At 40.3% G+C, this 133,641-nt stretch overlaps 4 protein-coding genes across 8 annotated transcripts; 3 read left to right on the forward strand and 1 right to left on the reverse strand.

The window, feature by feature from the left end:
* Window positions 1–23,132: 23,132 nt before the first annotated feature.
* LOC131236721 (protein TRANSPORT INHIBITOR RESPONSE 1-like) lies at window positions 23,133–32,866 on the forward strand. 3 transcript variants are annotated; one of them, XM_058234118.1, is made up of 5 exons: window positions 23,133–23,303; window positions 23,392–24,647; window positions 26,532–27,024; window positions 29,189–29,968; window positions 31,796–32,866. In XM_058234118.1, exons 2-4 carry the CDS (start codon window positions 24,136–24,138, stop codon window positions 29,951–29,953), a joined length of 1,770 nt encoding a protein of 589 aa, XP_058090101.1. In that variant the 5' UTR covers window positions 23,133–23,303; window positions 23,392–24,135; the 3' UTR covers window positions 29,954–29,968; window positions 31,796–32,866. The 3 variants fall into 3 exon arrangements, with proteins under 3 accessions (XP_058090101.1, XP_058090110.1, XP_058090093.1); XM_058234127.1 differs by having other exon boundaries at window positions 24,151–24,647; XM_058234110.1 differs by having other exon boundaries at window positions 23,133–24,647; window positions 31,800–32,866.
* LOC131220539 (dynein light chain 1, cytoplasmic-like) lies at window positions 31,969–32,390 on the reverse strand. Its single transcript, XM_058215413.1, has 2 exons — window positions 32,253–32,390; window positions 31,969–32,163 (listed from the first exon to the last, which is right to left on the reverse strand). The coding sequence occupies exons 1-2, from the start codon at window positions 32,388–32,390 to the stop codon at window positions 31,969–31,971; spliced, it is 333 nt and encodes a 110-aa protein (XP_058071396.1).
* A 16,840-nt stretch (window positions 32,867–49,706) lies between the features above and the next one.
* On the forward strand, window positions 49,707–51,762 carry LOC131236737 (vacuolar protein 8). Its single transcript, XM_058234138.1, has one exon. The coding sequence runs from the start codon at window positions 49,921–49,923 to the stop codon at window positions 51,664–51,666; it is 1,746 nt and encodes a 581-aa protein (XP_058090121.1). The 5' UTR covers window positions 49,707–49,920; the 3' UTR covers window positions 51,667–51,762.
* A 22,700-nt stretch (window positions 51,763–74,462) lies between these two features.
* LOC131236746 (vacuolar sorting protein 18) lies at window positions 74,463–112,642 on the forward strand. 3 transcript variants are annotated; one of them, XM_058234157.1, is made up of 24 exons: window positions 74,464–74,648; window positions 80,893–81,079; window positions 85,684–85,896; window positions 86,006–86,145; window positions 86,270–86,365; window positions 88,360–88,427; window positions 89,206–89,307; window positions 89,551–89,695; window positions 90,143–90,286; window positions 90,576–90,695; window positions 91,278–91,334; window positions 92,046–92,105; window positions 93,614–93,721; window positions 94,886–95,046; window positions 95,428–95,506; window positions 102,779–102,841; window positions 103,473–103,603; window positions 104,492–104,597; window positions 105,114–105,302; window positions 105,935–106,162; window positions 110,614–110,769; window positions 111,240–111,401; window positions 111,720–111,836; window positions 112,319–112,642. In XM_058234157.1, exons 2-24 carry the CDS (start codon window positions 80,917–80,919, stop codon window positions 112,493–112,495), a joined length of 2,985 nt encoding a protein of 994 aa, XP_058090140.1. In that variant the 5' UTR covers window positions 74,464–74,648; window positions 80,893–80,916; the 3' UTR covers window positions 112,496–112,642. The 3 variants fall into 3 exon arrangements, with proteins under 3 accessions (XP_058090149.1, XP_058090140.1, XP_058090134.1); XM_058234151.1 differs by having other exon boundaries at window positions 74,465–74,648; window positions 80,898–81,079; XM_058234166.1 differs by lacking the exon at window positions 105,114–105,302 and having other exon boundaries at window positions 74,463–74,648; window positions 80,898–81,079.
* Window positions 112,643–133,641: the final 20,999 nt, after the last annotated feature.

A 133,641-nucleotide genomic window follows, 5' to 3' on the forward strand; every position in this document is an offset into this window, starting at 1 on the left:
GACGACCGTAAAGTGCATGGGAATGATCATGGTTTGAAGCGAATTGATCGCGAAATGCATGCAACTGACCGTGGAGTGAAGGGAATTGACCGTGAAATGCCTCGAAACGACCGTGAATCAACATGAAATTGTTTGGAATGACCGCGAAATGCAAGGAAATGATCATGGTTTGAAGCGAATTGACCGCGAAATGCATGCAAATGACCGTGAAGTGAAGGGAATTGACCGCGAAATGCCTCGAAACGACCGTGAATCAACACGGAATTGTTTGGGATGACCGCGTAATGCATAGGAATGATCATGGTTTGAAGCAATTTGACCACGAAATGCATGCAAATGACCGTGGAGTGAAGGGACTTGAACGCGAAATGCCTCGAAACGACCGTGAATCAACACGAAATTGTTTGAAATGACCGCGAAATGCATGGGAATGATCATGGTTTGAAGCGAATTGACCGCGAAATGCATGTAAATGACCGTGGAGTGAAGCGAATTGACCGCGAAATGCCTCGAAATGACTGTGAATCAATACGGAATTATTTGGGACGACCGTGAAGTGCATGGGAATGATCATGGTTTGAAGCGAATTGATCGCGAAATGTATACAACTGACCGTGGAGTGAAGGGAATTGACCGCAAAATGCCTCGAAACGACCGTGAATCAACACGGAATTGTTTAGGATGACCGCGAAATGCATGCAAATGATCATGGTTTGAAGCGAATTGACCGCGAAATGCAACTCTCAACCAAGCAAGGGCATTTTCGACCTTTGACAAGCCTTCCGTACAGCTCGGGCGTATTCTCGCAAAGGAAAATGAGGTGGGCGTGGTTTCCTAAATGGGCCATAAATGGGTCGTACAGCCGCAAATTTCTCAACTAAATAGGGAGTTATATGATACTCAGGATGGGTATGATGCTTGATACGCGGGCACTCTCAAACCATACATTTTGCCCATACCTGATAAAATAAAACCGACTAGATTGTGAAAACCACTGTCACCAAGTCCAAATACCGAGATAGATTGGTTGGACAATACTGACCACTGATTCGTGGGCACTTGTTTGTGTAAATAGTACCGTTGGATTTTATTTTTATTTTTCATTTCAACCGTCCAATAATTTCTCAACAATCCAGTGGTTAGATAAGAAAATAAGCTTAATTTTTTGTTCATGATACATCTTCACTGGTAATATAATTTGGACAGTTTAGTTTGACTAATTATATGCCACGTAAGCAACTCCTGAGAAATTTCCAAGTGCCTGCGTATCATCCATATTACTCGCGAGAGTATCTGTATCATACTTTTTCTCTATAAAAATTAAAAGGGGAAGAAGAGAAGGACATTCGTTGAGCCGCGCTGGGGTAACTCGCAAGCAGAAAGCCAAGTGGCTTCATCTTACATACGATCCACCCCGTCCATCATGTCTGAAGCCTTTTTTAAACCATTGAAACAAAAAATCATTATCTAAAACTCATATAAGTCATACCACAGTAAAAAGTAAGAACTGAACGGCGGTGTTTATATGTCATCCAATCGATGAGTCTTGTGTTCCTCAAAAGGATAAAATAATTATCCAAAAATAACAGTATTCTACAGCTCAGGTAAGGCATACCAAGTGAATTTGGAGTTTTTAGTATATAATTTTTACCGTGTCTCACCTGAATACTCAACGGTCATAATTATTTGGGTCCAATACTAGGGAGAGGTGGTGTACTTGATGGACGGCGTGGATTTCTTTCATAATAAATCGTTTATCCCAGGATAGTGAAAGTGACCCTGGAAGGTACCATGCGCGAGGTACAGGTGTTTTCCTTATTTCGACCTTTTTCTCGTGAATTTGTGAGGGCTGCTCTTCGGCCATATCAAAAAGTCCAATCTTCTACTGATATCATATCTTCGTGCGTTTTTTGTTTTTTGTTTTTGCTATTTTAAAAAATGGTTGAGAGAGAAATGCAAGAAAACGAAAGAAAGGAAATTTTATTTTATTTATTTATTTATTATTATTTTTTTATTATTATTATTTTTGGTTCTTTTCTCAGTGAGTTTAAGACGGGAGCGGGTGTGTGGGGGGTAAACTGAGATGTCAGTGATAAATCTACTCCGTCCATCTGTTTTTAAAGACCACCTTAGAACAGGATTCTAAAAATTAGGCAGATCCAAAATTCATGTTACTACACCAGACAGCGGGGATTGAAGGTCAGGTGGTGATAGAAATTTTGCATCAGGATGATATTTGCTTCTACCGTTTATCTGATAGGTAATAATTCTATGACCGGTTTAGATGGCATATAAACATCATGATCAGCTGCAAGAAGGTTTCAACGGTGGACCTTGCTTTTCCATTGTTTTGTTTTTGTGGCCCAAATGAGTTTTGGATTTTTCATGATTTTCATAATCCTGCACTATTGTGGTCTCTAAAAACAGATGGACGGAGTGGATTTGTCACAAACATCTCTGTGGACCCCACACAGGCAATCCGCTCTGGTTTAAGACTAGAGCCATTTGATACTCTAAGAAAGCGTTCCAGGTCATACTCACGCATTGCATGGTTAAAAGGCTCAGTGACTCTGACCAACTCGTTCGTTGAGTGAGCGGTGGATAGGTTGGATCAAGTTCAAGTCATCAACTCTGATAAGTCACACGTGTAAATCAGAGTTTATAGCCTTTTTTCTATGTTGCCTGTTGTCCCACCTAATTTCAATTTTATAATGGTATGTCACACACGTCCATTCATATATGTTGTCTACTTACACCTTTTTTATTACATTTAATAGGTAGTGAGGTTGGTTTCAGTTCGATCTTAATGGTTGAGACTTTGTCCTAATTGAACTGAAAAGGCCCTAACATTGTTGACCCTAGCCCTATAAATATAGGCCACACCTATAAGAGAATGAATTAAATTATCATGAGCTTGAGATAGTTTGATTTAATATTTATTTCTTATTCTCTTTTGTTTTCTCCGTATCGGTGATACCGTGTAGCTAGATCGGCTCATCAAGCTCCCATTGAAATAAGATCTATGTGAGGAAAAACACTTGTCATTCGTTGGTTACTACGGATATCTCGAAAACGTTTGGGTCAATATATGGCTTTCAAGTTAAGTTCTGAATCAGTGGATGCTACTAAAGGGTATGGTGATGCAATACGCAAAGAGGAAGAAACTCATTAGATCATTAAAATAAAATCCCGAATTGAATGAATATATGTAAACTAAACATTTGTAAATCGTTAATAAATATTTTTAAACCATTCATTCTTTTAATTTTATTATAATACAAGCTCGTGGCCCTAGAGACTAAAACATTGGCCGAATCAGGATGCTTCTACATACTTCTGATGTTTAAACTTTGTAAATCCTTCTGGCATTCCCACTTTCAATCCTTGTGCCAAACTCTCACCCTCACTTCCTACCAATTTATATTTGCTTATATTTTTAAAGAGATGCATTCCCACTCTCAGATCTAAATTTATTGTCGCTTGCCTTAAACTTTTAGTGAGATTTTGGACACCAAACAGGTTTTTACGTAATTAAAATGAAATACCAATCAACCATCTTTTTAGATTTAGTCATTTAGTCTAATGAATGACACCAATCTTAGAGATGCCATTCGCTACCGACACTTGAGTAGCTATCTCGCTATTGAAGTGACATCACCAAGTTTTGTGGGCCTCACCATGATGTGTTGTATTCACACCATCTATCCATTTGGTGATAACATTCTATGGCATGAGTCTAAAAATGAAGCACATCCGAAGCTCAACTATACTCCATTATAGAAAACGGTGGGCACAATGATGCCCACCTTTGAAACCTTCCTAGGGCTCACCACAATGTTTTATTTGAGATCCAACCTTTTCATAAGTTCACACAGAAATAGATTAATAGAAAACATAAATATGAGCTCGATTGAAAACTTCTATGGTGTCAGGAAGTTTTTAGCCGTGGGCATACAATCCCCACTGTTTTTTGTAGTGGGGTCCACTTGAGCTTTGGATCTGCCTCATCATTTAGCTCATTCCCTAAAATGATCCCTCCAATTGGATGGACGGTGTGGGTATAATACATACAATATGGTGGGCCCCACAAAACTTGGTGACATCACTTCAATAGCGAGATAGCTACTGAACAGTCGGTAGCTAATCCGGTCCCAATCTTACCTACTCAGGGCACTTTCGTATTTTTAAAAATTTATGTGAGTAGCTTGTACCCCTTCTCCCCTCTCAGCGTATAGCACGCTGCCACCTCTCTCTATCTCTCTTCCTTCCTTTCAATTATCGATGTACATTTGCAGTGGACGGTAACTCATTGTCAAAGCGGTTGAATGCAAGCATCTCTCGTGTTTCAATATTATTCTTACTCCGGGGTGTGTCAATGGTTCGGGTTGAGCTTGAAAAATCAGAATTTTACAAAGGGCAGGCTCGGCGGACCAACCCAAAACAGTTCAAAATCCAGTCTGACTCCTACTTCAGGACCGGCAAATTGACAGCCCTATAGTCACTTCCGCGGTTCACTACCATCTTATTGACACTCTCCATCCAATTTTACATGTTATCTTAGGGCACGAGACAAAAAATAAGGCAAAGGCAAATCTCTGGGTGTTACATGATAGGAAACAGTGGTGATTGAATACCCACATTATAATTTTGTCATGGCCACAAAAATTTTGAATAAAATTGATATTTGTATTTTCCCTTCATCTAAGCCTGTGAAAACTTATCAACGATCAACAAGCTGGATCGAAAACAAATATTACAATGGGCCTCAAAAATTTTTTAAAGATGGGTGTTCAACATTATCATTTTTTGTAGTATGGTTTACTTGAGATTTAGATCTATCTCATTTTTGTACTCCCACACTAAAATTACCTAATAAAGTAGATGATAAGGAAGAGGCTAAAAGATTATGTTGAAATTTGGTTTTTTGAAAAAAAAAAATTCAAATTTGTTTAGAATTTTCATTTTGCTGACAAAATGATTTTGAAAAAATTACAAATGAAAAGTACAGTTTGTACTTTTGTCCTATATCGAAAATGAGAAAAAAAAAACTTGTGATTTATATATCAAGGTGTGTTCAATATTTTTACTTCGAGTTTTGGAGATTGAGATCCTTGAATTGTGTGCGTTCATGCGTAGGTCGTGTGGTGTTAGTTAGGGTGATCAATCTTTTTTAGAACAGTTAGCAGTCTTAAAAGTCATAATTGTCCAAAAACGGACATACTACAATGATTCAACGGTCAGATCTTTTGATCCGATGACCAGAAACGATTCAAATTAATGATTAATGGTCAGAAATATTTTTCAATCATTTTGAACCGTTGATATCCACCTATCAACGGTCCACTCCTTGTTGCCTATATAAACTGGACCATTCCGGTCCAAATCTCAATCAACTCCAACAAATCTCTCATCATTCATCAGATCCTTCAGAAAACATCTCCATTAAATAATACTCTAAATACGTCCACTATTTGAGCCTCACAAAAGATCAGCTACGTTGAATTATTCCTAAGTGAATCCTTTGTGAAAACTACACGCGGGATCTAAATAGGTTTATCTTATCCTGGAAGGAATTCGCCTATAACCATCAACAATTGATAAGTGGACAAATCACGCTTTAAGGACAATGTAATTTTTATGTGATTTAGCCGGGTGAAACAAAAAATAATTTATTTTATTTTATTTTTATTTTCAATATTTTCAAACATAACATTGTCTGGTAGCCATTAGGGGTGCATACAGAACTAGTGGAATCGGTAAATCGAAACGGAACTAACTAGATCGCATGGTTTGGTCTGAAGAGCACGAGTTTTGAAAATTAAAACACCAGTTAATTTCGGTTCAGTTCTCGGTTTGAGGTTCTATAGAATCGAATCGAACCATATAACCGAACCTTGAATCTAAACTTGGAATCGGACTCCTTTGTTAATAAATATTTTAATTTTAATGTTCTTAAAACATTTTTTAAGAAGAAAAAAAAAAACCTAATCTTTCTTTATTCTCCTCCTCCTTCATGGCCTCTCTTTATCTCTAGGAATCAAGCAATTGGATTGGATTAAAAAAAAAAAAAAACAAACCATGCAATTAAGTTGGATTATAAAAACAAGCCATGCAATTGGATTGGATTATAAAAAGCCTATAATCATAGAACTGAACTAGAACCGAACTAGTTTTCTATGATCGGATTCCGATTCGGTTATGGGGTGGAAACGGTCCAGTTCTGTTTTTCCTATAACCGTTGGAAATAGTTTTATTCTGATCTCACTCCAGAATTGGACCGAACCGTATCGTGTGCACCCCTAGTAGCCACATCACTATTGGCAGCGTCAATAGGCAAGTTGTATCCATCCACCAGCTGGTGGGGTACCTTTCCTAATTAAGTAAAAAAGAAACAATGACTTCATGAAATCCACCCCGTCCATCTGGAGCATCACCCTTTTTCTGGCCATGATCCCAACGACCAGGCTGATTCAACACTCAAATGAGCCACCTCATAAGTTCTATGTAAAAACCTTTAAATTCACGTTGTATGACGCACCTGAGTTTCTTAATGCTGTGATCCATATGTGATTCTTTCATCCTTACAAGGCACATCATATGGATGAATTAGATAAATACGATGACTACAATGGGCCATACGCAAACTAATCATGCCCGTCCCATCTCAAATATTTTCCTAGGGTTGGCATAGTACTTGAGATGTGGATGGTCATGATTCATGAGACCAAAGGTAAACATGAGAAGGTAATGTACCGGGTGGTTCTGATGAAAGTTCCATCCTTGTGGCTTGTGAGCTACCTCCATTCATTCATCTTTCATACTACTCTAATTCTAAATTTAGAAAAAATTGGTGCCAATGATAGCATAGCCAGATAAGTTTGGCTGATGACTGGATACCGGCCAGCTGGCTAGCTGGTGTCGAAGCTATGTAGACCGCACAATGATGTATGTGCTTTATTCATATTATTTATTCATTTTTTTCATATCATTTTAAAACATAAAACATAAAATGTAGGAGATCCAAAGGTCATCTTAGGGCATGAGATGAAATATGTGGGAGATCCACGGGTCAAGTGGATCACACCACGAGAAACAATGAGGGGAATAATGTCTACTATTAAAAACTAAGGCCCATAGAAATGTTTATTTGCTGTCCAGCCTGTTAATAAGGTTAGACAAAGATGAACGAAGGAAAAACAAAAATATCAGCTTGATCTATAACTTCCATGATCATTTAGAAGTTTGCAATAGTAAACATTTAATCCCCATTATATCCTTTAGTGTGTTCCACTAGAGATTTAGATCTGCCTTATTTTCTTGGTTCATGCTTTCAAATGAGCCGAAAAATAGACGGAGAGCATGGATAAAACATATATATCATGGCAGAGCTCAGGGGGCTTTGACATCAGCTAGTTGGCTGATGTTGGGGTCAGCAGCCAAACCGGTCTAAAACCAGAGGTGTATGAATCATTCCTCGGTAGAAAAAACAAAAAAGAGAAATTCGTATTACAATCATTTCCAAGTCTCCCCGTCAAACGTCAAGAGGGGATGATTTTTCTCGGACCGGGAATTGGCTGGTGAGGAGCTCAGCATTCATCCCCGTGATAAGGCGACGTGGCGACTTGATTGGTGGAGCGTATGCTATCAGAGATGGGCTGAGTACTTATTCCGCTAAAAAAAAAAAACATTAACAAAGTCAGAGCTCATCTCTCGCCCACCAATCAAATCTGGGTGGTGAGGGACGCCGCTTGGATGGATCACTGACTGTGGGGCCCACCCTGATATATTTTTCCTATATCCACTCTGGACATTCGTTTCACCAAATTATATATCTTAGGAGGTGAGCGCAACAATACAATTATACAGCAGATCCGAAGCGGTGGTGATTAATTATAAAATACTTCTTATGAGCTACAAAAGTTTTGCATGGAACTGATATTTGTGTAGTCCTTTCATCCGTATCTTTGTGAACTTTTCAATGGGTTTGATGGCAAATAAACATTCCGGTGGGCCTAAAGTTTCTTTTTTTTTTTTTTAATAATGGTGGGCGTTCAATCGCCCCTGTTTCCTGTAGTGTGGACCACCTTAGATTTAGATCTACAATATTTTTGGGATCATGCCATAAAATGAGCTAGAAAACCGATGGATGGAGTGGATATAATAAAAACAAATCCAAATGGGCCCCACAGTTAGGGATCCACCGACGTTAATGGATTCGGATCCACCGAAACCGCGTCCTCTTCACCAATCACCACCCAACGTCCGATATTTTCGTGGATTAATTTGATGCTCTTACAGTTAATGAAACCTGATACACGGGCACTAAATATTTACCAATAAATAAATAATTAATTAAACTGCCGAACTATTGTTTCTAATGAACAGCCCCAAAATCAATCTGGCAGACCTATGATTCGTGGTCAATTGTTTATTGAAATGGGATCGTTGGATATCATATCTAACCGTCCAATCAGTGTCCACCAATCCTATAGTCAAATAGTCAAATAATCTTAATTCTTCGTTCACGATACATCTAAAGCGGGACCCTTAATTGGAACGATTTGCTTTGAATTACTTGCATGCCAAGCGCGCAATTTGGTACCATGCGTATCATCCATCACACTCTGACAGTGTATCAATGCTTTTCTCTTTAACGATTTTCTTCTCTCTTTTTTGGTTTTTTTCAGACAGTCCGCTGGGAATGAAATCTCAGATAGTTGGACCACTATGATAGATGATCGAAGCCGATCAAGAAGTAGGACCCACCATGTTTAATCAACTGGAGAAGTATGAATTGCTAGCTTTCATCCTAACCTGTCCATTTTAGGGAATCAAGGAACTTTCAACTGTCTACATTCAACTCCATTTTTCTAATGGTCAAGATCATGTTTTACAGATAAATAGAACCGTCCATGAGCTAATCTGTGATGGGCTCTACCTTCTGAAGCGGATCTTAGATTGATCCACACGGATCAGGTGATGCAGTACAAATCACTTCAGTAGTCCGTCATCCACTTGCCTTTCGGCTATTCAAAGAAAAAAAAATCCAGCAAGAGGGAATATCCGATGGAGTTAGTTAATACTCTGTCAGCTGACGCTTGATACGCAGGCACTCAGAAATCATACACGTGTGATAGAATAACGAAAACTAAACTGACTAACTTGTGGAAACGACTGTAAATAAGTCATCTTCCGAAAATTATTTAGTTTTAACAATTCAAGTCTCCGATTAATGCACACATGCTTGTTGAAATTGGGCCGTTGGATATATTTCATTTTAACCTTCCAATAACAATCCGATAGTAAGATAATCAAATGATCTTATTTCTATTTCATGAGACATCTAAACTTGGATTATAATTGGACGGTTTGATTTAATTTACTTCTATTCTAATATTTAATTTATAAATAATTCCAAAGTGCCTGCGTATCATCTCTCGCGTCTTTCAGAGTATACAAGTTTTTCTCATGTGAGACTGACGGGTCTTATGCAATCTCTGATAAACAACTTGGAAATTGCATACGTGGTACACGGTAAGTTTAAATTAAACAGTGAAAACTACAGTTCCCAGCTTAGATGTGTCACGAGCCAAACATTAGTTTTATTCATTATTCTGACCGTCGGATCGGATGACATGTTTTGGACGGTTAAAAATGTAAAATATCCAATGGTCTTGTTTTAACATGGCCAGACGTTAGGATTGTTCAATCAACGTATTTTTTCGGAAATTAAATTAAATGTAGCAGTTCACTCACTTTTATCGATTTTTTGAGTTAATAATGCTACGCGCAGAATTTCCGTTTGCCTGCGTATTAGGTGTCATATGCTGCCAGTGTATCAAAAAAAATCACCTTCCCAGGATCGAATGGCAGAAACGTTATTTCAAATCGTACGAAGGGCAGGGAAGGAAAATTAGAGCATCGAAAGCTGCAAAATGGAAATGATGAGATGGGAGGGGTTTGTACGTGCATCCGCGTCATGACGGAGTTAAAAATTATTGAACAAACGAACTGTCCCGTCCCCATCACTTAACGATATATCTACACCACACGGAGACATTTCCACCGTATTAAAAAGCTAGGTACCCACTGACTACTGAAATTAAAATCTCCAGCTGGGTGATACTGATTACTGTGGGGCCCACTTAACGAGGTAGGGCCCATCACGGATAGAGCATGGACGGCTCTATTTGTCTGTTAAGTGGCCCCGACTATTCGAAACTTGGGCTTGAATGTAAGCCGTTCACATAAAATCGAATGGATGTGATTCTTGCTGGAACTTTTTACTTCTTGAATGGATATTTTAACGGTTTCGATCTACCCTATGAATGGCCCAACTACTAGATTGCTTTTACTGACTCTTTCAAAGTCATCGATCAGGCAACTACGAACATAGCATGAGTTTGGCGTATGGTTAATCTACGAAGGTTCAGTGATTGGACGGTCTGGATCCGTTGTGTAAGTCGAGTAATCAACCTATTGTATGGTTGATACTATTTACGAAACGGCATTAAACGCACATTGGATAATGTACCCTTCATTCGAGTGTAGCTTTAAAGAACTATTGCGTTCTTGGCTCGAGTATCGTGATGGTTTTGGTACTTGGGCGCGTCATGGCTGAATGTAAATCAATCCTGAGCGTTGGAATTTTGGGCCAGGATGGATGGGTCGGGAAACGTGTCATCATGCAATCCTAATTTTTGTATAAGAGGTCTTCATGCTGACAGTAGCGAAGAAAATGGTCCACATCCCGGATTTAACCCAATAGAATCCTGACCATCGATTTCTACATATGGATTTAGTGGTTAGTTATCAAGTATGATGACACGAGATGGCCCACCGTGGATTGACCATGCCCAAAAATCACTCTCTCTCGTAGGTCATAAACGTCTAATCCCTGGCCTTTCTTTTTCATATGAAGACTCGAATGTCAACGTTTGCTAAACGTATCATTAGTTGCGGCTCCTTAGTTGATTCCAGGGTGTAGATTTTTTAGCATGGCTAATACATTGTGTGGAAAATCAGATGAACGGTGCAGATGATTGGACCATGGGCCACCTTGTAGAGACTCACAATCGGTGGACAAGTCCTATTTCCTCGGTCGAGGAGCATTTTCAGTCCACGCCCTTTCTTTTTCTACCGACGTATTATTACTTCCCACTCGTTTCTTATCCACTTCGGAGTTGATTTTTACGCCCGCGTTCAGACCGTTTTTATCAATGAGAGGTACTTTGATACTCGGTCTGAGTGTGATAGGTGATACGTAGTCAGTTAGAAATTACTGAGAAATCGCAGATGTGTCATACAATTAATTCAAAATAAACCGTCCAAATTATCTCAAGAAGATTAGATGTTTCATAAAAGAAAATTTCTCTTATATTTGATTATCATGCTATTCTATTTCTTGACATCCATTGGACGGTTAAAATAATAACAACCAATGGTCTTACTTCAAAACAACTCATCAAAAGTTGAGATTTTTCAACTGATCTTATTTCTATTCCTTGACTAAGAGACACTGATTTCTACAATTTAGACGGTTTAGATTGTGTTAGTATTTGTCACATGTACCATTTCTAAGTGTTGTGTATCAAGTGTCGTGCTTAGCCAGAGTATCAGATAACTCCCCTTTATCAAACTAACACACTGGGACAAAAGTCACCAAATCCCTTTAAAGGCGAGCAACTATAACGGTGTGAGTTGGCCACTGTTTACTTAATGATTAGGTTAATTGAAACCGTCTAATTTGATTTTTTTTTTAATGGAAAGGATTTCCTTCAAATTACACTGAATAGACGATCTGAACCGTCATAATTTGTGTGTCAAATGGACGGTTAAATTCATATGGTCAGGATTCCCTGAGATAGTAAATTAAGAGATTATGATGGTCTGTGTGATTTTTGGTCGATGCCCCCACCTCCATGAGGCATAAGATCTAGACGGTATAGATTACCATCAATGCCACGTGTCCACAGTGGGTAGACTCCCTTTAATAGAAAAACGGTTACCGGACCACATCTCGGTGGACGCTTCCAGCTTTTACCCCAGCAGTGTCGTGGTAATCTGGATGGATATATTCCGAATTATACAAATTGTACTCGCGGTCCTTTCTCGGTCACACGCATGACAAAGCCACGTGTACCTGAGATCTGAACCGCTCATCAACTATCCAAATAACCTAATTTACGGACCCAAAAACATCACACCGTCGTTCATGCCTTGGCCATAGACTTTATAATAAAACTAATGTGTTTAAAGCCTAAGCTTTTACTACTCGAATTCGAATGTTAGGATCATCCCCGAGATTTAAAAAAAAAAATGTTTTGGTCACAAATACAGCTCAAATGACTTACGTGGGCAATTCCTCGATACCTTGATGTGCAGATGATACCTATTCAGACGCAGTAAAGGACGTGAGGTCGAGTACTGTCTTAGTCAAGGGAATAATTGTTCTATATTCATGCAACTTCTCTAAACTCCTCTCATATACTTTTACTCCATGGAGAAAAGAATATATAAAAGTTGAAATTAATTGTTGAATGGAATAAATGAGTTCACAAGCCTTAAATAGGGATGCTAAGCAATTAAAAAAAAAATCATAATCAAACTGCAATTAAAACTCCTAGAATCCATAATTTACTATAAATAGTAAACTTACTATTTATTGACAGTCATAATGTTGACCGGTGCGCAAGGTTTTTGGCCAAAAATAGCAAGTGTCTTATTAGGCTTCACCATGCTGTTCTCCTAATTATTCTAAGCACTTTTCATATTGAGCACACCTCTTAAAAGCAAACGGATGAAGAGTTATAATCAAACTAAAACTTACCATTTATAGTAAAAATGGAATTAAAACATGGTAACAATAGTCGACTTGATGATATTTTACAAATTCAGCTTGTACAACCCGGCGTAGTCGGGTTGAGTGGCTAAAGTAGTTTGTTTTACTCCAAAATCATATATTTTATGTTTGATAACTCATTCCAGTTTGCGAGATTCGTCCGTTTTAAGTTTGACAGTTTGAGTCATCTTCGTCTCCGATTGAGCCTTTTTTGGTCCATCTTGGCTATGAAATTATTCGTGACCCGCTCTACATTACTGTAACACCCTGAAAATCGGGAGTCGTGCATACGCTCGACTTCCGAGTTCCCGGAATCACTTATAACCAGTTTTCATTAATATGCGATTAATCCAGTCTAAATGCGCATTATGAAATTTTCTAAAACATGAAGCACAACCACACAAGTCTACTGAAAATCAATTATACCTATATATATACATGTCCAAAAGAATACAAATGGACGCACAAGGTGACGCCCAACAAAATCACAAAAAGAATGGCATATCCCAAGGAATAAAGCTGAGCCGCTGCTCGGCGATCCAACGACCCATCTACTGATCCGACGGGGTCCCATTCATCAACTGGAAGTAAGGGAACTCGTCCTCCTCCTCGAGGCTCGTATCGCCAGGCTCCACGAAATCTGTATCACCTGCATTTATGAACGGGTCTGGTTAGTGTTTTAAAACACTGTCCCAGAGTGGGAGTGAGTGATCAACTCAGTGGGCGCTATTAGCCATAAGTTGTAACAAGCATCAATTATAATAAGAATTTAATGAAAAACAATCAATCATAAACATCTATCTAGTCTTGTTAATGCACATGCATGCAAGATGATATGATGTATGCCCTCGCCACAACACTCCCTCAAGCGACTCCATCTAACGATCGCGTATGACAACACTCCCTCAATGCGACCTCGACTGCCGAGTCGCCAACCTAGCTAATGTCATGCAATGATGATGTTAACCGGGTTCTTAGTTAAGTCCATTCATCCAGTAGATTTGGAAATCTGATACACCCCACGTATCAAATGCCCTAAACTAGTTGCGAGGCCAAGACCCCCCAATGTGTGAGGCCGAGACCCCGCGATCCTTGACCCCGTCGAGTTTCCCCCATCCCCGACTTCAAGCACATGGGGGGTGCTGAATGTGGGATCGCTCGCGGTCACTACGGGGAGGCACGTCACCCCAGCGTAGGCTGACAGCTCGGACACAGTGTCTCATTCCACCATGCCCGGCTCACGAGACTGTGGATCAATATTCCATCCGGTATCGATGGGTTACAACGGTGGTAGGGTGTTCCAGTTTTCATACATATGTGAGCATCAACTGGAAGTAAGGGAACTCGTCCTCCTCCTCGAGGCTCGCATCGCCAGGCTCCACGAAATCTGTATCACCTGCATTTATGAACGGGTTTGGTTGGTGTTTTAAAACACTGTCCCAAAGTGGGAGTGAGTGATCAACTCAGTGGGTGCTATTAGCCATAAGTTGTAACAAGCATCAATTATAATAAGAATTTAATGAAAAACAATCAATCATAAACATCTATCTAGTCTTGTTAATACACATGCATGCAAGAATATATGATGTATGCCCTTGCCACAACACTCCCTCGAGCGACTCCATCTAACGATCGCGTATGACAACACTCCCTCAATGCGACCTCGACTGCCGAGTCGCCAACCTAGCTAATGTCATGCAATGATGATGTTAACCGGGTTCTTAGTTAAGTCCATTCATCCAGTAGATTTGGAAATCTGATACACCCCACGTATCAAATGCCCTAAACTAGTTGCGAGGCCAAGACCCCCCAATGTGTGAGGCCGAGACCCAGCGATCCTTGACCCCGTCGAGTTTCCCCCATCCCCGACTTCAAGCACATGGGGGGTGCTGAATGTGGGATCGCTCTTGGTCACTACGGGGAGGCACGTCACCCCAGCGTAGGCTGACAGCTCGGACACAGTGTCTCATTCCACCATACCCGGCTCACAAGACTGTGGATCAATATTCCATCCGGTATCGATGGGCTACAACGGTGGTAGGGTGTTCCAGTTTTCATACATATGTGAGCAAATAAGGTTAACAAACCAGGTGGGTCAGCCAGTGGACTAAACCGCACGAGCCTAGGCAAGTATGTGGCGGAACGACATCGGGTACAAGCGACCCATGTAGTCTAACTACTGTCGCCCATACGCACTCGTCTAAACCCATGGGTTTAGCCTTAAGATGGTCCTACCAACGGAACCAACTCCACTCTCCTCATGTTCCTGACCAACCCAAGTGTAGGAATAGTAATTCATAGCATGTCAACTACCAATGTAACATCAAGCATATTCAACACCATGTTCTCATGTCGCTCAACATACAATTCAAATTTCTCTAACAAGCAAACTATTAATATCATAAATAAGGTGTATGTGTGTGGTGTGGGTTGGTAGGAAGTTAAGCACTTTCTACACCTCAAGGGATCAAATACATAAGTGCAAATGAATCATACACAATATGAAGCAACACATATGAAAAAAGAAATCAATCAAACATGAGCATGCAATCATCCATACACTAGATCATGAGAGAGGTAAGATTGACATCAAAGAGAAATAAACATACAATTCATACAATTTCAACAATATGTCATCCATAGGTTCCTCTAGATTCTTCCATACAACATACCAAGCAAAAAAATCATTAAACTCCAACTATAATTGGTGTTAGGCCACCTAAGGATAATAGTCCGCACCTTAAGGGAAGATTTCCATTCTTTGAGATCTTAGGGTTTGGGGATTTGGGTAAAACCACCATTTCCTAAATCAAAATCAAGAAAGACAATATTAATGCCTAAAAATCTATACCAAGTTGCTCTATTGAAGGAAAATATACCATTCTTACCTCCGCTTCTTGGCATAGGTGAGTTTGGTGGAGGTTTCCTTGGAGAATGGGTAGAGAGTTGTAGGGTTGAGCTTCCTTGGGCCCCACCTCCTACCACATACTCATTTCCTTTCTTCTTCCTCTCTCTTTCTCCTCCTTTCTCTTCTCCCTTTTCTCTCTTCTCTCCTTCCTTCTCTAGGGCAAATTCGTATGGGGAGAGGGGTGCCCCAAATGAGACCCTTTTATAATGCCAGATTTGGTGCAAATGGCCCCAAGTGCTAGGTTTTTACTATGCTAGACCTATGAGAGGGTCTTTTTAAGCTCTAGGGCCCACTATGGGGTGTACAAGTCAATATACACCGTATGATAGTTAGCCTTATTGATGATCTACATATGGATATGATCGGCCCGCCATTTGGATGTGTCGATCGACAGATATGATGAAAAGTCTATTCAACGGTCACCGATGGTCGATCGGGGCCGCGGCTATACGGATATGAGCAGGAAAATATCCTCATTATATGTGTGAAGTTTGGTTGTAAACCGACGGTCCGAAATCCCCAACTTTGCATAAGAGTGGATGACCCAATTCACTTAAGTTCCAGCTCATTTCTTTAGGGTATTTGCACTTCTCATGCACTCGTCCTTTAGCTTAAGTTGAGCGGTTCTGGGCAGTACCCAGGTCTGACTCCAACGATGGATGTCAAGCCCAATAAGATGAACATTATTCTATAGTTTTAGAACTAGTGGCCCACCAACGAGCGGTGTAGAGCTTGCTTGGAGAATCGGCGCAGTTCTGGTGGTCCTCTGGCCATGAAACTAATAGGATAGGTGCTTCATGGCCCGATGAAGGGCCATGCAAAATTTGGGGACAATCGGATAAGGGATTTTACCGCAACGGTCCAATTTGCGATCAACGGTCACCGTTTCACGATCAGGTCCCAGATTTTTGTGGGCGAGTGTAGAAAAATACATTAGACCCTCATCGTAAATTATGAAGAAATCTGATGGCTGAAATGTCTTACATTTCAGTTTTATTTGCACGTGCTAGATTACAATTTTGGCATTGGTGGGGCGCATCTGGCAAGTGTCAGATTTCACTTCTGGGTGCCCAATGGGTTCATGGTCCGTGATGGTCCCCAAGCCCAGTGAGATCTATACTCCCCTAAATTTTTATAATTTTCTGACCTTCCAATGTCACGGTATAGCCCGCACGGGCTGTCGTTAGGTATTAACGGTCATCTGCCTTGGAGGCCCGCACCAGGTTCTATCAGGACTCGTCTGACCTATTCAATTGGGCTAATCTTGGTCTAATTTATTTGTGATACCTTACTATAAGTGACTTAAACGAACGGTCCTGTGGCAAATCCTACGTGAACGCCCCTGGATACTGTTCTGATTGGGTGGGACGTTACACTACACATAATGCGGATTCATTGGCTTCCTATGACTGATTAATCGGACTGGTGCGGCTCCTTACTGGTACCACCCCTGTATACACTGACATTTAGTGCTAATGGTTATTAAGTAATATTTAAGTTAATTAAATAAAATTTTTAAAAAAATAAAAATTGATGGATTTTTGGAAATCCAAAACAGTGAAAATCCAGGATGTTACAATCTACCCCCCTTAAAAATAATTTCATCCCCAAAATTGTCTAAGGGTAGTAAGTAAAGGTTTCATTATTTCATTTGCCAAGGTTTGTTGATTTCAAGTTTATATGCATGGTAGGGTGTATACTATCTATGTTAGGCTGGCTCATTTTAGTCTACTCCCCTTAAAACTTTTTCACCCTGATAGTTTACTAAAATTTATTTATAAAGATTTAGATTCATTGCGACGGTTTTCCTCTATCTAGAGTAAAAATATTTGTTTTCAATGGTAGACCAATACGGAGAGACGGTTGTAGTAGGCTTGAACCCGATACGTCGATCATCTACCTGACCAGGGTAGAAGGCTCATCGTATCCCTTATTCGTCCTGGTGAATCCTGGTCTTCTGCTCGGCCAAAGCAGTGAATCCTATGTGCCCACCAAAGTCATGGATTCGACTATGTTTGCATTCATGGCCAAATAAAAAATAGAGTGCATAAGGGTTTGAATGTGCATCAGAAGCTCATGGCAAATCCGAGATGAAATGCATGATTTGTGGAAAAAAACATGGCATAGGCACCATGTGATGGGATATCAATGGATGGTAGATTGCTCTCATGGCTAAGTCCACGATATCCAAGTATTGAATGGAATAACTTTTATACATGCTTTGAGGTGAGGCTATCTCTAGCAAGAGTCTGCCCTCTAATCAATTTCCACCAGTAAATCTCCACCAAAGTTGTAGCCCATGTAAATCATATAATTACAGTGATATCGTCTGTCCCATGTTGTCCTAGAGTGCGGCTTTGGTTGATCATGAGACTTTTATTATGGGGCTCACGATGATGAATGTGCCTTAGGGCTTGTTTGATTTTTCAATTCAAGTGTAAATACTCGGTAAATGAGTTATTATAACACTTTCACCTGTTTTGAAAATTTTGGAAATTTCTTCAAAATCGGTTCAAAAGTGCTAGTTAAATTTTTGGACCTCACGGTGAGGTATATGTCATATTTGTTCCGTCTATCCGTTTTACCACAATAATTTGAGACATGACCCAAAATATTATGTAGATCCAACACTCAAGTGGCCTATACCAAAAGAAACAATGACCCTTAGAAGTTTTTAACGGTAAGTGTTTGATTCACTTTTTTCTGTAGTGTGGTCCACTAGAGCTTTGGATATGCCTCATTTTTTTGGTTCATGCCATAATTTTAGCTGGCATAATGGATGAATGGTGTGGATAAGGGACATGCATCACGGTGGGACCCATAATTATTTTGCAGCCTTTTCAATTTTTGCATAAAAAAGTTAGCAGTCAAATAAAATACAGGGAAGCGTGCAGTTAAAGCATAAGAAAATAATCATTAAACATTTACACTGCATTTACCACCTAATTGGAAAATCAAACAAGCCCTTAAGTGGACTATATTACAAGAAACTTTTGACGGCTCATTTTAAAGCATGATTGCAAAAATAAAATTAATAAAACTGATTGAAATCTTAAGTGGACTATATTACAAGAAACTATGGTACAAAGAGTAGCGATTGAACTCATTATTAAAAACTCCCTAGTTTCCACCCTAATGTTTATTTGACCGTAAATGCATGGGGTGCTTGAACGCTGTATCTCTAACATCCTGAATTTTCACTGTTTTGGATTCCCAAAAATCCATTAATTTTTATTTTTTAATTTTATTTGATTAATTTAAATATTACTTAATAACCATTAACACTCAATGTCAGTGTATACAGAGGTGGTACCAGTAAAGAGCCGTACCAGTCAGATTAATTAGCCGTAGGAAGCCAATGAATCCACCCGATCACTTGAACATCAGGTGTAGTATAATGTCCCGCCCAACCAGAACAGTGTCCTGGGGCGTCCACGTAAGATTTGCCACATGACCGTTTATTTAAGCCACCGTAGTGAGGTATCACAAATAATTAGACCAAGATTAGCCCAATTGAATAGGTCAGGCGGGTCCTGATAGAACCTGATGCGGGCCTCCAAGCCAAATAATCGTTAACACCTAGCGACAGCCCGTGCAGGCTATACCGCGACACGGGAAGGTCAGAAAATTATAAAAGTTTAGAGGAGCATAGATCTCACTGGGCTTGGGGACCATCGCGGACCACGGACCCAGTGGACACCCAAAAATAAACTATTCAGGCCGTCCCAACGACACTTGCCAAATGCAACCCACCATTGCCAGAATTGGAATCTGGAACTGGTAAATAAAACTGAGATTTCAGGCATTTCAGCTATCGGATTTCTTCCAAATTTACGGTAAAAGTCTAATGTATTTTTCTACGCCCGCCCACAAAATCTGGGTCCCGATCGTGGCACGGTGACCGTTGATCGCGAATCAGACCTGTGCGACCAAACCCCATATCCGATCATCCCCAAATTTTGCATGGCCCTTCATCGGGACATGGAGCACCTATCTTATAAGTTTCATAGCCAAAGGACCACCAGAACTACCCCGATTCTCTAAACAAGCTCTACACCGCTCGTTGGTGGGCCACCAGTTCCAAAACTATAGAATAATGTCCGTCTCATTGGGCTTGACGACCATCGTGGGAATCAGACCTGGGTACAGTCCAGAACCGGTCAACTTGAGTCGAAGGACGAGTGCATGAGAAGTGCAAATACCCTAAAGGAAGGAGTTGGAACTTAAGTGAATTGAGTCGTCCACTCTTATGCAAAGTTGAGGATTTCAGACCGATTTGCGACCAAACTTTACCCATGGAGTAAGGATATTTCCTTACTCATATCCGTATAACCGCGGCCCTGATCGACTATCGGTGACCGTTGAACAGACTTCTTATCATATCTGTCGATCGGCGTATCCAAATGGCGGGCCGATCATATCCATACGTAGATCATCATTAGGGCTAGCTATCCTACGGTGTATATTGACTTGTACACCCCATAGTGGGCCCTAGAGGCTAGAAAGACCCTCTCATAGGTCTAGTATAGTAAAAACCTAGCACTTGGGGCCATTTGCACCAAATCTAGCATTATAAAAGGGCCTCATTTGGGGCACCCCTCTCTCCATACGAATTTGCCCTAGAGAAGGAAGGAGAGGAGAGAAAAGGGAGAAGAGAAAGAGGAGAAATGAGGAGAAAGAGAGAGGAAGAAGAAAGGAAAGGAGTATGTGGTAGGAGGTGGGGCTCAAGGAAGCACAACCTTGCAACTCTCTACCCATTCTCCAAGGAAACCTCCACCAAACCCACCCATGCCAAGAAGCGGAGGTAAGAATGGTATATTTCCCTTCAATAGAGCAACTTATTGTAGATTGCTAGGCATTAATGTTGTCTTTTTTTATTTTGATTTAGGAAATGGTGGTTTTACCCAAATCCCCAAACCCTAAGATCTCAAAGAATGGAAATCTCCCCTTAAGGTGCGGACTATTATCCTTAGGTGGCCTAGCACCAATTATAGTTGGAGTTTAATGATTTTGTTTGCTTGGTATGTTGAATGGAAGAATCTAGATGAATCTAGGAATGATATGTTGTTGGATTGTATGGAATGACATGTTTAGTTCTCCTTGATGTTAAATCTTGCCTATCATGATCTAGTGTATAGATGATTCAATGCTCATGTTTGTTTAATTTTTTTTCTCTCATATGTGTTGCTTCTTAATGTGTTGATTCATTGTTCTTGTGTAATTGATCCCTTGAGATTAGGAAGTGCTTAACTTCCTCACCAACCCACACCACACACATACACCTTATTTATGATATTAATAGTTTGCTTGCTAGAGAAATTTGAGTTGTATATTGAGCAACATGAGAATATTGTGTTGAATATGTTTAGTGTTACATTGGTAATTGACATGCTATGAGTCACTATTCCTACCATTGGGTTGGTTAGGAACATGAGGAGAGTAAAGATGGTTCCGTTGGTAGGACCACCTTGAGGCTAAACCCATGGGTTTGGACGAGTATGTGTGGGCGGCAGTAGTCAGGCTACATGGGTCGCTTGTACCCGATGTCGTTCCGTCACATACTTGCCTGGGCTCGTGCGGTTTAGTTCACTGGCTGACCCACCTAGTTTGTTAACCTTGTTTGCTCACATATGTATGAAAACTGGAACACCCTACCACCATTGTAGCCCATCGATACCGGATGAAATATTGATCCACAGTCTCGTGAGCCGGGTATGGTGGAATGGGACACTATGTCCGAGGCGTCGGCTTACGCTGGGGTGACGCGCTTCCCCGTAGTGACCACGAGCGACCCCACATTCAGCACCCCCCATGTGCTTAAAGTCGGGGATGGGGGAAACCTGACGGGGTCAAGGATCGCGGGGTCTCGGCCTCACACATTGGGGGGTCATGGCCTCGCAACTAGTTTATGGCATTTGATACATGGGGTATATCAGATTTCCAAATCTGTTGGATGATTGGACTTAACTAAGAACCCGGTTAACATCATCATTGCATGGCATTAGCTAGGTTGGCGACTCGGCAGTCTAGGTCGCACCGAGGGAGTGTTGGCATTGGCGATCGTTAGATGTTGTCGCACGAGAGAGCGTTGTGGTGAGGGCATACATCATATCATACTGCATACATGCACATTAACAAGACTAGATAGATGTTTATGATTGATTGCTTTTCATTAAATTCTTATTATAATTGATGCTTGTTACAACTTATGGCTAATAGCACCCACTGAGTTGATTACTCACTCCCACTCTGGGACGGTGTTTTAAAACACCAACCAGACCCGTTCATAGATGCAGGTGATACAGATTTCGTGGAGCCTGGTGATGCGAGCCTCGAGGAGGAGAACGAGTTCTTTTAGTTTCAACTGATGGATGGTTCCCCGTCAGCTTAGTAGATAGGATTTGGATCACTGAGTTGTGGACTCAGCCCTATTCTTTTGGACATGATACTCCTTTTGTGATTTTGTTGGGTAACGCCTGATGCGACCCTTTTTAATATCCTTTTGGACATATATATAATGATCTATTGTTATTTCAACATACTAGTTGTGATCGTGCTTTATGTTTCAAGTAATTCCATGCTGCGCCTTTAAACCTGGATTAATTGCATATTAATGAAAACTGATTATAAGTGACTCCGAGAACTCGGGAGTCGAGCGTATGCACGACCCCCGATTTTCAGAGTGTTACAGTATCCCGTGTTGAAATTCTCATGAGTCTACCACTCGGATAAAAGTAAGGGACCTATTTGCCATCCAACCTATTGATAAGGTTACAAAGGCTTATATGAAAAGACCACACAAATATCATCTTAATACAAAGCTTTTGTCAATAGGTTACAAAGGCTTATACGAAGAGACCACACAAATATCATCTTAATACAAAGCTTTTGTAGGCCACGGGAAGTTCTCAATGGTCAATTACCACCGTTTCTAATACTACGGAGCATCGTAGGTTCGGATTTGCCTTATTATTATTATTATTATTATTATTACTACTATTATGTATCATGACCTAAAATGTGCTTTCAATACCGATAGACGGTATGGATGTAGTCACATACAGCACGGTCCCACAGTCAGGGGTGGGATGGTCAATTACCACCGTTTCTAATACTATGGAGCATCGTAGGTTTGGATTTGCCTTTTTTTTTTTTTTTTTTAAAATGTATCATGACCTAAAATGTGCTTTCAATACCGATAGACGGTATGGATGTAGTCACATACAGCACGGTCCCACAGTCAGGGGTCCCACCCACCTCGGGGATACTGGAGCTGCAACATTCACACGCGTGCTCTGTTTACTCGTGTTCAGAGTCAGGTCTGAGAGTAAGGACGTGCGAGTAGCTTACGTTTGTTCCATCCTCTCTTTCTCTTTCATTCCCTCTCTTCTTATAAACGCGAAATCACATGCGTTTTTCCCTCTTCAGAGAGAGAGTGAGTGAGAGATTCGTTAATGGCAGTAGATCTTGAGCAAGATCTAACCTCTTAGAAGAAAAACCCTAATTTTCAATCCATCTTTTCCTTTTCAGAGGCGAGAGAGAGCGACTTCCATGGTGAGATCTACCTCCTCTTTTATAGGGTTTTGAGATCTTGCTCTTTTTCGTTTCTCCTCAGTAGCTCCATCTCTCCTTTCCACGCCAGATTTCTATCTCCGGAATTCTTTTACATGCCAGATCGATCGGTCTCTTCTCTTTCTTAGGGTTTGCGAGAAGCTTCTTGGTTTAAGTGGGGAAAAGGGGGTTTTTTTTTTCTGGAAATTGGCTGTTGCTCATATGGTTTTTTATCTGAATGTTTCGACTTTTTCTGCCATTTTCGGATTTTGATGGAATCTCTAGTTGTCTTAGCGGATGGATCTGATCGGTGCTGTTATCTGAACAACGGGGTTTTTGGCGAATTTTGAAATACTTTTAGGTTTTTTTTTAAAAAAAATTGAAAAAAGTCTGTTATTGTCCTGCGAGTTTTCTGATTTTAAAGGAAATTGCAGTTTTAGTAGCGGATAGATCTGTTTTGTACTTTTTCGAAGAGATTGTGTTCTTCTGTTTGGTAAAAAAGGATTTTTTTTTTCTTTCAGTTGTAGGGGCCTTTTTACAAAAATCCTTTTTTTTTCCTTTTGTTTTCTGGTGTTTTTGGAGAGAGTGTTTTCTTTTGTATGGTGAGAATGGGCTTATTGCAAATTTCCAGTTTCTAGTAGTGTTGTTTGGCAAAAATCCGATTTTTTTTTTTCTTGCTAGTTTCTACATTTGTAGGACACTGCATTTTCGTGGCGGATCTCTACAAATTCTTCCAACCGCATTTGATTTTCTTCACTTGACTTCTTCAAAAGCAGAGATCTTCCTTCAAATACAAGCTCAAAAGAAATTTTTTTTTTTTTCCCTTCTTTCTGCAATGGCGGCGTCTAAGAGGAAAATGCAGTCTGTGGAAGCGGACAGCTGCGTTGAGAATCGCATTTCTTCCTTTCCAGATGAGGTTTTAGAACGGGTTCTTGTTTTCGTGAAATCGCACAAGGATAGGAGCTCTGTCTCGTTAGTCTGCAAGGACTGGTATAGCGCCGATTGCTGGAGCCGGACCCATGTCTTCATTGGGAACTGCTACTCAGTCTCCCCGGAGATCCTTGTCCGCCGATTCCCCAACATCCGGAGCGTTACCCTGAAAGGGAAGCCCCGTTTCTCCGACTTCAATCTGGTCCCTCCTAATTGGGGTGCCGATATCCATTCCTGGCTTGTTGTGTTTGCCTCGGCCTACCCGTTTCTGGAGGAGCTCCGGTTGAAGAGGATGGCAGTTAGTGATGAGAGCTTGGAGTACCTGGCACGGTCGTTTGGGAACTTCCGTGCGCTCTCCCTCGTGAGCTGTGATGGTTTCAGCACTGATGGGCTTGCAGCCATTGCAACCCATTGCAGGTGATTTCCTTTCCTCTTCTTCTGTTTTTATGTTTGAGTTTTGGAGCTCTTGTCATTATCTTTGCTAATAAAATGAATCGATTTCAATCTGCTCTGATGTAAATGGTTTGGTTATGATATAGGAAAATGAGTGGAGATGATCTTCTTCTTTTATTGCTCTCTCTCTCTCTCTCTCTCTCTCTCTCTCTCACACACACACACACACACACACACACACGCAAAAGCACAAAAGCACAAACGCACTTCTATGCCATCTTTGAGCATCAAAGGCTGCTTGTTCTGTTGATCTGAACAGTGAAAAGCAGATCTTATCGTGAGGTTTTTGCATGATTTCAGAGCTTTCTTGTTGTCTTCTGAATTGATTTTTTTTTCAATCATGCAAAATTGATTTCAATTGACTGTGTGGCAAAGTGGTTGGTTTTGGATCTGGAAGATGATGTTTGGCGTAGTGGTTTTTGGTAGAAAACAGATGTTTTGAGGGTATTTCATACTTGCGGTTTTCTTTTCTCACAGATGTGACCTTAAAAAGTCCCGATGTGTATGTATGGGTGGACAATTCTTTGTTATCCTGACTTTGCACAAATATCCCCCATTTTCAGAGGTCAAGGCGTGAACGGTGAAGTCCCTCTACATAAGGAGGAACCTCCTTGGATCATCTGATTTATCACGGAATGGGCTCAGTAATTTAGAGCGTTGACTGATGTCAAATGGTCGTCTGATTTCATTTCCTTTGTGGGTGTTCTGTGTCCTTTCCTGTAGCTATTCTTTACTTTGATTAAGTACTTCTTACAAATGAAAGAATTGAAAAAGGTGAAATAGAAAGGTAGATCTTTTTTGGGAAAATTTATGGTCTTAAGTCACAGTGTTGTTAGTTGGGCCATTTAAATTCATGGCGCGGTGTTAATTAGTAGTGAGCGAATGAATAGCTCTTTATTGCTCAACATAGTATAAGCTTCTAAGCATGTTTGGATACTCCTTGAGGCCCAGTCACAAAGATGCTCCACAGCTGGAGTGTACAAGTTGATCAGTTGGGAATGCTGAGGGAAGATGTTCGATCTGCGACGTGCCCGATATTGACATTTATTCCATCTTTCTGTCTCATCTTTCCTCTAGAATCGTTTTAGATCCCTTCTCTTCTGCTTCTATGAAAGGTCGGCACTCTTGCCGTGCCCACTTTCTTTTTTTGCATCTAAAAGCGAAGAATCAAAGAAAGGCAGATCCAAAAGGAGGAGCCATGATTTAGTGAAACATAAACTCTGTAATGATGGCACTTGGCATATTTACAACGAATCAGTTGAGTGGAAACCAGTTGAGATTTTTGGCTGGATGCAGTGGCAAAACCTAGCCACAGAATCCAAGAACTGCAGTCCAGCAGTTCCCATGTGTAGAATGTAATAAATTTTATGCAGAAGGATGGCTTGAGAAGTTGACTCTTCTGGTGGTAATATTTTTGCAATTTGCAGATTCCTGTATACAGTTATATCTGACAAGATAAACCAACTCAGTGGTTCCCTTCTTTGAGTAGAATGCAGGGATTAAGGATTTTGAACCTTGTGCAGCTATCTTTCAAAAATAAAAATTAGAAATAAAGAAAAAAAAAAAAAAGGAAGAGGAAGGAAAGATAGAGAAATAAAATCTTTTGCAGCTCTTGTTCAGTATCTGGATTGAAAATACTTGTTTGAATTATGGTTGGAAAATCTGTTGCTTGTCCTCGTCCGCCCCACCTTCTCTTTTCAGGTTTGGGTAAGCAGAGTTTTTCCTCCAGATTCAAACTATTCTGCTTCAGTCATCACCTGAATACTTGAGAATTTCTAGGTCCCTTTATTTAATCTTTTGCTACTTGCGCTGTTTGTCGAAGATCCTGAAATTTGATTTGGGTTACAGGAATTTGACTGAGCTGGACATACAGGAGAATGGGATTGATGATCTTGGGGGCAGCTGGCTAAGTTGCTTCCCTGAAAGCTTCGCATCTTTGGAAGCACTGAATTTTGCTAATTTGAGCAGTGAAGTGAGTTTCGATGCTCTAGAGCGGCTCGTTACCAGGTGCAAGTCACTGAAGGTCCTGAAAGTTAATAAGAATGTTACACTCGAACAGTTACAGAGGCTGCTTGTGAGAGCTCCTCAACTGACAGAGCTCGGAACAGGCTCATTTTCACAAGAGCTCATGCCTCGGCAGAATGCAGAACTTGAAAGTGTGTTTAGCCACTGCAAAAACCTACACACACTTTCGGGTTTATGGGAAGTCAGTGCCCTATATCTACAGGCATTATATCCAGCCTGCACAAATCTGACTTTCTTGAATCTGAGCTATGCTGCTCTGCAAAGTGCTCAACTGGCTAAGCTTTTGTCAAGCTGCCCACATCTTCGACGTCTGTGGGTAAGAAGCCTCTCAGTTCTGTCTACTTTGTTTTTTTTTTTTTACCCCACCACAGGAGATCCATTTTTCTATTTCTATAATTTGGTTGCTGTTGCTACTTCTGCTGTGGTTATTTATTTTGATTCTTCTGTTGCTGTTGCTGAGATGCAATCGGTAATTGCTGACTACCATTACTAATAAAATCTACACTGAACTTTGAGGTTCTTAATTTAGGAAAAATAAAAAGAAATAAAATAAAGGGATGATGATTACCGAAATTTCAGAGGAATCCAAGACCAGATGCATTTATACATATTCCACATCTTCCTATTCAAACATCAGGCAATGAGTGATTGCAATGTTCCTTTCCATACCAAATGGATTGAAACTAACATGAGACGCGAAACCTTTTGACCTTCTGCCCTCTTCGTGTGGGTGAGAGCAACACGTATGTCGCTGCCTTTTTAGGATTCCTTTTTGAGAACTTTTTATCTCAGCTCGGTCTTTCTGAAGATATATTTCTATTACGAACACTGCGGTAGAGCCTTAAGACTAACAAAAAGGTGAAAACTATGTTTTCTTTATAAAAAGGTGTGATTGGTACAGGTGACCCACTAAATAGCTTATTGCATAGAACTGTTGGCTACTGTTAAACAACATTGCTGTCCTCAACTCTTTTCAGACCAATTTCATATAATCTATCGGCACCAACTGTAGCTTATATGAAAAAAAAAAACAGTGATTTATTTGTATACTTTCGCAATCAAGGAATTATGTGTTCCTGATGCATCTGGTCAATGTTTTGATGATCAAGACTGTTTATCGGGTGGATCCATGGTGGACTCAGAGGATGGCCTGCAAAATTTTCCAGATTAGAAGATTTTGTCTGTCCAATCACTGGTTTTGTCTGAATTGTTGCTCTTTTTTTTTTTTTTCCTTTTTTCTTTAAATTGTCCGACTATCCTTTTGTAGGCCTCTAGTCTAAGGGTTAGGATCTTCCAATCTGGGATATTTTTGTAAAGTCACCCATCAGATCAAACAGTTTGGGTGATCGAACCATGGACCCCACACATAACAACCAGCTCCTCTGGACACTATTGTTCTCTGATGCATGTGGACCCTATAAGAACCCCTTTCTCATAGATTACACATGCAAAGCAGCAGATGTATTGCTTACATAATTGATTAGCTTAATGTCCAATGTCTTGCATGCTGATAGATTGCTGCCTCAGCTTCAACTACTCCAAATTCTCTCCTCATCAGCTCTCCACAACCTTTGATAAAATATACATTAATCTGCACTCATCTTTTGTTATTATAATGCCAAAGTTATCTGAAAGTAGGGGAAAAAGAAGTCAAGCTAGCTAATGTTGACTAGTACAGACAAAAACCCACCTGTAATCTACCCATTCTCTCTGTTGCTATTCAAAGTGCTGCACTAAAAAAACTAAAGGTTGATGGATGAAAAGTCCTGCATTTTTTGACCCTCCTTCCACTTGCATAAGACTATGATGTGAGCACAAACCGACCTGGAATCTGACCATGTTTCTGGTGCTCTTCAAAGTGCTGCACTCACATCTACAAAAGACAAACTTGATAGAAAAATAAAAAATAAAAAATAAAATCTTGCATCCTCATCTTCAATCCTCACTGCTGTAAAATCCTTATACATGATACATAGGCTAGTAAGGACAAAAACCCACCTGTAATCATACGACTGTTCTGTGAAAAATGCAAAGGCTACTTGAGCACCACATGCCAACGTGGCACATGTGCCAGATTCAGGTCATCATTGGGTCCAGGGTCCCACTGGGTATTAATGCTTTGGCCCATAAATCAGGTTGATCTGCTTGTCAGATGGGGCTTATTGTTTTAATATTGAATTTGGGTTGTCAATTTGTTATTCTGTCCACCATGTTCTCATTGTATGTGTTGGCCTATCTGATGAGCAAACTGGGCTATTTTCTGGGCCTGAGTATGTTCGTGGTATAGATCGGCTGATCTATGGCCTGGATCTCTTATGTGTCTGCCTTCCTGTTACTTTTCTGAGTGCTGCACTTAGACAAGCAAAAAGACGCCAATGGATGTGGAGTGCTGCATTTTCACCTTCTGCCCTCGCTGGGAAAAAAGCCTCAGAAAATATTAAAAAACCAAAATCTCAAGTTGTTTTCTTTTTCTTCCGCAGGTTCTGGACACTGTAGAGGATAAAGGTTTGGAGGCTGTGGGATCCAGCTGCCCCTTGCTCGAAGAGCTCCGTGTCTTCCCAGCGGACCCTTATGATCAGGATGCGATCGGAGGTGGCGGCGGGGTGACAGAATCTGGTTTTGTTGCTGTCTCTCGTGGCTGCCGAAACCTCCACTATGTCCTCTACTTCTGCCGCCAGATGACGAATGCAGCCGTGGAGACGGTGGTCCGCAACTGCCCTGACTTCACCCACTTCCGCCTCTGTATCATGAACCCATGCCAGCCTGACTACCATACCAATGAGCCCATGGATGAGGCCTTTGGTGCGGTCGTGAAGGCATGTGCCAAACTCCAGCGGCTTGCCATCTCAGGCCTCTTGACGGACCGCGTGTTTGAGTACATTGGTAAATACGCTAAGAACCTTGAGACACTCTCAGTCGCCTTCGCGGGAAGCAGTGACCGGGGCATGCAGTACGTGCTTGAGGGCTGCCCGAAGTTGCGGAAGCTGGAGATAAGGGACTGCCCATTTGGGAATGCAGCACTACTCTCAGGGCTGGAGAGGTATGAGTCGATGAGATCGCTGTGGATGTCGGCCTGCCATGTGACAATGAATGGGTGTAGGCTTTTGGCAAGGGATATGCCAAGGTTGAATGTGGAGGTGATCAAGGAAGATGAAAACGATGATACACGGGCTGAGAAGGTTTATGTATACCGGTCGGTCGCTGGGCCAAGGAGGGATGCCCCGCCTTTTGTCCTCACCCTCTGAAAATTGGAAAGCTCGGTAATTCTATCTCAACCTGATTGTAATTTTGTGATTTTTGGCTCACTAACGGAGGGAGATGGACAGCCCTTGCTGAAGCGCATGCTCACCATGTGTGTGTAGCAAGCTGCTCACCAGGTGGGTCCAGCCACATGTGCTTGTTGAATGTGGGATGTTGGGCATTTGTTTTTAACTGCCCACTTTCATGAGGAATCCAAGCTGCTCATCTGGCAGGGCCCACCATGTGGATGCGCAGAAGAATAAAGAAAGATGACCAACCTGCGTGTCATAGGTGCGATCACATGCTTGTCGAACATGGACTGGTGCCAAATTGTTCATGTGCTCATTTATTTTTATGCTTATGTCCTCTCAAACGAGGGGACCTGCCTCATTTTCAGGCCAGGGCATCCACATGCTGGGGCCCCACATAATTAGTGGCTTGCATCTCACACGTGTGCTATGTTGCCACGCACAAGTTGCAGGTGTATCACCGTAGATGCTGCCTGCAGCGTTCTTTAATGGACTGAAAATGGTGGTGTTGGTAGTCACTCCTGATAATACCCATCGAATATTCTTCAATCTTTCGCTTTTTCCCGAAGGTGTTCTGGGTATTCAAAACTTGGTAGGAAGTAGCAATTCTGTTCTTTTCATGAGGCTATCTTGGTCGTTTTCTTAAATGATATTGGATGACAAAAGTACCCCTATAACCCTTTATGAGTTCCTGTTCGTAATCACATGAACCCCTTTAGGCAAGGGTACTTTGGTCTGGCAATATCATCATAATAGTGAGTTATGCTCAACATGGTTCGAAAAACCAAAAGCTCAACTCGTCTCCCGTCTGGGTCAGTTTACTCAAAGACTCAACCGAGTCTTTACTCAACTCCCCTTGATTTATTAATAATTAGGTATAATTTATTTTTTGAACTGGAAAATATTAAACTTGTTAGACTTAATTTTTTTTTTTGTTAAAGAAAAGAAAATATTAATAATTAGGTCTATTGGTGCTTTCCTAAAGACGTGGGTATGCTCCTTAAGGTATGGCATGGCGTAGGAATAGGAAAACAAAATGCCCGGGTCTGGCGAATGGCTATAATGGCTACGTGGTGGGCTGTTTGGACTGAGAGGAACAATAGGTGTTTTCAGAACAAATCAAAGCCTCCCCACTTTCTGTCTTCCCTGGTCAAGTGCATGATTGCTGAATGGGTTTCCCATATGGATGGGATCAATGTAGATTTTCTTTTCCTTGAGGATTAATGGCTTCTGCCTCCTCATCAGATTCTGTTCTCCTTTGTTTTATTTCGCTCTTTAATTCATCTTTCAAAACAAAAAGAAGAAGAAAAATCCTCGAGGCGTAACACAGCTGAGGCGCATGGCAGCTGGTAACTGGTTTTTCCACTCGCCAACTAGGTTGAGTCAGTTCCAGTCACATTGAGTCAACAAGTTTTGTCGAGTCCTGACTGAATGACTGATGCTCGTTTGTCATCAAGTTTTCAAGAGAGTCAGCTCAAAATCTTGTGGAGTCCCAATCAAATCACACTCAGCGGGTTTCCAAGGGACTCAGCTTGAAATCTTGTCGTGTTGAGTTGACTCGGACAGGTTTTTAGTTGAGCCACCAGCTTGAAATCTTCTTGAGTTGGGTTGACTCGGTCCAATTTTTTAGTTGAGCCACTGAGTTTCAGAACTCTGCTGCTGGTTATCCATGTTACTTTTTCCATACAAAGCATGCATGCAAGTATTGAGCAGCAGCATGGGATATGTGATTGTGAGCACCATGCCTCTTATAAATCTCTAACTCTGCATTTTTTATGGATTTTTTTTTTCTTTTTTTAAAATTTTATTTTCCGTTAGGCAGGTTTCGCAGCTGAAGGCTGAAGTGTGGGAATTCCATATACATTCCCTGAAAGTGGACGATGGAAGAAAAGAAAACAAGAAAAGGAACATGGGGTCTGCGAAACATGAAACATTTTCCCTTTATCAAAGTTTCTCTCCTTTACAAAGCAGCAAACCGAGAAGAACAAAATTCAGGCCTCCACTGCCTCCATAGCGTGGAATGGACCCATATTGGCCTCGGGACCCAGAGCCACGCCCTTAAAGAGCATGATCGCCAAGCTGCCAATGCAGAAGTAGATGAAGCACCCGCAGCAGTGTGTGACGAAGGATCCAAAATCTGTCCCCACAATGCATTGCCACCCCGGCCCATATGCCTGATCAAATTCCTGCAAGAAAAAGAAGACTCAAAGTGTGATTTTTATGGCTTACCAATACACTGCATTGTACATGGGCGACAACATGCATGTTGACGTACCTTCTTGATGTAGCAGGCAATGTTGGTGGAGTCGGTAATATCAAAGGCATCGAGGGCCTTGGCAGTGACATGGAGGGCGTGCTGCTGCATGGTCTGCAGCATGTCGGTCTCGCTGATGACTGCCTTGCCTTCCAGCATTGTGAGATTTCGAGGCGGGAGAGGGGGCGTTTGAAGGGGCCGAAATTGAGAAGGGAATGTACTTGATTTGGGCGGGAGACTTTGAGGGGTGGTGGTGATTATATTGACCGGAGAATAAAGGAGTGGGTGTTCGTGGCCATCAACTGATGCTGAGGGAATATGCCAGGTCGATCAAGGACGGAACAATGTCTGTGCGGGCACACGACGTGGATGTGGTCGATGGGTTCCGTGGTCGAGGTGGATGCATGCGTCGGAATGCCTGTGGTCCCTTCCTCTGGGTGTGGTCACCTGTGTGACGGTGGATGAGGAGCGTCCTCTATTTCCTATCCGTTGTATCTTTACCCCAATGATTGTTTTGTCGCGGCCGTCACGTTGCATCCTGACCACAGATTCCCTCTTGTCAATCTGGCCACGGAAATTCTCTGATGGTGGTTGGTTTGTTGTATTTTTCAATAAAAGGGGAGAGGTTTGGAGAAGGGTTCGAGGGACGATGCGTGATGATATTGCTAAGTAGAGCTGTCAACGGTTCTATGAACGGTTGCTGTTGCTTTATTGAAGGCTATAAAGAGGTTGGGCGGGACCCACCCAGGCCCTTTCACCTGGCTGTTTTTCCAACCGCGACCACTTCATCAGACAACTGGTACTCGTGTACTTTGACAATCCTGACCTGACGCGGTTTGCCCGGAAACTCGGCCCTAGAGACCATGCTATGCGGGGCCCACCTACCGTTTTGCCAGCTCATTTTGGGGCATAACCCAAAATGAGGCAGATCCAAAGCTCAAGTAGCCATACCCATACCACAGGAAAAAACCTATAATGAGGCTGATAAGAAACTTAAGTGGACCACACCATAGGGAACCTTGGGGATTGAATGTCCACCGTTGAAGAACTTCTTGTTGGCCACGGAAGTCTTGGATCTAGCTGATATTTATGTTTTCCCATCATCCAGGTCTATCTGACCTGATGAGCTGGTTGGATGGCAAGTAAACATCATGGTGGGCCCTAAGCAGTTGTCAACGGTGAGCATCATCATCCCCACTGTTTCCAGTGGTGCGGCCTAATTGACATTCGGATCTGCTCTATTTTTCTGTTCCTGGCCTGAAATGAGCTGGCAAAATGGATGGACGGTGTGGATAAAACATAGAAATGACGGTGGGTACACAGAGCTTGGTCTCCCGGCAAACCGCATCCATTCTTACGGCCCTGTGGATGAGAAAGGATTGGCTACTCCCCCTGCCACTAGCCCCGTGGCTGGTGGTCGGTGCTATGGGCCCTACTATGATGTATGTGTTTCATCCATTCCATTCATCCATTTTTAAAGATCATTTTAGTTCTTTATGTCAAAAATTAGAGGTATGTAAATCTCAGGTGGTCCACACCACATGAAAACATAGACATGACGGTCGGGAGTAGCCAATCCGTTCCCGATGAGAACTGAACGTTAACAGTCAACAGTACCACAACCGGTACATAACCGGGCGCGGATTAGATACTGACTACTGAAGTGACGTCACCAAGCTCTGTGGACCCTGCCATGATGCATGTGTTGTATCCATACCGTCCATCCATTTGGAGAGATCATTTTATGGGATGATAAAAATAATGAGATAGATCTAAGGTTCAAGTGGACCCCACCATAGAAAACAGTTGGGACAGTGACATCCACCGTTCAAAACTTCTTAGGGGCCACAAGTTTTCGATCAAGCTTATATTTTTGTTTTCAATTCATCTATCTCTATGTTAACTTACGAATAGGTTGGATCTAAAAAATACATCATGGTGGGCCCTATAAATGTTTCAACGGTGAGTGTGACTGATCCCACGGTTTTCTGTGGTGGGTCTACTTGAACTTTAGATCTATCTTATTCTCTCTCATGCAATAAAATGATCTCTACAAATATTTGGACGGTACGGATATAACATGCATCATGGTGGAGTTTACATGGCTCGGTGACGTCACTACAGTAGCAATTTGGCTACTGACCTTGTCAGTATCTAGTCCGCGCCCTACATAACCGTCTTGAGTCTCTTGACCCGCCAACATGCCACTTGCGTTGGCATACCGTTGAAACGGTATGCACTACGGACGCGTATTGGGTATAACACCTCCCAGGACCTACCTAGAGACGGACGGTCCTGACAGGGGCGCCGTGGGGCCCACCGTGATATATGAGTTTATCCAAGCCGTTCATCCATTTGGACAGATCATTCTCAGGCATAAGCCTAAAAACGGAGGCAGTGAAGTGTGATCTTACAGTGGGTGTACTAACAAGCTAACCAAAAAAAAATAAAGCCTAAAAAGGAGGCAGTTAAACGGCTCGAGTGGTCCACACCACACGATGCAGTGATGACAATGACTCCTGCGGTTGAAGCCTTCCTAGGGCCCACCGCGATGTTTATTTGCCATCTAATCTGTTCATAAGGTCAGACACATGTTTATTTGCCATCTAATCTGTTTATAAGGTCACACACGGTCACACAGATATGGATGAAAAGAAAAAAAATAAATATAAGATTATCCAAAACTTCTGTATTCTCTAAGAAGTTTTCAGCGGTAGGCATTGAATCCCCACCGTTTACTGTGATATGGTCCATTGAATTCCCACCGTTTACCGTGATATGGTCCACTCCTCATTTTTGGGCTCCTCACCTAAAAAGATTTTTCAAAATGGATGGATGGAGCGGATAAAACACATACATCACGGTGGACCCCATGGAGCCCCTGACAGGATCGTGCATCTCTAGCTATGTCCTGGACTACCATGAAGATCGCCTGCGACAAAAGCCAGGACTTGCCTGGAATCAGTTGGGCCATACGGTTGTAATCAATGGACAACAGCCGGTATGAAATGAAATACTGGCGTGGCCTACTCACCGAACTGATCGGCTGAACCTTTTTTTATGAAGGTTATCCTCATGGTGAGGCCTTCTCATTTTGTGGCACTGATGTCCTATACACGTGGCATTTTGGTGGGAAATATAGTACGTTCATCTAAGTTGTGGTACCATTGCTTGTATGTCATGAGTTCTTCCAGTGCAAATGAAACTTACTGGAATTGGTACAACAGCTGCAAATCCCACCGACCGGATGATCTCAACTACCCAACGAAATGCCCAGTATTTTGTTACTCTTACCAGGCCGTAGAAAGCTCTGCAGGTGGGGCAAAACTATGATTGCGATGTTCATGTTGTCTATCCAACGGACGGATCAAACGGGTGAATGGTCCTGATCGGCAGGAACATGTATAGAGCATCATACACATACACTTGGTGCGATGATTTATTGCAGAGGGTGAATGAATATGAAATCTAGACCGTTCAATTGGTAGGGCACCTCCACGGACTCTACCAGATGGATGAACACCTTGTTAGGTGAAGGTCAACTTAAGTTCAGGAACAAAGTGGACGTTGGAAGACCGTGACATGTGTGGGTGAGGTTTGGAGAAGGTTCAATGGTCGATCTGGGCTTGTCTTCCTACTTCTGATATGTGTCCATTCAAGTGATGGTGGAAAACAAAAGTAGGTAATGGTCAAAGTGCAGTGGGACCATTACCTAATTCTAAAAGTAGGTAATGGTCACATGCCCACGTCACATGGGCACTCGAACAGAGTGGATTATCTCTTACTCGAATAAGAGCTGGTTGGGATTTACCCTAACGGAGTGGGGAATGTATATATTATTTTTTCCATCTCATTTCAGGATGAGATTCCAAACCTTAAAAAATCCAATTACAAATCTTAGGTGAACCATACCACTAAAGATTGTGATGAATGACCATTCAAATTTAGTTATGAGACACAAAAGTTTTGGATCAAGTTGGTCTTTGTATTTTCTCTTCATCCAAGTTTTCTTGACATTATCAATAGGTTGGATTTCGAATAAACATTCAGAAACCTTAGGATGAGACTTTTAGAATTTTTAATGGTGAGGCACTCCATCAACCCTGGCTCTTGTGGTGTGGTCCACCTAAGATTTGGATCTGCATAATTTTTGAAACTGCATGCTAAAATGGACTGGAGTAATAGATAGACAGCGTGGATATATAAAAAATTATCAATGTGTGCCCCATGGTAATGGTAACATCCACTAAGTTGTTACCCGAAGTAACACCTAATGCGCACCCTATCATTGAGCCATGGAGCCCAACCCAAATTTACACAGTCCAATGGAAAAGCATTGTGTGAATTTTTAATTTTCACTATGGCACTCTTATTTTAATGATGGATTATTCATCCACGTCAGGGTTACAAGAAATACTTGTATATTACCTTAAGTTCACATATGATAATCTTAAAACAATGTCTGGAGATCATCATCACGTCATGTCGAATCATCGTCTTTCGAAGATCTTCTGGTTTTTTTTTTTCTTAAAAATGCTTTTGAAATGTCACATGGCATACATTAATTAGTGTTCTACCTCATTAATTGGATTATTATTATTATTATTATTATTATTTTGCACCAGCTAAGACTCCATCTCTCTAAGAGTGCCAATGGGCCAGGTAACCTACCTGACCCAGCAAGCTTTATCCGACTGGGAGCGGATCATGTGCAGCCAAGGCCTCACCAAAGACAGTGGGCCTTGACTGTGGGGCCCACTTTGATGTATATATTCTATATCTATGTGGTCCATTAGTTTTTTAAAGACCATTTTAGGGCATGAAACTAAAACTAAAACAGATCCAAATCTGAGGTGGGCAGCACTGTTTTCTAAGGTATGGTCCACCTGAGATTTGGAGTTTTTTTTCATTTTTGGTCCATGCTCTAAAATGATATGGAAAAAAACTGATGGACAGCGCATATATAGAATAAATATATCAGGGTGGGCCCCATGGTAAAGGCCGCACTATCTTGTATGAGGCCAGGCCCCACCGAATCTGCTCTCAATCCAACTGTGGGCCACGTCTGGGCCTTACATGGATGGACCAATCAATTGTCTGGCTAACCTTGGGCTCAAGTGATTTTAACCTGACCCTACCCAAACTAAATTTACTTCTACATCGTTTATGTCCTAGAAATATTCAATCCGATCCTGGGTTAGCCAACTCATTCATCTTGAATCTAGACCATTGTTACATTTGATGAACGGATAGATTAGGAACATTTAAGTTTAAAATAGGGAATTTATTAATTTTCAGTCAGGGCGTGGGCCATCCTTGGGCCTTGGGTATTAATTGTCAATATGGTCCGGGCCTTTCCTGAGCCATACCACATACCAGACTGGTTAATTTCCACCTTCAGATCATGGGTGGATGTGGCCCCATTACTTATGATCATGTGCAAAAAGCACGCATGCCCAAACACAAGCCATCCCAAATATGGGTGGCAAACGGTCAGGCATCCTGCCTTGCCTAGTAAGCCCAACCCGGATTTTGGACTGGGCTTTGACCTACAAGGCTACCGTGGGCTGGCCTTGGGCTCAACTCTTTCTTTCTAGACTTAGTCCAGCCCAATCTGACTTGATATGTTTTGTGTGTTATTTCTTACAAATTGCCATTCCAACCCTCAGTTAGACAACATATGTATCTTGACCATCGACGGTTGGTTTTGATCCCCCAAATGTCTATTTCTGTTAGTATCTGTAGCCCACCACATCAATCGATTGATGACAAACATTGAAGTGGGAAAAGGGATTTTTATCAATTTCAGGGTCAGTCAACCCAACAAATTTCTGGACTGGGCCTTGGGCTGTTGTGCTATGACCAATGCTAGGCTTGGGCCAGGTCCCTATGTCAGTATGTATGGGCCTATCCTACAGGCCCAAATCAGGCCCATTACTAGCCCTAGTCCGAAATGAGTATCTAATCTAACATTGATAATCAGCAGAATCCATGGTGTTCGCTCATGCAAGCTTTCATTCCTTTAAGAATTATGTATGATCTTCAACCTGAGAATACACATCAGCAGACTCGTGTCTCCAGTTTCTGCAAGTGGGGCCCGCCTATCTGGTGACCATGGAACTAAACAGCAAAGCAGAGAAATGCAACGACGGACGGTCAGCATCGAGCAGAGAAAAGGCCCGGGAATAGTGCCTAGATTTTCAATCTACAAATTTTTTTCAAGCGTCATCCATCCATCAAGGATCACATCACACCAACGGTTTGGATTACTAAACCATGGGCCCCACTTGTTTTCTATTGGAGTAGATGTGCATGAAATGTTGTGATTATACCCACTATCTTGAAAGCTAAGGTATTTGTAGTTGTACCAATCCTTCCTACTTAGAATTTTCTTCTTCCCCACTCAAAGATTTCATAAGCAACTCTATCATTTTATTTCATCGTATCATATCTTTTTATTCACCTAACTTCTCGTTTGATTTTTCTTTTTTACTCTTTATTTGATACTCTGGCAGCCCATGACACTTGATACGGTGGCGCTCAGATATTGTACACATACGCATACATTCATTTGCATTAAAATGACTAAATTATGGAACTGACTGCGGTTATGTCACAGTCCCAAAATCAGATTCGTTGAACCATTCCTAACCTCTGATTCCTGGACACTTGTTTATTGAAATACCGCTATTGGATATTTTTCAATTTTAACCGTCGAATTAATGTCCATCAATCCTATATATATTCAGATGATCAAATAATCTTAATTTTTTGTTCACAGTGCATTTAAATTGTGACAAATAATTTGGACAGTTTAATTTGATTTACTCATATGCCTCCTCTTCAGTATTTAAATGATTTCTTAGTGCCTGCGTATCATCTATCCCACTCTGCCAGAGTATAAAAGTTTTTCTCCTGATATAAGCAGCAATGATCGGTACACCTGCTAACCTTTCTACCGTGCAAATTACTCCATGGGACCCCCGTGGGCCCACCTATGATGATGGTAGACCATTGAAAAAGAGTCCTCTTTAGATTGCATGTGGTCCTAAATCAAATGGATTAGATGACCAAAGGCATCTGATCAAGGAGATACAAAATGGACGGTAACCATTTTTTATTTATTTTTACTCTTTTCTCAAGCCCTAAATCCGACGGCTATCATCATCTGATCATCCGAACTTTGGGGCCATGTGAATCTACAGCGTACGTTTTCCAATCAATCAGCTGTCAGTGATCATCGGTGACTGGTGGCCCACAGAGAATCTTACAGAACAAAATAACACAAGGGCTTGCTAATCAAATTAGAAATTACAGAACAAATCCATGTATGAGAAGTGATCAAAACGGCTGAGTGTATGGAAACATTCTCATGCACCTAGATGCATTTGGACTCGTCAGCATCCGCATCATTCATCTAGACCGTCCATTAGGCTCAGTCCACTCTTCCTAAGTTGCCTTTAAATAATCATACTGATCGGATTATCCAAAATACAGACATTGAATGGAAAAAATCAATGGATAAGAAAGCACGTAGAATATACGTCCTGTCAATGAGGTTTTGAACCATCCGATCGTTCTGATTTTTGCATAATAGGAAAAAAAGTGAAAGGAACCTGATGGACGGTTGGATAGGTGGTGCGGATGCCAACGAGTCTAAAAACAACTAGTTGCATGGGAAAGTTTCCATGCAAGCAGTCCACATGATAATTTCTCTCCACATATTTTCTATTCACTAAATAAAAACACACGCAAAGGGTCTTTCATAGGCTACAAAACGACATTATTATTAAAATGATTAGAGAGTAATTAAGGCAACATGATCAGACGCTGCCGGACGACAGATTCATGAGATCATGATCATGGGCCCACCTTAAATCTAAGCTATATGTCTTCTTCTTGTAGATAATCAGGAAAATGTTGCAATTGGGTAGATACAACTGTCTTAAAAACGCTACTTATGTCATTGTTATTAACAGACAGGATCAGTACTTAATTGGAGCTGAGTGTTCCAAGACCATGGTTTTAATACTCAACGACTCAGTCCAACTCGATCTGTCCCGAGTCATGTCGTGTCACTCTCCTATTTTCATTGCTAGCTTGTGATGTTGAACCGGATTGGGTCCAGCTGAGTCTGAGTCAACTCAGAAGAGTCACCAAGTCTTAAAATGTTGCTCTAAGATGATTGATTTATGGGACCCTGGTAACAAAGGTTCTTGGGTTGTTTGATAAAATGGATGGCTAATAAATGACCTACAAAGTACTTAGTTATCTAACAAGCTCCTCTTAGTATAAGCTAATTGGACCCAAACATTATTTATATTCTCTGCATTAAAAAGTCAGTGATTGTGTAGAATAAGCATACCTCATACCCCTTGGTAAGAGAGTAGCTCAGGAGTTTCTCGTTTACGCCACTGGTACTGGTGATCTCTGTATCTTTTACTTATTCCCTTGGCTTGATTTGGAAGGTAAGATGTGAGACCTCCGGTCAGCAAATTAACGTACCTCACAAGTTTTCTAGGAACCTGTCCGAATTTTTGAGTTGACCTGCATCAACTTGACTTAGTCAAGTTTTCATGTTTCAAAACTATGATCCAATGTATTCCGTGTGGCCCACCTGAAGAGTGCTTCATTTGAATTTAGCATCATTAAAAAAATAATAATAATTTATGGTGGGGTTAACCTTTCTGGTGGGTTGGACACCAACTGTTTGTGCTTGAGTCTTTTTTCACGTTATTTTCAACAAACACATTGAGCTATACAGTTATTAATACTTGTGGAGTTAGCCCATACAAGACATATGGAAGTAGAGTAGGGACAAAAAAAAAAAAAAACAAACATAGAAAGACACAGAAAGAAAGGGTGTGGCTGTGCACTATTCAGATTGAGAATGCCGAGTGCTTTTAATGGTGGACAGCCCATCCCCACATTTTTTGATGGGTGCCTAACTAAATTTTATATCTACCTTGTCTTCAAGTCATGTCTTAACTTGAGGCAATACAATGGATATACATGATAGGGGTGGCAATGGGCTAGGCTATCCGGTTTAACTAAAGTGACCCGCCCTTAAAGCACTTGGGCTCAGGCGGGGCAAATGCTTGATCATATACACCCTGATTAGGGGTGTACATCAAGTTGAACTGAGTTGAGCTGGCCTCAACTCAACTCGGCTTGGCCACTAGTTGACCTCAGCTTGAACTCGGCTCGGCTCGGTCCTCGAGCCTAATTGGCCAGCTCGGCTTAGTTCGGTTAGCAGCTCGGGTCGAGTTCGAGCCAAGATCGAGATGAGTTCGCCATTGAGGCATTTTCACAAACACCCGGACTGTGCTTTCAAAATTCATCTTTATGTGAAACAGAAGCATTGGTTTTATAGGTATTTTATCAAACACTTTCTAAGCAACATAAAAACTAAGAAAAACCAAGAAAAAAAAAAATTGTTTCGTGTACATACCTTCCTTGCCACTAGCCACACTTCGTTGAGTCATTTTATCAAACACTTGGTGAGCAACATCAACGGCAAAGTAACCGAGTTACTGAACTGGTTCGATTCGAGTTAAATTCAATCCGAGTCGAGTTGAGTTGGGGCCTGCTCGAACTTGGCTCAAACTCTTTTCAAGCTTAAAAAATTAGCTCGACACAGCTTGAACTCAGCTTTGAACTGAGTTGAATCGAGCTTTTTCGAGTCGAGTCGAGCAAGCTAACTGAGCTAGCTCAGTTCGTGTACAACCCTAATCCTGATACATAGCTCAAGTGGTAGATTGAGTGAAGATATATATCCTCATTTCAACACTGAGGTCTTGGTATTAATTCCCTAAGGGCGTGGCTAACAGTGGAGTGTGTACTAATCGTGGGGTGTGTATTAACAAGCTAACTCAAATAATAATAATAAAATAATAAAATAATAAAATAATAAAAATGCATGATCATATTTACCATTAGGGTTCTAGAAAAACTATCATTCTTTAAAAGAGTGTAATGGTTCATAAGCATGCATTCATCAATTGGACATGTAACTTATCTTTTAACTTGTAAGGTGACCCTAGTCCTAGCTCAATCAACCCAGCTCAGCCCTTTAACGCAAGTTTTAAGATGAGCCTTTTTAGCCCATTAAGCCTTGGCCTAGGCTAGGGCCAGTTCTTTAGGCTCTATGTCAAGCTAAGGTCCATTGCCACCCTTATGAATATAGAGATGATTTTATATAGTCATCGTGGTGGGCTTTATATAGATTATTCAGAAGGACTTCAAACTACACTCAAAGAGGAGGAGACTGAGTTACTTACATGTAATTAAATTACTTGCAATGAGTAAAATCTAAGTTATTTAATGACTTATTGCAGATGAAATTTGCTTTATACCTTACCAAAAAACTACTTCACCCTCCAATAACCAAAGTTTCAATATTAATTGTAAGGGCAAAACTATCCACAAGCTCATCCAATTGCATATATATTATAGATATAGATAGGGTGGTTGAGCTGAATTGCAAAAATGAAACATACATCATGCACCGGTGTGTATTATAGAGATTCCCATTTCATGAATTCCTTCCATGTTTGGCCTATTGCCTTTTTTTTTTCTTTTTTCTTTTTTTCTTCTTAAAATTTTTTTTTGATGTTTTTTATTTTTATTTTTACACATGCACACACTCACACTGTAGTGGAATTTCAACACCACATAAGAGTACTTGAACCCTTGACCAGGCGTTGAAACTCCCAAGAGTCTACCACTAGAGCATGAGTAAGGACCCAATTTTTTTGATGGTTGACTTGAGGGTAAATGAGATGGTTGGATGTAAAAAATGATTACTGTACAAATAATTAGGGTTCAACCTCTACATTAATTTGGAAATGGTTGCCACTCATCCTCTCACTCTGTGATCGAGCTCATGGGAACTTCCCATGAGGTTGAGCTGTGTGGGCTCCACCGTGATGCGTGTCGAATATCAATACCGTGTATTTGATGGGTCCCCTTTAAATTATGAGATAACTAAAAAATCAGTTGTGTACGGAACGGGCCATACCATCCAAACTTGTGTGAAGACATTCTTAAAACATATAAAATCACATGGTGGGGTCCATTTGAGTTTTGGATGCAGCTGAAACTTGGTCTGACCCCTCTTCCAAGTGAGACACACACAAGGATGGTCTAGATTTGTGAACCACATCTTTTTGGGCTCAAGAAATGATTATGAATGTTTTAATGGGAGGATAACCCCTCTCAACTGTTGTATGTGGTGTGGCCCAACCAAGTCATGGATTGACTTGATTTTTTAGGCCATCGCTCACCATGGAACAGTGCATCTTACTGATGGGGTAGATGTCAACACACATCTAGGTGGGGCCCACACAGCTCGACCTCATGGGAAGTTCCCATGAGCTCAACCGCATAGTTGCATAGAACCATTTCCCATAGAATATATATATATATATAACCACAAAATCGAGAAATGGCTATCAATTTAGACGATCTGGATTGCCCTGTGAGTATGACATGTGTATGGTCCAAGAGTCACCACAATTTTTGAAATGGTGCCAACAAAGGAATCTAGAGCCAATAATTAAAAATTAAGTTCCCTTGGCTGGTACTTTAGATATACTTTCATACTTCCTAACAGCATTTACAGTGGTCACCACCATGACCTTATTTTAAAAAAGTGAAGGTAGCAAATGGACTCCAAGGTATGGTCCACATGGTGGATAACTTCCAACCTATTAAATGTATGCCATTCCAACCCATCCTATAGGTTAGCCCCACCATGAGAATCATCTCGTGAAAAATCAGCTATACCCACTAATCCAGTGGGCCACAACTTATATTTTTTTTCTATTTATCAATGGCTAGACATTGTTTTCTATAATGAGGCCTACTTGATGAGTAGATAAAGCCTTTTTCTTTTTTTCTTTTTTCTTTTTTTTTATTTTTTGAAGGCAAACCTCATTTTGGCGTGAACCTATTAGAAGGTTTAGATGTGACGTGCACTTAACAGGTTGGAAGTTATCCGTTGGAGCGGACTATAACTTGCGGTACAATCGGTTGGACATGAGACATTCTCTTTAAAAAAGACAATGATTATAAATAGAATAATCTGGGTTAATTCCTGTCCTAATCATGCATTATATTTTTTTAATATGTTCTTTTGTCATCTTGTAGAGTTATACATGAATATTGGCACATTAGCTCATGCCAGCCACTTCTCCCTGCACAACTTCATAAATTTCTTAAAGAGTAGAACTTTGATAATCTAGCAGAGTGTGATGGATGATACGCGTGAATTTAAAAAGAGCATACTTGGAATATAAGTTGAACTGTCCAAATTATGGGTCCCAATTTAGATGTATCATGAACTTAAAATTACGCCTTGTTTCATTATCACAGTATAGGATTGGTGAACATTTATTAGACAAATAATTAAAGAAATGTCCCATTCCTGTTTCAACAAGCAAATTTCACAAATCAATTAAAGGTTAGGGTTGTTCCACCAATCTGATTTTGGGACTGTGACTTAATGACACCAGTTTCTACAATTTAATCTGTTTAATCTTAGTTAATATCTGCCATGTGTGTAGTCTCTAAGTGCCTGTGTATCAACCGTCTCCCGACGCCAGAGTATCAAATAAATCCTTTTGCTTGAAAGTTTGTTTCTTCTCTTTTCTTTTATAATATATCCGGATGACAAAAGTATCTATGCATGCTTTCTTTGGCTTGTAATGACATGTGGGGATCCTTTTGGCTCTTGTGGTATGCCTCTAAACCTACCCTTCTTAAAGGTGGAAAAGATGGCCCATTTCCTTACAGATAACCCTATTTATAAGACACACATTTTTTTCACATGGGGGCAATATCATCCCCATGTTAAGGATAAATATATATAGGACTTTCTTCCTTCTTTTTTAAAAAAGAGGAATTACTTGATAAATTGGCAGAGCATGTTGCATTGATGCACATGCATATGGACAGGAACGGCATGTAACACCTCACATGGTGGGCCTAGAGCCGAAGACTTTCTTCAATGCAACCTTGGTTTTATCATTTACATTGCATGCCTACCTTATATTATTGATATATATCTCATTTTCATTGGTCCACGTCAGGAGTTATAGGTGAGATTAGAGAGATTAGAGTTAATTAGGATTGGACATGTAAAGAACATAAAATGCAAGTTTACCACAATCCATGCTAAGGCTAGGTGGGTCATAGGCAATCCACATCCCATGCATGTACACAAAACATGGGTTTATCACAATCCATGCCATAGATCAGGCGCCGTCGAAACTCCTCACATTAATGATGATCTTCACCATTTTATTGGGCACAGATGAATGGATGGTTGAAATTAAAAACAATCATCAACGCAAATTTCACATATCATCCAATAAATCTGATTTTTTGTATACACACCATCTACAATGTGTTCAATATTTGGATGTTTCAGTTCACAGACCCAGGCGTGCATTTATACGGATTTCCATGATCTGTCAAATTACAAAATAACTCCTTCTATTTATTCAAATTTCATCCATGGGTGCACTCATTGCCCAAGTGGTCCAACAACACCTTATTCGCCCATTCTTCATAAATTTACACACTTTTTACTCCATCTTCACCTCATTTTTGCTAGCTAGCGACCAAGAGGTTGCTTTCATGGCACATGTGGCCTCGTCATGCTTGCACAGTAGCACACGATGGACTGATTTCATTTTATCTATTGAAAAGAAAGGAAAAATTAAAAAAATGGACGTTGCATAGACTTGAAATAAGTTTCTAATATGCGTTTCAAAATGAGATGTTTAAAATTTCATTCCCAGACATATTTTAATTTCCCAATTGGGATACATGTATGTCAACTGTCCACCAATTCTCAATTTATAATATGTGCACAAAAATCAAGCTTTAGATAAACAAAGTCAAGTAAATTTGATATCTAGTTAGGCCGGGTCAACTCAATGACTCAGTTCAATTTTCATTTGACTCGACTGAGTATTAATTAAATTACGTGTATTTAAAATAGATAAAAATATAATAAATTTATTAAATACTGTGAATGGTGTTGTTTTTACTATGGGTGGGGGCTGCAGCTTACCCTATCTTAGACCCATTAACTTGGCCCTTGGGTCGAGCTTGGCTTGACATGTATGGCCTGATCCATTTTCTCTCTAGGGCTAGGCTTAGGTCTCTATAACTCATGCAAGCTTGATCCAACCATGCCTGGATTGACTTCATGTGTTTGCTTGATCAGTGGTGGCTGCATGTTCGAAAGTCACTACTCATATTAAACTTTTTAAGTAGGCTGGCCCATCAGGCTTTCTTTCCTGGCCCACTTCATGCTGGGCTTCAACACTAAGCACGTAGGTGGGTCCCACGCCAAAAGTTTAAGCCCGTTTACTAACGGGCTGTGCTTGTTCTTTGTTTTAAAGCCCGTTACCCAGCCTGGCCTGGCCTGGCCCGTTAGGACTTCAAGGGCGTTTTTGTCATATAATTCACGGTAGCGTACGCATAATGGACAACCCAGCTCTTGCAATGCTCGGGTTGAGCTTTACACTTCGTAGGCAGAGCTCCGGCACGCTTGTTTATTGCCATCACGGGCCTGGGCCGGGCTCTGAGTTGTGTTAGACCTTGCGGGCCAGCAGATAGACCTCGGCCCGTTGACAAGTGAGTTTTGTTAGTGACTGACTCAGCCGAGTTGCAAAAGCAAGGAGAAATGGGTCAATGTCTAAGTGTAACTAACACACTATAAGTGCGTGACACTGTATAAAGAGCTAAAGAAGGCTTACTTTGGAAAAAGAGTAGACTTTTGTAGCTTTTTAAAAGCTTAGATGGGCTTTCCTTATTTCCACTCAACGCCTCAATCTCTTTTCTTTTCGCTTCAGCAACCGGACGCCAATGCTACTCCATCTTCCAATCTCATACGTCCATATTACTTTTTAATTATTTTCAACTACGTGTGGGGGTGGAATGAGTAGCTTTTCCCTTCCATTCCCAAAAGAGCCTTCGAGGCTCCTTCATCTCTACTAACCAACGGCTCTCTTCATCTGGTAGCCCTACCGTGTATCGATCCTGCTGTCAACGTGTAAAATAAGTGGACGGTTAAAAATAATTGGCTACCGGTCCACATCCAATACACGTGCAAATATGCTCGTTGGCATGTGTGGAACTAGTCCACCTAAAATATCTCCGTGTATTCCTCAAGAATCAAGATATTTAAAGTCCATAAAGGAGTTTTGCTACGCCCGTGTGCGATGCTGCTCATGTACACGCCACACGTGTATCATTATATATCGGAGATCCAATCCATCCATCAGAAGGGAATCGCTATGTTTATGATCCATCTCAAGAATCAGATTGATCTACTGGTCATTTGGACCACAAATTTGGAAACAAATGTACAGCAGTGAAAACTTAGCTTAATTTTGCTGAACTGTCAACCAGTTTCGAATATTGGGCCCACCTGATGAGCGACAAAAAGGGCAGGACAACTTGATGGATGGATTGGATCTCGCAGTTATATAGGCAAGTGTAAATGAGCTGTCTTGAATACGCACGTGGGCTTAGCAAAGCTCGTACAAACGGAGTGCCCTGGATTCTAGTTCTACCAGACATGGGGCCCACCGTCGGTGATCGGTGGCGTTCGTTCGTTTGAACCCATAATGTGCGGGCACCACAAAAATCCAGTGGGCTCCACGGTGGCCTAGAAAAAAATCAATAAATTTTAAGAACTTATTAACCGTGCAAAGTACACTAAATGAGTGGTTGGATCTATATAATCAATGTTAGGGATGGAAATAATTATAAAAAAAAAAGAAAAAAAAAAAGAAAGTAAAGTGGGTGTGAATGTTTGTAAAAAAAATAAAAGGTTGAGGATGTAAAAGGGTCTGATGGGTGGCCCTAACCGCTTCTAAAGCGGGTTCGGGCTAAGCCAAATGGGTAGCTGTTTGTGCTCAGGTAAGAAACGGGGCCCCGTTACGTTGGGGTTGACCCCTATCCGATTGGACCCGTTCATATAGGTTACCATGATCCAGGTGACCGGATCCATAATCCGTGGTAAAATAATAGAAAATAAGTACACATGCAAATATGCATGAGGCACCCTCACATGGTCCAGTGTTGCAAAAGCGCCCGATTTTTGGCCCGACCCTACATCAAGACCATACGAAGGGACCTGAATGGCCTTGGTTCCATATGCATAACACGTGGGGCCCGTGCAAATCAATGGTGACTGTGGTGTGGATCACATGAGTTTTAGATCTGCCTAATTTTTTGGCTCAAGGCCAAATGTAAGGGGGCACATCTGATGGACGGGTTAGATGTCATATATACATCACGTGGGCCCCACAACAGTACGGTATGATGGTATAAGCATCCCTGGAGCGCACCTCTACACATAAATCCGGACTGATGCATGGACTAATTGGGTTAGGGTGGGGATGCCATGAGTCCCATTCCATCGGGTAGTGCTGGGTCGGGTCGTTGAGCCCAACTTGATTAGAGTTAAATGGGTCAGGTAGGGATGGTCTTGGATTTGATGAATTTTAAGTGGTCTGAGTTGGGTCGTATCATTATATGAGATTGCATCTTGGGCTCAGGCCACATTTCGTGGCTCGTTTAGTAGATCGGTCTGGCTCGGAGTAATCTCAACCGGACCCCCGAACCAACATCACATGAGCAATCGTGATGGCCAAGTGGGTCCAGTGGTCGGAAGCAGACTAAGAATCTTGACAGGCTTGCAGATTACTAAACCGGCCCTAGAATTATATAAAGAAAAACCACATCCTGGTACATCCCTTATCAAATACCCTTGCTCCTACCCACCAGCTACCACCCGTCAACGGACGCAGATTAGGTGAAGTGGTGATATGTTAGGAGCTGCGGGGCCCACCTTGACGTATTTTATTATATCCACGCCGTCCATCAGTTTTTCAAGTTAATTTTAGTGAATAAAACCAAAATTGAAGCAGATCCAAACTTCAAGTGAACCACACCATATAAAAAGTTGGGATAATGACTCCTACCGTTGAAATCTTCCTAGGACCCTACCGTAATGTTTATTTTCCATCCAACCTGTTGATAAGGTCACACAGACCTGGATGAAGGAAAATTACAACTATCAGCTTGATCCAAAACTTTTGTGGCCCCAAGAAATTTCTAATGGTGGGCTTTCAATCACCACTGCTTCCTGGGTGTGGTCCACTTAAGCGTTGGATCTGCTTGATTTTAAGTTCTGTCCCCCAAAATGAGCTGGAAAAACGGATGGACAGTGTGGATATAAAGAAACATACATCAGGGTTGGGCCCACAGCGCCCAGTACATCACCGCACCACCGCTGGGGGGTCGTGTTGCAACACCTAATCCGTGTCCTTCGTCAGCATTCAGCAACGCCCATCTACGACTTAATCTTTAAATGGCCAAAATGGCCTCATCTCTCAAAAGACCATAATGCCCCTACCCTCTATCCCTTAAACCCACGACCGTTACTCAGCCACCGCAAGACCTTTATTGTAAATGGCACTAAATTCAGATTCAGTTAAAATGAAATCAATTCATCTTTGAATACATTCCAGACAGAGAGAGATAGTACTCTTCATATCCGTGACCCTTATCCTACACAATTCCTACCACGGGAATCTGACCCAGCTCGCCGGAGAATGACACCTCCCCTTCTCTCCCTACACTCTCCTCTCCCCTCTACAAACCCATGAAAAGTACAATGACAGAAGAGAAAACAGCAGAACAAGAAGACCGAAGCCCGCTGGAATTACCCGCTGGAGAAACCGGTCTCCGGCAAGCGATTCATCTCATCTCTTCCTTAATCTCACTCTCTTATTCCACTAAAACCTTCACCGCCAAATGGCAATCAATCCGAAACAAGCTCGAGCAGCTGAATTCCGGCCTAACCGCCGCCGAGAACTGCAGTTCCAGCGAAGATACGCCGTTCCAAGCTGCAATTCAATCCATACTATCGACATCATCCGAATGCCATGACCTGGCCCGCCGCTGCGTCGATTTCTCCTACAGTGGGAAGCTCCTCATGCAGAGCGACCTTGATGTCGTAGCTGCGAAATTTGATCAACATATCAAAGACATCACTGGAATCTACACGACTGGAATTCTAACGCAAGCATATGCAATCGTCGTGTCGAGGCCTTCCGTCGGAGCAGGCCGTGATGACATGAAATTCTATGTTAGAGATCTCTCCACCCGACTGAAAATTGGAGACACCCAAATGAAAATTCAGGCCTTAATTGCTCTGAATGAGATTCTACTTGAAGAGGAGAAGTATGTGAGGATTGTAATTGAGGTGGGTGAAATTATCAGCCTTTTGGTGAATTTTCTTGAATTCCCAGAGGCTGAAATTCAAGAAGAGTCCGTGGAGGCGATATCTGTGATTGCGGGGTTTGATTCATGTAAAAGTATTCTGGTGGGGGCCGGCGTTGTTGCACCGTTGATTCGGGTTTTGGAAGTCGGAAGCGATTTGGGAAAGGAAAGATCGGCGAGAGCTTTATGGAAGCTGACGGAGAATTCCGACAATGCATGGTTGGTTTCAGCCCATGGCGGCGTAACTGTTCTGTTAAACATCTGCTGTGATGGTAATAGCAATGGAGAGCTGATCGGGTCGGCTTGTGGCATTTTGAAAAATCTTGCTGGCGTTGATGAGATTAAGAGATTCATCGTCGAAGAAGGAGCAGTTTCTGTGTTTTTGAAGCTCGCAAGATCGAAGGATGAGGTTCCAATGATTCGGGCAATTGAATCCCTCCAAAGCATGGCTTGCGGGGATGAATCGATTCGACGGGCGGTTATAAGAGAAGGTGGAATTCAATCGCTAGTTCGCGTCTTGGACCCGAAATCTTCCTTCTCTTCAAAGACACGGGAGATTGCAATGCGAGCAGTTGATAGCCTCTGCTTCTCGTCGATGAATTCCCTGAATATCTTGATGGGCTCTGAATTCCTCAATTGGGTTCTGTTTTTTGTAAGGAATGGAGATGTTTCCATCCAAGAATCTGCTGTGAAGGTAGCTTTTCGACTTTGTGGGGCATCGGAAGAGACTAAAAAAACAATGGGTGATGCTGGTTTCATGCCGGAGCTTGTGAAATTGCTAGATTCGAAGTCCTTTGAGATTCGGGAAATGGCGGCAGAAGCGCTATCAAACATGGTTTTGATTCCAAAGAATCGGCGGAGATTCATACAAGATGATACCAACATCGTTCGTGTTCTTCAATTGCTTGATCCAGAAGAAGAGAAACTAGGTATTAAGAAAATCTTACTCTCTCTGTTAGTTTCATTATCAAATAGTAACACTGGACGTAGGAGAATTGTAGCTTCTGGATATCTGAAGCATTTGGAAAAACTCGCAGAAGCTGATGTTACAGAAGCGAAGAGAATCATCAAGAAACTATCTGAGAACAAATTACGCAATATATTTAAATTAATTTGGAATTCGTGAATGTAATCCTTTTCACATATTAATCTTTTTCCTTTTTTGTAAATTCTAGTATTTGTAGTAATTGAATTTTTGTTAGTAATCTTAAAATTCTGCTTATATTTTGGTTTGTAATTCTTTGGTTTTCTTCTCCGATGACTCTAGAACGGATTTCTACGGAAATTCTATAAAGAATTTCAAAGCCATGCAAAGAATTTCCTAGAAATTTCAGAGATAGAATCTTTGAATCTTGCTTTTATGATTTATATCCTCATCCATGACTTTAGAACAGCTTTTCTGCAATTCCTCTGTTTCTTTCTTCTCAAGAACCTTCAAAGCTAAGGTTCCTATCCAAAGTGGGCTTGGAGATTTGATGGTCCACGTGATATCCAAGGAACCCATGTCTACATTAATCAACACCATTCATCTAGTGGGCCACGCACTTCAAGCCATCGATACCGTTAACGAACAAAACCCCATACACCAACATGATGGTCTAATTAGTTCAATCTTCCTTCATGGCCAATCCATCCATTATGAGGCCCACCTTCATGGATGCCATAGATGGAAGGTGAGCCAAGAACGTGATCTACACTGTTGAGTGTGTGGACTGCAAATCATGACCATTCACGTTCAAAGCACTATGAAAGAGTGAGGGTGTACTTTCATATCACATAGCTCAGAGTATATGCCCCTTGATTATGGTCATATCCACACGCATGTGTGCTTTTCTAATCCTTGTAGACGAACATGGAACGCTGAAGATGATTCTATGAAAGATAATGTACTGATTATCACCGTACATCTACACACTAGTGTTGAGATTGGGTGGGCCACCCTACTTTCCTCCTTTAACGGTTGTTTGGGTGAAAAGAGAAAAATAGAACAAACTTCCATCGTATTGGCTGGTGATACACGGGAGAGAAAGGGAGAGCACATGGGAATGGCGTGGAAATGGCAGATAGGGTGCGTGGAGAGAAGCTATGGTGGTTTTGTCGCCAGCTGTTATTCAGTAGACCGATGGTGATAGATGAGCCTCATCTCGTTTTTTTTCTGTCTTTTTCTCACTCTCTCTATTCTAATATTTTCCAGCTAACTCTCTCCTTCTGCTCTACTAGGAATTTTATTTCTTTTCAGACCTCAGGTTTTTTTTTTTTTTTTGGTTAGAACACCCACGATCAGATCACACTTCAGTGTTAGCCACCCCTACTAGGGAATCTATGCCAAGACCTCAGTTTTGAAACGAGATATCTTTCATGAAACTTTGAGGATTATTTAAAAAGATTTTAATGCACACTTTTAAATCATAAAATATCAAAAAAGAAGTGCACATAATAAATTTCCTTTGTATAAGGTACTAAGTTATGCGTTATCTGATTAAACTAAGGTAAAAATATTAAAATATGATGCATACTATTTATAAATGTATAAAGATATTTATGAAAATGAGTCACATCCAAACTTCAATTGGAATTCATTTTAGGGCATGGGCTGAAAAATAAGGCAGATCTAAATCTGAGGTGGACCATAACGCAAGAAATAGTGTTCATTGAATGATTACCATTGATCTATTTTGGGCCTATAATTTTTTTTGGATAAAGCTAATATTTATGTTTTCCCATCCAGGTTTGTTAAGCCTCATGGATAGATTAGATGGGAAATAAACATTACGGTGGGCCCTAAAAAGCTTCAATGGTGGACATCATTGCCACCACATTTCTTATAGTATGGTACACTTGATCTTTCATCTGTCTCCTTTTTGGGCTCATGCCTTAAAATTACTTATGAAAATGGATGGAGAGTGTGGATTGGCTGGTGTACCATACGAGGTATGGGCATGTGTCGTGCCAAGATGGGACGCGGATTTCCTACTAAATCCTTTCGTAGGAGTGGGGCACACTGTGATGTTTGTGAGAAATCTACTCCATCCATCAGTTTTGTGAGATTATTTTAAGTTAAGGCAAAAATTGAGCAGGATCCAAGACTCAAGTGGGCCGCACTAAAGAAAAAGGTGGGTAGGGAAATTCCTACCGTTGAAACCTTCCTGGGTCGAGAGTGATGTTTACATTCCATCCATACCGTTCATTACATCATCACTACTGGGATGAATTGAATACCCAAATATTAGACTGATTCAAAACCTGTGGCCCCACGAATATTTCAACTGTGGACCTTCAATCCTCACGTTTTCGGCCTACTTGAGTCTTGGATTCGGCTCATTTTTAGCCCTATGTCTTAAAATGTGTTCAAAAAATGGATGGACGGAGTGGATTTCTCACAACCATCACAGTAGACCCTACCTAAGTTTTCAGCGCATGAACTTCATGCGAAGCCCAGACGTCCACGAAATCAGATTGCGTACTGAGTCACTCTGTGCTTTTATCGTACTGAGTAAACTCAATTGGACCCACTGTGAATGTATGTGGTTTATCTACACCGTCCATTCACTTTTACTGCTAATTTTAGGGGTTTATACCAAAATTGAAGTAAATCCAAAGCTCAAGTGGACCATTACACAGGAAACAGTGTGGAATAATGATTTCCACCGTTGAAACCTTCCTAGGGTCCAAAGTAATTTTTATTTGTCATCCAACCTATTCATAAGATGACAAAGACATGGATGAAGAGAAAACACAAACATCAGCTTGATCCAAAACTTCTTTGGCCTCCAAAAAATTTTCAGTGGTAGAGGTTCAATCAAAATGTTTCCTGTGGTGTGGTCCAGTTGAGATTTTAATTTGCTTCATTTTTGGGATCAAGCCATAAAATTATCTTTTTACATGGATTAGTGGAGTAGATAAAATAAAAAAATAACAGTGGACCCCACACAGTTACTCAGTGCGCTAGGGGTACTGAGTTACTCAGTACGCAATTAGATCATGAATCCAAAAATGAGTGACATCCAAACCTCAATTGGACCACACCACAAATAGCAGTGAGGACAATGATTCTCACCGTTATAACATTCGTAGGGTCCACCATAACGTTTGTTTTCCATCCAATCTGTTCATGAGGTCACAAAGACCTTGATGAATAGGAAAAACAAATATCATACGATCCAAAACTTTTGCAACTCCAAAAGGGTTTCAATGGTGGAAGTTCAATATCCCGCTGCTTTTTTCCATTGTGGTCCACTTGATCTTTGGATCTGTCTTATTTTTCAGATAAAGCCTTGCGACGAGTTCCGATCAGGCGATCTTCTTTACAGGTACCGAAATCTACCGTTGAAAGTTTTTTTTTTTTCTTTTTTTTTCGGATAATGATGCTCTCCCAGGTGCGATATCGACGATAATATCGGCCGATATCTGAAATTTTGGATTTTCGGTATCTTCCGGGGTTATCGGAGGAGTTTCGTCTTGCTAGGACCCAATACCGATAATATCGGCCGATAGTATCGATATTTCGAACACTGAGTACACCCATGATCAGATCACACTTCAGTGTTAGCCACCCCCACTAGGGAATCTATGCCAAGACCTCAGTTTTGAATCGAGGTATCTTTCACTCAGTCTACCACTTTGAGCTATGGTTCTGGGTGTACAGACCTCCTAGGTTGGCCCACCAAGATGATCTCATCATGATTAGGATCTGAAGTGTTCGCTGACGGCCCAATGGGCCTTTGGGCCCGTCCAACTCAGCCTGGATATTTTAACTTGGACCATGGTCGGGCTGGGCCCTTACATGTACGGCCATATCAATTTCGGTTCAGGTCCTTTTACCCTGCCCGGTGGAACCCAACCGCCACGAGTACATGTGTTTTATTCTTCAGATACTGGGCTCCAACATATCGATCTTGCATACAGACTGTCTGTTTGTTTTCATTTTCCTAAATGTCTGTTTCTTTGTGTATGTGTGCCACCAAATCAATGAATGGATTATACATATTCACGGTCAGAGTGGGCATTTAATCAATTTTCAGGGCATGCTTGGTTAGGCTCAGTCCCAACTATTTTCTAGGCTTGGGGTTTGGGCCTGTTGTGCTAGGCCTAAGGTTCCAGTTGGATAACTTGGCTCGGCTCAAACCATGGCCGTCGCCACTCCTACTAGTGGTTAGGGCTGTCAATGGGCTAGGTACCGTAGTATCCATACATGGGCTGATCAGTTTCTTTGACGGTCTCGTTCTTGAATACTCGGACCATCTGTCGGTCTCATTTGGATCTAGATCTAGGTTCTGAGTAGGGTTTAAGATAGATGAGTGCAAGCAGGGTTCAAGACAAATGAGAGCATTAATATGGTGGGTCCCACCTAATTGATGGAGATTAGACGTCACAAATAGATGCCAATTTAATCCATGCATGGTGTACAAGGATTTGATTGGACCTGTGTGGCTTGACTAGGAAACATAATTTCATTGAGATGGATGAGGATTGCTTACCGACACTGTGATGTAGAGAGACTTGTGGACAGTTACATGGCTAAGATGGATCAGAAAAGGCCCGGTCAATGATAGAAGTGATCCAGATCGTCGGACCTTAAATAGTAAGTTTTAGTTTGATTATAATTCTTAATCTGAGCTTAGAAAAATATGGAGAACAGCTTGGTCCAGCCAAATAGGACACTTACTATTTTTGACCGAAAACCTTGCACACTAATAGACATCACGACCATTAATAAATAGTAAATTTACTATTTATAATAAGTCGCACATTCTAAGAGTTTTAGTCATAGTTTGATATTGTTTTCTATCTCTATAAATTCATTTTTATTCATTTATCAATCAATTTCGAATTTATTAGAATTTATTTTTTATTTCTCACTTTTTTTCCTCGTGGATTCAAGAAGTCTCTATGAGGAGTTTATAGAAGTTTCATACATTCAGAATAATTACCCTCTTCAAAAAGACTGTGCTCCACCTCACCTCCGTAGCTGAGGCACATTGTAGCCACAGGGCTACTGGACATGCTCTGTGGGCCCACAATGGTTAAAACGCCTTCTATCCATTTTATGTCATTGTTTAAGGATACCATGAGCCCAAAAACGAGGCAGTTGAATCATAGGTGGACCACACCACAGCAAAACAGGGGCCATCCAGTTGACGGTGATCAGACCTCACAAATAGATGCAAATTTAATCCATGCAGGATGTGTACAGGGACTTTATTAGGCATGTGTGGCTTAGAAAACCAAATTTTCAATTCTTCATGATCTCTCTCCAGAGGGATAGATGGATGCGGATTGCCTACTGATACGGTATCGTCCTCTCTAATGATTGATGTATGTGTTTTATCCACACCGTCCATCCATTTTGGATCATTATTTAATGGCATGAGCCTAACAATGAAGCAGATCCAAATCTAAAGCGGACCACACTACATCAAAACAGTGGTGATTGAATGCCCACCATTAAAAACTTGTTAAGGTCCACTGTAATGTTTATTTGCCATCCAAGAACATTGACATGGTGGGGCCCACCCAGTTGACGGTGATTAGACCTCAAAAGTCACAAATAGATGCCAATCTAATCCATGCACGGTGTGTAAACGGATTTCATTAGACCTGTGTGGATAATCCAGATATGTGTGGATCCTACTCGATTTTAACAGGTTCCAAGGTGGGCCCAACTCGAACGTAACTAGACCTGATTCTTGATGGGTCCAAAAAGGTAAGATGCGAAACTGACTATTGCCTGATAGGTCCAAGAAAAGAGATCCAGACCCGTTAAAAAAGGTGTCGGGTCTATAGGGTACCCCAGTCCAGGTAACCATCAACGGCCAACTTGCGGAGCTAAATTTTTATTTTTATGGTCCAATGATTTTCTAGTTCGACAATTCTAACAATCTGATCAGTGGCCCACCAATGTAATGGCAGGAAAATAAATAAATCGATGGTCCACATTCATCGGCACAAGTCCTGAACGGTTCAGATCATCTGATAGGAGATTCAGGCTATAAACTTTTAGCTAGTGGGGTTCAATCAAACAATTGTACAGATTATCGTAACATCACATTGGTGGGCCCAAGCATGAGATTGTGATCTAACAAAATGACTATTAAACTTGCAAAGATCTGCAGATGTTACCTACTAACTACATGAATCTCAGTGACAGTTCCTCCAGCAAGATTTCGTGCCCATTGATCCTATCCGGACGGTTGACCTGAGGGGCCTCAATATGGGCGGGGCATTCTCCTAAGATCTCCCAGTTCAGAATAATCTGGGCCTCTATCTGTTGCCCATTTTCCATTGAATGTACACCATTGATATTTTTTTCATGACCAGCTATTTGAAGGGCCGTAGAAGGGTTTGGATTGCAACATGGCCGAGATTTTTTTGATGTGGGTCATACTGAACAATGGGTCCCATGGGATCAACGGTATTGATCCTCAAACAGTGGGTCCTACTTGTAGGGACTCTAGACCTGAGGATACTGTGGATATCTTGGGATACATCACACCAATTTCCTGGACACATTAAATAAAGGATGATAAGCATAAAACGCCACAACATACAAAAAAAAACATAAAACAATGAAGAAAAGGATAGATAGGTGAGATGTCATGGCCTGAATGTGATATCAGTGGGGCCCACTTAATAAAAGATTATCCTATTCTAATTCCAGTTCTAGTCAAGAGGCTTGCAAGTTGCAAGTTGCAACTCCACGTAAGACAGGACTATTTACATGCATCCACATGTGTCAACGGGGTCCACGTCCGTGAGATCCAAGCCATCCATCAGGTGAGTCCTACAATGCAGATTCCTTGTACCAAAAGTCAATCTCGTCCGCTCATTAAGTGGGACACAATTTGATAAATAGGTTCACTTCTCTATTAGTCTCATTAGCTGTGGGTCACAAGACGAGAGGAACTACCTCACTTTCGGTGAGTGCATCTACAAGGTAGGACCCACCTTGGATTTCGTGCTTGTATGCCACGGTGGCTTATGTTGGGGCCTCCACGTGGGCTTGCCTTATACACTCTCCATTAATTGGAGTAAATATAGAAGACTGGGTTCAAAAAGATCTGACATGCACTTCCATCGGTCAGATACACATCAACTGATGTGTGGAGCCCATCTCCACTAACCTTGCTTCCTAACATGGAATTAATGGTCTCTGATACAGGACAAATCACGGGTGACTTCACCGACACCAGGATTGAGAAGGTTCCAAATGGGGCAAAAATTATCCAATGGTCATTATACCTAATTTCAAAGATAATAATTATATAATAGGTTACTTAATAGCATAAATAAAATTTCGCAAGATAAGATTATTATAAAAGTCTAGTTTTATGTCATAATCAAGCTTTACTAATAGGATGTTTGATTTTTTATTTACTAATGTAATTTTACGGTAAATGAGTAGTGATCATTAAAACATGCATGTGTTAACAAGGATCCTGTTTGTGAAGTTTCTAACATCGTATAATACATTCGTATGATTTTCACATATAAAAGTTAATGTGCTCATTGTGATGTATGTATTTTATACATGCCATCCATTCTCGCTGGCTTACTTTAGGGCATGAGCCTAAAAATGAGATAGTTTTGAAGCTCAAGTGGACCACACCATAGGAAATGGTGAGCATTGAATACCCAAGTTGAAAATTTTTATGAGTCCAGGAAAGTTTTGGATCAAGTTGATATTTATATAGACCCTTCATACATGTCAATGTGATCTTATGATAGGTTGAATGATTAGATACACATCCTATGAGCCCTAGGAAGATTTCAATTTTGAACGGGTGAACGTTATTAGCCCTTATATTTCCGTGGTGTGGTCCACTTGAACTTTCAATCTACCTCATTTTTGGGCTCATGCCCCAAAATGAGATGGTAAAACAGGTGGAGAGCATGGATCACACGTATACATAACTATGGGACCCATGGATTTAACGATATCTGATGAGGGGTCAGTCATCACGACTCCATTCACATCTTGATGCATCTGGGTCCCGTAGTGGCTCTGGGACACATGGGTCTATATGATGGGAAACATACCACATGGAAATGTGGACAAGTGAAACGCTAACACCACAAGTTGGCTTAGTGAAAGAGACATTGTAGTCAATATGTCTTCTGTTTGTTTTTCCTCCCTTCATCAAAATGGAGCAGCATACTCAGTTGTAGCACTGTCAATGGGCCAGTCAAAATGAAAATTTTGATTAGGGCCGCCCGTCGACCTGGCCGGAACGGTTCGGAATCCAGGTCTAATCCAATCTCAGGCCTAGCCCATTGACAGCCCTACCCATTTTGGGTGGCATTAGAAGGATACCAAAATCTGGTGCCCCTCAATTTGATCTATCATTCCTCTAGGGAAACAGTGAAAGTACATTACTAATCTTTCATCATGATGGGGCCCACAGGATCAAAATTTTGGATAAGTGAAAGGTGGGCCCTACTTAAGGTGAATGTGTGTGGGAGATTGAATGCCATTAATTTGGAGAAGTTTAATGTCAAAGGTAGTGCTGAGGAACTGTGATGGAATTTTTGGGTTGAGCTAAATGGTTTGCACCACTTGGATAGGCTTGCATTTAAGATATGTTGAATCATTGGGTCCCACGAACATTAATGGCTAGGTTTGCAAATCGGCAGCTGTGATGATGCAACATTGGCCTGAACTAAAACATTGGGGCCTTCCTCAGTAGTTTTATTAGGAAGGTGGGTCCCACCAAAATGGACTGCTCAGCTTGAGGGTGCAACCTGAACTGAAAGGCCAAGTTAGGAAGTCCGCATTGTAAGGAAAATAAATGCATGTAACCACTTTCTTTAATGGCTGTAAGATGAATTATATCCATCTCCCATGTATTGTATATAAGGTGAGTTTTTAGAGGATTATGTATTTAAAAGTTTTTTGCAAGTTAAAAGAAATAAATAAATATTAACTAAAAATAAGAGCATTTAGGTTATTTGAAGAGCTTTTAGCATAGTTTCATTGGCCTTGCATGCATTTTATTTGCTCCTCGAAGTTCATCCTTGGCATTTTTAAAAGATGATGTAAGCCCATCTAAATTTTAGCCTTTCAATCTCGCACATATTCAAATCAGCCATCATCAGCTTAGATGTTAGATGTGTTTGGATCTTAATTCATTGGATCTTTGATCATCTTCCAATGATCCAAACCATTTATATGATGGGCATCATCATGGATAGAGTATACAAAAAGTAAAATGTCTTGGATTTTGATATTTAATTCCTTTAATCATTTGACTCTTTTCCATTGGATTTTGACTGTTCTAGTAACTCTAAAAAATATAGTGATTAGAGTACTTCAATGTAAGATTTTGCATCTCTTCAGACAAGTAAGTCAAATATACATACAGTTTTGGTATTATAAGGGGCAATTTGGATTGTATATTACTTTATATTACTTGTACTACGAGGAGCTTATCTTTGTTTCTACTCATTCAATGTACTCGGTAAACAACCTATTTTTCAGCTAAAAAGTAAAAAATGTATGTGCTTGGTTTCCAACATCTTTAGTATTTATTCCTTGAGTTTGTTCGATTCCCCCACATTGAAGGCTCACCTTTAATTTGGATCATTCATGGTCCCACCTTTGATGTGGGACATCCATCATGAAGGGCCCACCTTGGTCGTGGTCCATTCATCATTAGGGGCCGACCTTTAATGTACATAATTCATTAGGTAAGGCCTACCTTTAATTTTAATCATCCATCATGTAGGGCCTACCATCAATGTTATCGTCCATCATGTAGGGGCCATCTTCAATATCTACCGCTCATCACGTAGAGCCCACTTTGATGTGGATTGCCAATCATGTGGTCCCACCTCCAATGTGGGCCGTCTGTCATGCGGGACCCGCCTTGGATATGGGCCACTCATCATTAGGGTGACCTTTGACGTGGGCTATCCATCATGTGGGGCCCACCTTGATGTGGATCATTATCATGTGGGGCCCACCATTATTAATTGCATATCATGTGCAGCCGACCTTTGATGTGGTTTTACCCATCTTGTTAGTGTGAAGTGGGCTGCCCATCATGTGGGGCTAGCCTTGGATGTGGGGTGCCATTCATTATTAAGGGCAAACTTTTAATAAGTTGTTGTCACTTATGAAAATGAATGAAATAATGTGTTTTTGAAAGTAAAAAGAAAACAAAAAAATAAAAAAAGTAATTTTTCTTTTTAAAAAAAACTTATTTAAAGTTAATAACCAAACTAACTTATTTAAGAAAAGTAACTTATTAACTTAAGTAGTTATTTATTTGGTAGCATCCAAACAGGCCTTAAATAGAGAAATTACCTAATAACTTAATATAAGTTTAAAAATAACTTATTTGGTACATCCACACAGGTCTTGAAGGACTTAAATCCAACAAAGATGTCCAATGGTACAAATTACCATTTAGCAAAATTCAGACACTAATAAATATTTGGGCTTATTGAAAGATAGCCCAGATGGAAACACCTAATTTTAGCATTTCCATCTGGGCCATCTTTCAATGACCCCAAATATTTATATGAGGATCACCTTGGATGTAGGATATATCTAGATTTTAGCCTTTGAATCTATGATCATCCTCTAATGATTCAAAATCATTTACATAATGGGTATAAACGAGGATAGGAATATACAAAATTAAAAAAAAAAAAATTTAAAAAGAAGAAGAAGAAGAAGAGAAATTTAGACTCTTATAATCATTTGACTCTTTTTCTTTAAAATTCATTTTGTATACATAAACACAGTTAGATCAATCATATACACGGAGGATTCAGATCCAACGATTGATGTCAGATGCTACCAAATTATCATTTAACAAAGAACTCTGCTTTTGCGATCCCTCCTCCATCCTAACCCCTGAACCATCTCCTCCCTCGAAGATCGTTGCACGTGCCACATGTTAGAAAAGTTCTTTTGGATACACCAAAAATAAGAAATATAAAAAATAAAAATTATCACTAGGCTGAATCACGTATAAAATACGCTGTCTTTAAAGCGTGATTCGCCCCCTTATCAACTGCTGATGGGTTACAGGCGAATTGCTTCCAGGATAAGACAAGCCTTATCTGGATCCAGCGTGCAGCAATCACGATAGGTTTACTATGGAACAATTTTAACGCAGTAGATTTATTCTGGCAGACTTAGATGATGGAGATGATAACAGTATTCTAGTATGAAGCTATGGACTGTATCTGATTTGATGGGAGAGATGGTGTGTTGAGATGATGAAATCGAACTGGAATGGTCCAGTTTATATAGGCCTCAGGTTTAGACCCGTTGCTGTGTGGTATTCAATGGTCCAGAACGTTTGAAAAATGTTTATGGCCGTTGTCCATTAATCCCAGTCGTTTCTGATCATTAGATTTGTAGATCTGACCATTGGATCATCCTGGCCCGTCCGTTTTCAGACCGTTGTGGCTTTTAAGGTAGCCATCCGTTTAAGAAACGGCTGGACGTTTCGGATTTAAGATCCGACCGTTCTCAGTCACCTATAAAACCCAGGCTCATTTCCAACATTTCAGATCCACACCGCCCTAAGGCTCTAACTAGACCCATCGCACCGGTTCGCGTAAGGTCGCGAGGGAGCGACCACTCTGCGACACGATGAGCACGTGCGAAGTGCGCCATCTAGCACCACTACAGCCACACTGCCCACGCCCACGCCCGTGCCCGAGTGTGAGCACGCGCGCGTGCGTGTGTTCTAGTGCTTCACACTGGAACACGCAACCCGTGTTTCATCTTCTCCAAAAAGCTCTAAGTAAGAATACCCTTCTCAACATCTCATATAAACCACAAAACTATTTTTTGCATTTCCAATGTGGGACAAAGCACGCATACCGCACTTTTTAATTTAAAAATTCAAAAAAGTATTTTGGCGGGAAAATCCCGAAATTTTGAAAATTTTGAATTTTCATTTTTATTATTTTTAAACTACTGATTTTCAACACCACAACCACCGGTGTGGTATATAGGGCCACATTGCAGGTGGATCCTGAATGGACCACCTATCCGTTGGCAACCATCAATACACGATTAAAAGAGAATGATTTACCATTCAAATTCAACCAGCAGGATGGTTATGGCATCTCATCTACCGTCTACATATCTAGACTGTCAAAATTGTGGGCCCCATGGTTGCTACATCATAGCCTAAACAAGGCACCAGTACGATTGGTGGAAATCAAATGAACGGCTTAAAAGAAAATGATGAACCCTCCATATTCAACAGGCGAAATTAGATAGTTAAGCTCTTGTCTAATCTGTGTACCTTTTGGAGTCATGTCCCACTCGCAGTGGGGCCCACGAAATTGACAGTTTTGATGTGGGTGCATGCACGTGGGCAAATGTACACAAGATGAGCTGCCACAATGCAACGCTTTGTGGGAGAACATGGTAAGGTCTACGTCGTGATAGAGAAATAAGGAAAGAGTAGAAATCTTTGCCAGCAATGAGAATTCCGGGACCAGCGACGTTCCATCGGACCATCAACACAGTAGACAGAAAATGAAAATGACGTAACAAACATAATATGTTAGGTAGGGAAGTCATTGGGCCCAAATAGGCCCATATTGGGTCCGCCCAGAGAAGCCCAAAACCAACTTTTTAGGCCCGGCCCAGTTAGAAGTTGGCTGGATTGGCTCTCCTTTTCTTGTAACAAAATTGCTAGTATTCCAACGGTTAGGATCATTGGTTGGTGTATTTTTCTTCGGGTTTTGCATATTCTCGCATTAATAATAAGATATTTATAAATACTAACATAAAATTAAATGGTTTGCAAATGATTATATTGTTAATTTATCGTTACAGCAAATAACAATTTCCTATTTTTTCATAACTTTTGTTGGCAACATTCATGTACGTGGAACAAACCACAAATTCTACTATATGGAAAGCACACAAACCCATTTATTTTCCTTCACAGGGAACATAGATAAACTAATTGTAATTGATTTTTTTTTCCCCTCCAAATGACATAGAGAGAGAGGTTTCTGGGTAGGTGTGATTTTTTTTAAAAAAAATTCAAAATAGAAAGCAAAATACCAAAGTTAGTATTTACAATAATCACAGATTAATGATGTGGTTATTTTGCAAAAGTATTATTTTTAAGTGGGTATTTACAAATACTCTAATTTTTACCTAATTATTTGCAAAAACCCCAATTTTCTTTAATATCACTTATTTATTTATTTATTCTTTTATTATTATTATTTTTTATATCTCTCTCTTTTTTTTTTTAAAGAACTGGGGATTTCATATATCGAATTAACAGAGTAACTACAGCCTGACGCTTAGTGTGCGCATGAGAAACCAAACCTGACCATAAACAAACCAAAACCCACAAAGAAAAGGAAACCCCAAAGGACCCAGGCACTGACGCAATGATGAACGTGATGAGGATAACTACTCCGAATCCACGGAGCTTCTCTGGACTCCTCACAGAGACTTCTCGAATCCACGAGGAAAGAAAGCAGAAAATAGAAATAAATTCTAATAAATTCAAAATTGATTAATTGATGAATAAAAACGAGTTCACAATCCTTTAAATAGGGGTACCAAGCAATGGGAAAGAAATCAGAATCAAACTACAACTCAAACTCTTAGAATCCGCGACTTACTATAAATAGTAAACTTACTATTTATAGATGGTCGTGATGTCTACTAGTGCGTAAGGTTTTCGGCCAAAAATAGTAAGTGTCCTATTTGGCTTCACCAAACCGTTCTCCTAATTATTCTAAGCTCTTTTCACGTTGGACCAAACTCCTAAAGCCCGACGGATGAAGAGTTATAATCAAACTAAAACTTACTATTTATAGTAAAAACGAAATTAAAATAGGGAAATGACCGTCGATCCAGGGATTTTTCGCAATTTCGGGCTGCGCAACCCAACATAGCTAGGTTGGTTGGCTTCAGTAGCTTGTTCTACCCCAAAATCATATATTTTACGTCAGATAACTCATTCTAGATTGCAAGATACGCCCAATTTTAAGGTTCGATGGTCTGGATCACTTCTGTCGTCGACCGGGCCTTTTATGATCCATCTTGGCCATGTAACTGTTCGCGACCCGCTCTACATCAGTCTCCTCCACTTCAAAAGAACTCGTCCTGAAGTTCTCGTCATGCTCTGGTTCATGATACTCGGTCAAGTCCGCGACATTGAAAGTCTGTGAGATTGCCATGTCATCTGGAAGATCAACAATATAAGCATTGTCATTGATCTTGCGGATGATTGGGACGGGTCCAATCTTCTTATTTTTCAACTTATTGTACGTCCCGGTTGGAAATCTCTCTTTGCGTAGATAGACCATAACGCGGTCGCCCACCTCGAACACTTTTTGTCGCTAATGCTTGTCCGCTTGTTCCTTGTACTTATCGTTCGAGGTATGTAGCTTGGTCTACACTTCTGCATGGATGCCTATGATCTTGTCTGCCATATATTCTTCTGCAATGCTCGTGCCTGGATGCTTGGGTAGAAGGACCAAGTCAAGTATGTGGCGAGGCACTCGTCCGTAGATAATCTAAAACGGTGATCACCCTGTCGAGCAGTTCACCATATTGTTGAATGCAAACTCTGTTTGGGACAAGGACAAATCCCACTGCTTCGGTTTTTCTCCTGAAATACAGCGAAGGAGGTTTCCCAATGTGCGATTCACAACTTCGGTCTGCCCATCAGTTTGTGGGTGGTAAGCACTGCTGAATTGAAGTCGTCTATCGAATCGATTTCATAAAGTTCGCCAAAAGTGGCTAATGAACTTCGTGTCACGATAGGAAGTAATGGTCTTGGGGACCCCGTGTAGCCAAACGACCTCCTTGAAAAATAAATTCGCCACGTGTGTTGCATCAAGGGTCTTCTTACATAGGATAAAGTATGCCATCTTTAAGAAACAATTTACCACCACGAACACCGAATCCATGCCGCGTTGTGTTCGTGGGAGACCAAGCACGAAGTCCATTGATAAATCCTTCCAAGGACCGTCAGGCACAGGTAACGGGGTGTAGAGGCCCGTATTCTAAGATTGCCCCTTGGAGGTTTGACAAACATGACAACGTTGTACGGCTTTTCCCACATCGCGTACTACCTGCGGCCAGTAATATCGCTCTTCCACAAGAGCTCGCGTCTTGTCTCGCCTCAGGTGTCCACCAAGGCCGCCTTTATGTAGCTCCTGAATAATCTGCTCCCTCAGAGAACTTTAGGGGATGCACAATCGATTCCCTTTGAAGAGAAAATCGTCCTGTATATGAACGTCACTGAGGTGACCTTCTTGACACTTCATCCAAGAATCTTTGAAGGACCTTCTTGACACTTCATCCAAGAATCTTTGAAGTCCCCATCCCTGGCATACAGCTCCTTGAGATAGTCGAAGCCAACTACCTCGTTGCTCATTGTAACTAGTAGTGATGCACGACGACTAAGTACATCAGCCGCCTTGTTCTGCTGCCCTGACTTGTGCTTTAGAACGAACATGAATTCCTATAAAAACGTAACCCATCTAGCATGCACACGATTTACGTTAGTCTAACTATTAATAAACTTTAATGCTTGATGGTCAGTGTACAAAACAAACTCTCTTTGAATTAGATAATGCCGCCAATGTCGCAGTGCCTGAATAACTGCGTACAACTCAAGCTCATAAGTCGACCACTTCTTTCAGGCTTCGCTGAGTTTCTCGCTGTAGAAGGCTACCGGCCTGCCTTCCTGTGATAATACTCTTCCAATTCCGACGTATGAAGCGTCACACTCAACCTCAAACAATTTGTCGAAATTAGGAAGTACCAAGACCGGTGTTGTAGACAAACGATACTTGATCTCATGAAAGCTCTTATCAGCTTTATCGATCCACTGGAACGGTCATTTTTTCATGCAATCTGTTATAGGCGCGACTATGGTGCTAAAATTTCGCCTAATTCGACGATAGAAAGTCGCCAACCCTTGAAAACTCCTCATCTCATGAATGTTTGTCGGGATCGGTTATTCCCTAATAGGTCGCACTTTTTCATCGTCCACACGAATGCCTGTGGACGTTATAACAAATCTTAGAAACAACAGGCTGTCAGTTAAAAAACTACACTTCTTCAAGTTGAGGTACAACTTGTTAATTTGTAGGACCTGTAGCACCTGCCTGAGATGTTTCCTATGCTCCGCCTCATCTTGGCTATATATCAATATGTCATCAAAATATACTACCACAAATCGGCCAGTGAACGGTTTTAAAACTTGATTCATCAAACGCATAAAAGTACTTGGTGCGTTCGATAGGCCGAAGGGCATGACCAGCCACTCATACAACCCTTCCTTGGTCTTGAATGTCGTTTTCCACTCATCACTGGGTCGAATATGAATCTGATGGTACTCGCTCCTTAGATCTAGTTTAGATAACACCTTAGCCCCTTCTAACATATCGAGCATGTCGTCCAACCGTAGTATTGAGAACCAATATTTGATGGTAATTTTATTGATTACTCGGCTGTCGACACACATGCGCTAGCTTCCATCTTTTTTTGGTGTTAATAATGCTAGTACGACACATGGGCTCATGCTCACTCTCAAGAGACCCTTACAGATCAATTCCTCCACTTGCCCCTGAAGTATCTCACACTCCTTCGGACTCATCCGATAATGAGAGCGATTGGGCAAGCTAGCCTCAAGGACGAGGTCTATGTGATGTTGGATGTTCCTCATGGGGGGCAATCCATCAGGCAAATCCTCAGGCCAAACTTCTTTGAATTCGTTTAGCAACAGTCTTAAACTTGGAGGGATGTTTGAGGGTTCCTCTTCCTCGCCCTTCACTACTACGGCGTATACCTCGCTAGTTTTCTTGGATTCCTCCATGAAATTTCGAGTGGTCAAGAAGAAACTCCCCTCCACTTTAGAGGTTTCAGGGTGGTTCTCTGGTGCCATAGGGGCAAGGATTATTTTTCGACTATCCTTAACGAATATATAAACATTATCTCGTCCCCAATGAGTCGCATCATGGTCCGACTACCAGGGTCGACCAAGTAACATATGACAAGCTTCTATATCGACCACGTCACAAAGTATTTGATCCTTATAATTTTTGTCAATTGAAAACAAGATAGTGCATTGTTCAGTTACCTTGGTCTCATTTACCTTTTTTATCCGGCCAATTAAGTATGGGGAAGGATGTTTCATCGTTGGTAGACGCAACTTATCCACCATTACTCTCGAGACGATGTTTTCGCTACCACCACTGTCTATGATCACATCACAGACCTTTCCGTTGACGGTGCACCGAGTACGAAATATATTGTGTCGCTGTGGATGTATTCTCTTCGTGGGGCATACAGTAATCGCCTCACAACTAGAAATTCACCACGATCCTTGCCCGTCACTTCATCGCCACCTGCTATTTCTTCAGTGGTTTGTTCATATTCATCAAAGCGATGGTCTTCTTCTGCGGCCTCATCTTCAGTGCCCCTTTCGTTTATAGTCAAGTGTGCTGTGGGACGTTGAGGACAAGTGTTTGATAAGTGGCCTGGTTGGCTACAGCGGTAACAATTATTCGATCTTGGCCGAGTATAAGTATTTGGAATCCTACTCGGACCCGCTGTTGTGGATGCTGCACGTTGAGGTCTGGATGAGCCGCTCCCCGTATCACAGTTTGTGGTTGTAGGAAGTTGAGGTATTGGATCTTTTCCTCATGGCAGCACTGGATCCTGCGTGGGACCGGTCATTGGGGGTCGATTTGAAGGATATGGACGAGCAGGAGCTCTTGCAAGTTGTGTTTCTACCCTACCCGCCAATTGAACTGCTTCATCCACGGTCCCGACTGGATACATCTGAACTCGGTCCTGAATTATCGGTCGTAATCCATCTATAAATCGTGCCACCTTTTGTGACTCAGATTCTGACAGATCGTTTCGTGTAGTCAACCGTTGGAATTCTTCAGTGTAATCTGTAACAGTTCGACTTCTTTGTCTGCAATTTTAATATTGTTAGAATAATATCTGCTCATAATCACTGGGGAGAAATCGTGATCGAAGAAGACGTCTCATCCGTGGCCATGATGAGATGGGCGCCTTATTCTGGCGGGCTCGTGAGAGTTGTAATTGTTCCCACCATGCATAAGCACCAGATTTTAATTTAAACGCTATCAATTTTACCCTTTTATGATCTGGCACGTCCATGTAATCAAAATATCTCTCTACTTCGGCTAGCCAATCGAGAAAATCTTCTATACGTAATAAACCGTTAAAATTAGGAAGTTCAGCCTTACCTCGATAGTCTCTTTCAGCACGATCTAGATGATCACCTCTATGGATTAGTCGTCGAGCAAAACCCTCATTAAGATCCTCGTCGCTAGAACTTGAATCATCTGGTGTAGCCCTACAGTTTGCCACTGGTAGTGCTTTACAAAATTCGGGGTTGTGTCGTACAACAATCATGGTTGGTGGAGCACCGCCTATGACTCGGGGCGGAAGTAGCGCATCCGCAAGACAGTCGAGAGTTGCCTGCAGCCTTTGCATGGTCAACTGACTCTCACGTTGAAAAGCTTCCATTCTTTCCGAAAGATAACGAATCTCTGGATCACCGTCCACAGGATTTTGATTTATACCTTCGTTGTTTGCCATCGGCCCGAGGGGAATCCTCGCTTTGATAGCAATTGACGCAGGGATGAACGTGATGAGGATAACTACTCCGAATCCATGGAGCTTCTCTGGACTCCTCACAGAGACTTCTCGAATCCACGAGGAAAGAAAGCAGAAAATAGAAATAAATTCTAATAAATTTGAAATTGATTAATTAATGAATAAAAACAAGTTCACAATCCTTTAAATAGGGGTACCAAGCAATGAGAAAGAAATCAGAATCAAACTACAACTCAAACTCTTAGAATCCACGACTTACTATAAATAGTAAACTTACTATTTATAGACGGTCATGATGTCTACTAGTGCGCAAGGTTTTCGGCCAAAAATAGTAAGTGTCCTATTTGGCTTCACCAAACCATTCTCCTAATTATTCTAAGCTCTTTTCACGTTGGGCGCAACTCCTAAAGCCCGACGGATGAAGAGTTATAATCAAACTAAAACTTACTATTTATAGTAAAAACGAAATTAAAATAGGGAAACGACCATCGATCCAGGGATTTTTCGCAATTTCGAGCTGCGTAACCCAGCATAGCTGGGTTGGTTGGCTTCAGTAGCTCGTTCTACCCCAAAATCATATATTTTATGTCAGATAACTCATTCCGGATTGCAAGATACGCCCGATTTAAGGTTCGATGGTCTGGATCACTTCTGTCGTCGACCGGGCCTTTTCTGATCCATCTTGGCCATGTAACTGTCCGTGACTCGCTCTACATCAAGCACCCTACAGAGGGAACAGCCTAGTCCTAAGATGACAAAAAACACCTTATTGACATTCGGGCTTCTGCAAGAAAAAAAAAAAAAAAAAAAAAAAGGAACCTGAGAGAAGCCTATCATAAGAAGAGAAGCCGAAAAAGACCCCAAGCTAATGCAGATCTAACCACTGTGGGAGGAAAGCCGAACTGCCCTCAGACCCAGCCTATCCAGGAAAAGGCCGCCTCTCACATGCCTAGGGAGGAGTGAATAGTGACGAAAGAACGAAAAAACCTGAGACTCACTTCCCATACGGGCCATACCATCTGCTGGGCCATTACCTTCTTGATAAATGTGCCCAAAACTAATCCGACCAAAAGCTCTCCAACGCAGAATTCTTTCTATCCAATAGGCCCATTCCCATGAGGGGCACGTTATGCCATTAAGAAAATCAATCACCAGCTTTGAGTTTGACTCTACCATAATCTAGGGAATCCGGAAACTGACACAGAAGGCGATCCCATCATGAATTGCACGAAGCTCCACATATGTGTTGGAAGCAAGCCCATAACCTTCTGAAAACGCAAACATAAGCTCCCATCATGATTCCTGCAAATGCCGCCACCCCCAGCCGGCCCCGAGTTTCCCCTAGCCGAGCCATCTGTGTTAAGCTGGGCCCAACCCCTGCTAGGTTTCACCCACTTGACGATTGAAATGGGGGGGGGGGGGGGGAACTGAGATCCCCAGAAACGCATGAGCAGAACTGGAGGGGGGCGGGTACAACAATTCGAGGCCACACCGAACTAGCGAGGATATCCCCCATTTCACCTTGAACACAATCCCATCAACCTGCATAGCCTTGCCTTCGAATCTAGCCAGGTTCCTAGACTTCCAGATCTCCCACAAGATGAGGGAGGGGGAGATCATTCGAATCAGGGATAGATGCTGGTGTAGACCTGCAAAGATCCACCATAGATCTAGGGTCTCAAGGATGGGCAAGTAAGAGGCGAAAGGGACACCGAGGGCCTGCCCAAAAACCTTCCAAACGGCTGAGGCTGTTTCGTTGGAGAAGAAAAGATGATGTAGAGTTTCAATGCTGTGTCCTGCAGGTGCAACTCCATTGCAGCAGACGCACTTGGAAGCCAGAGATATGCCACGCCCTTGCACGGCTGCATCAGTTGGGATCGCCCTCTGCAGGATGCGCCAGACAAAAATAGGTACTTTGGGTGGGCGTTTCTCATGCCAGACCCACCTCGACCAGGCCTTGCGTGGGAAGGGAGGCCTGCTGAGATCACACACTTGCTAATAAAGGTAACGACGGAATGGATGATTTGTTGTCACAACTTGGACGTGCCATTGAAAAGCTTACCACACATTGCTAACGAACTAGTGACATTGATATGAGCCTGGCCTGTTTACTGGTTAAGCCTAAACTATAAGACCCAACGGACCTAACAGCTTACAAGTTTAGGCCTGACCTGACCTAACCCATGACTTACCAGGCCTTGTAGATGCCTCTGGCCTGATCTGACTCAAATTTCATTGAGCCCAAGCCAGATCTGGTAGGGCCTGACCCATTTAATTGTAATCAGCCCAACCAGATTAAACAACCTAAATGTCTAACCCCAACGGGAAGGATGACTTTCCAGGCCTCTAATCCTTATGACTGACCTGACCCACTTAAAATTAATCAAGCCCAAGCTGGGGCAGACCTGGCTGGACCCATTTAATTGTAATCAAACTCAACCAACACGGCATGACCACACTCATGTCTAACTTTACGAATGTAAAGTGAGGCTAAAGCCATGCTCAGCCCAGCCAAATTTGTGGATATCTGTACTCACGGTCTGTTAATTTATTTCCAGTTTTGGGCCAGATAACAGGTTGGTTCAGGTTATCTGGCCCAGCCCATTGACAAGCCATATGGGCAGGTTGGGTTCTATAGGGTTTAGCCAGAACTTGGATCATTTATTTAAATTGGGCTCGATCCCAAGCCCAACACACTACCCATTTAGCTTCACTGAAACCTGCATCAGGAAGGAAGTTAATGGGCCGAGCTAGACCTTAAAGAAAACGTAGGCCCAAGCCCAGACCAATCTGTGATGGGTCGAAACGAACGGTCTCTGCTCAACCGTGTGAATATTCACGACCCAGGCACAACTTCAACCCAAGCTCAACCCCTGCACCGTCTTTCATGGAAGACATGGGCTGTTCGTTATTGTGTCCAATCATGCATGATATTGACAAAAATGCGCTTGAAATGATATCTTAAGCTAGATGGGTCGGGCTCAGTCGAGCCAGACAACCCAACGGGCTTGTATGTCCCATTTTTCCCACCATGCATCAGAAGTCGATCAGGCCCGTTCATTCCCTGGCTGACTCGACCCATTGCCTCCATATGACTAAGGCACCTTGGAATGGGACGGAAAAGTGCACTGGAAGAGAGATGAAACAGGAGGAGAGAAAATGAAATTGTTTAATGAAGTTTCCACTGCCAAAATCTCAGAATCCATGGTGGACTGTAAAACCGGGAATTCCAAGCGGGCAAGGCCCGGTAGCTCAGCCCATTGCCACTCCTGTTCTAAGCAGGCTGGGTGCCGTTTAGGTGGGCCACAAAACAGTTCGTGCAACTGTTGTAGAATAAGCTTATTCTACAACTTTGTGTGTGGGGCACACCGTGATGCAGGGGCTACATCTAACCCGTCCAAAATGCAGGCCCTTTTAAAATATGCCTGTTTCTGAAAGAAAAACCTCATCGAAATCTCAGGTGTGTCACACTACATGGAACAGTTAATATGGGAATGCCCACTATTAAAATATTGTAGATTGTATGTGGGCCCACCATGTTTTGATGTACCATCGGATCCATTCGTAAGATGCGCCCCACTGTGATTAACGGGCAACCGAAAAAAGTCAGTTGATGCCAATACACAGATTGGCCACGCACATTATTTTATAGGTTTTTAGGCTGAATTTCCTAGGAAATTGGGTGGGGCCCACTGTGATGTTTATGAGAAATCCACTCCGTCCATCCGTTTTTCCAGCTCACTGTAGGACATGAGACAAAAAATAAGGCGGATACAAAACTCAAGTGGGTCATACATGAGAGAAAAGTGGGGAAAGAAAGGCATATCGTTGAAACCTTCCTCTGCTCCATCTTGATGTTTATATGCCATCCAAACCGTTTACAAGGGCATTTCCAACTGGGATGAACTGAAAACACTAAAATCCTTAGCCCGATGCAAAACTTCTGTGGCCATACCAGCGTTTCAACGGTGGTCGTTAAATCCCCACTGTTTCCTCTCGTCTGGCCCACTTAGTTTTGGATCCAACTTAGGTAGACCACACGACATGATTTGATAGGTTTTAGGCATGATTTTACATAGCCTCGGGCCCTCAGCTGAGTTTTGGATCTGAATTTTTTTAATTTTTGTTATTGTTTTTGGGCTCAAAAGAGAACACGAGGGGAATCACATGATGGACGGATCAGATGTCATGCAAAGATCACAATGGCCCCACATACCACGTTGTAGAGTAAGCTTATTCTGCAAACGAGATGGATCCGGCCTCTTGTATAAAATACCTACGATGGTCGATGGGTTCCATGGTGCAGACGGTAGAGATTCCGCACAAATATTTGCCACGTGTACAGATACAAGGGCCCGCGTATCATCCATCAGATCCGCCAGTGTATCAAAGCCCTCACAGTCTCTGCCCATGCGACATGAGAAAACCTTTGGACGGTCTAGAGAACGAAGAACTCAAAAAGGAGAAACGAAGGAAAGAGAATTAGAATAACAGGAGAAAAGGTGTGCATTTATGTAGATTTTCTTTTATTTTCTGGATTTCCGAATTATGATTTTTCCACTGCCATTTTCTCTATCTCATTACCCTATCTGCAGAACCCATCGCATGAGTTGGATCTCGATCATTCATCATGTGGGCCCTACCATGAGTCCCAAAAGGGACGGTCTGTATTCAACGTACACGCGTGGCACGGCCTGATGATTTGATCAGCGTGATCCTCTGGCTAGGGCATGTTCATAGCAGGACTCGGCTGATAAACGGCCCGGCATCCGTGCGTGTTTCAGTTTGGAATGTATGCCGCGGATTGCTTCTAGCACTTCTGGGTGCGTTTGGTTGTACCCAATACTATGAAATTTGATGATAATTTGCACCAAATTGAACTGAGTAATCATGAAATATCGTGATATTTGGTGCAACCAAACGCGGCCTGAACAAATCAGCTAGTCTTCAATGTAGCAGTTACTTCATTTTCTATGGGAATTGAACCTTACTAAGTTGCCACACACTTGGCTTGTATGTTTGCTGATGAAGTATAATCCAATCACGGGTCTCACTGTGGATGGATCGCGGCTCCAAAGTGAGAATGATTGAAGGAGATCATAATCCTCCAAATGATGTTCATTGAAGAAAATGGTCAATGGCCTGATTTGGAAGGCAAAATTAGCTGGTTGAGTTGTCTAATCAATCTGATTTTCAGGTAATGATCCATCCGCAATGGGGCCCACAAATTGGACAGTCCAAAATTCAGGTGCATATTCATAATCATCATTGTCTAAGCCTTATCCCAACTAATTGGGGTCGGCGACAGGAATCCTTTTCCATTCGGATTCATGTTGGTAAGTTATGGCATAAGTTTGATGCCAGCTGCCAATCTGACTCAACCTTCTTCCTTTATCCGGGCTAGGGACTGGCAATGAGAGCATAAAACTCCCATAGGCGCAATGTAATAGACTCTTACATAGTTGATTACAATCAAGGCTATTTAATAGTCCATTACATAGGTTGATACAACCAATAAATTGAGGCCCCCAAAAGAAGAAGAAGAAGAAGAAGAAGAAGAAAGAAAGAAAAAAGGTGTGCAACTGTCCCACATTAATGCAACTAGATCAAAGAAGAAACTAATTGCTATAAGAATTAATGCACCTGATTGAAGTTTGAGACATAAAAGAGAAAAGAATGCAAGAATATGAGTAAGCTCAATGGTCATTTAATCTTGAACTAGAGATCACTGCATCCTCCCCCCCCCCCCCCCCAAATAACTATCGTAAGAAACAAGAGAACTTTCATAAACGAGAATGTCCAAGGTGTTCCGTAAGGGTATCGGTGGGTGTAACGGTGCCCACCATTACCGATATGGATATGCCCCGTATCGGCCGATACGGGGTGTGTAACGGTGCATTTTTTTTTTTTGGGTTAAAAAATTATGGAAAAATATCCATTAAATCCGGAATATTCTAAATATTCCAAATATGCATTCATTTATAATTTGGAACATGTTTATGGTGGTGTAACGGTCCACTCTTTGGTGAGAATGCTATATCGGGTTGTTTGATGGATTTATGAACCTGACAACCTGAAATTAATTGCAAACCTTTTATATTTAGTTTTTTAAATATATAATATCTATATAAATTTACTATAATGAATGTAATACCAAAACATCTTATATTTTCAACTTTTCCTTTTATTTATAGTGCTAGTACATTGCATACTTCGTGACTCACATGCATTTTATTTCAATATATAGAGTTTAGAGACTTTTGTATCTTATTATGTAATTCATATACCTAACAATTTGATATCATTTTCCCCTATAAATCTTTTAAAAAATTTAAATTAAATTGAGGTAAATATTGTTGTCGATTCGGGGCTGGTTTGGGGACCATTTGATGCCCCAAACTAGCCTCAAATTAATGCAATCTATTGGCACTTATCCCACTAATGGATTGGTGGACCTTTATTGGACAGTGAAAAATGAAAAATATCAAATGGTCCTATTTCAAAAAAAAGTGTCTGCAAACTAATGATGAAAATTGTAGGAGTTATTTAATTTTGGGATTGTGACTTAGCAATAATGGTCCCAAAATTTAATTGGTTAATTTTGAGTTAATATATACGTCATGTATAAATTTTTAGGGGCCATGTACCGGGGTCCACTCGATTATGTATTATATATATCCATGTCATCCATCCATTTTGGCAACTCATTTAAGGGCATTGGAAAAAAATAAGGTAAATCTAGATCTCAGGTGGACCACTAGTGGGCTAGGTGGGCCACCTCGATGTATTTGTATATCAATCTGTTTTGCCAACTCATTTCAAGGCATGGTCCAAAAATTCAGGTAGATCTAAATCTTCGGTGGACCACTAGTGAGTATCCCTAAAAAAGTGGGGCCCACCTCAATGCATTTGTTGTATATCCATGTGGTCCATCCTTTTTGCCAACTTATTTTAGGGCATGGTCCAAAAAATGAGGCTGATCCAAATCTTAGGCGAACCACAAAATAAGGATTTAATTCCCACCATTAAAAATTTCTTAAGACATTTTTTTTTTTTTTTGATCAAGCTACTATTTGTGTTCTCCCTTCATCAAGGCCAAAGTCTATGTGACCTTATCAATAGGTTCGATGGAAAATAAACATTATAGTGGATGGCATGGATATACTACACATAAATCAAGGTGGGGCCCACGTAACAAAACAGTGCAAGTGCACTATACAACGTGCACCGCGGAACATTTTAAAAAATAAATTTGAAGTGCGTGGCTATGAAACAGCCACGCAGTCCATTCCTTTTTCCAGACCGAAATGAAAAGAAGAGAGAGAGAGAGAGGGAAACCGAAAAGAAAAGAGGAAAAGAAGAGAGAGAGAGAGAGAGAGAGAGAGAGAGAGAGAGAGAGAGAGAGAGAGAAGAAGAAGAAGAAGAAGAAGAAGAAGAAGGGCCGCAGCCACAACAGCAGAGAGAGAGAGAGAGAGAGAGAGAGAGAGAGAGAAGAAGGGCCGCAGCCACAACAACAGCCCGAGAAGAAGAAGAGAAAAAAAAGGTACGTTTTTTTTTTTTTTTTTTTCTTTTTTCTTTAGGCCCGTAACAATTGTTATGGTACCGTAACGGCTGATACAGCCCCGTAACGGCCGTTACGGGCACAAAAAAGAGGGGGTGACCATTACGACCCCGTAACCCGTAACACAAAAAAGAGAAAGTAGGGATGAGCTAAAAAGGGAAAATGGGCCTTTTCTTGTGCACACTTGTGGAGCGTGCACGTGTGGGATGTGGGGCAATTGCATCATGCAGGTGTTGCGGATGAGATGCTGCGCTTACAGAGGCTCAACTAGTATGGGAAAGAACTTGGATCCAATTTCTATATTTGGGTTGGTTGCATGTGGCATGTGTAATTGGCTACGCCAATTCTATCGTTAGCTTCTTGGTTTCCATTTTATTTTGCACATAGGTTGGGAAGGCAGAATAGTTAGGGTGGAGGATGGAACATGATTTTTGTAGCCGAACCCAATTAATTGGGGTAGAACTTGGATCCAATTGCTATAACTAGGTTGGTTGTATGTGGCATCTGTAATTGGCTAGGCTAATTCTATTGTTAGTTTCTTGGTTTCCATTTTAATTTGCACATAGGTTGGGAAGGCAGAATGGATAGGGTGAAGGATGGAACAGGATTTTTGTAGCTGAACCCAATTAATTTCAATAGAACTTGGATCCAATTTCTCTAACTAGGTTGGTTGACCAATTCTATCGTTAGTTTCTTGGTTTCCATTTTATTTTGCACATAGGTTGGGAAGGCAGAATAGAGAGGGTGGAGGATGGAACATGATTTTTGTAGCTGAACCCAATTAATTGGGATAATGCTTTAGATGATGATATAGGTTAGTCATTTAGGCAAGTTTCCAATCTTGGGGATGTTTATCTTATAATTTTTTACATTTGTTCCCTACTCATGATGCATTAATGGTCTATATTTGTAGAACAAATGGTTGTAGAGTTTCCAATGGGGACCGAGATTATCTTGAGTATTGTATTGACTTATCATTGCTGCCTTGTCCCAGCTGTCTGGGGACCAGCTTTATGAATCCCGTTTCACCAAATTTTCCCATCTAAGGCCCATCACTTAATAAGTGAACAAGCTTTCATATCAAAGGTTTTGGATACAATATGATATGGGCTGGCCTCATAATGGATGATTTTTTTTTTGGCTGAATATTCCTAAAACATATTGGATTTATTATTATTATTATTATTTTTAATTGGGAGAATCTTTTGTGTGTGTGTGTGTGTGTGTGTGTGTGTGTGTGTTTGGACATGCATTTGATGGTGTTACGAACCATTATTTGGTAAAAATGGTGTCTGTTTGGCAGTTTCAACTTGGCCTGCTGAAAGTCGACCAAATAGGCCCTAGTCCAACACAAATTGAGTATGTTTTGGTAATTAGTGTCCGTTACATATAAATACAACAAAAAGGAAGATGAAAAAAAAGTGCCAGTTTACCACTTCTTCCAATTTTTCCTCAAAATGGTTCGCGTCACTTCAATGTCCACTGGATCTCTCTCAAATCTTGTGCTTGATCTTCAAAACAGGCCTAGATCGCTTCCTTCAAGGTTGAAATGAAGAAAGAAGTGGAAAATGAAAGAAAAATTGGAAAATAAATAATTCAATTTTTTTTTGTTTTTTTTTTGGGGGTATTGGCCTTGTAATGGTGCTAATAGAGGGTGTATCAGACAATATGGGCCAATACAGCCGATTGTTTTTTCATAATGGACCAGTTCACCACTATATTGCGTAATGGGGGAGACCAATACGGCCATATAATAGCCGATGAGGCTCTAATGTAACTGTTTTGCAAAAGCATTTTGATATCGCTTCACCACCTTGATCCATATCCTTTCTTGTCTTCCCTTCATCCTCCTTTCAAGCCATTTAACCGTATTAGAGTTCTCCTCGTCATTGTACCATATCCTTTTCTTTTCTTTTTTCTTTCTTTCTTTAGTTTTTTTTGGTTGCATGTGGCCCAATCCATCACAATTGGTTCTCCATCATTTCTCCTGTTTGGGCTACTCTAGTCTTCTTACACGTCCATATCAACTTCCTCATTCAACAATACTCATCCACTGTTCATATTGCCTCCTAATTGCTGAATACTTTGCCCCATCTAGCATGGCTGATCAAAGAACTCTCTCATAGATGTTTCCTAAAGTTACATTGGCACATATGGTGTTCACACTCCAGAGACTCATATCCACCGCATCCACCTAGCCCTAGTTCAACTAGAAACATCCTCAGTAATCTCTTCATTTGTCGAATTATTGAGCCAAGCAGTGCTGATTATATCATAAGAAATGAACAAAATCTGAACCGAGGAAAATAAAAAAGAGGGGCAACCCCTCCTTTTGCTCGACAAAGCTGCCATTTAATTTTGTGCTTTCTGTTGGTTTGAAGTTCTCCATGGCTGCTGCTAACAGGCTTAGATTTGGGCCTCTTTTGGGCCCACCTCAGGACTCGGATTCTACTCAGGTTAGTGCACAAGACTGCACCTTCATCATCTTCTCTACTTCTTTCTCTTCTTCACATTGGCATCACATGTGTATGCTGAGGAACATTCTTTGCTTCGTTTTCTCTTTACCAAGCCATGATAACCATTCCACATGCATGTGGCATACATGCATGTCCATCCCACTGGTCAAAGATTGAGCATCATTGTGGCGAGTACGTTGAATGTGACGCTGATTGGCCATTTTAACTATCTGATTTTGCATGTTGAATTTAGACCATGGACCATTTTCTTTTTAACCATCCATTTGATGGCCACAAAGGGATGGTCAGCATCATCCAGTCAGTATGGTATTTTGTCAGTGCTCCATCCAAAATGGGTTAAACTACAAATGACTGCATGGTGGACATTAGCAAGCACAAAATTTGTAAAGGGGTTGGGAACAATGTTCCAAAGGGGTGTCTACTTTTGTGTCAGTCATCGGGATGCTGCTGGAAAGCCATATGCTCTGTAACTTGTCCCGCTTAATCCATGACAAACTAGTTGACAGCCTTATGTCTCGTTGCAAGTTTTCAATGTTTATTTCTCTATGTAATGGATGTTTCTGCACCATTTTCTTTTATCTTATTTTGAATTGCTGGTTGCCTTTGATGTCATTCTTGTCTGCATGTTCTATGCTGCTACCATCTTATACTAACTTCGTTACTATTTTCCAAAAATTTCATTGTGATAATGATGATGTTACCTGTTAGAGCAGTGACCTCCCAAATGCAAAGATGGATTCTGCGGGACATGTTTTCTCAGTAGACCTCCTTGAAAGATATGCAGCAAAAGGCCATGGAGTTATTACATGCATGGCTACTGGGAATGATGTCATTGTCTTGGGTACGAGTAAAGGATGGGTAATCAGACATGACTTTGGAGGCAGAGATTCATTTGGTACTTTCACCTTTATATCTTCTCAATTGTCTTCTTTCCAAGAGGTTTTCATTTTCTTCTCGGCAATAACTTAATTTTATCATTTAAAAATTACCACTGTGCGCCTAGCTGGTGTATACTTTCCACCTGCTCAAGCATTAGATTGTGGCATTCGTAGTGCATGAAACAATGGTTGGTGGGCACAAGATAATGATAAGCCAGAGCTTTGAGGGCTACTTGTGGAGACGGGCATATATATATATATATATATATTATGACATGAATATAGGTGTATGAGAGAGAGCATCTCCAGAAACCCAAACATGGAGTTGGGAGCATAGTATAAATATGTACTTGCCAAAACTTGATTGCCTGAAAATGTACTATTATCAAAAGATTCATAAGTGCATACATTATAATTGTTTTAACTAATTACAACAGGGTTCAAAATATTGGCATTGGGCAGATACTGGTTGGCTCCAAATAACATGTATCTATAGTTATCGACTACATCAATGTGAATTTTATCTGATTTAGTCCCATTTTAGCCATGCATGCATCTTAAACACAAAGCTAGATTTATGGAGGGTTGCTTTGGAATCTAAAGGATTTAAGATTAGTTGGGCTAAAACAAAGTATATGCAGTGCAATTTTGGTAATAATAGGATTGAAAATGAGGTATTAGTTAAGATTGCTGACCAAGAGGTTTCCCAAAATGACCGGGTGAATACTTCATGAGATTGGAGAGATTGAAAAGGGGGAGGGAGGGTGTGGGTGGTGTTTATGATACGATACCTACACACATGGGTTGGATCTCTTACTCATATGGCAGATTTGAATTTATCTACTAGTTGGACAGTAAGCCTGGCTTAAAGTTGGTGCTGCTTGCCTGTTCCACCCCTAGTTGCTAGTTTGAATCATGAAATTAAAATTGGCTAGTTCTGTTTGTTCCGCTCTCTAGGATTTGATGGAAGGGCACCACCAGGAGTGGAGCCTGCAACTTAATTTGACTAAACACGGGTAAGCTTATCAAGTCCAAACATAGTAAGGAACTAGTATTAATAGACGAAGAACTCTTTTTTCATTTTTGTATGGTTGGCAGTGCATCATCATCATCCAAGCCTCATACCAACAATGATTTAAATATCAATACCATTGTCCAATCTATTGGCCAATTCTATTTATATCGCATATGGTTGATATGATATACAGGGGGAGTTATTAAATTCTCCCGTTGCATCACAAAATATCACAATGCATCCCCGATATATTGTGATATATTGATACATTGCGATATTTTGCTAAAACCCTTATAAAATTTCCTTGTATCGTCGATACATTAGGTTCATAATACATTGCGATATGTATCAGGGATGCATTGCGATACATTCCCCCACCAGAAATTTGAAAAAAAGTTCTTAAAAAACCTCACAAAAATCCATTTTCTCCCAAATTTTTTGGAGAATCTGTTTTCCTATTTGTATTGTATGTCTTGTGAATTATATGAACTCGTTTTGGATATAATTGCATTAGTTCTGTCTAACCATGCATGGTTTATGACCCTATACAAAGGAAACTTGTTGTGCATACTTGTATTTGTGATGTTTTGAATTCTAAGTGTATAATCATTTCTCTGTAACATATGCTGAAGTTTTATGAAAAATTCCATCATTTCCTAATGTTTCTCTCAAATAGTGATACGTTCCCCAATACATGTGATATTTCCTATATGATACCCGATATGTTTTTGTATCCTAGGGGTGCAATACATGCATCAATACTGATATTTAAATAACTGATTGTAGGTTATCAAATCTTTTCTTACTACCTCCACCCATGTCGTTTTAGGCCTTCCCCTTGACCTTTTATAGCCTTCAACTTGATCCAACTTCTAACTGGTGCAATTAATAGCCTTTGATATGCAGGGCCAAACCATCAAAAGTCCACTTCTCCTCATTTTATTCCCTATTGGGAACACTCTTAAGTTCCCTCTAATGTGTCCATTTTGAGTTCTATCCTTCCTCATCTCGCCACTCATCCATCTCAACATCCTCATTTCAGCTTCACTCATTTTGAGATTGTGATGTTCCTTGACTGGCCAACATTTTGTCCCATAAAGCATGGCTAGTCTATAGGTGGTAGTGCATGGTCATTTTTAGTTGAAGTGATTTGTCTAGCTAATTCCTTTTAATTAGTGAGACGCTAGTAGGCTCATCTGGCATTGCATGCTAGATATTAATTATTTGTAAGCTCTACTTTGTTGGTAGCATGCAATATTTCTTCTAAGGTGCAACGCGGGGAGTGACCATGTGGGCATCTGAATGGTGTTAGTACTTGTCAGAAAATGTACATTAGTGTATGTGTGGGTTCCTTTATTTCAGTATTTATTTAGCTGTACTTTACTATGGTGTTTTGTTTAGGGTTAAGTAACATACAAATGAAGCGTTTTTAGGGGCGAGAGAGATCTTTCTCTTCTTTCTCTTTTTCTCATCACCTCTTATTCTCTTTGTTTTACCATTGATTTGATCATGAACTTGTGTATTTGTGGGTTCCCTGCTATTTTGTGTATCCAACTACTTGAGCAGGATGTTTCTTGTGTGTGTAGCGGTTTGCTTGGCAATTGACCACCCTCAATGATCCAGTTTTCTTGCTTGCCCTGATAGTTGGGTTTTGTACTGGGTGGGACTATGCTGGCATGTGAGCCTTTGGCTGGTTCTAAGAGCCTGAAAAAAAAGAGAGGAAGGTTGATGTTTGGAGGCAGCTGATCACAAAACTTCTGCCAATATATGATTTAAAAGCCTACCCCAAATTGCTAGGAGAAAGCCAAGGCGATGATGATGATGATATTTTCATATTCATACATACATGTGCGCACAGACCAAATTGATGTTTAGAGGCTTCAATATTATTAGAACTGAGATGGAGTATTTGGAATGCAGCTTTTGAGGCTTTAGTGAAAATCAATGGTCAAGAGATTCCTTAAAGTGATTTTTTTTTTCTTCTTTAACTTGCTTCTATTTTTTGAAAAGGAGGGGACATTATGCTGTTGTTTCCAATCGAATTAGAGTTGGGTGGATGGAGTTGTGCCTCTAGAGCATGGTGTGTCATAAAGGCTGTTACAGGGCTGTAAAGGTCATTAGTCGTTACGTAAAGGTAATGGTGGCAACTGTTACACGTTTAGGGGTTGTAACAGCCATAACAACTGTTATGAAAAAATGACTTGCAACTGCTGTTAACAGCCCGTTATGCCCCTTGTAAAAGTTGTAATAGCCCCGTAATGGACCATTATGGGGCAAATACAGGTTTTTTGGATTTTTTTCAATGTTAAGGGGTAGATACAAGTTTTCGGGGTTTTTTTTCTTTCAATAAAAAAAGAGACGGTAACGGCCGTTACAGGAGTTGTAACAACCGTTACGACCTGTAATGTAACGGTAACAGTGGTGGCCGTTATGGCCACCGTTTCCATTCCGGAATACCTTGCTCTAGAGTGTTGTGTGATCACTACATGCTTATGATAGAAACTTTCATAAGGTAGCTAATTGACTGGCTATGCTATATTGTGCATAGTGTTGGGAGGTTTTGGAAGAAGCCTCTAGATTTTAGAGTCTTAAAGATTAGTAGAATCAAGAAAGAGTATTTGGAATGTAGCTTTGGGAGCAATAGTTATAGAGGTGAGGCTTTACTAAAAAATCGATGGTCAAGATATTCCTCAAAGTGATTTGTTTCTTACCTTGCCCATATTATTCAAATAGATAGGGAGATTAATAAGGAGTTTTGCAATAGAGTTAAGAGTCGTGGATGAAGTGGAGATGAGCCTCTAGAGTATTGTGTGATCACCACATTTCTATGAAAAGGGTTTTTTAAGGTAGTGATTTGACTGGCTATGCTATATGGTGCAGAGTGTTGGGCAGTTAAATGGCAAAGTGAGCAGAGATTGAGTGCTGCGTAGATGATGATGTTGGGAACCGAGATAGATATGTGGGAAGACTAGGAAGGATATAATTAAGAAACAGGTAATCAAAAGCGTCCTAGTAGTCTCAATAAGAGAAAAAAATGATTGAGAACATAATGTGAGTTCGTTCGGTAATGTGCTATGAAGACTATAGATGGCTCTGATACAAGGGGAAACATTGATTGGGGTTGAAGGGCTTGAAAAGAGGATGAAAGGAAGTTGTAGAAGGACTGTGATTGATATGATGAGAAGGGATATGAAAGCCTGTTCATGTTCTGAGGCTAGGGCTTAGATATGAATGAAAGGTGAAACATGCTTTGCTTCCTAAAGACAACCTCAAATAGATGGGACAAGGCTATGTTGATCATGATATATTTGTAACATTAACATGATACCTAATGTATCTTTTTAAAAAAAAAAGAAAAAAAGAAGATGATATCTAATGTGTACTGTAAATCTGAATTTCTTAATTTTGGTGTGGACATTGGTGCATGACTAGAAGTTCTCTTCTAGTTTTTTTTTTTTTTTGGTTTCTTTTTTCTTTTCCCCTTCTGTTCCATCATTTGTAGTTCTTCGCCCCATCTGCAATTTTTAGTGTCTGTTTAAAGCATTTTTTACTGACGAATTGTAATGATCAATCTCTCCCTTCTCTTTTCTTTTCTTTTTACTGCAGATCTGGACCTTTCTGCTGGTAAAACAGGGGATCAACCTGTGCACAGAGTTTTTGTTGATCCTGGAGGCAGCCATTGTATAGTTACTGTTCTTGGTAGTGGAGGTCCTGAGACATACTATACACATGCAAAGTGGGGCAAGCCCCGCATTTTGAACAGATTAAAGGGTCTCATTGTGAATGCTGTTGCCTGGAACAGACAACAAATCACTGAAGGTGACTGTAATTCCCAGTGGTGTTTTGCCCCTTCTGATATGTAGCAAGGTTGAGAAATTGCACAAAATGATTTTTTGTTTCTTTTTTTTTCTAATGTCTGAAAATGCAGCTTCTACACGTGAAGTCATTCTCGGCACAGAAAATGGCCAACTTTATGAGATTGCAGTTGATGAAAAGGATAAAAAAGAGAAGTATCTGAAACTGCTTTTTGAACTGGCAGAGCTTCCAGAAGCCTTCATGGGTTTACAGGTACTATTAAATGTTTGTCCTGGTCTTTCCATACGGGCCCAGAATCGGGAGTTTTATTTTCTCGCATTGAAGTTTTGTTCATTTTAAATCTACTGATCTTCTTTAACTATTGTTTACTTTACAGATGGAAACAACCAGTGTCGGTAATGCAACTAGGTACTACGTAATGGCTGTAACTCCTACACGGCTTTACTCTTTCACTGGCATTGGATTGTTGGAGGTAAATATTGGAGATTTAGTATTAGGTCGTAAAATTTGATTGCGAACCTGGCCTTGATTGATATACCATTTATTATAGATGATCCAACTGGGCTTCTCATATTTTTCACTCCGCTCCTCTCATTCTTGTCGATATGCTCACGATGTCATTTTATTTGTTTGCTTGTTGATGGAAGCAGTACAGGTGCTCTTAGCTATTAATATTGAATGTTCCCTTTCAAAATAATATTGATTGTTTTCTTTCATCACTGTTGCTATGGTTGTTATCTTCTGACTGATGATTGTCTGTGCTCCATTTCCATAAATATAGATGGCAATTCTTTTTTGTTCACAGTTAGCAGGTGTAATTTATACAGCTAACAATATGCATTCCTAGTAAGCAAGATACATTCATGGAAGGCATAGCGTATGCCTTATCTATGCCGAGATGGGCTTTGGGCATGTCTCTGCCTTTATATTAACATATTCTCAACCTACTTCTGAAAACTTTTTGACCACAAATACATCTGTTTCATTTGTCATGTGGACTCATGCCGTTGATATGTCCTCTTATCTTTTATTTATTTTTTTAAAATCATGTTCAACGTAATTAAAAGTTCTCTGTCCTTAACATCTGCAGTATATGGCTGACAAAATAATAGTTCTTGTTGACTGGTCCTGGTGAGTCCATTTGGGTCCTTTGGACATTTGAGGGAATAACTGTGTTTTCGCGGTCTTTACACTTATATTTGCAGATTTTATTCTTAGAAACAGGAGAGGATTTTAATTTTTAAGTCCATTTGGGTCCTTGGGAATGTTAGTGTTTCAGCTGCAAGTTTTTTTTTGAGAGTCTTAGTTTTGTTCAGGGACTGGGCTCCTTAGGTTCGGCTATAGTAGGGGTTTTTGGTGCTGCTGTGGAGTAGCAATTTGTAGTTTTCCTAGTTTTTTGTAGTTTCTGTTTCTTTTCTGTTTTTATTTTTGTTCATGTTTTCCTTTCTCTTCTTTTCCTATCGATAAATTTCTCATCGTTCAAAAAAAAAAAAACAAAGAAAAAAGAATCACAACTATTTGCAGTTTTTTTTCTTTTTTTAAATTAAAAAGATTAGTTGGTTGTTATCCTTAAAAAAAAAAAGATTACTTGGATTGTTGTTTTATCTTATGAAATTAGGGTTGTGTCAGTCATTTTATTTCATGCTAGCGGTATTTATGGTACACCCTTAACTCTTTGTGCATATGCAAGTCAACTCATAAATGGAAATATATATATATATATATATATATATATTCTCACTCTTTCTTAAGCCTTTTTATGTAATATTAGCTGTTTCAAGTCAGAATCTTTTGACATAGACACTTTACATCCTTTTTATGTGACATTGGATGATGCTTGTCATTGTTTTACCTTTAATAAAACTCTAGTTGCCCTTCCACAGACACACACACACACACACACACACACACACACACCCCAAAAGAAGAAGAAGAAGAAACTCATGATGTAGACACTTTTCATAATGGGCTTGAATCTCCTTTGAGTTGGTCTTCTGCACATGGGAGCTGCTGGATTTGATATATAACCCTTGTTTGCTTCAAATGGAACAGTTTCAGTGTCAGAAATTTAATCCTCTCTATAATAATTTTTTGATATATAACCCTTGTTCATTTTCACTGATACTTCAATGTCAGAAATTCATTCGTCTCTATCATAGCTAAATAGAGGTGCTGGTTTAATCTTTGTTGAAAAATGGCATCCTTGGCTTACATGTAGCTACATACTGGGTAGAGTTGTTTCTGTATAAACCTCCCATGCATTTAGTATCTTGGTATGTTGTAACGTCAGAAATTCAATGCTCTCTATCATAGCATCTTGATATGTTGTAGCCATGTTTGATGTTTCTTTCGATTTGGTGCTAACGTCCCCGGAAATCAGTATGCATGTTAGAGTTCCATAGTAGTAATGGAACATTATCCTTGTTCTGGGAGTTTTATGCCTGTTGGTACTCGTGAATTATGCAGACTGTGTTTGCTAGCTATTCAGATCGTGCAGTACATTTTATGGAGCTTCCTGGTGAAATACCAAACAGGTAATTGCTTATCTTAATGCTCGGTTTTGAAGTTAGTAACAAAGAACAAAAACAGTTGTCTTATGTTCCTTCTGTATTTATATCAGCATCAATCTCTCCCCCCTTTATCATATATTTTAGGTGATACTGTGATTGCAGAGGAGTAGAGCAGCATACTATTGCTGGAAGATGGATAGATCACCATGAGCAGGCAACTAATATCATTTTGCTGATAGTGGGCCTTGAAAACATTCTGAGATGCTCGTTTATGGTTTTCATAAGGCTCAGTGTTGTGATAGTGACTTCAAGTGCCTGTTTTAGACTGTCAGTATGGGTCTGTGCAAAAGTAAAGTATTCAGTGCAGTGTTTAAGTCATGGTTATTCTTGGGTTTTTTTTTTTTTTTTTGTAGATTAACAGAACGATGAATCACAACTGGTGACAAAACTTTTCTTGCTGTTATAAGATATATAAAAAAGGCAGTGTTATTTTACAATGCATCTCAATACTATCCTTTAAAAAAATTAAAAATATCTCCAACCTCCCAAGTTTGACATGCGAGTTTATATGTTAAATTTTTTTTTTTTTTTTAAATTTATCTGTTTAGATGTTGTTCTGATTTAACATGTTGTGAATAGCTCATGGTTGTATTTGTTGGGAGTTGCAAATTTCAGAAGTTCAACAATAAGTGTGGAGGAATATTTTTTTTAAAGAAATTTTTTATGTTACTCTTGTGCTTTAATGTTAATTTTTCTAGTAATGAGAGCTTGAAATTTACCCTCCCTTTTGCTCATATTGTAGTGAACTGCATTTCTTTATCAAGCAAAGAAGGGCTGAACATTTTTCCTGGCTTTCTGGGGCAGGCATCTATCATGGCGACCTAAATTTTGGAGCACAGCATAGGTATACCATTATCTTCTAACCTGTATAGATACCTGTCAACATAGCAGTCTGCGCAAGTACCTGTGGTTACTCATGATGATATAGTTTTTAGTTTTGGTAATATAATATAACATATACCATTTGGAGAGTCATGCTTTCTGTACGTCCTTGATATCGTCACAGTTTCGTTTTTAATGCATCATCACTGATTTTGTGTTGAGACCTCTGCTTCTGGCTTTTGTTTTTTGAAAATTACTTGAGTAGTTCAACCAATGGAGATGAAAACTTTGTGGAGAACAAGGCCCTGTTAGACTATTCAAAATTGAGTGAAGCTGGGGAAGTAATTAAACCGAGATCTCTTGCTGTGTCAGAGTTTCATTTTCTGCTTCTCATTGGAGATAAGGTTAAGGTATGGACAATTATTTTGCTTCCACAAACCCTGTTTCATTCCTGGTAATGATGCTTGGCACATTGGTCCTTTGCATGCCTCTCTTTTGCCATGTTGACGAGTCATTGAATTTTGCATATTTGAGGACCTCATTAGTGATTTTTGCATCTGTTTGTTTGTTAAATGTTTATTGTCTGTTGGATACTCACTGCGACCTGGTTTTGTGTTTGGATACTCTCACGTCAAATCGATAGTGAGATACAAATAGGTGCTCTGTTCATATCTCACTATTGATTTAGGGTTGAAAAAGTGGGAAAATGAAATCCCACTTAATGTTGTTTCCATTTTCCACTGAAGGTGCCAAACTGATTTTGAATTGTTGCTAGCCTTTACTCTCTTGGTTCCATCTGTATTGAATTCATGGAAGGGTCCTCGAATTTTTGCTATGGCCTTGCAATGTTTTTTCAGGTTGTCAATAGAATTAGCCAACAGATCATAGAGGAACTGCATTTCGATCATACGCCAGACTCAATTTCAAGAGGAATAATGGGATTGTGCAGTGATGCCACTGCAGGATTGTTCTATGCTTACGATCAAAACTCCATTTTTCAGGTTTATGTTGTCCGCTGACTTTTTATACAGTTTATGTTTTATTTTGCATTTTACTGACCCACCCGGGGTTTGTGTAAATGGCTAGCGTCGTGGGTTTGCTCCCCACGGACGAGGTTTCGATTCCCCTCCCCGTGCTTCACCTGATGCACGTGGTTTGTGGGTTATCGCGTGCATCCGCAGTGAATAGTCTCACCTTCAAAAGGGGCGGGGACACCCTGTCGTCATACAAAAAAAGAAGCATTTTACTGGCTCAAAAATGTTCAAGATGCTGATGTTAAGGAAACTGCAGGTGTCTGTTAATGACGAAGGGCGAGATATGTGGAAGGTTTATTTGGACATGAAGGAATATGCTGCTGCTTTAGCAAATTGTCGGGATCCGTTCCAGAGAGACCAAGTATATTTAGTACAGGTACTAATTAAAATGCATGTGCATGATTTCATATATTTTTTTCTCCATTCCATAACTGGAGAATGCTACTTGCAGACGTGCATCTGCAGTTGCTAAAACCAGATGCCCACCCTGCCAGCATGGCACACATTTAAGAGATTTGGGCTGCTTGCCAGGTGGGCCTGACTTTTAATTTGCCCTACCCCTAAAAATAAGGCCAGTCCGGTCATAAGTAGGGACACAGATAAATTGAATGTAGAATGTTGTGGTACTATTTTTATTTTATTTTTCCGGCGTAGAGGTGTAGGCTGCAAGATGAGCAGATTAGCCTCTTTTTTTTTTTTTGGGTCAGGGCACATAATAACTATGGGGCTGCCTGATGTACAAACTATATCTTGCACACTTGTGAGCATGGTAGCACATGCAGCTAATCTTGGTTAGGTATCTGGAGATGCACATCATGCAAGTGGCCTCTTCTCTAGTAGATTTGTTGACAAGAAGTTGTTAAAGTTTAAGATTAGATCTGTCCATTGTGGTTGCACATGCTGGCATAGATACATTGAGTTTTTGTGGCATCATATGATTAAAATAAGTATATTGCAGGCTGAAGATGCTTTCTCAGCAAAAGATTTTGTCAGAGCAGCATCCTTTTATGCAAAGGTGAGGAACCTATTTCTTAAGTTTGCTATGTTTGCACGACTGTATATGGAACCTTTCTAAATATATGGAACATTTCTTAGTCAAGTTATCATCTCTGCTTTGGTCTTAAACGAGTTTACTTGCTGCAGTTTAAAATTTTTGATTGCCATACTTTGGCTTTCTGTGCATGCATATGGAGTCTCATCCAGAATATCAATGTTTCTCTTTTTCACACGAAAACCACGAGGTTTTGTTATTCAAGGCCTGCTAGCATTGTTCTCCCACATTCATTGTCTCTTGTTCCTCACCACATTCCAGACCATCCATCTAGGTGAGCTCCTGTCATACAAAGGATGGTTACAAATGATGGCCCAACTTTCCACACCTCTCTGTGGGCAGCAAGGATCTCCTATCAATTGCATTTACTCATCCCTTGTGGGCCTGCTAGATCAATAGTCTGGATCCCCAGGTGGCAAGACACAAGTCGTGGCCAATGATGGAGAATGGTGGTGGCATACAGTGCTAGCAAAATTCTGGTGGAAATAGTTGAGATATAGAATGTGATTTCCTTGTGGAGAACTGCTTTCCGCTTGAAGGAACTATATTCTTGGATATTTGATGGCTCCCACATGTCATATAGGAGCCATCTGAAAGTAATTTCCCCATGGATTTAAATGCTTTCTTTCCATGGGACTGTTTGGTAAATAACATGGCGTTTTGTTTTTTCTGCAGATGAACTATATATTATCATTTGAAGAGATCACGTTGAAGTTTATTAGCATGGGTGAACAGGTAAGTTTTATGGCATCTTTCCCTGTTTTAAATAGAGATGCTTTTTTTTTTTTTTTCTCCCCAAAGGGTAAATAGATTTATTACAAGCCCAATGGGAAAGAGAACTACAGGAGAGGTAATGAGTCCCTGATTACGAAATCAAGCACATCTCTTCCTCTCCTAGTCCTAGCCAACTCATCAGCTACATCATTAGCCTCTCTCTTAATATGAACAAAGAAACTGAGATATTTCCTTTGAGTTCTCTAATCTCATCGACCATCTTGCGAGGTGCCATGGATAGATGGATGATGAATTTCCCGATTGATTGCTGAGGAGTCACATTCAACAATTGATGGTGGAGCATTTTGCTTCTCAACTGCTCAAGTCCAAGCCAAAGTTCCCAGACCTCAGCTTCATTCAAATCTGCCAGATTGGGGGGGGGGGGGGGGGGACAACCAATCTCTTGTTGGAATGCTTCTCTCCTGCAAGATTCCTGACCATCCTCTATTTTCTGAAATGTGATTGTTGTGTTCCTCCCAAATCAACCACCACTGTTCCAGATGGAACTTATGCTTCTCTTCCTTGCCCTACCATAGAAAACCCTCTGAATTTTGCAGTGATTTAAATAGCAAAGAACGTGTGGCATAGTGTTCACCCGTTTGAAGCATGATGTGTAAGCTATGTAGCATGTAGTGTAAGATAAACACCACTTAAGATTGCGCTTGGTTGCACAAACTATTGTAGAATTTCATTTTGATCAATTTAATTTGGTTGCACTAAATTAGAGTGATATTTGGTGCAACCAAACACATCTTAAATTAATAGGAAAAATAGGGCAAAGATTAAGTATAAAGATAAAGAAGTAATGGAACTGATTTAATACTGCTGCTTACACTATTTTACTAAATCATTGAAAACATTAACTAATTTTTATTTTTAAAAATGTAACAAATCATTGAAAACATTAATTAATTCTAATGTTTAATGAAAATTTTCTTCTAGTATAAGCTACAAAGCTTGTAACATAAGCTACATATGTGTAGGCATAGGCTACACATGACTTAAGCTATTTTCATGAGCTACGTTGTGTGAAGGCTAAGTTGCGCTATGTAGTGTGAGCTACACGCTACATGGCATAAGCTATATAAAACACTGGAATTTTTGCCTAGTCACTTTATCTTGCTTGATGGAGATTGGAATAATAACATGTAATAGATCTGAAGCAGCCCTGCACCCAAATTTACCCCCAAGCTTCCCATGTCTTCTTCGCTTAAGTGAACCCTAACATGCTCTTTTGGATGTTTATTTTTAAGCTTGGTACTGCTTCAAGGCATCTCAATACTTTTCTTAGATTATACTCAGGCTTTCAATTCATTTGGTTCATCTTCAATTCTATGCTGGAAATTAGTTATAACGTCTCTCTTTCCTTTTGACTTATTTTATTTGTTTTTGGAAGATGGTCTTCCCTTTGACTTAAATTTTGAATATTTTTTAATGCACTTTCCTGTGATGCTTTGTCTTCCATGCAGGATGCTCTAAGGACTTTCTTGCTGCGGAAGCTTGATAATCTTGCAAAGGATGACAGGTGCCAAATAACAATGATATCAACGTGGGCTACCGAGTTATACTTGGACAAGGTTGTACTTCTGAAAGGATTCAAGGAACTTGACTTTGTTAAAATTGACAATTAACTTCTTCTTGTTCTCCTTCTTTCTGGACCCTGTCATTTAGGGGCGATAGAGGCTGTCCTAGCCTGCTTTGGGTGAGGCCAACAGCCCATGGAAAATCTAGAATCACTTGTGTTTTTTCCTATTTCTCTTATTTAGTTACTTGAAAATAATTAAGAAATTACTCCTTTTAAATTTTTTGTAGAGAACTTTATTAAATGGCAAGATCTATTTGATTATTTTTGAGTGAGCGAATGAATTTTGGATATGACCGATGTAAAGTTCATACCAAATACATAGAGCAAAAATAACTATAATGATCTTGTTTTATGTTGTATTCTCAATTCCAAAGAACAATGAATTGGTAATGTTCAATGAGATTTCAGAAGTTAGTACCTGAACTTTTATCTTTTAGAAAAGTAACATTCCCTCTTTTTGCCAAGCTAGTATTTCAGCTAAAGATTATTTTATTTCTTGGCTTCTTTTTTTTTTTTTTTTTCACTGATTGCTTGTGGATCAACTCCAACCTCTTTATGGGTCTCAATGCATGTCTCAGTTGTAGATGCTCTGCAATTCAAAACTGAAGTCCTGGGTTCGAGTGCCCATGTGCGGTGGGTGGGTGTGAGTGTTAAAAAAGAAGAAGTAATCCAACCTCTTTACATTTGGAGTTCACTGTCATATGACTCACACCTGTGATGTAAATGTGTTATAAATGTGTCATGATCAAGTTCCCATCATTTAAAGGGAGAAACCCTGTCCTATATTCTAGAGACCTTGTGCTACCCACTACGTAGTTTAAGTGCCTTTTGGATATTTAAGAAATGAAAGATGTATGTTCAAGATGCATTTACTGGTGTAGTTTATTTCATATAATGCACTAGATCATCTGATTCGTTTCATTATTGTGTAACGAGAATACCCTTTTTCCATGGTTTAGAATTGTCATAGTATATGTGAAATAAGATAAAGACGAAAATGCTTGCATTGAATACTATTGGTTATGATGAACTTCAAAATTTTCAAATAAAATACTGCTTATCCAGAAGGGTCCATCCATCATTTCTCTACTTATATACACTGAATTCCACAACGTTTCAATTGCTAAATGACTGTGTTTACATTTCGAGTTTGTAGATCAATAGGTTATTGTTGGAGGATGACACGGGAAATGGTGGTAAATTAGCTTCAGAAAATAGTAATTCGGAGTACCAATCTACAATTAAAGAATTTCGGGCTTTCCTCAGTGATTGCAAGGATGTATTGGATGAGGCAACAACAATGAGACTATTGGAAAGGTAATGTTGTTTGGTACTCCGCTTATAGGGTCAAAGATTCTTTGCTAATAACAATTGATGTTAGGAATGTACTTGTATTTCTATCCTGTGCATTTGTTGCATTTTTGATACATGAGGTACTAGAGAGCTATTAGATTTAAATATGGGTTCACTGAGCTAATCATATAAGGGCAGTCTGGTCTTGTCCTCCATGTTCTTCAACTCACTCTGTATACTTTCGAATATAATTTGCGAACATGTCTCTTAATGATTGTTTCCAATGATCACATTGATTATAAACGCAAATTTCTTTTATAAGTCTCTTTAGCTTGCATTATGTTAGTTCAGATTGAAAGGAAAACGATGTAATAAATTCGAATGATCCTCTTAAATATCTTGCAGCTATGGTAGAGTCAATGAACTGGTTTACTTTGCTAGTTTAAAGGAGCATTATGAGATTGTCGTTCACCATTACATTCAGGTATGCGTTACCATTTTCATGTATGTCTATGATCTTACAATTGATGATTGATACTAGGACTTTCTGGATGTCCTTAGGATGACTGGTACTGTAGAAAATTGAGAAGTTGAAACTCCTGGAATCATTTAACCTCATCATGTATACTACCTTACTTCCAATTAGTATGGCATCAAGCATGAGGTGTGGTAACTACTACTAAGAACTGAGAACATTGTGTTACAGGGATCAATGTTTTAAATAGCTACGCTATGTAGCGTGTGGCTTACGCTATGTAGCATAGCTTAGCCTTAACGCTACTTATCTCATGAAAATAACTTAGGTCACGTGTAGCCTATATTACATGATAATTTGCCTATGCCACACACTATGTGCCTCACATTATAGGTTATTTTCACTACAACATTAAAATCAATTAATGTGTTCAATGATTTGTCGCATTTTTTTTTTCCAATAAAAATAGTTAATATTTTCAACGCTTTTAGCTATGCTCATTGATCAGAGTATCCCCAATATTATCGGAATATCCCCTATATTATCTTTATCTCTAGCTCGTCGATACCGATAACATTGGTAGTGATACTGATAACACTTGTTGTCTCAGAAATTCCGAGTATCAGCGATGTATCATTGAATATCACCAATGTATTGATATCAGGGTGTCCCATATCGGTTACGTATCGGCCGTAACGGCCGATACGTAACGGTAACGGTGGGGTCCGTTACGCGATACGGGGGCGTAACGGGCAATGGCCCGATTTTGCTGTTACGGGCCTTAAAAAATAGGAAAAAAAAAAAAAACAAATACTTACCCTTTTTTTTTTTTCTTTCTTTTCTTCTTCTTCTCGGGAAGCTGCAGCTGCGGCTGCGGCCGCGGCCGCGGTGGCCTGCTGCTGCTGCTTCTTCTCATTCTTCCCCCCCCCCCTCTCTCTCTCTCTCTCTCTCTCTTCTTTCCCTCTTTTTTCTTCTCTCTCTTTCCCCCTTTTTTCTTTTCGGTTTCCCTCTCTCCCTTTTTTTTTTTTCTTTCAGAGGTGTACCGTGCACCAGCTGGAGGTATGTGTCATGCTAAGATGAGCGCTGACAGTCCTCGAGCTCCGACTTGTACGAACGGTTCAAAGGAGATCAGAGTTACGTGGGCTCCACAGTGATGTATTTATTATATCTACACCGTTCATCCATTTTTAAATATCATTTTAGAGCATTTGCCAAAAAATAAATCGTATTCAAAGATCGTCTGGACCACACCAAAAATAGCAGTGAGATGATGATTTTCACCGTTAAAAAATTCGTAGGCCCACCATAATGTTTATTTTCCATCCAATTTGTTCAAAAGGTCAAAAAGACCTGAATGAAGAGGAAAAACAAATTTCATATTGATCCAAAAGTTCTGTGATCCCAAAAAGGGTTTCAATGGTAGATGTTCAATCCCCCACTGCTTTTTGCAGTGTGGTCCACTTGATAATTAGATCTGTATTATTTTTCGTGTCAAGCCTTAAGACGAGCTCGTCAAATGCATGGACGGTTTTGATATAACACATACCTCATGATTAGACCCACAGGACTTGCTTGCGTCAAATGAATGGACTGGTACGCGTTACGCAGCACGTTGCACAATTTAATAAAATGTACACGTGCCACATGGGCCCCACCATGCTGTATGTATTTTATCCATGCCGTCCATCCATTTTGCCACATCATTTTAGGTTATGATTCAAAAAATTAGTAAGATCAGGTGGACCACAGCATAGGAAACAGTGGTTATAGAATGCTCACCATTAAAAATTTCTTAGGGTCCACTGTAATGTTTATTTTCCATCTAACCTGTTAAGAGTGTCACACTAACGTGGATGAAGGGAAAACACACATGTCAGCTTGATCTAAAACTTTTTGTAGCCCCGATAAATTTTTAATGATAGTCGTTTAATTATTATTGTTTCTTAGGGTGCGGTCCACCTGAGCTTTGGATCTGCCTCATTTTTGGGCTCATGCCCTAAAATTATTTGGCAAAATGGATGGACGGTGTGGATATAACACATTCATCACGAGTGTGGTCCAAAAAACTTTGACACTTATGTGCTACACTTCACATCTGAGTCCTACCTAATTCGGGCCCTTAAAAAATTGTACACGAGACATGTATTAACTTAAAATTTACCAATTAAATTATGGACTGTAATTGCTAACTCAAAATGCCAAAATCAAATTGTTTGAATAGTTTTAATTGTTAATTTGTGGACACTTATTTTTTAAAATAGGGCCTTTCGATATTTTTTTTCATGATTCACTATCCAATAAATGTCCACCAATTCACAAGTGGAATAATGCCAATAAATTGCATGAATTTAAGGCTGATTTGGGGCATGGACTGGTCCTCCAAGTCAGCCCCAAATTGGCAACGCGATCTACCTGAATTTAATTTCATTTTTAAAAAGAACTATTGGGAGAAATGATATCAAATTGTTAAGTTTATAAATTGGATATTTAGAAAATTAAATATATGAATTTTGTAGTCAAATTCAGGTTATCTGGTTCATAAATTCATCAGACAGTCCGATACAACTTCTCACGAAAGAGTGGACCGTTACACCACCATAAACATATTCCAATTTATAAATGAATGCATATTTGGAATGCTTAGAATATTCCGGATTTAATTCATATTTTTCCATATTTTTTTGGCCAAAAAAAAAAAATTTGCGCTGTTACGCCCCCGTATCCATATCGGTTTCGGAGGGCACCGTTACGCCAACCGATACCGATACGGGACATATTGATTGATATAGCCAAATGTATCACCAATGTTTTCCACCGTGTAAATTCCAGGTGTGTGTCACTTGTATCGCCAGTGTATTAGTGATATTTTGATAATATTGTCAATGTATCGATATTCGATATCGCCAAAAATTCATTTACTAAAAATAATTTCTTTTTCAATTTTGTTTTACGGGCACATGGTCGTATCATGTATGCAATGTTCAAATTGTCGAACGATAATAGTAATCACGAATTTTTGTTATTGCAACATGGGCAACATTGAGACCACAATCTTTCATTTCCTTTCCAGTTGTCAATGGTTTCTTGGCAAAATATCATGTGTTATCAATATTTTGAAATATCGATGCTGGTTGGATGGATAGATGGGATGGGATGGATGGATAGATGGGTGGGATGGGATGGTTGGACTAGTTTCTTTCGATAGCACATGCTTTCAGGCCCTCATTAAATGGAAACTTATTATGTATGCATTCTTTATATATATATATATATATATATATATATATATATATTAATTCCTAAATTTGCAAATATATGTATTTTAGCATCTCCTTAAGTTTCACTGAAAAGTTCCACCTTTCTTACCATGTTTTCCTGCATATATGGTTATCATCGATATTATTGGAGATATCAATATTGTTTCCATATCCCCGTCCACCGAAACTTATAGCGATACTGATACTTCTAACACTGGTTGTGCTACACGCTCCGTAGCTTATTTCTCATGCTTCAAAGGGGGTGAATGCTACGCTACACGCTATTTGCTATTTAAAACACTGATAGGGATAAAAGTAGCTTGGGATCCTTCTTCAATTAAATCTTCTTTAGGGTTTCTCTCTTTAACAACCTGAAATATTCCTGGTGTTGGTTTGTGAACTGGATCTGGAAAGAGCCTATCACTATGTTGACAATGCTTCCTTGATTCTGTGATGAAAGCATAGGATCTGGCATCCGATGAAGGGGCTGGTTGCAAGAATGCTTTGCTTCTCTTCCTTCTCGTTCTTAATCAATGGGACCCTAAGATGCTTCTTCTAGGGATTGTGTGGTTTGAAATAAGGGGCATTCCTTCTGCTTTCCGATTTCTCTTCATTTTTGTGGTTGAGCTACTAAGCAGAATACCAAACAAACAATAGTGGAAGGTATCCTCAATGGCTTCAAAGTGTTCTGATGGGGTTTCTAATCTCCAGTATAAGGTTGACACGTGACACGTTGAGAGAGTAGGTAATCTGTTTGAAAACTTTTGTGATGTTACAAAGTTGTTAAGGGTCAAAAGGTGTTCAAAACAGAGGTCCTTGCAATCAGGATTGCAGAAAGGAGCAGTGGTCAGTCTTGCCTCGATTTGGGGTTTGGGGTGGATTTTTTTGCTAAGACCTACCCGGTCTTCCCTTTTTTATTGGCAAACTTCTCAAAATCCTTGGAGAAACGGCTATCCATATGAACAGTGTTTCTGGTATCGTCAATGTTATATGCTACTCAGGTTAGCGATACAGGTACAAGGTGTAATATACAAATACTATCGAAGTGGTGTTGGGTTTGATAACAAATGGCATTCTTATCTAAGAAATGGTCTGATACGTACAACTGAACACGTTAAAAATACAAAAAGTGATAGATGCTAATGTTTTAAAATTTTCCTATTTTCCCAATAATTTTTCAAGATCTTTTGGGGGAAAAGAAAAACAGCTGATATGGGCTCATATTGCCCGACACAGTTCAATATGCCCTACATCATATCACTTTTAGGCCCGGTCAATACGCTGATATTGTTATCAAAACCTTATATGGATTGGTTTTGAAATGCATAAAGGCCAAATTCTATGGTGTTTTTCTCTTTTTGAGGTTTGATTATCAATTATAAGGAGAGAGATGATGGAGCCTTCAGAAACAAATTGGAAAGTATGGCCCATGTGGATGATAGTGTGTGAAGAAAAATATCTTGTATGTTTCTTTGTGGAAGGTGTTTGAGTGAGTTTCTTGTGATTGTAGGATAGAATGTTTGTTGCCTGGATGTCTTTGAAGATGTGAGAGGTCCTGCCTCCCATGTGACTGGGCTTCCCTTCCTGGGTTGTGTGGATGCTTGAGCTTGACAGTAGCTCTGGAGGTAGTCCTGAATCGACAGGGATTGTGACTTTGTAGGCCCTTCTTGGATAATGGATCCCAATGAGGCAGGAGTGGCCAAGGGCTTTGTGGATGGGAGTGAAAGAACTTAGCCGGATGCTTGTTCCACACTCAACTATAGAGGCAATTCTTATAATGTCATCAATTGGGCTTACTCTATGGAAGGATATTTGTGGAGGTTGGAGAGATGGATGGAGGAATTTAGGGCATTCAGTGGTGCTGTCCTGGCCTCCTTCATTCATATTCATAAAGAAGGAAATGTAGTGGTCAGATTGGTGAGGATGAGTTCTAATCTCCAATGTTTTTGACTGGAGATTCTGTCACTTGGTTGTAATCTATGTTCTGTTTTTTCTTAATAAAATTTTCATCTCGTCCTTCCAAAAAACCATAAAATATTCTGAAGTACTCATAGAGAGAGATGCGATGCTGATTGACAACAAGTGTTTATGTGATCAGGTTGTTTGTTTGATGCCATATGTATTTGCCTGTCCTAAAACAGGCAGGTCTGGCAATCAGGTGGGTCTCACATGCATGAAAGAATTAACAGTTAAAAACATCAACTAGCAGTCCACATTCTTTGTACACTTGTGGTACACCTGATGGATGGATGGGGCACCCGATGAATAGCTGGGATCCTGCATGGATGTTGGGAGAGCAGTACGTTTTGAAATCCTATCTCACAACTACCATGACAGGGATCTTTGGTGAGATTGCTGTGAGGACAATCTTAGGGAGAGTATATGTTAATGCCAGTACACGACCACATGATACATCACTTGATGAGTGACAGGAGTCGTTGGACATATGCATACCAATGTTTTCCGTATTGTTATCGCGTAATGTATCGCTGTTGTTGGGAAACATGGGGAAGCATTGGGAAATTGATCAAATTTTTCAATGAAATTTCAGGGGTTGTTAAAAAAGATATCAATACACACTTAGAAATAAAACATCACAAAAAATAAGTGCACATAATGGTTTTCCCTTGTATTGGGTCCTAATCTATGCGTTGCCTAATTGAATTGATGCAAGTATATTTAAAGTCTATTCATATAATTTATAAATGTAAGAAGATATGTATAAAACATAAGCAATACATTCAAAAGCAAAAGAAGTAGAAAGCTATAAATATATTTGTGAATAATGTGTGGTTGTGGCTTAGACCCACATAAGTTGCATGGTGGCTCAAAATCATCTCTCCATCTCATTGGGGTTGGGCATAGCATTGCTGCTCCACAAACCAACAATGCTATGCCCAGGTCATAGTAGAATGATACCAATGAAGATACTCTCTTATATAACGTTGATACTCATCGTCTCTGATTTAAGAAAAATTGGAGAAATTTTGAATTTTTCCAATTTTTTGTAGATCGGCCCATCATCCCCCAAATCCCAAAATTAAAGTGTATGCGATGATGATTTCATCAAACACTTCTAAAAACTCAGAAATGGGGGCCAATTGACCATTGATCAAAGTGGAATTTTGAAAAAGAAAATATTTTTAACATTTTCAATTAAAAAATAATTTTTTTTTGAAAAATTCCCAAATTACCAAGAATCACTAGTTCATGTTATATACATGTTTGATTTTGTGTTTGGACATAGATTGCAATCAATTTATGAGAAATTGGAAATTTTTTATTTTTTCTGATTTTTTGCAACTTGGTCCAACTCTCCCAAATCTCAAAATCGAAGCTCCAAACCTATGATTTTTCATGTAAAACATGAAGAATCATGGATTTGTAACCATTTGTTAGTTGTCACTGATTTAATGTAATTTATAGCAAAAAAAAAAAGAAGAAGAAAAAACAGATAAAAAATGCTCATTGGATCGAACAGGTGGGATATATCGGCACTACTTGTGTGTTTCGTATTGCATAGGTGGGACATAAGATATATTGTGGGATATATGAACCGATATCATCGATATTGAAAACATTGAGACATACAACTAGGGTTGTGCTAGATTTCTTTCCTCAAAAGAATTAGATGCTTTGCAATTTGATCAGTTCCTAGCAGATTTTGATTTATTAATAAAACTAAAAATTTATTAGGAAATGCCCACAGGGCAAAAGCTACAACAAATCCGCAAACAACTTCTTTAGCTTATATTGCTGGTTTTTTTGAAGTTTTATTTTTTATTTTTTATTTATTTTTTCATGGTACAACTTTTTACATCACCATGACCATCATCATTGCTTATTCCTCTATTCTTTGCTCACGTCGTCTCACTTGTTCCTTTACCTTTTTTTTTTCTGCCTTTGAATGATTTTACCTGAATTAAGAGCTATTGATTTATTTTTATTTATATTTTTACCTAAATTAAGGGCTGCTAATAATTGGTCTCAAATGCAAACTAATACTTCCTTATTCTATATTTAGCAAGGTGAAGCAAAGAAAGCATTGGAAGTTCTTCAGAAACCTTCCGTCCCTATAGAATTGCAGGTACAAAACTATGCTCAATGAATCTAGAGAATTCGTAATCACTTTTTGAGTTTTGTTCAGGATTCTGCGTAACAATCTTCATATAATCAATATGTGAAATTTTAGGGCTACCTGCAGTAGGATTTCAAATCCTTTTCTCCCCACAGGCTGACAATGTGGCAGGTGTGCGAGGCAGGGGCTGTTCATCAGGTCTCCCCGCCCCCGAAAAGAAAGTGTCTAAGCTGTGGCCCAAAAGTCTTACCATTCTGGTTATTAGCTGGTCCTTGTGTATGTCAAATGTGGAACATTGGTAAATTCTTATTAGCTATCTATAATTTACACATATGACCCACCTGACAACCAGATTGGCCATATTCCGCACGTAGACAGCGGGAAACACCTAATGATTGGCCTTGATCTTGCCCAAAGATACCAAATTTGGCAATGTGAGTGTAGGATTCAATATTGTACTCTCTTAAGTAGCTTTAGCAGGGCTTAGCCAATATGTTTGGTCTTGTCTTTTGTTTTCTCTTCCCTTTTACTGCATATTTTCTTGTGCTTTCAAAGTTTTCAATAGATACTAGATTTGCAGTCATTTTCTTCTGTATCCACCTATACATTTAAAAGTTATAACGTTTCTTTTACTATGCAGTACAAATTTGCCCCAGATCTTATCATGCTTGATGCATATGAGACTGTCGAGTCGTGGATGACAAGAAGCAACCTGAACCCAAGGAGCTTGATTCCTGCAATGATGCGATACTCAAGCGAACCTCATGCCAAGTAATAAATACTTGCATTGCTTATACAATCATTTGTATGTTCCTTTTGTTGTTAAGGGAATGAGTGTTCTATTTGATGCTTTTTCTTGCATGCATTAGATATAAGAATCTGTATGTATCTGAAGTCATCTGTGCAAGTTGCAAATGTTAAAAACTGTATTAGGAAAGAGATGCATGAAAAGAGACTTGGGAGAAAAGAATGCTATTTACATCTGCACATCTTTAGACAAACACAAGCAACACGTGCTGACAAGGCACAGATATGCAAGATCTGGGTTCACTAGATGTGATCCATGGTGAATGTTCTTTGGCCCAAAAAATAGGCTTTTCCCCTCATCCGATTGGCTGTGGACAAAAGAATGGATGGTGAAGAAAAGGATCGCCAACTATTTGAATTCAAGATTCATGTGGCCCACCTGACGAGTGCGCCAGCCTATTTTTAGGCTAGGATACATTTACCAAGCTGAGTGCCTGATGAATGTCCTGGATCTCACACGTGCAAAGTCAGCCTATGAGGGGAGCTTGTGCTTGGTGCATGATGATGCACGGCTGCAAATGCCATTCCTCAGAAAATTTCCCAATTCATGCTTTGTTTTTACCATTTATATGACATGTGCTAGTCATTACTATGGAAGATAGTGGAAGTTCCAGTACACTGCCCTAAATGTTATTTACCTTTTGAGGCAATCTACTTTTCCGCAACCTTTAGTGTGATATCTAATTATGTTCTTGCTGTAATTCTTAACCCTCTTTCTTTTCTTTTTTCCTTTTTAATTTCGTTCTTTCTTTCTTAACTTTTTTTATTATGTCGAATTGTATACCGGCAGTGCTAAGTTTTCTGTGGACGTTGTTGTGATTATACTTTCTTAATATAATGTATTGTATGCAGGAATGAAACACATGAAGTCATCAAATATTTAGAATTTTGCGTCCATCGTTTGCTTAACGAGGATCCTGGTGTGCACAACTTGCTGCTCTCGTTGTATGCAAAGCAGGTTGAGTCACCACCACAAAAATATTACTCTATTTTTCATTAGGGCACGGATTTCCTCGCTGCATTTTAATCATTGAAGATGATAGCTACTATATGCATGCTTATCAGTGGCCTTTTGGTCATCAAATATTTAGACTTTTGTGTCCATCAAACGAGGATCCTGGTGTGCACAACTTGCTGCTCTCATTGTACGCAAAGCAGGTTGAGTCACCACCACAAAAATATTACTCTATTTTTCATTAGGGCATGGATTTCCTTGTTGCATTTTAATCATTGAAGATGATAGCTATCTATATGCATGCTTATCAGTGGCCTTTTGGACCTTGCATCATCTTGTAATAGTAATCAGTGTGATCTACTACACTCTCTGAACAGTCATTCACTGGAATGCTTTGCTCAGATTGTTCTGTTTAAGCCCCTTGGCACTTTAAACCCCCCCAACCCCAACACACATACACAAAAACACTTTGGTGCTTACAGGTATTTTACGGTGCTTGTCTTGCGAGATATTGATCAGGAGGATGATAGTGCACTTCTACGTTTTCTACAATGCAAGTTTGGTAAAGGGCGAACAAATGGCCCTGATTTCTTTTATGATCCCAAATATGCGTTGCGACTATGCCTAAAGGAGAAAAGAATGCGAGCTTGTGTCCACATCTACAGCATGATGTCTATGCATGAAGAGGCCGTTGCTCTTGCATTACAGGTAAGAACTATCAATATATGTTCTATATACAGGTCAGTGTTATCGTTTTCTTTACCAGTTACTTGTTTCTGGCAAGGTATTCCAAAAAGTTTACATAACAGTAATGGTGGTAACCGTTATGCATTATGGGGTTGTAACAGCCATTATGAAAAAATTGAGCTTTACACACATGGTTCGGTTATCTCTCTTCTTCTTCTTTTTTGACAGCTAAAAGGTCTTGCCTTTCATCTTGTTCTGGATTCCCAAGTGATCACATCGTTTCACAGTTATCCATGTTAGCAAAGTGGCTGGTATCTTAATTTGCAGATTGAGAAAATAACCTTGGAAAGAAGAGAAAGTAGCCATTTTAATTGGCTTGATGTCGTGGTTCCATTACCAAAAGGCCATTGCTATTTTACTTCAATCGCTACTGTGGTTACACGATTGAAAGATAATTGCTAAGTTTGCTTTCCTTGGCATTTCAAATTTTCACTTGCATAATCATAGTTTCAAAGGATAGTTTTGTTGCCATATGTTTCATTTTATTTTATTTTTGAATTAAAAATTTTTAACATTGATTTGCATATATTCAGTTGTCTAGAAGCCTTCATATGGTGCTTACATGAACTTCCGTTTGCCATTTGATCAACTAGGTAGATCCAGAGCTTGCTATGGCAGAAGCAGACAAGGTTGAGGATGATGAGGACTTGCGGAAAAAGCTGTGGCTTATGGTTGCGAAGCACGTAATTGAGCAAGAGAAGGGAGCTAAAAGAGAGAACATACGAAAGGCAATAGCGTTTCTGAAGGAAACTGATGGACTCCTAAAGATCGAGGATATTTTACCATTCTTTCCAGACTTTTCCCTCATCGATGATTTCAAAGTAAGATTATATAGACTGAGATTTTGTGCACTATAATGTACAATATCATGCTAATTTTGTTCCTGACATGATAAGATGTCCTTAGTAACATATGTGGTAGGTAATGGACTAGTCTGTGTTTGTATTGTTATAATTGTGATCACTTTCTTTGTTTGGAGATCATTTTTCATCATCAAATACCTCAATGATATTCTTCTGACCTATGCATTCTTCTATTCCTTTTTCCCCCATCAATGGAGGTGCTTCAAAGAGAAGGATAAAACAACTAAACTAATTCAACATAAGAACAGTTAATGGGGTAGTGATTCCCCACTGTAATCGAATCTCTATTGACCCGTCTCTTTTCAAATTTGCCAACTTCCATAGTGCCTTTGATAGTTTCATGAGTGAAAAGAAAGAAAAAGACACTTCCAAAACCTCTTCAACTATGTTTGCCAATATCCAAGGAGACCTCACTAATATACCCTTCCAATGACCATTTTTGTTTGGCTTGTGGAGCCTTTTGGCTCCTCAATAAAAATCTATTTGCCATTCAAAAAGAAAAATAAGATACTCTACTAGGAAAATCAAGAAGAATCACTCTTCTAGGCAAGAACTATAATAAGAAGCTCCAAAAGAGGACTTTATTGCAATAAAATAAATCATAAGAATGGTTCTTGCCTGATTGTCTATATACATCCTTTGTAAAATGAGAATTCCCATTCTTACCCTTAACTAACCATGACTTCACTTGCTAAACAAGTTTTGAGTTAGTATAGGAAACTAAAAATGAAGAATCTAGAAATGCTTAGCACGGATCTTCTAGACCTTAAAGGTTTGTCTAAACCTGCTAAAGGACTGCTTGATTGGACTTGATTGGACTAGTGGTTCCAATGTCCTATCGATTCATCTATATGATCTTCTGATTGGGTCTGTGGGCCCAACAGTTCAATTGGACCATTATTTTGGCCCCTCCAATTTATCTTGTGGGATCCACATGTCAATCAGACGCCTTATATTTATTTGGCCAGCATGTGGGGTCCACTTTTGAACCTTTTTCTTCTCTGCACTTGTACATTGGCCTGGATGCATCACATTCTATGATGCAAGAAGCTGGAGAAGTTAGAAAATAAATAAATAACACCTTGAAGTTTCCATGAATCCCTGCCTCATTCAATACTGAAACCTTTCCTAAACAATCTTTAACAAACCCCGAGGATGGAGGATTCGATCTAGGCCAGTGGAATTTCACATTTATACCTTTCATCATCCCTGTTGTCGTTGTCATCATCGTCATCTAAGCCTTATCTCAACTAATCGGTATCAACTACATGAATCCTTTCCCACTATTCCACTCTATCAAGGGCCATAATTTCAGTTAGAACATAGGTCATCAAGTCTTTTCTTACTACCTCTACCCACGTCCTTTTGGGCCTTCCCCTTGCTCTATTAGAGCCTTCAGCTTGCATCAACTCACTCCTAACCACCACAGTTCTTGGTCTCCGTTGCAGTTCTTGGTCTCTGTTGCATGTGACCAAACCATCTAAGTCTACTTTCCCTCATCTTAGTACCTATTGGTGCTACTCCTAAATTCTCTAGAATGTATTCATCTCTAGTTCTATCCTTGTCTTGCTACTCATCCATCTCTCAACATCCTCTTTTCAGCTACACTCATCCTATGAACATGTTGTTCCTTAATTGCCCAACATTTTGTCCCATAAGCATGTCTGTTCTTATACCCATCCTTAGTTTGAGTGGTACATGACGATCATATAAAACTCCAGAGACAAGTTGCCATTTCTTCCACTCTGCCTAGATGTTTTGGGCAACATTGTTCTATATCTCTCCACTTTTGATATCTTGGTTCAATAATTCTCATTGATACTTGTGCTCATCTAAAATCTTTATATATTGGTCTCTGCTCATCCTCCTCCTCCTCCTCTAAGCCTTATCCTAACCATTGTTCCAAAGTATTGACGATATTATCAATAATATCATCAATATTATTCGTATCACCAGCTCATAGATACTGCTAACATTGTTAGCATCAGAAATTCCAAGTATTGGCAATGTATCGCCAATGTTTCCGACCGTGAAAATCCTAGGTGACCTTGTATCGCCAACGTATCAATGATATTTCAATAATATCGCCAATGTATCCGCAATGCATCAATTTCGCTAAAAATCTATTTATTAAAAAAATCCATTAATTTTTTTTTTTTATTTTTTTAATTTTATGAGAGCAAGGTTGTATGATGAATGCATGTTTGTATGTGTATATACGTATGCATGTGTGCATGCATGGATGGATGTATGGATCATGGATGGATGGATGTTTGTATGCATGGATGGATGGATGTATATATGTATGCATGCATGGATGGATGGATCATGCGTGTATATATGTATTTATCTGTATATATGTATGTATGCGTACATGGATGGTTGGATGATGGATGGATCATACATGTGTGTTTGTATGTATATATTTGCATACATGCATGTATAGTTGGATGGATGGATGGATGTATGTATGGATGGTTGGATCCACCATTTTTCCCATGTTTACCCAATGTTTCCTAGAGTCAATGGTACATGCTTTTGGGCCTTCATCAAAGGGAAAATATTATTTGATTCCTAAATATGCAAATATGTTTCTTTTTGGCTATTATTTGATTCTTAAATATGTAAATATGTGTGTTTTAGCATCTTTTGAAACTTATTATTTGATTCCACCATTTCCCCAATGCTTCCCTCAGTCCGCGATATATTTCCGGGTATTGGTGATATCGATACATGTTTCTTTATCCTAGCCAGAGATACATGTAACGATACCAATACTATGAATATTGATCTCAACTAATTGGGGTCTACTACACGAATCATGTTATCAAGAACCATACCATCAGTTAAACCATAGGTCATCATGTCTTTCTTACTACCCCTCACGTCCTTTTGGGCCTTCCCCTTGCATCATTGGGAATGCTCATATCATCGCTTTTAGTTGAACTAAATTGGCATTTGTCCCATATATTGTCATTCAAAGACTTCCTTTTGTTGGTGTGGCTAGTGAAAATAAAATGTCAAATAATTAACCTTTGCTAGCATACACTACTACTGACCACCTCATTATGAAATGAAGATTCTTGCAACTTTGGAACTGTTTTGGTGCGATGGAAGTATCTAATATATTTCAATCATTACTAGCTTCTCAGAAGTCCTTATGCTGAATATTCTAAATGTTTTGTTTGTTGGGGGCACAATGGTGAAGTCCATGTCCTTTATGATGCCCATTAGATCAGAACTTAAATGCAAACATGCTTGCACTTCAGCAGTCAAAGATTTTACATCCTGATTGAGTGCATCTGTGCTTATACCATGGTTCTTAATATCAGTATTGGAGGGCATATCGGCCCAGCCAAAAATATGTTACGGGCGTCGTGTATCAATATCGGTCCTATATTGGACCATATCGGCCCAGCCAAAAATACGATACGGGCGTCGTGTATCAATATTGGTCTGTATTGGACCATATCGGCCTGTATCAGTTTAAAAAAAAAAGAAAAAGAAAAAAGCCAAAGAATTAAAGAAATAGAATAATAAGATATTCAAGAACCTATCTTCTTCTTCTTCTTTTTGTATATTGGACATGCATATGATGGTGTATTGGACCATTCCTTTGAGAATTTTGTCTGTCAGTTTGACTTGTTGAAGGTCAACTAGATGGGCCCTAATTGAACACAAATCAAGCATGATGTAGTGAATTAGGGCTCATTACATTGAAATACAAAAAAAAAAAAAAAAAAAAAAAAACAAAAGGGGAGAAGAGAAGAAAAAAAAGAAGATGAAAATATCAAAAAGAAAGTGAAGGTTTGCCCTTTTTTCTGATTTTTCTCATGATGGTTCATTTTGCTTCAATTTGTCGAATTATTCAAATCATTTGTTTTGATCCCAAAATAGGTCTTGATCTAGCCTAAAATGATTTTTTAAGCTTTTGTCATGGTTTAAATGAAAAAAGAAAAAGAAAAAAGAAGAAGAATAGGATACAAGAGTAAAATTTTGAAAAAAAAAGAAGAAGAAAATTTCAAACTGGGCTTTTATGAAGGTATCGGCTTGTATCAGCTGATACGGATATGATACGACCGTATTGATCGATACGATACCGATATTCAGGTCCATGAGCTTATATGCACTCTTGCTTTTGTGTAAATGTGTTTGTTATTTGTTTTATGTTGCTTTCATTCATTCATTCTTCTTCTTATTAAAACAAAAGCAAAAAGAAAGAAAAAAACACACACGAAGTCTAATTTCTGCATGTTGCTCAAATTTCTCTCTTTTCAACTTTCCCTTGTAAATGACATAAGTCTCTATGCCATTGTTTATGTGTCCTATTAACACTCAACTCATGGTTATGAACTTTTGAATTCCATTATTCTGCCACATTACATATAAATTTCTTTCGATATTTCTAGGAAGCAATCTGCTCATCATTGGAGGACTACAACAAGCAAATTGAGCAACTGAAACAGGAGATGAATGATGCGACTCATGGTGCAGACAACATAAGAAACGATATCAGTGCCCTTGCTCAAAGATATGCTGTCGTTGATCGTGACGAGGAGTGTGGGGTACTGTTCTTTATGATGTGTCTGATAATTCTTGTTTTGGACTTACCTTTTGGACAATTGGGCTTTACTGGCTGGTTAAAGCCCATTTAGTTTTGTCTCGAAGGTGATATATTTTCTGAAATTAAAATCTTATGGACTTATCGGGTCCCCATTTAGACTGTCTAATCCAAGCTGTGGAACCGATGCTGTAATTTTATTTATTTATTTTTATGTAATTTGCCAGATTAGACTTGTATTGCATGCCTTGTTTAAGAGAACAAATGAAAACCCTAATGAGTTTTGGTCAAGTTACTCAATTCTTGAAAAAACTTTCATCTTACCTAATTTTATATGTTTTGGAAATATATTCTTGTTACGTAGTTTGTGAATGTTTCTCGCAAGACAGCGTTTTCTTTGGCACCACAAGAGTTGGCTGACTTGCAACTTTCTTGCGTAGGTTCTGACTTATCTTCCTTCTTTTGGGATATCAGGGTTGTAGACGCAAAATTTTAATGGCAGGAGGAGCACAACGGATGGGAAGGGGTTACATATCAGTTGGGCCGATGGCGCCTTTTTATGTCTTTCCATGTGGGCATGCTTTTCATGCACATTGTCTGATTGCTCATGTGACACGATGCACAAATAGAACTCAAGTAAGTTCCAACGTCCTGCATGTGCTTCTGAAGTTGAGTTTTTGTCCTATCTGTCATGAAGAAACAAGATTGCATCCATCTTTTGATATGCATACTGAAAACAGATTTGTTATTTTGAGTAATCCAGATGGTGCAACTCATGATTCTCAAAAAATGTGCCTTATTGTTTTCCATTTTGGAAAAACATGTGTGCCACCCAAATGCTCCTTTTTTAATTCCCATTTAAGAAAATTATGGATCCTCACAGATGAATATTTTTGGTTGAAATTCAAGAGCTGCATAAGTTAGTTTGATTGATTTATGCTATTATGGTTGTAGGCCGAGTATATATTGGACCTGCAGAAGCAGCTCAGTTTAGTGGGAATCCGTGGAACTAGAGATTCAAATGGCACTGCAGAAGATGAACCCATTACCACAGCATCCCAGGCTGAAAAGGTTTGCAAGTGGAACATATATGATGCTAAAGCAGCAAATGATGTTTGACATGCATGCACTTAGAAATTGCACACATGGCATACATTAACTCATCATATTAAACCATCTAAAGTGTTGAAACCGCTGTCGCCAAGTCACAAACCCGAAACCAAGATGTTTGAATGATCCTAACCTTTGGTTCATGGAAATTTGTTTCTTAAAAGCAGACCATTGGATATTTTTCATATTTAATGGTCAATAAATGTTCAACAAAATGATAGTCAGATAATCATATAAGAGTAATTCATGTTTCATGATACATCTAACTGGGACCCATAAGTTGGACTGTTTAGTTTGACTTATGCCACATGTAATTTTAAAGTCTTGTATATCGTCCATAACACTCGGCCAGAGTATCAAAGTTTTTTTATTTTTTTAATTGCCTAGACCTGTAAATTTGCAAATTGCTAGCTGAACTGACATGTAATTAAACTGATTGCTAGATTCGGTCGCAGCTGGATGATGCTATAGCCAGCGAATGCCCATTTTGTGGGGACTTGATGATAAGGGAGATATCCTTGCCGTTCATCCTCCCCGAGGAGGAACATCTGGTGACTTCATGGGAGATAAAGCCGCAGCAGCCACTTGCGAACCAGAGGAGTTTGCCTATTTCAATTTGATGTTTGGAATTTTGTAATGTATTTTGGCTTGTTGCGTGACTTGCGAACTGTCTCTCTCTTTATCCGATAGGCCCCCGGCCCGAGTGGTGTGCATAATTTTATCTGTATAATTGTTAGGCTGCGCCGCATCTAACGTGGTCCCCACTATTTCCAGTGTCATGTATTGATAATAACCCTGTATCTGGTTCAATGGCTTGGATGCCTGCAAGACATGCCAAGGTAGCAACTGTGGCTGTGCATAGAAGTCCACGTAGGAGGTAGGTCTGTATGGGCTTCTGAGCCCTCACTCTATACATACCGCTGGCAGGGCAACCCCTTCAACCCTAAACATTGGTAGGGGACTTATTTGATACTCTGTTGGCATATGACCCTTGATACGCAACAGAAATTGTACATGAGGCATACACATTAGACATGATTTTTTCCCCTACTATAAGTATTCAATGGACTGGGTGTGATTTTGGAAAAAAAAAAATCCCATATTCTAAGATATGTGAAAGTTAGTTAAGCCATACCTTGGTAAGCCTATCCTTTAAAAAGAGGTGGGGGACGGTGGGACTGGCGGTATGAACATCTTGTTGTCACTTGCAGATTTGATGGAAAATGAAAAGTGTGGCATCAAAACACATATTAAGCGTGTTTTGCCGTTATATTGCAGGAGGATAGAAGAAATGGATGGCAATGTTCCACGAGAAATGTCAATCCCAACCTCAATTGATGTGGTCTATATCTGTTGAAATTGAACGGTCGAGAATCATGTTGATGCCCTACAGTTTTAGTGGATTATCATATAAATACCTATTTTAGGCAGCGCGTAGAACACCCAAGCTTTATGGGGCCTATCTAAATTCCGCTGTCCATCCAATGAGAACCCTTGTACTCGCTTATATGCAACAGATCAGCTCAATAAATGGGCCACACAAATGGAAACATTGTAAAAATTTCTCTTAAAACCTGTAAATTCACATGATCTGGGCCGTCTGAGTTTTGGATCTGACTGATATTTGTATCTTCTCTCCATCCGGATGAGTTGCCACTGATTAACGGGTTTGATGACAGAAGCACAACATGGTTCCACACCACCCCCCCCCCCCGCGGCGCAGAAGCCTCTGGTTGGCATTTCAACCAACTCTATTTCTGGTGGGGTGGTCCACCTAAGGTGTAAATCTGGCTGTTTTTATTCCAAAGATCCAGCATTGAGGTGAGCACCTGATGGATGGAGTGACTACCATGTACACAACATGGTGGGCCCCACAGAGCTGACACGGGTGTTGTAGACTGTTCGGATCCAACATAGTGCGACTCCAATATTAGTTTCGCACATTCTTCAAATCGTAAGTATGACTCGGTTGTACGATAATCCAGACTGTCTAAGTTACTCATCCAACCGTAGATGGAGCACAGCCAGAACAGTTACAACTGATGAGCGGTTTGGATGTAATATAAGTACCGTGTGGGCCCCAGAGACAAGGCTACAATAATCGCTCGCTGTCTCAACGTTGCTACGACGTTCATTTCCATCTCTACCGTCAATAAGGTTGGAAGGAGGATTCTTTGCCATGACGCCAGGGGCTAGATGCTATTTTACCAGACAAAGAAAATCTATCTTTTTCTTTTGACAGATGGCGGGTGAATTGCCCTTGCACACGCGTGTGCAATAAAGGTCGTGTATGCCAGCGTGGGACGATGAGTCCATGATCCAATCCATCCATTGAAGAAGGCACCGTTATGTTGATGACGTGGACCAAGAATCAGGTTGATGGGTTGGATGGCATATAAACACCATGGTGGGCCCTAAAAAACCTAATGAGTTTTATGGAAAAATTCTTCAGGAAGGCCATATTCACTAATAAAAGAATTATTCTACGAAAGAGGGAAAGTTAACCAAAGTAACCTCATGGATTGTTTTTTCTTTTAAAAGTAATAAAGTAAAATAAAATAAAATTCCTGGGCACATGGTTTACGTATGTACAGGCACTACCCTGACCTAGCTAGAAACCGACGGTCTTGGAAGGGGCTCTGTGGGGTCCACCGTGATGTATGTGTTTTATCCATGCTGTTCATCCATTTTGACAGATCGTTTTTGGGCATGAGCCCAAAAAAGAGGTAGATTGAAGGCTTGAATGGAACACACCATAGGAAGCAGTGGTGACAATGATGCCCCACCGTTGTAATCTTCGTAGGGCCCACCGCGATGTTTTCCTTTTCACGAGACAGATAAACATGGATGAAGGGAAAAGGTAAATATAAGATTGATCCAAAACTTCAATGGCCCCAAGAGGTTTTTAAGGGTAGACTTTCATCCCCACTGTTTCTTGTGTCTTGTGGTGTGGTCCACCTGAGACTTAGATCTGCCTTGTCCATGGGCTTATGCCCTAAAAATGATCTGTCAAAATGGATGGACGGCGTGGATAAAATACATACATCAAGGTGGGTCCCAAAGAGCCCCTGCGAAGACCGTCCCTCTCTAGCCAGCTCATAGTGGGTGTAGCTCTCACTGCGTCCGTGCATGGGGAGCGGATCCGTGACTGTGGGGCCCACCGTGTTGTATTTGTATTATCTCCGTGATGTCTATCTATTTTGGCAGCTCAACTTTAGGCATGAATCCAATAATAAAGCAATCCAAATATAAGTTCGACCACATCATAAGAAATAGTAGTGATTGAATCCCCACCGTTAATAACTTATTAGGGCCCACCATAATGTTTATCGGACATCCCAGCCTATTTATAAGGTCACACAAAATTAGATGAAGGGAAAATACAAATATCAACTTGACCCAAAACTTCTATGGCGCTTAAGAAGCTTTTAACGGCTGGCCTTCAATCACCACTGTTTCCTGTAGGGTGGTCTACCTGAGATTTGAATTTGCTTCATTTTTTAGGCGCTGCTATAAAATAAGCTGGCAAAACAAATGGACAAGATGGATATAAAACACATACATCACGGTGGCCCAATAGTCATGGATCCGCGTCTCTTGCATGACATCCAACCCATCAAACATATAAACCCACCCATGGTAACCACAATAGCCATAGATCAGACATGAAGTGGTCTGTTTTTTTTTTTTTTTTTTTTTTTTTTAAAGTGTTGAGGCTCACCTTATGTTTAGAACAGTCAATTTTTTTATTTTTTATTATTTTAAATGTCATCACAGATTATATTTATTGGACGGCTTAGACATCACATGAGCCCCACGAATTTTCAATTTACCACTTTTTCATATAAAAAATGCACTTCGGTCCACAGAGGCATTATTTGATAAAACCGCGTTTTGCTGTGATTATTTGTTTGTAGGGTGAGCCAGAGGCAGCTTATCAATGGACGGTGTGGATCTCATAGAAATTCCATCCACGTGGCTCTTGGTCAGCAAAACTGATCTGACATGCTACTTAGCCCATAGGGGCTAGATTCCTGTAACAGATATCCACCATTTTAGAACAGTGCTGACTCATCCTTCTCATACATGTCCCTCACGTAAATCTATCAACCACCAAATTGTTGATGAAGCATATCTTTCAAATCACACTAATCAAGCAATCCTAACCATTCATTTGATGGCTATCAAATGAATGGTTAAAATAAAGTAATAAGTGGGCCAAATTGTTTGAAATGCCTCATCCACATCTGGGCCATCATTTTTTAATGTCATTGATTTCCTGACAACTACACCGTCTGTGTGGCGAAAATGTTGAACTATTAACTATCTTAGTCTTGCCTGCCTGCCTGTAAGGGCACTATGGGAATTAGAGAAAAATTGAACATGCTTTTATTTTTATTTTTTTATTTTGCAAGGGGTATTCAGGAGGTATCTTTGGAGGTATGGGTGCAGAACTCTTTTTTTTTTTTTTTAAATAATTTATTTATTTATTTAAAAAATATAGAGGTGTGGGCGTGGACATGAATAAAAATAAAAAGAGGGGGCAGTTTGTCCAGGAAGCACTGTCAAGAAGGTAATTGGTCCTTGTCCCTTACTAATATATTAATATGGAATCTAAGAGTCTATCCTGCTTGACTGAAAATCAAGTAGAATCAGGTTTTTGGGTTGTTCCCCCAATTGGACGGTCCAGATTTCATGCCAAAGTATACCCCAGTTATCTAACTGAGTGAGTAGGAAAACATCAAAACCGGCTGAAGATTTGACTGGCGCTCTTGTATTTTATTTACCACCACACCAATTGCATAGGTCCTTGAGGAAAGCGGATTGCCTGTGAGCCTCACACAGAGAAATACATGTGCCTGAGGCTGCGTGGGGCTCACAGAGATGTCATGACAAATCTACTCCGTCCATCTGTTTTAGAATACCCCAAAAGACAGGAATTTAAAAATCATGGAGATAAAAAACTCAGGTTGGCCACACCAATGAAAAGTAGGAACGGAAACGTCCACTGATGAAACCTTCCTGGAGCTGACCATGTTGTTTATATCCCATCCAAACCGTTCATAAGGTTATTACCACTCAGATAAACTGTAGACACAAATATCCCGGAGCCGGCCATGATGTTTATATGCCATCCAAACCGTTCATAGGCTGTAGGCACAAATATCATCCTGATAAAAACTTCTGTCACCGTAGGCGTTCATTCCCCACTGTTTCGTGTGGTCTAGCCCACCTATGTCATGGATCTGCCTGATTTTTAGGTTAATGTTTTTCAAAACAGATGGACGGGGAAGATTTGTAACGGACATCTTGTGGGCCCTACACAGCTTCGGGCAGGGGAATATCTCTGTGCCCGGGGTCATAGGCAATCCGCTTCCGGTCCTATAAAAGAGGAAAATTATAATACTTTGGTAGTGTGATGGATCATACATAGGCACTTAGAAATTGCGTAAATGGTATAAAATAATTCAAGCTAAACCGTCCAAATATTGGGTGCCAGTTTAGATTTATCATAAACTAAAAATTAAGTTCATTCGATTATTTGAACGTTAGATTGGGGCAGATTTATTGGACGGTTAAAAAAAGGCCCAATAGTTCTTATTTCTAAAAACAAGTGTCCATGAATTTAAGGTTAGGATTTTCTCAATGAATCTGGTTTTTGGAATGTAGCATGACGATGGACGGTAACTTGTACAAATTAGTTAGTTTGATTGAGTTAATATGTGCCATGTGTAAGTTTCCAAGTGCCAGCGTATAGAGCGTCGTCACAACCAGAGTATCTAATGACTCCCTCTTTCCGAAAAGGACTTTTGATGATTCTTTGCCACGTGTACAACGATCCCTCTGGGACCAAAATAATGATCATGAGCTAGTCCAAGTCGCTTCACTTGACTTCTAAGCCAGAGCTGGTCAATGACCACGTGGATTGCTTTCAACCGCACACGTCTCTACGATGGGCCACTGCATACCAGAAGTCATGGCACGTTTCTGTGGGAGCGGACTAGGTTTACCCGCGCAACAGTTAGAGAGTCTTTTCCCTGACCGTACGGACCACATTGATGTATGTGCTGTGTATCCACGCCGTCCATCCGTTTTTCCAGCTTATATTAGATCACGATCCCAGAAATGAAATAGATCCAGATCTCTAGTCGACGACACAGCAAGGATGGAATACTCACCATTTAAACTTCTTGGGGCCACAAAAGTTTTGGATGAAGCTGATATTTGTGTTTTCCCTTCATCCAGGTCTGTGTGACCTTATCAACTGGTTGGATGGAAAACAAACGTTACAGTGGGCCCTAGAAAGTTTTTAGTGGTGGTTATTCAATCAACATTGTTTCCTGTAGTATGGTCCACTTGAGATTTTGATCTATTACATTTTTTAGATCATGCTCTAAAATGAGCTTTAAAAACGGATGGACGGTGTGGATATACAACAAATAGATGAAGGTGGCCCGACGTCATTCCCAGCGTAACAACAATCCGCACCCCGTCTCTGTGGGCCCATCCTACAGGTGGTGCCCACCCTTGAAAATGTAGCATGTGGCCATCCTTCGAATATTTAGCATGTGGATGACGACTCATGCGTCCATCCAACGGCAAATGGTCACCATAATCCATGCAACCTCAGGTGTCAACGGTGACTTGAGACTGAGTGAAATATATATATATATATATATATATATATATATATATATATATATATATATAAAGAAATGCTCACACACAACTAGTTGCACAATTGAAATTGATCCAACTCACTATGTTATTTAATAAACAATTAATATCAGTAAATTTTTTCATATAATGGATGAAAAGAAGTTATTTATTTGGGTGGGCCCATTATAGTATTAATGTGAAATTCACTAAATCATTACGTGAGTCGCTACATGTTATACCCAGTGCAAAAAAGACTAGCCCCAATTCCTTGTTCATGTGAACCACAGTTGAAAAAAGTGTAGATAAAAAGTTTATCCTATAAACTCTCTCACTTAGTGTGGCCCACTTGAATTACATATAGGCCAAAATTTTGGATACTAAGGCTTAGCATTTAGTGGGGCAGCTAATGGTTAGAGTAGATTTTACATTCTTATCAGGGTGGTCCCAACCTTTTCAATTGGTATGTCATTCTTACCGTTACTTCCACTAGTGTGATCCACTTGGGCCTTAGATTTGCTTGGGTTTTTTTTATATAAAAAAAGTTAATTCTAAAATAATATAAAACAACAGATGAATCGTATGGATGGACTCATAGATCACAGTGCCCCTCAGAGCCCATACCCGTTCCTAGCCAGGGAAGGGCTGGATTAGTACCTAAACCACTTTCTTGGGCGGAGGAGTCCGTTTCCAATGGACGCGGCCAAAGCCGTCACCATAAACTTCCATGGATAGGAAGCTAGGTGGGGGTACACCGTGATGTTTGTGATAGATCTATTCGGTCCATCTATTTTTCCATATTATTTTAGAATATGGGCACAAAAATGAGACAGATACAAAACCCATACGGACTACACGATTGTAAAAAGTGGGTAGGAGAATTCCTACCGTTGAAACCTCAGTGAGTCTACCGTGATGTATAATTGCCATCCATATCATTCATGAGGTCATTCCTACTAGGATGGACCGAAATTATATGATAATAAAAAAATTAACATGAACCAAAACTTTTGTGGCTGCATGAATGTTTCAACCGTGGAAATTCAATCCTCACCTTTTCTTGTGTGTGGCCCGCTGCAGTTTTGGATCTATATAAATGTTGGGTCCATGTCTTAACATGATCTAGAAAAACTGATGAGTGGGGTAGATTTATGACAAACATAGGGGTGGAGCCCACCTAGCTTCCGGTAGCAGCGGGATACAATGGGCTTCCGTTTCCGATAACTAAGGGAGTGAGCATTAAGAAGGGAGAGGTATTAGATGGAGAGAGAGAAAAGTGGATGAGGAAGCTTGTATTAAAAGAAAATAAAATATTTAAATAAGTTATACAATTATGATTTGCTGGGGCAATCTATCGTATGTGTAACAAATCTTGTTCGTTAAACAATTACTATTGTTCCTTATAAATATATAAGCAGGTGAAATATATAAAAAACAAAATTTTCATAATTACTAGTAAGATATTCTTTTATGAAAAGGTGGTCAGAAATTCATTCTAACAATTCACATTAAACTTGCATGTGTGGTTAAAGTGATGAGTATCATATACTAATATTTTGTAAATAAAATTAAATTAGTATGTCTTAATTGATAGATGAACTAGATATGTGACAGATTTTCCTATTGTACCTATATAAAACTTGATGTCATGCACCCTCTCACGAAAAGGTATGATAAAGAGGCGTTTTTAAATTTAATGCATAGCTAGGCTAAACTGAATGGTTTAACTAGTTGTGTGTGAGCATTTCTATATATACATATATAAATTAATGCTCACACACGAGGATAAATTAAATTGGTCCAACTAAGTTTAAATAGTAAAATATTATTATTATACCTAAAGTAATATAACACAAGTGAGTATTCATAACATCAAGTTTTATATAAGTATGATATAAATTATATGTCAAAGATCTAGCTTATCCATCAAATGGTGCATACTAATTATATTTTATCTACTAAAAATTAATAGACGATTGTCATCACTCAAGCCACACATATAAGTTGAATATGCATGGATAGAATGGATTTTTAACAGCCCCGTTTTTTCGTAAGTAAATATCTTACCATTAATCATTTTTTTTAAAAAAAATTATGTCCTTCACATGTTTAAAAAAATCATGTCTAATTAACGGATCATATATCTTATACATTTAGTACACTGCACAAATACATTACATGTGTGCAGGTTCCTAAGTCATCCCATTTTATTGACATCAATTGTCAAATTTACATGACAACTAATGTTAATAAATGCTCTCCTTTGAAGATAAACTGCTCAACGTTACTGGGCAAAATGAGTACCCAGATTGGATGTGCCTCACTGTGGTGTTAAAGTGAAATCCACCCCAACTGTCAGGTGAGTCACCTCATGTTTGAGCCAGGGACAAAAAATCTGCCTATCTTTGTTTCAGTTGGGCCACACGATTGGAAAGTTTTTATGAGAAAATCTCACCCTCTACACTGTTCTCTAAAAGTGACCCACTTGAATCCCATGTGAGTTTGAATTTTTTGTCCTTTAAGGATATCTTTTGGTTTCACATCTAATGGGTGTAATGGATTTTATGTACACATTATAGTGGGCCCTGTAAAAATCAAGGGTGGATGTCTCTCTCTTAACTATTTTCCTTGGTGTGCCTCAATTGAATAACCTATCATTCTTATTTTTAGGTTACTAGCCTACGATGGGATTAAACATATAATGGTCGGAGTTGATCTCACGTACACATCAAGGTTTGGCCCAGTAAAATATCACTGCCTAGAAAATACTATAGTACTAAGAAAAGATCTATTAGTTCCGGGAAAAGATGGATGTCTTCCGGAATGGACTTAGATTGCGTAGCGTAACCCGCAGCATTGGCGTGTATAGATGCAAAGATCTTTAGGCCTCACCATGAAGTATGTGTTCTATCCACGCCGTCCATCCATTCTCTCATGTTATTTGAAGTTTGGACCCAAAACTTAGGCTGATCAAAGGCTCAAGTGAACCTCACCAAAAGAAACAGTGGGAACAATGATGCTCAGTGTTGACATCTTCCTAGGGCCCACCATGATGTTTAATTGCCATCCAACCTGTTCATAAGATCATACAGACCTGGATAAAGAAGGGGAAACACAAATATCAACTTGATCCAAAACTTCTGTGAATCTTAAGAAGTTTATGAAGGTAGGCCTTCAATCCCCACTATTTCTTGTGTTGTGGTCTACTTGAGCGTTGGATTTATTTCAATTTTGAGATCATAGCCTAAAATGATTTGAAAATATTTATGGACGGCGTTGATAAAACTTATAAATCATGTTCGGGCTGATTTTCAGTCCCTTGATCTAACATTGGGTGATCCACTTGACGGTGGAAATGAATTTCAAATTAACACCATTGCAGGGCCCATCTGAATCTCCAACCCTTTGTGACCTGAAATCATTCATCTCTCATGGTATTCAGAGATCCAATAGAAGTACCACTTCATGATATTTTCAGACATGCAGTGCGATGTCGGCTGGGACTTCCATTTTGAAGAAGGATAAAAGAGCTCAAAATTCAAGAAGATGGAACCAAGTGCAAGAAAGATTCACTCCCATCATTAGATGCGTGTTTCCATTCCGGGCCTAGAGCCAAAAATTCATGCCAACCTTTGATTCAACTTAGCCACAGCAATGGAAACAGTAACGAGAGACGTCCACCTTTGATTTTAACCAAGCTCAATATTACAAGCATGTGAAATCCACTCCAACCATTAATATGACACTAAAAATCTATGGCTTATGTCCAAAAATCAGGGGTAGACGTGATTCAGGTGGGCCAAACCAATGAGAATAGTTTGAAGGGTGATTTTTCCTTGTACACTGTTTTCAATCGTGTGGTCCACTTGAACCATAAATGAGGCATATTTTTATACATGGTTCTAATATGGGGGGACTCACCTGATGGTTGGGGTGGATTGCATATTAACACTACGGCGGGGCTGTGTGTGAGCATTTCTCTCTCTCTCTCTCTCTCTCTCTCTCTCTCACACACACACACACACTTACGGTATAGTGCGGAACTTCCCTGCCGCGCACAGAGTTTGTTCGTGTGGGGCCGATGGTTGGGTTATCCTGGCCATTGATCTGATGGCCCTCATCATGGATTGATGATGGCCCTAAATTTCTCGAATTAGAATATCCAAGTCATCCAATCGCTCGCTTTCTTTCCATTGAATGTGGATTGCTAGTGCATTTCTTCTTAAACGTGCATTCTTATGTCCACACAGGAAAGTTTTAGAATTGTCTAATTTAGGAGATTCTTTCAAGATGTCCCATCCATGATGAGAAACACAATCTCAACGGTCTACATCACCGAACTATGGGCCCCACAATTACAAACTCCATGCGCAATAGAAAACTTCTCTTCAACAATAGATCACACGACCTCTAATCTTAGTTGCGGATTGTACGTGGAAAAACGTTGGATTCTTCTCCTCCCACAAGGACGTATTAACATGCATCCAATACAAAGATGTATGGGAACTTTGATATACAATTCTTTCTTTCATTACAGCCCGTTGTTTTTTTTAAAAAAATTTTAAATTTAAATTATAGCATCCGAGCCATGTACGTGGTGGGACTCATCATAAAGATCAACAAGTGCGAAAATCAGGATTGACTACTCATCACGCAGGCCATGCAGTCGAAATCGATGGACAGCCGTTGGTCCGACTGGATGTAACTGTGTGGCCGAAGTAACGAGTATATTGTTTCAATTTTTACTCCAAGTGGTTTTTATGGTATGGTCCATTGTTTTAACGGTTCGGATTTTCTGAAATATTAGAAGAAAATTTTAAAAAAAAATTGTACATCGAAGATGTATGTGAACAAGTATCTTTGATAAGGCCTTCGCTAACGTGCACCTTGGTGCGAACAGAAGTATTTTATGTGCTCTTTACCTTTGGCTTTAACGCGAATCAAGGGAAAATATTTTAAAGAATCGAAAATCAAGCGTCTATTTATGGGCCGGTTGGATTTCTTTTGCTGTCAAATAGGTGGATGAGGTAGGGCCCACTAACGTGCTGTTTTCATAGAGATGACTCTATAAAATCCAATTTCGCCTCCTGTAATGGTGCGTATTACGCATACGCGTTGACGATGACATTTTATCTTGCTAAAGGCGCTGAGCTGTGCATATTTGGATCATACTCATCCGCATGCATGGGTATACATGGAGTATATATGTATGTTAATCTAGACCGTCCAAATTTCCTGTTCATTGTAGATGGGCCATTTGAAAAATGTGATGTAGCTGTCTGATGATGGTCAAATTAACATTTGAAAAGAAAATTATTTTGACGGTTCATATGCAAGGGGAGAATCTGTGTCCCATTCATAGCGCGTCTCAAAATTTGGACATAGATTATGCCACGTGTATGGTGGATGAGTGATCGAGCGAAATGGGAGGCACTCCAGTACGAGGAAAGGGCATAGCGGAGCATACACATGCACGCGTGGTAAACTTGCACTTAATACAATACAAATCATTCAAACTGTGCGGCCCACCACCAACTACGCATTTCGCTGAAACTGAAGCACCTAACCCTTCATTTGGCAGTCATCAAATGAACGGTAAAGAAAGAAAAGCTGTCACTCGTCCACATTCAGCAGCTCAACGTCCACTGATCGACGGTCAGGAGTTGCGGAGCACCGGATCAGTGTAGCTGTTGCGCTACACCACCCGATTCACAGGGACGCCGACAGATTGGGTGGTTCGGACTGAATGAATTACTGCATGTCTGACACGTGTACGGTATACGTGTCCATGACCCTCATTGACTGCAAAATTTATGGGAGATGATACTGCAGAGGCCGGTGGAATGAACGACCATAGAACCATCCCTCCCATGTACACGTGGCAGAATGATGCATCAATCCGGGTGGGCCATTTAGTGAGAATTATCATGGATGGTCTACGTTTAAATGAATACACACATTAGACAATCCTATCCATCAAATTTATTTACTTCGCCGTACTGAATATTGACCGTTAATTATTTGTTTACTACCTTGGCCATCAATCATATGGCAGGTGTAACGCCCTGAAAATTGGGGGTCGTGTATACACTCGACTCCCGAGTTTTCGGGTGTCACTTATAATCGATTTTCCTTAATATGCATTTAATCGGGTTTAAATGCGCAGCCTGGAGTTCCTGGAACATGAAGCACAAATGCATCTGTTTATTGAAATGAAAGAGAACTATATACACACACACATATACATGATCAAGAAAAATTAATAAAGGGTCGCACATGGTGTCACCCAACAAAATCACAAAAGAAAAATATGCCAGAGAGAATAGAGCTGAGCCCTCAGCGCAGCGATCCAACGTGCCATCTACAGGTCCGATGAGGGCCCGTTCATCAGCTGAAAGAAGAGAACTTGTCCTCCTCCTCAAGGCTCGCATCGTTAGGCTCCACGAAGTCTGTATCACCTGCATCTATGAATGAGTCTGGTTGGTGTTTTAAAACACCGTCCCAGAGTGGGAGTGAGTGATCAACTCAGTGGGTGCTATTAGCCATAAGTTGTAACAAGCATCAATTGTAATAAGAATTTAATGAAAAATAATCAATCATAAACATCTATCTAGTCTTATTAATGCGCATGCATGCAAGATGATATGATGTATGCCCTCACCACAACACTCCATCGTGCGACAACATCTAACGATCGCCAATGCCAACACTCCCTCAGTGCGACCTCGACTGCTGAGTCGCCAACCTAGCTAATGTCATGCAATGACGATGTTAACCGGGTTCTTAGTTAAGTTCATTCATCCAGCAGATTTGGAAATCTGATACACCCCACGTATCACATGCCCTGAACTAGTTGCGAGGCCAAGACCCCCCAATGTGTGAGGCCAAGACCCTGCGATCCTTGACCCCATCGGGTTTCCCTCATCCCCGACTTCAAGCACATGGGGGGTGCTGATGTGGGGTCGCTCGCGGTCACTACGGGGAGGCGCGTCACCCCAGCGTAGGCCGACAGCTCGGACATAGTGTCCCATTCCACCATGCCTGACTCACGAGACTATGGATCAATACTCTATCCGGTATCGATGGGCTACAACGGTGGTGAGGTGTTCCAGTTTCCATACATGTGTGAGTAACACAAGGTTAACAAACTAGGTGGGTCAGCCAGTGGACTGGACAGCACGAGCCCAGGCAAGTATGTGGCGGAACGACATCGGGTACAAGTGACCCATGTAGCCTAACTACTGTCGCCCACACGTACTCGTCCAAACTCATGGGTTTAGCCTCAAGGTGGTCCTACCAACGGAACCACCTTCGCTCTCCTCATGTTCCTGACGAACCCAAGGGTAGGAATAGTGACTCATAGCATGCTAACTATCAATGTAACATCAAACATATTCAACACCTTGATCTCATATTGCTCAACATACAATTCAAATTTTCCTACAAGCAAAATCATTAATATTATAAATAAAGTGTATGTGTGTGGTGTGGGTTATTGAGGAAGTTAACACTTCTTCCATGTTGAGAAATCATACACACAAGAGTAATGAAATCATACGAATTATGAAGCAACAACGTATAAAAATCAACACAGCATGAGCATATGATCATTCATACATCAAATCATGTGAGAAACATAAACGACATCATGACAGAGAGAGTCAAAACATATAAATCCATATCATATCAACCAACATAATTCTTAGGATTTCCTAGGCTTTCAAAATTAATATCCAAGCAATCAAAATCATTAATCTCGTATTAAAATTAGTGTTAGGTCACCTCAGAGTAATAGTCCGCACCTATGGATCGTTGGAGGCTTGGAAAACGACCTAGGAATGAGGGCTTTTGGGGTCGGACGGCCGGAATCCCTAAAGCAACCATTTGTATGTTAGAGTTTCAAGCAAATCCTTCCTCAACTCAAGGTTTTCAAGAAAAGGGATGAGGGTTTTTACCTAGATGATCAACGGAGCGAATGTGTGGTTGTGGTGGAGGGTTCTTCCTTAAAGAAGAGGTAGGGTGGTGCAAGATTGAACACCCTTGGATCCCACCTTGCCTACGGTCCACCCTCACTCTCACCTTCACTCTCTTCTTCCTCTCTTCCTTCTCCTTTTTCTCTCCTCTCTCCCTTTGTTCCTTAGGGCAAATTCGTATGAGGAAGTGGGTGCCCCAAATAAGGCCTTTTATAATGCCAGATTTGGTGACAATGGCCCCAAGTGTTGAGTTTTTACTATACTAGACCTATGAGAGGATCTTTCTAGCCTCCAGGGCCCACTATGGGGTGTACAAGTCAATATACACCGTAGGATAGCTAGCCCTAATGATGATCTACGTATGGATATGATCGGCTAGCCATTTGGATGCGCCGATCGACAGATATGATAAGAAGTATATTCAACGGTCACCGATAGTCGATCAGGGCCGCGGCTATACGGATATGAGCAGGGAAATATCCTTACTCTATGGGTAAAGTTTGGTCGCAAACTGACGGTTCGAAATCCTCAACTTTGCATAAGAGTGGACGACTCAATTCACTTAAGTTCCAACTCCTTCGTTTAGGGTATTTACACTTCTCATGCACTCGTCCTTCAGCTCAAGTTGACCGGTTCTGGACCGTACCCAGGTCCGATTCCCGGGATGGACGTCAAGCCTAATGAGACGGACATTATTCTATAGTTTTGGAACTAGTGGTCCACCAACGAGCGGTCTAGAGCTTGTTTGGATAACCGGGGCAATTCTGGAGGCCCTCTGACCATGAAATTTATAGGATAGGTGCTCCATGGCCCGATGAAGGGCCATGCAAAATTTGGGAATGATCAGATATGGGGTTTGGTCACACGGGTCTGATTCGCGATCAACGGTCACCGTGCCACGATCGGGACCCAGATTTTTGTGGGCCAGTGTAGAAAAATATATTAGACCCTCATCGTAAATTATGGAGAAATCTGACGACTGAAATGTCTTACATTTCAGTTTTATTTACCCGTGTCAGATTCCAATTTTGGTATTGGTGGGGCGCATCTGGCAAGTGCCAGATTCCACTTCTGGATGTCCACTGGGTCCGTGGTCGGCGATGGTCTCCAAGCCCAGTGAGATCTATGCTCCCCTAAATTTTTATAATTTTTTGACCTTCCCGTGTCGCGGTATAGCCTGCACGGGCTGTCGCTAGGTGTTAACGGCCATCTAGCTTGGAGGCCAGCACCAGGTTCTATCAGGACCCGTCTGACCTATTCAATTGGGCTAATCTTGGTCTAATTTATTTATGATACCTCATTACGAGTAGCTTAAATGAACGGTCATGTGACAAATCCTATGTGGACGCCCCAGGACACTGTTCTGGTTGGGTGGGACGTTACACTACACCTAATGTTCAAGTGATTGAGCGGATTTATTGGCTTCGTACGGCTGATTAATTGGACTGATGTAGCTCTTTACTGGTACCACCCCTGTATACACTAACATTGAGTGCTAATGATTAATAAGTGATAATATAAGTTAATTAAAAAAAATTTCAGAATTTTTTTGAAAATCCAAAACAGTGAAAATCGAGGATGTTACAGCGGGGATCATCTGATGGACGTGTAATTCAGATAATTTTTCTATCCACATAATAACCAAAACTATACGGATGGTCTAGGTTGATTTATCACCCTGCCACGTAGGCCGTGGACAGATGCCTGTAAGCGTCACCGGACCGAATCATCTCCATGGACGGTGACGCGTATTTAAGGGGTGTTATTGCTACTCCGACTGCATATGTTGCTTGATACGCAGGCGCTCATAATTGTATATGTGTCACCAATTAATTCAAATTAAAACCGAGAAAATTGTCTATCCCATTGTCGCTAAATCAAAGCCCCAAAATCAGATTTGTTGAACAATCCTAGCCTTTGATTAATGGACGCTTGTTTGTTGAAATGGGAACATCATTTTTAACCGTCAAATAAATGTTCCACAGTCTGATAGATGGGTAATCAAATGATCATACTTTTTGGGATATGGTACATCCAAACTGGGATCCCTTAGTTGGACAGTTTAATTTGAACTACTCATATTTCAAGTATGCAATACTCATACTTCAAGTATGCAATATCCAAGTGCGTGCGTATCATCCATCCCACTCTGGCAGAGTATTAAAGTTTTCCTCGTTTAATAGGTACCTTACAGTAGTAATAGTCAACTAATAGAAGGAGAAGACAGAGAACAAAAACTGTAGAAAGGGAAATGACACCCAAAACCCACAAAGAACCCCAGTCGATACTCGAAAAAGCGCCTGCAAGACATTCAAAGGAGAAATAGCAATCTGAATGCGACGAAACTCGAAAAAGCGCAGGTTGCGCAGGATACCGACAGGTCGAATCCCAGGCCCTTGATCTAAGCAGTCTCCGTGTAAACGGGAAAAGAGCACCTATGGCAACTATACGATACTCTGGCATCGTACGACGCTTGATACTCAGGCACTGAATGTTACGCGTGGCATATTTTAACTAAAACTAAACCGATTGAATTGTGGAACACCCACTGTTTGATAAGTCAGATTGTTTGAACGATCCTAACCACAGATTCATGAACACTTGTTCTTTGGAATGGGACCATTAGATTTTCTTTTCATTTCTAACCGTCCAATAAATGGCAACCAATCTGATAATAGGATAATCAAATCAATCGAAAATTTTTGTTCATGATACATCAAAACTGGGACCTACAATTTGGATAGTTTATTAGACTCTCTTCTACGCTAAGTATGCAATTTCTAAGTAATTGCTAAGTGCCTGTGTATCGTTCATCACACCTTGCCAGAGTACCTAACTTTTTCTCAAACAACTTTCTAAGTCTAAAACAAGCGCCTGCATGACATTGGGCGGGCCCCACGTGCTTGCATAACTCCACGCAAGTCAAGCCAATCGCGATTGACCTATAAACCAAGAAAATTACGAAAATATCCTTTAATTTCACCAGACTTCCTTGTATCCGTCGGCAGGATGTAATATTGTCATACAGTTTCCCATGTATTAAGAAATTTTAAAATTTTATTTTATTGTTGACGATTGGTAATATAGTATTGCTTATATCAAGTACTCATCTTGCGTACATTTAGGAGATCCAAACCGTTCATCATGTGGGGCCTACTATAGTTGGGATCTGTGCTAGAAATTACTCTGGTCAGGTGATCGTATCGACCGGTTTGAGGACTTCCACCAACTGATTGTCGACCTTTGATTTGACTTTCTCTAGCCGCCCACATTCAATCCTCAGAAGTCATCGAATAAGTGGATTGGATGTCCCCGACCGACGATTTATACTCCCAACATGGTTGGGCCCACTAAATGGATGCTTGAGATACATGCGAGAGATGTGTAGAGTACGGAATGCTTGGCAACGGACGCGAGTTAGCTGCGACCCTGGATAAGCTACGTGGGTGGGACTCACCTTGATGTATGCACTGTATATCCACGCCGTCCATCTGTTTTTCCAGCTTATTTTAGGAAATGTTGCTAACAATGAAGTCGATAAAAATCTCAGGTGGACCACACCATAAGAAATATCATTTATAGAACGCCTACCATTCAATAACCACCTTTTTTATATCTACTCCGTTTTTGGTCCATGACTTTAAATAAGCTGGAGAACGGATGAATGGCACAAATATGCACCGCAGACATTGAGGTGGTTCCACTGTCAGAGTCCCACCCACATTGCTGTTACAGGGATCGCAGGCTCGTAGCTAAATAGCGTACCTTGGCAACTAATTTCCCTTGAAGTAGAAATACTTTGTTGTCATTTTCAATAATAAGATACTTTCAAAAAATATAAATAAATAAATAATATTGAGGAATGACACGATGTAGAACGTGGACAACGAAAATTCGGTGTATGTGCTGTTAACACTGTCCGCATTGATTAGAAACTTATGATGGGTGGGCCCCGCAAGAAAGGGCTAAGAGGCATGTCTACATCAAATAGGGGGAAGCCCCATTAGTCCGGACTAACTAATTCTAGTCAGGCACATAGCATAAAATGTATCTAGTACACGCTAAATCACAATCACCGCAAGGGAAGCTGGTCAATTTTGTAAAGGATGAGTCATGTGCCAGCTGACTGTACAAAGATTCGGACTGTGTATATCCGGAGAGCCGTTATGGTCGGTGGAACCATGAATTTGGGACGCCGATTGAGTACTTTTCCCACTAGGACTTAGCCAGAGAAGGACCGTCCTGTTAGGATCTAATCCGCACCCATTAATATGGACGCGGGTTAGGTGCTACCCCCCGCCTGTTACAAGCTCGAGATAGGCGGAGGCTCTGAGGATCCACGTTTATGTATGGATTTTATCTACACCGTTCATTTATTTTTTTATATTATTTTAGATTATCATCTCAAAAATAAGGGTGATCCAACGCTAAAGTGGAACACACCACAGGAAGAAACTGTGCTAAGGACACCCACCATTGAAACCATTGTAGGGCCCACCGTGCTGTTTATTTTCCATCCAATATGTGGATATAGTTTTATAAACGTGGATGAAGTGAAAAAAGCGAATATCATTTTGATCAAAACTTCTGTCTGTCACCAACAAATTTTCAACGGTAAGAATTTAATCCTCAACATGTGGTCCATTTGAGATCTGGATTTTGCTTATTTTTGGTATCATAATTTAAAATGATATGAAAAAATGGTTGGAGGATGTGGATGAAATCAATACATCATAGAGGCCCCTAAAGCCCAGCCTGTCTCGAGACTGGAACCGGCGAGGGTAGTACCTAATCCGCCCCCCATTAATATGGGGTATACTGTGATGTATGCGGATGATGCCCAAAAATGAGTGAACAGATAAAACAGATGGATGGTGTGGATATAAGACACATGCATAGTGGCCGGTCCCATGATTATTTTTACAAGAACCACTGTGGTTCCTTAGATCTACCCAAGCCGCGTGGAGTGGGTGCATCTTAATCTAAACCACTCAGGCAGTGGGTCCGATTATGTAAGAGATTAATATTTTTCAGTCAATATGAATTTGGGCATATGCCCTATCTAAAGTGAGGACAGCATTTGAACGGTTTAAGATTGAGGTAGATATGAGACACGTGCAGACAGCTGTGTGGATGTGTATGGATAGTAAAAATCCACCGGAGTACCAACGATCGTCTTGAGTTTGGCATTTTACTGGGGGATTTGGCAGGGATATCCATCAACTTAAAATCTAGAAAGAAAGAACTAATTTCTATAGCTTCCTGATCCTCCGTAATTACAAACAGTAAAAAAAAACAACATGCGTGAGTATACCGTTAGTGTGAGTGTACTCTCAGTCTTCACGTAGTCCAAAAGCCAGTACTCTCCTTCCTCACATAGACCTATACGCAAACCGATTAAAGCCAATGGTGCAGTCCTCAGTTGGATGGACTCAAGTTCCGTACAAAACTTTTATCTTATATACTCTAATCTCTCAATACAAATAGCGAGACGAGTAGAAAAGAGTGGTACAGTCAACGGGCCGGGCCTGGGTAGGTTTTGGCCCGGTTTTGAACTGTTTCAGCTTTTCAGGCTGGGTCGTCGGGCCAATTTATTTAAATCTGATTTTCAGGCCCCAGCCCGGCCTGTTGAAACCAAGTAACATTAGAATGGAAATTGGTAAAGATTCAAGGGTATTTATGTCCATTTCGAGGTCGGGTTGATTTTACGAGAGCATCGGTAAGAAGTAGATTTCATGATGCAATGAGATTTGATTGTCTTCTTTTGATAAGAGACGGTTATTTTCGTCCATCTGGAAATGGAAAGTTTTATTTCTTTCGCCATGCCGAATCTCGCACGTTTTTTCCCCGGAATTCGAGTCAGGATCGCGAGGATGTGTCACATGTGGGCCCCACATGCGGAGAGGTTTAGATGGTCGGAACCGTCCATACCCCGGGCATGGCTTTTAAAGGTAGACGGTCCCACAATCGCAGTCGACAAAAAACGCGGAGAGAGAGAGAGAGAGGTAACTTCTAGCACTTGTCAAGCCACATTTTGCTCTTTCTTTTCACGTGTCACTTATGCATAAATCCCGCCGCACAAAAGGTGGGCCTCAGCACAAAGCATCAGGGGCTGAAACCAGGATACCGGAGTCGGTCTATGTAAACGCAGTGACCCACCTGATAGTGGTCCGTTTCTCAGTCCCGTTCACATGTGATATGTCACCATGTTGTACGTGTTTTATCCACACCGTTCATCCATTTTGGATCATTATTTTATTTTAAGGGTGAGATCATTAAACGCTAACCATTATCCTAGGGCCCATTATAATGCTTATTTACCATCCAATCTGTTGACTAAGCCACACAGAACTGGATAAAGGGAAAACACAAATATCAGCTTCATTCAAAACTTCTGTGGCCCCCAATAAGTTTTTAACGGTGGGCGTTCAATCACCACGGTTTACTGTGGTGTGGTCCGTGGGAGATTTGGATTTACCTCATTTTCAAGCTCATGCGCAAAAATGGACCGGCAAAATTGATAGATGAACCGGCAAAATGGATAGACGGCATACATAAAACATACACATCTGGTGGGGTCCACATAGCCCAGAAGCAGTGTCAGTATGCAATCCGAGTCCGTGATGTGTATGTCCTATCAGACAACCTTATCCACTAGTTACCTCGCAAACATCCCGTGTAATTACCAAGACAACATGCGCTGATAAATCGGAAACTGGCTGATATGCCCTTTACCCAATTTATTAAATGGATAAGTTTTGTGAGGAAATTCGGCTGGAGTTAGGTATGCATGCTCACGGACGCATTCCCACTCCTATCCAGACTCCTGTGATAGTATTCCACCATTCTGAAATAGTGGTGATGCATACCGCTCGCATGTGTCACTCATAACGGTTGTCTAGACCGTCCAAATTGTGGGTCATGTTTTGGATCTCTAAAATGGCACTAATCAAGCAATCATCACCATTTAATTCATTGCAATCAAATTTATGGTTAAAGAGTAAACCAGTGAGTGGGCCAGGTTGTGAGTAAAATGCGCGAGCACATCAGAGCTTAATCGGTTCAAGGGTTAATTGAATTGTCAGTGTCCCCTTCATTGAGCCACATAAATTAGAGACATAAATTGAGAATCTAAT

The sequence above is a fragment of the Magnolia sinica genome, chromosome 1 (assembly GCF_029962835.1).
Source record: "Magnolia sinica isolate HGM2019 chromosome 1, MsV1, whole genome shotgun sequence".
NCBI lineage: Eukaryota > Viridiplantae > Streptophyta > Magnoliopsida > Magnoliales > Magnoliaceae > Magnolia > Magnolia sinica.

Coding starts and splice junctions, on each gene's coding strand:
- LOC131220539 (XM_058215413.1), bottom strand. CDS start 32,390: ATGCTGGAAGGCAAGGCAGTCATCAGCGAGACCGACATGCTGCAGACC. Junction 32,164..32,252: donor TTGCCTGCTACATCAAGAAG/GTACGTCAACAT, acceptor TTTTTCTTGCAG/GAATTTGATCAGGCATATGG.
- LOC131236737 (XM_058234138.1), top strand. CDS start 49,921: ATGAAAAGTACAATGACAGAAGAGAAAACAGCAGAACAAGAAGACCGA.
- LOC131236746 (XM_058234157.1), top strand. CDS start 80,917: ATGGATTCTGCGGGACATGTTTTCTCAGTAGACCTCCTTGAAAGATAT. Junction 89,696..90,142: donor TCATTGGAGATAAGGTTAAG/GTATGGACAATT, acceptor ATGTTTTTTCAG/GTTGTCAATAGAATTAGCCA. Junction 104,598..105,113: donor TCTCGTTGTATGCAAAGCAG/GTTGAGTCACCA, acceptor GATATTGATCAG/GAGGATGATAGTGCACTTCT.
- LOC131236721 (XM_058234110.1), top strand. CDS start 24,136: ATGGCGGCGTCTAAGAGGAAAATGCAGTCTGTGGAAGCGGACAGCTGC. Junction 24,648..26,531: donor GCCATTGCAACCCATTGCAG/GTGATTTCCTTT, acceptor TTTGGGTTACAG/GAATTTGACTGAGCTGGACA. Junction 27,025..29,188: donor CACATCTTCGACGTCTGTGG/GTAAGAAGCCTC, acceptor TTTCTTCCGCAG/GTTCTGGACACTGTAGAGGA.